Source organism: Malus domestica, chromosome 04 (assembly GCF_042453785.1).
Source record: "Malus domestica chromosome 04, GDT2T_hap1".
Taxonomy (NCBI): Eukaryota; Viridiplantae; Streptophyta; class Magnoliopsida; order Rosales; family Rosaceae; genus Malus; species Malus domestica.
The window spans coordinates 1485907-1604970 of record NC_091664.1 but is presented as its reverse complement, the minus strand read 5'-3'; the positions used below and the strand labels follow the sequence as shown (position 1 = coordinate 1604970).

Genomic DNA, 119064 nt, shown 5'->3' with positions numbered 1-119064 from the left:
ACTTGCCACCTCCGCCATCAATGATTCAACTTGGCGAGTTTGAGCAAGTAGGCGTTGGCCCATATTGGACACAGAGCCAGCACACTGAACACTGAGAGCCAAGGAGTCTTGAATGGCCGACTCTTCAGACCGTTCTGAAAGGATCTTGTTATCCCTTGGAGTGAGAAGATTCCTAGCTACCACAGTAGCGGTTATGTTATTCTTCATCATAGAGTCCCCAACCGTAAGAGGACCATTAGAAGATAAGAAGGACGGGCGCCATATATTATCCTGACACTGCTCGTCTGTATCACTCCTAAGACTCAAATCTAAGCAAATGTTAGATGGGCAAGTCATTTTTCAGAAATGATGAAGGAAAAACAGAGGTCAAATAAAATTTCAGAAGTGCAAGAAGGTGGAAATTTCTCAGGCAGCAATTTTCTGAGCATACCCTTGAACACAATTGATGTCTCTATAAAAGAAGAGGCAGTAGAGCCACTTGTTCAAAGATCGAAGAGGCACCGCTCTCCGAATTTCAAAAGCCAGATTTTCCTGAATAAAGTTCGTTGGTATTTTTCAGACGTAATCCCAACTTTTTCAGATGTCGCGTGCAATTTTGTCAAAGATCTCTGACAAAGTTGAAAACGCGTAAATCTTACTGTTCTATTTACACCACAGTTGCTGACAAGAGTAAAAGCACAGCACCACCACTTGCTATTGAGAAATCTCTATATATGTCGACCTCTGTTCTCCATAACAAGGCAGACCCACAACACTGCAAGAATACCTAACTCTTCCTCATCTCCGAGAATGCATCTTCAACATAGCATCTCGAAATACTCAGTTTTCTTCCTCTCCGAGAATACCTCTTCAAACATGTCACACCAGAGCAAGATTATCACATATCTTCAGGGACCAGAGCAAGATTATCTCATATCATGCAATCTCCCTGTCCTTTCCTTTGTCCATGTTCTTGCCTGCGAAGACAAGGATAAAGAAAGCAATATGTCGAAACCTCCACTTAAACTCCCGGTAAGGAACCGACTGCCTGGAACCTTTCCTGATTGCTTACCTAATGTTGCTCTCGAGTAGTCATCTTCAACGGTTGGAGCTGGGTCTCCAGTCACCAAGAAGTGATGAACCATCCAAATGCAAGGGTTGCACTCCACTCCGGCATTAGAGGGCAAATACTGCCGGAGAAGATGCCACACATGCATGGGGGAAAAGCAGGGAAAATACTACTTAAGCAAGGGGAGCAAGTAAGGAAAGTAAAAATGATACATTGAAGCATGTGGAGACAAGCGCAACAAACGCGTGCTGATTCATCCCTGACAAAACTGAAGATCACTTGCCACATGAAGCTCCTCATGGTCCAATTTCATTCAAGATCAAGCATCGAAGGTCCTTGAAGAAATCACAAGTCCGATTCAAGATCAAGTGTTCATTACTCTTGAATCAAATTCCGCTCCAGATAAAATGAGTAAATTCCGATCTTCAATGCTAGTCTAGCAGAAAGTCCTACAACCCAGTTCAAGAAAAAGGCTGTGGAAAGTTAACAATAAGTAAAGCAACTCTTTTAGCATTTCTTCTTACTAAGAGACTAAAGCAGAACAATCAACGATCAACCTAAATGATTTGAGATCAGGGGGAGATACTCATCACGGGGAGCATCCAAGACAGATCAAGATTTTAACGAGTCAATCGAAGACTTGTGGCCATCCAAGGGGGAGTGTTGTAAATATTATGTGGATGGTCCACATGAATAGTTTGTTACTATTTATGCACAGTATTTTCACTATTCATTTGTGGAAAATTTGTAAAGTGAATAGTGCTTTCTTTTGTTTATATAAAGGAAGAAGATGAATGAAGTGAGTGAAGTTCACGGGAAAGAAAGAGAGGAAGGAAGGAAGAGGAAGAGAGAGAAGGAAGAGGAAGAGAGAGAATAGAGGAAGATGAGAGGAGATAATAGAGAGAGTTATCTTTGTACTCCTATTATTTCAGATTATAATGAAAGCATCACAGCTGCCCCGAGGACGTACTCCAGTCACACTGACTGTAGAGGAACCTCATAAATTTTGTGTCTTGTTTCATTTATTCCACTGCACCCACCGTCGATTTTACAACTGCATATTTTATGTCATCAGCATGGGGGTGTTGTTTTTCAGAATACAGAATCAGGGTTTGAAACAAGAACCAATTGAAGTCAGTTTCTTCTCAATTGCAGCTTGATTCCAGAGAAGGATTGAAATTCATAGGATTTCATGAACTGGGCTGAATCTGTGGAAGATGAAGATAAAGGTGATAACCACGAGACTTCCTAACTCAACAGGTAATCCTTCATTCATTTTTACCTTCCTGCACAAAAAAGATGGATTTCATTCCGCTGCTGGTAATGCTAATGCTACTAGTACAGATAGATTCAAACAAACCCATTTGGAATCGGACAATTTGATTCAAACTCGATGCAAATCTGGAAAGATTAGGAAAGATGAAGCATTGGGTTACTTCGATTCCATGATTCAAACCAAACCCTTGCCCTCTATTTGGACTTTCAATTGTTTGTTTGGGGCACTCTCCAAGATGAAGCAATATTCTGCTGTGGTTTCTATGTGTAAACAGTTGATGGGTTGCGCTCAGTTCCGACTTGATGTCAGTACGATGACTATGTTTCTGAATTACATGTGCCGTCTTAACCGGATGGACTTGGGTTTCTCTGTTTTAGCAATTACCCTTAAATACGGTCTTCAACCCAACGCTCATTCTATAAATACTTTGCTCCATGGACTTTGCAAGAATAGTTCTCTAGCCAAGGCAATGGAGTTCTTCCAGGAAATAGAAGAGAAGGGATACACATGCGATGAAATCACTTATGCTACAATAATTAATGGGTTATGCAAAGCTGGGAAAACTTCTAAGGCACTCGAGATACTAATGAAGATGTGGGAAGATGGAAGGTTGAAGCCCAACCAAGATTGCTACAATCCCATCATCGATAGCCTCTGTAAAGAAAGACGAATAGGCGAGGCCTTGACCCTATTTCGAGATATGATCAGCAAAAATGTTGTACCGAATGTTTTCAGTTATGCCACATTGATTCATGGGTTATGCAACACGAGCCGCTGGGAAGAAGTGCTCTCTCTTTTTGGAGGAATGGTAGATCAAGGAGTCAAGCCTAATGTTGTCACCTACAACACTCTAATTTATGCGATGTGCCAATCGGGGAGGTTTGAAAAAGCCAAGAGCTTCTTGATTTGCATGCTTAACAGTGGAATTTCGCCCGATGTATACACATATATGTTCTTATCGGCCGTCTTTGCAAGGAAGAAAGAATTCAAGAAGCACTTACTCTGTTGGAAAATATGACAACGAAAGGCATAAAGCCTGATGTTGTCACTTTTACTTCCTTGATTTCTGCATCATGCAAGTCTGGTAACTGGGAGGAAGGTGTGAGGTTATTCAAAACCATGATTGGTTATGGAGCCTTGCCTAATATTGTTACATACAGTGCTGTTCTGGATGCTTTATGCAAGGAAGGGAAGACAGCAGAGGCACTGAATCTTGTGGAAGAAATGATCAGTAGGGGGAAAAGCCTAATGTTGTGACTTACAGCTCCTTAATTAATGGATTGTGCCAGACCAGCCAATGTAGAGAAGCGACAAGGTTGTTTAATAGAATGCTGGATGAAGGTATTGCCCCAAATGTTAGAACCTATAATAATATGATAAGTTCTCTTTGCAAGGAGGGGAGGACGGAGGAAGCCCTCAGTATGTTAGAGTTAATGACTCAAAGAGGTCTGGCACCTGATGTTATCACTTATAGCAGTTTAATCCATGGCATGTGTCGTACAACTCAATGGGAAGAAGCCACAAGGTTGTTTGATGATATGGTAGGCCGGGGACTCTTGCCTGATACCGTTACTTTGGTAATACTTTTGGATGCTATCTGCAAAGGTAGGATGACAGAAGAGACTCACAAAATATTTGAGGCAACAATTGAATACGGTATGAAACTTGGTACAATAACTTGCAGTATGGTGGTTAATGAATATTGTTTGCATGGCAGAATGGATAAGGCGAAGGCGTTCTTGAACTTAATGGTGGTTATGGGTTATGTGCCTGATATTGCTTCCTATAAAACGTTAACAGAATAGGTGAAGCTTTGGAGCTTGTTAAAGAAATGATCCAAATAGGATCGATGCCTGATCTAGAAATGCAACAAACTTTTGGGCGTTTTCGTCCTAAAAGGCATATTGGATTAGCAGGGTAATGCTCAAATTGTCCAACACATATATATTTGTATCCTGATTATTGACATTGTTGATGTTCCTTAAACACAACCAGCTATATGATGTTTTATACAATCTGCAGACTTTCGGTTGAGTCTTCCTGTGGAAACATTTCTGTGGGCTTTTAAATGCTTAGAGCAAGATGGAATTCTATTCCATTAACTGAAGATGGAATAACAGGATCAAGGGTAAGTACGTTTATCCAAGAGAGTCCACCCAGACAAGTATGCTGCTTCTGAAAGAGCTGCCCTCCATTTGTGGATCTTGTCAATGTTATCCTTATTTTTTTTTTTTTTTTTTTTTTTTTTTTGTTACCCTCCACCACCCACACAAACACAAACACACACACCAGGTTTCGAACCTGGGACCTAGAACTACCCCACCCCTTACCCACACCCTCACCACTAGGCTATTTACCCGAGGTGAGCAAGTCCATCACCAAAGCAACCGTTCTGATTTCGCACATCCGAGGGACTCACCTTGTAAAATACCAGTACCACCATTTGTTGATTTGATTCCTTGCAGTCAAGGATCTTAACAAGTTCGTCCAAGCATCACCTTGAGGAAGCATAGTTTTTGAGAACACAATGACAGAAATCCTCGATTCTTCAATCGCTTTTATGAGCTCTGTGGATATTTCTACTCTGGAGGTTTTCTTGTCAGTGACATTATTTTACAAAGAAAGTTGAAAAGGAAAATTACAAAAGCACCCAATACCTTGAGAAACACGATACACCACCATAATCAATATTCATCAATTCGAAAATAATATAAATAAAAAATTGCATTGGACATTCACAATGTAAAATTAACATTGAAAATCCGAAATAAAATCGAAATAATTAAAGTACATAGGTTTCCTCTTGTTCTTTGTTTGCTTGGCACGTGATCTGTAAGTAGTCAACTAATTTGGGCCCTATATTTCCGAGCCCAACATAAATACCTTCTTCCTTGTTTTTTCCTCTTCCCCAAAGTGACTAGTTTAAAGAAGTGAGATATGCTGAATTTGTGTAGCCAACTGAAACAGAAGATGAAGATGAAGAGGATACCCACAAGACATCCATCTCTGGGTAATTTTCCTTCTTTCCATTTTACCATTTTACCATTTTGCAGAATACAAGTAGTGCATTTCACTCTGATGCTGTCAATGTTGTCCTTAAAAATAAGTGTCACAAATCAATGTGATCCTTTTGTCATGTATAAACAATTGATGGGTTGCGCTCAATTCCGACCTGATGTCTGCACCACCTTGAGAAAGCATAGTTTTCGGAGAATACAATGACAGAAATCCTTGACTCTTCAATCGATTTGAGGAGCGTTGTTGATATTTCTTCTCCTCTTGAAAGATAATCATCCATGAAGGTGTTAATTCCTTTTTTATGCAAAGCTCTACACAAATGGCCTGTGAAATTGTAGCGCGTGTCCTCGCCTCTAAAACTCAAGAATACATGGTATTTCCATGGATTGGTGAAACAAGGAAGAGGAAAAGAAGATGAGGCAGCTGCTGCTGCTGCTTCTTTAGCCATTGAAGCCAACCAGATGATTGTTTCAATAGAGTTTCAATTAATGTTTGACAAGCTACATGATTCATAAGTATTAACTTGTTCACAAATTAATAGTTGACTTTGGAATGAGAAGTGGTGACGAATGACGATGCTTCTTAGGATCGACTTGGGAGTCATGGACGATGATATTTTCTTGTCCTATGCTCTCCTCCTGACATTATCTTACAAATAAAGTTGAAAAGGAAAAATACAAAAGCACCTAATACCTTGAGAATCACGAAATACACCACCGTACTCTGCACAGCATGTAGACTTATTTTCGTTTCAGAAAAATCAGTTTTATTGCCAAGTGTTTTTCAAAGAAAATATTAATTTTTGTTCACTGATTTTTCATGCGCTTTGATTAGAAATCAATTATGAAAATGTGCCTTGTGATTTTCATAATTGGTTGATTTCCAAAAATCATTTCATTACATACATTTTGCATGATCACGTTAGTATCCTGCAAAGTTCGAGGAGACAATGATTGACGGCCCATTAGTGTCATGCCACTTCCACTCAAAGGTTGAAGAGAGATCGAGTAGCAAAGGCGTGGAGACAAAACTGCCTTCTAATTGAGTGTCTAGCAAGATGAGTTTTGTAATTCATTTCTCTTTGTGTTTGTCCTGGCTTGAGAGCCCGAGGATTTTTCCAATTGTGGGTTTTGCCTCGTTAAATCCTACATCCTGTTCACATTTTATTTATTGTTTTAACTGCATATAAGTATGATAATTTGATATGTATTGTGGTTGTGAAAATTAAATTGAAAATTGAATTGGTTTTTTAACTTGGAACCTATTCACCCCCTTTTGGTTAAACTAGTACCCATCTTAGAACTTTTAGTTATGCTTCTTGGATTTGGCTTTGCTTATTGGGGGATTACTCAATGTTATTTTTTGCTTGACTACTTTCGGGGTTTAGAATGTGAAACAAAAATTATAGTTTTAGAATGAAACAAAAAAAATTTAGTTGGATAAGTACGCAGTAATTTGGTGATTTGATTTAAAAAGTTTGATCTCCCTGACATTATCCTAAATCGTTTTAGTGTGACTGTCACAGCCCGTCCCGAGATTTTCTTATCGGGAGCGTGAAATGACTGAATTACCCTTGACGGGTATTAAGGTATGCGTGTATGTGACATTAATTAGACTTAAACTTTATGAACTTTGGAATTTGCTTATGTGGGATTGTTGTGTGGTTAGGGAATTAAGATGAAAAATTGATGATGTGGTTTGGTGTTGGACCACACACACACACACACTCCCTGCTCTCTACCTCTCCCCCGTGCCTCTCTCTCTCTCCTCCCTCACGACTTTCTCACTCTCTCTCACCCTCGAACATACAGACATCACCAAAACCCTCCAAAACTTCGTGGATCGAAGCAAATAAGGTATGATTCTTCATCCTTGTGATGTTCTGAGTCGATTGGTACTAGTTTTAGGAAGTGAAACCCTCAGAATCGTTGTGAAACCCTAACCCCGAAAATGTGCAATGTTCATGCACATGTGAAATCTTGCATTTCAGGGAATTTCAAGCTCACAGTGAGCTTAAGGACATCCTCACGAGCTTCGGGGTACTTCGTTGGTGATATTTGGACGTCGGAGGACCGAGAACGGAGGTTCTTAAAATTTCCGAACTATCGTGCTTCCCCAGGTAAAATCTAGTGAATTTTAGACCTTGAAACTTGTCCATCGTGATTCTACATGTTTAGGGCTTCATTTTGATATAAAATTCGAAGAAAACGGTTGAGAAACGAAGGAGAACAAGAAATTACAAAACTCACCGGAATCCGGCCACCGGAAAAACCAGTCTGGCGACTGGCTGAGGAAGATGACGCGCGTGGGGGCGCGTAGGTCCGTGCCACCCATGGCGCGTGGGGGCGCGTGACAAGCCTAAAAATAATTCTAAAAATTTCTCGACGTCCGTGACGTCGAGTAGGTCGATGTGGTATATTCATATACCCAAATTGAGCATCGTATAAGAAGTTATTTCGAATTGTTGGTTATGTGTTTAAATTAACGTTTTTATAGTTATTTCGCATATAGGTGACACCTATCCCGAGGATGAGCGCATCCAGGGACGTCACGGGGGTTATGACCCATCGACTTACCAGTGAGTGGGCAGTTTTGTTTTCGTATTATCTATATACTAATGTTTTTCCCAGAAAATGCAATTATATGAATATATGTTTTAAATTGACATGCATGCAATTGTTGAGATATTTGAATTGATAATTGAGGTATATATATGTGAATTGACGATGTGGACGCACAAGTGAGTTTTTACATTATTCATACGATTTATTTTATGTGAATTGCATTGAAAGCTCATAACATGCACCCTAGGTGTTAGTGCTTATATTATTCACCACACCGCACGCTCGCCTTGGATCCAAGTAGGTGGATGTCGTACAGACCATGTGAGGGTTCCGACATGCTAGTCGTATAGATCACTAGATGTGATTCCGACTAGTGGGTGACCTTAGTTATGCGCGCCGATGATTGATGAGAGAAGCACTAAAGCGTATTTATACACCTTTCATCGTACAGACTACCATACGTAGTTCCGAGTGACGTGCAGAGTTGGGCCGTATAGGTCACTGTGGTGACTCCAGCTGAGTGGGATGTTGAGCTATAGAATCAGCCATACAGGACCACTGTAGGGTATCCGGTTGATTTATTATTTCACCTGATTTATATCGATGCATTCATATTATATTTTGGCATGGCATGGCATATTCTTTCTGAGATGTTGTGTTGATAGATGGTGAGCCGAGTTGATGATTTATGTATATATATGTTTATATACTATTTTTCTGGGAAAGTATACATGTTTTACGGTGAGGGGTTATAAATGTTTTGAATGAAATGTTTTGGAAAATCTTTGGTTTTACTGACCCACTCATCTTTGTTTGCGCCCCTCCAGGTTCTAGTTAGCAGTTGGTGGCTCACAAGGTCTTTTTTCGGCATTCTGACAGACGTTCTGCATGTAGGACTCACCTGCGGGTGTTGTACTTTTAATTATAGTCCTACTTGACTGCACTTGAGACCTACGCTCTGAATTTGTGTGTTTTACTTTATAACTCACTCTTTTATGCTAGTAGGTTATTACTGCTAGTGATTGGTTTAAATTCCCTGCATATTTTATTATGTCTTGCTTCTGTGTCGCACTTTTGGCTACGTCACGCTCACGTGACGGCCAGCACGCCTTGATTCTCGAGATCGGGGTGTGTCAGTGACTCAAAAAAGTCATTAAAAAGCAACTTACATATATAAGTACACAATAACATGGTGTAATAAAATATATTTTGGAAAATAATGAACTTACAAACCAATCACAATACCACTACGTATTTTTTTAATTTTTTTTGTTTGGAAATTCCTAATAGAAAAAGGGCAATTTAGGTATTATGAAAGTTTCGCTTTTTTTGCCTTCTCATTTCATTTATGCTAGTCCTCTTGTCACATGTTTACACGTGTGACAATTTGTTTTCTATTTATTTTATTAGTTTAAATTTAAAATTTATATTGTTTAAAAGAAAAAAAATAAAATACATCAACTAAGTAGTTTTCTTTTCTTTTTTTAAGTAGACCAATATCATTAGTAAGTTAAATGTTAGATTAGCTCTCGAGATGAGCTCCCGACAGAGTTCGAATTCACGTCGTCATGCAATAGCACCACACATGTTCACTACTGTGATAAAAGACCACTCATGTGCGCGAAGTAGTTTTATTTTGTATTTTTATAGTTTTTATCTTTTTAATTGAGTTGTATTCCTTAAAAAAAAAAAATTAATGAGCGGTATTTATGAACTTTTTAAAAACTTCACCTTTTTAGTCTTATATAGATATATAGAGTATAACACTGTAAATTCATGTTGCATATATTTTTATGTCATTGACACAAGATTTTGAGGTTGCAAGCAAAATCCTCTTCACCAAGGGTGTTGTTTTTCAGAATACAGAATTAGGGTTTGAAACAAGAACCAATTGAAGTCAGTTTCTTTTCAATTGCAGCTTGATTCCAGAAAAGAATCAATAAATATGGTCGCCAATGTTGTACTGCAAACACAATGGCTAACATCTCTTTGTCGTATGTGGAAAGAGCAAGGTTGCGGCCAGATAATGCTCTGCTAAGATAAGCGATGGGATGATCTTCCTGGGTTAACACGGTGCCTATGCCCACACTTGAAGCATCTGTTTCGACCACAAACTGTTTGTTGAAATCAGGAAAGGCAAGAATTTGAGTGGATGCCAAAGCCTGCTTGAGCTTAGTGAAGGCCGCAATGGAGTCGGGTGTCCATGTAAAGTTGTCGTGCTAAAGCATTGTGGTCAGGGGCTTTGCGATCAATCCGTAGTGATGAACAAATTTATAGTAGTAACCGGTGAGTCCTAAGAATCCCCGAAGACCTTTGATGGATGTCGGTTAGGGCCAGTCAATTATGGCTTGGATTTTGGAAGCATCAACTGATACGTCGTTGCCCGAAATAGAATGTCCCAAGTACTCTATTTTGTTTTGGCCAAAAGAGCATTTGTTGAGCTTCACTTTCAGGTTGTTAGTGGAAAGAACTTGGAAAACAATCTCCAAATGGGATAAGTGAGTATTCAAAGATAGGCTATACACAAGTATATCATCAAAAAATACTAACACAAACTTACGCAAGTACGAACTGAAAATGGAGTTCATAAGAGCTTGAAAAGTAGATGGTGCATTGGATAAACCAAATGGCATTACCATAAATTCGAAGTGACCGTAGTGTGTACGAAATGCAATTTCGGCAATGTCGTCCGTGCACATCCGTATCTGGTGGTAACCGGAACGTAGGTCGAGTTTGGAGAAGATCGAAGCACTATGTAACTCATCCAAGAGCTCATCCACCACCGGGATTGGAAAACAATCCTTAATGGTAGCATCGTTTAGTGCTATATAATCAATGCAAAGGCGCCATGACTCATCTTTCTTTTTTACTAGGAGGACATGGGAAGAGAATAGGTTGTTGTTGTTTTGAATGACACCAAAAGAAATGAAGTTTTGCACTTGTCTCTCAATTTCAGCCTTCTGGGAATTGGGGTAACGATATGGGCGTACGTTGATGGGTTTGGTATTTAGGAGTAATGGAATCTTGTGGTCTATTAGTCGGGTTGGTGAGAGGCCTAAAGGAAGGCAGAATAGGTGTTTGTATTGGGATAAGAGGAAGATGATTGCAAGGTGGGTATTAGGGGGTGGGGAAAGCGGTGTGTCGGTGGGTAATTTGGGGTGAAGTGGTGGGGGGGTTAGAGGTATCTGGAAGTTGGGTTGAGTGGCACGGGTTAAAGATGGGTTGGGCTATAGTAAGGCCTTGAAGGGTGTAAGTGTGGCCCATTGATGTGAAAAACATGGTTTTGTTCAGGAAATGCCAGCCAATAAAGCCTAGGGACTTTAGCCATTCAGCCCCCAAAACTAAACCATACCCAGGGATGTTGAGTAGGAGAAAGGAACCAACTAGGGTGTAATCTTGTAGGGTTACGGCTACATTGTGCACTCTCATGGTGGTGGTAACCTGTTTGCGAGAAGCCGTGGTAAACAGTATTAGGTGAATATGTTCAATTTGTAACCACAGACGCTGGGCAATATCGACACTCAAGAGGTTGCAGGCAGCCCCCAAGTCAATGAGAACTTTGATGGATGTGGAGTCGATAGAACCGTGCAATCACATGGGATAACCCATTCCAAGGTTCGGTATAGAGAATAGCTTGAGCATATGGCACGTGGGATCAATAGGATGATCCTCATCGGGGTTACAATCATGAAATTCATGGGAGTTATCCTCGAGGGTATCAATGTCCAACAATACAATCATGGGGTTCCTGCATTTATGGTCAGGGACATGTGGCTCTATGCAGTGAAAACACTTTTTTCTTTTCTGATTTTATCTTGAACCTCGGCTGGGGTTAAACGTTTGAAGGGAGCCGTGGGGTGATGAAGTGGGTGGGGAGGTGGTATGGCAGGTGGTGGAATAGTAGGAATAATGGGTCTCGAAAAGGATGAGGATTGGAAAGGACGAGGGAAAAGGGGACGGGTATAACGTTTGGCTTGGTTTTTGGTCTCAAAGATTTTGGCTAGCTTTTGGGCTTGGTGGAGGGAGTCAGGTTCGAGAGCTAGGACATCGTGACAAATGTCATCTCGTAATCCCCCAAGGAAAACATGTTTCAACTGATTTTCTATCCAATCTATCACCCTATAAGACAGTTTGGTGAATTCGGCAATGAATTCATCCACAGTGCCTTTTTGTTGAATGTGAGTGAGATGTGATTCAATATTCGCTCGATCACCACCCCCAAAACGTTGAAGCAATAAGTCCACAAATAGACTCCAGTTCTCTCGGCCATACCGTTGTTCGAACCCTCACATCCAAATAGAGACATCCGCCCTAAAGTTACAGGCAGCCACCAAAACCCACTAATTCGGTGGGCCTCATAGTAGTCCAGGTATCTTTCGGCCATGGCTAGCCATCCATATGGATCATCTCCATTAAAATGTGGTAACTCCATTTTTATTGGTTTAAAAGTAGAAGGTTAGTAATGTTGGTTGGGTATGGTGTGTGGTTGAGTGTGGGAGGTAAATGGTGCTGTTAAAGGTAAGACATGGAAAAAGTGGGGTTGAGATGGGATAGGGGAAAAAGGGTTCGGGAAAAGAAAAAGAGAGGACGATGGGAATGGGTGATGGGAAAAAACCGGGTGACTGGTTATAGTTGTTGGGGACGGGGTGGGGCGGGTGAAGGACACGTACGGGGGCAATGGAGCAAGACTGGGTGAGGGGGTGAGAAAGACCCAAGCTTGAATATGTAGTTGTCAGCGGTGCAAAGAGGGAACGGCTAGCTGTGGTGGTTGGTCGAGTAGTTGACGGGGGTGGGGTAGGGTTAGGGTTGTGGTGGTTTGAAGGGAGGGAAGCCCAGATTTGAGAAGGTGAAATTCGTCGAGCATGAGTGTTTGAAATGCTGCAAACTGTGAGGTTACTGTATTTTGGAAGGTTGCATTGGAGGTGGTCATGAGGTCGAATGATTTCTGGAGGTTTTGGTGTTGGGTTTCAAGGGCTTCAATGGAATATGAGAGACCCTCAACTTGGGTTCGAAGGTGATCCTGGCAAGCATCCATAGCAGCGGCGACCGCATTGGGATCAAAAGAGGTGGCAGACTGGGTGTTTTTGCCCATCGAATCGATGGGCTCTGAAATCGAAGAAACAGTGCAGGAAAAAGGAAGAGTAATGACATTTAAAAGGAAATGAGACACATTGCATTCTTCATATGTCTTACAAATTACACTACATCATTTATATTCAACTGAAAAGGAAACCCTAGTTCCAAACAGGCTAGGCCTTGAGCAAAACATAGTTGTGGGTTAACAAGTATCGGCTTAGAGAGAGAGCTAATAGGCCCCCAAACAATGTGGTCCTAACAACTGGGCTGAATCTGTGGAAGATGAAGAAGATAAGCACACGACTTCCTAACTCAACAAGTAATCATTCATCCATTTTTACCTTTCTGCACAAAAAGATGGATTTCATTCCGCTGCTGGTAATGCTAATGCTATTACTACAGATAGATTTAAACGAACCCATTCGGAATCGGACAATTTGATTCAAACTCGATGCAAATCTGGAAAGATTAGGAAAGATGAAGCATTGGGTTACTTCGATTCCATGATTCAAACCAAACCCTTGCCCTCTATTTGGACTTTCAATTGTTTGTTTGGGGCACTCTCCAAGATGAAGGAGCATTTTGCTGTGGTTTCTATGTGTAAACAGTTGATGGGTTGTGCTCAATTCCGACCTGATGTCTGTACAATGAATATTTTTCTGAATTGCTTGTGCCGTCTGAACCGGGTGGACTACGATGCATGGACACGGGAGAAAGCGACCGTATCCCGTATCTGACACGCGGATGATACGCGTCCGATACGTATTGGAGTGAAGGGATACGGTTGGGACTAACGAGATACGCGTATCGTACTGTCCAGATACGTGTATCCTACTTTTCGGATACATTTGAAACTGAAATAGGAGGATAATCAGAAAAAAAATCACAAAAAATCCGCATAGAATCGTGTTTGATCGAACTTAGTTAACTGAAATCACTCTAAAATCAGAGGATAATCAGAAAAAAAAAATTAAAATTCGGATTTACCTCTCAGAAATCACTCTGCTTGGGAGACTTTCACGAATCCCAGTTGCCCGTCATCTGCAACTGTTCTGTGACCTGTCGTCTCCATCTGCAACTGCGCCGTCGTCTCCCTCTTCTTCGTCTACAACTGCTCCGTCATCTCCTTCGTCTCTGTCTGCAACTCCTGGTGAGTGGTGGTGACCGGTGAGCTTTCGTTTTTTTAACCAGTCTCAGGTCTCAGCTTTACTGATTCAAGTTTCAAGTTCAACCCATTCGAAGACAACAATATTATAATACCCATTGGAAGACAACAACATTATAATACTCATTCCAAGACAATTTGATTCCCCAAGAACAATAATATAATATTATAATAATAATACCCATCCATTCCCCATAGTCCATCTGACGACTTTTGCTTTTCTGTTTTAACTTTTTCTGTTATTATAATATTATTGTATTTTGTATATTATAATATATTATTGTGTAGTGGTATGGATATTTAGATTATAATAACTTTGTCTTTACAGTGGATTAACTATTACTCTTTATATGTTTGTTGATTTAGGAAAATGAATCACCCTAATAATCATGCGAATGATATTGCTAATCCGGATGATAATGCTAATCCGGATGAGATTGTTGAAAATTATCATACTCCGTTGTGGAAGTATGTCAAAAAGCTCGAAAAAGTGGGAAAAAGAGGAGGAGGGAATGCTGAATTTAAATGCAATTATTGTCAGAAAACTTACAAAGGATCATACTCTAGGGTCAAGTTTCATTTGTTAAAAATGGCTGGAAACGGGGTCGCGCCTTGCAGCAAGGTTACTGATGAAAATCTTGCAGAAATGAAAAAGTTAATTCGAGAGTGTGAATATAAGCTGAAGAGTTCTGCTCTTAAGAATGTTTCTTTGCCCAATACTGGTTCTTTCTGTTATGATCTACCCGAAGTGAATCTTGATCCAAAGAAGAGAAAGGGAACAAGTGTGCCTCTTAGTAAAGCTTTTAACAAGGAAGCTCGAGATCAGTGTGATGCTGAAGTTGCAAGGATGTTTTATACAGGTGGCTTATCATTTAACCTTGCAAGAAATCCGCACTATCGAAACTCATATGTTCGAGCTTCTACACTTCCAGGGTATGTTCCACCAGGTTACAATGCACTACGGACTACTCTTTTGCAACAAGAGAAGAGTCACATTGAGCAATGCCTCCAACCAATCAAGCGCACATGGAGCACTAAAGGTGTAAGTTTGTGCAGTGATGGGTGGACAGATGCACAAAGGAGACCACTTATTAATATTATGGCAACTTGTGAAAGCGGGCCAATGTTCTTGAGGCCAATTAATTGTGAAGGTGAATATAAAGACAAGCATTGTATTGCCAACTTCCTTACAGAAGCTATTAAAGAAATTGGTCATGAAAATGTTGTTCAAGTGATCACTGACAATGCTCCTGTCTCTAGAGCTGCTGGGTTACTTATTGAGGCCCGCTATCCCCATATCTTTTGGACACCCTGTGTTGTTCACACTCTTAATCTTGCTTTGAAGAGTATATGCTCTCCGAAACAAACAGATGTTTCGTACGATGACTGCAATTGGATTTCAACTATTGCTAGTGATGTTTGGTCCATAAAAAATTTTATTATGAACCATAGCATGAGATTGTCTATGTTTAATGAACATTGCAAACTAAAGTTGCTCTCCATTGCCGAAACAAGGTTTGTTTTCTCCACTTTTTTTCCTTTTTTTTTCTTATTCAATTATGAGCTATCCTAATTTTAAAATTTTTCATATTTGCTTCCACACTTGTGATGCTTAGAAGATTTAAGGAAGTAAAGGAAGGTTTACAACAAATGGTGATTAGCCCGAATTGGGCTTTGTACAAAGAAGATGATTTGGTTAAAGCAATGACGGTGAAGCAAAAAATATTGGATGAGTACTTTTGGGAGAAGATTGATTATATTCTTTTCTTTACAGCTCCAATATATGAGGCTATTAGAATGGCTGACACAGATAAGCCTTGTCTTCACTTGGTGTATGAGTGGTGGGATGTTATGATTGAAAAGGTGAAAGCTGCTATCTATAGGAATGAGCGCAAGGCATTACATGAAAAAAGCAGCTTTTTTGATGCGGTGTATCGCATTTTATTAGAGTGATGGACTAAAAGTAGCACACCACTTCATTGTTTGGCGCATTCATTAAATCCAAGGTAATGATTTTGCTAATATCCTTATAAACTCTTCCAAATTAATCTTTAGCTTTATGATTATATTTTTAAAGTGCTATTTCTTTTATTTTAGGTATTATAGTTCAGAATGGCTCCAAGAAGACCCTAGTCAGATTGCTCCACACCGAGATGTTGAGCTTACAACTGAAAGGAAAAAGTGTTTTGAGAGATACTTTTCCAATGAGGAAATTAGAAGAAGTATCAATGTGGAGTATGCCTCTTTCTCTATGTGCTTGAATGACTTTGGAGCTATTGATTCTATGAATGATAGGTTTCATTTGGAACCAGTAATGTGGTGGATTGTCCATGGAGCTTCTACACCTAGTCTCCAATCCATAGCGTTGAAGCTACTTGGACAACCTTGTTCCTCCTCTTGTTGTGAAAGAAATTGGAGCACTTACAGTTTTATTCACTCACTAAGAAGGAATAAACGTTATATGGGTTATGCGCCTGATATTGCTTCCTATAAAACCTTGGTCAACGACTATATAAACGTTAACAGAATCGGTGAAGCTTCGAGGCTTGTTGAAGAAATGATCCAAATAGGATTGATGCCTGATCTGGAAATGCAACAAACTTTGGGGCGTTTTCGTCGTAAAAGCCAGATTGGATTAGCGGGGTAATGCTCAAATTGTCCAACATATATATAGTTGTATCGTAATTGTTGGCATTGTTGATGTTCCTTAAACACAACCAGCTATATGATGTTTTATACAATCTGCAAACACTCGGTTGACTTCCTGTGGAAACATTTCTGTGGCCTTTTAAATGCTTAGCAAGATGGAATTCTATTCCATTAACTGCAGATGGTATAACAGCATCTTGTTTTGTAGATACCATATGCTCCAAATAGCATTAAAGCATTGGGGTTCCGCCTATATACAATTATGCAATTCCACTATTTCGATTCATTTTTATAGTATAGGTTTCTCTCCTAGCCGTAGCTATGGAGATTATTTTTCTGTAAACGAAAATCACAAAGAATTCTAAGAATTGAAAACTAGCAGAAGAAAAACAAGAGAGAGCGTTAAAATGGAGCCAAATCCTTGCCTTAAACACAAAAGAGAGAAGAGAGGAATCGTATATCAATGGCCTTCTTGGAAGCGTTGAAGAATGTGAAGTCCCACGTCAGAAACCTGACCAAAATGAATACAGTTTATATTTCATGGTTTCACTATTTGCACTTTGTATAAAACCCCACACTTGTTGAGTTAGCAGAAGAAAAACTTTCAAAACAAGAATGACCATCATAAAAACATGATTAGAGATTTGAAAATGTTGCAACATCGTCAACATCTTCACCATCATCGTCATCACCTCCTACATCGTCGTCATCTTCGTCTTCTACATCGTCATCATCTTCACCACCATCCTCGGGCATACTGAAATTTCCCAAGTGGACACCGCAGCCATTTAAGAGCGACCCTATTCCAAATAAGCGGTAAACACTAACTCGACACAGATACGGCTTTGATTGATCACCACCCTCATCCACCTTCGACTTTATGTGAGCCGGTAATGGAATATATTTTAGCCACACATGAGCTGCATCTGACTTTATGTGAGCCGGGTCATTTATAGGTACTCCATTGACTGCAGTCCTTGTATGAAAAAAGCATTGTCCAGAAAAATTTTGCGTGATTTTGAAAGCAGCACAGAAAACAAGTCCTGTGTTTTTCCATTTGAAAGTCCGAGGGATTTCAATAAAAATTTCACATATACAACCAGGATCAGTTGTAACCACACGTACGTCCTTGCGGCAACTGAACCAATTTGGAACTTCACTGCCTGAAAGTATAATGTTTAGCACTTCCCAGCATTTCCCCGCCTGTAAGATTCATATAATGAATGTTAATTAGTCGTTCATAGTGGAAGAGTGGAAAAATGGAAAAAAGAGAGAGAGAGAGAGAGAAGTGCCTGATGCAGTAATACGCTTGCCATCTTGGAGACGTCCAAAGCCAAATTTTCGCATAGCCTTGGGCAATTAGATATGTTCATAATACGAATGAGTCTCATGTCTCCGTCTACCAGTATCATCTCTGACAATGTTGGAAATATTTCCAGCAATATGCAATCACCAACGTTAATCCGTCTTATATTTGGTGGAAGTCCTAAAATTTCTCTAAGTCTCTTGCTACCACACAAATCAAGTTCCACCAACCACACAAATTTGTTAATGCTTGCAGGAAGACTATCAAAATTGCTATTACGTAGACTAATTCTTTCTAATTTAGATGAGCAACAGAAATTTGCAAGGGTATCAAAGTCCGATAAATTGCATTCATCAAAACGTATAGTCCATAGATTGGGAAATGCTACTGACCCAAAGTTGTCACGTGAAATGTTTGAGTTAATTGGAAGCTCCGGAGGGAGTGTAACAAGCTTTGGGCAGCCACTGAGATTAAGATATCCAAGACGGGGCAGCGCATAAATGCTTTGCGGCAGATTTGCAATGTTTTCACATTTTAATAACACTAAGGTTTCAAGCCCGGTGAGATTTTCAATTGATGGAGGCAATTCTTTTATAGCAGTACCATAAAGTTCCAAACGATTTAGGCTTTCCATTTTGCCCACAATTTCCGGGAATATCTCAAACTTTTTGCAACCGCAAAGATCAAAAGTTCTCAGAGATTTCAAGCTTATTGTTGTTGGAAACACTGTAAGGTTATAGCAGTTCTGAAGACTTAGTTCTTCAAGTTTATTAAGAAATCCAACTGATGGATCAACCTCAGTTAAATTTTTGCAAAATCCTAGATCCAACCTCACTAAGTTTGGAACTCCGGAGAAGTCGGAGATTCTTGTTAAGTATTGACAGCCAAATAAATTTATAGAAGTCAGCTTCGTCAGGTTCTGTGAAGAAAAAAAGAGAGGAAGGGATGAAAACATTTCAAAGGGGACACAGAAAAAAGACTCTTTAGCCTTAAATAAAACAGAAAGAAAAAAGATCAACGTATATACCTTAAATCCCTCTCCGAATACTGTGATATGGCTGTTCCTCATGTTGAGTAGAACAAGATTCTTCGGATTACAATTGGGCGGCAAAGATTTCAACGGACATTCAGGCCAATCAACGAACCTTAAGTTGTTGGGGAGGTAATCAACGGCTCCAGAAAACCGTCCATTACAGTTTATGAAAATTTTAAGATTTTTCATGTTGGAGAAGGTTGTAGGACTTAAGCATATCTCATTATCCGATTCAAGCAGCTGCACCTTTATGCCTGTAATGTTTTTCGTTCCCTAGTATGAAAATTCAAAGGTATTAACAATGCAAGTTCCTTATAAAACAAAATGCATGTCTCGTTAACAAATAAAATGTTGTCAAATGAACTTACTGTATTTTCTGTCAGAACACGATAAACATCGTCATGAAACCACAATCTGCTGCGCTCTCCTGGATCATTGGGCGATTGTTGGCGAACTACTTCTTTACCCATTTCTTCTACCAAATCGTGCATCCATATAAAACCATGATCTATATTTACGAGGGCCTTCTGTATGAGTACGTCAATGCTATGCTTGGGGTTGAGCTCACATCCTTCTAATATTTCGATCACATAGCTACCATTTCCCCCTTTAAAGAAGCACGCAATGTCGAGAAAAACTTCCTTCACTATTTCATCCAATGCATCATAACTTATCTTGAAAACATCTTGAATTTCTCGGCTTTTGATCAGACCATCTAATATAGCATGCCACTTATCTTTCCTTTCACGGTACAAATGTGAACCTAAAACTCTCAAAATTAATGGAAGGCCTTGAGCACACCGCATTGCATGGTCTGCAAGTTCCGCATAACCATCCAAAGGTCCTTTGCTTTTGAAGGCATTCCAACTGAAGAGCTCGAGAGATTCATGATAGTTCAATTCCTTCACCTTGTATATCGAAATATTATGATGATGAGTAGTTAACAGTTTCTTATCCCTCGTCGTTATGATAATTCTACTACCCATGCCAAACCAACCATCTGATCCCCCAGCTAAGCATCGTAACTGTTTCATGTCGTTCACATCATCAAGAACTAAGAGAATCCCTTTACTGCTTAATCTTTCCTTAATTAAAGTGATTCCTTTATCAACATTGGCCACCTTCAATTTGATTCCCCCTAGAATCTCATAAAGAAGTGTCGTTTGTAATTTGGCCAATCCTTTTTCTGTCATTGAACTTTCTCTAACCTTACTGAGAAAGCAACTGCCTTCGAATTTGTGGGAAATTAAATTATAAACAGCTTTGGCAATTGTTGATTTACCAATTCCACCAGTCCCCCATAAACCTAACATACGGACATCATTTCTCCCGACATGTAAGAGGTTATTTATTTCTTGTGCACGAGAAACTGTTCCAACTGGGTATTCGGCCACATCCAAATATGTACGGTTTATTACTTGCGTGGAAATCTCTTCAACAATGTTATGAATAAATTTCGATTCATCTTCATGCCTGCAAGTATAAAATCACAAGGAACATCTTATAAATGACATTTTCGCAAGTTTTTTTAAAAGAGGGAAGAAAATATGCACACAAAAGTAGAACAGAATTTCCTTCTAGTTATATTTACAAACCAATATTTTTTTTATAGTTTGGGAAGATTGGATAAAGTATGCTAGAGACACTAATTTGTACACTAAATTTGGACTCCAAATATGCACAAATGGATGACAAGGCCACAAATTGATGACATGTTGGGTCTTTTGATTCTTGATCCTATCACAAAAAATTTTAATCTATACATACCAAAAGTGTAGAGAAATTGAAACAAGCAAAAGCAGAAGGAAGTGTTAAAGTAATAATGTATACTTATCCAAGAGAGTCCACCCAGACAAGTTTGCTGCTTCTGAAAGAGCTGGCCTCCATTTGTGGATCTTGTCAACGTTATCCTTATATTTGCACACAAGGCCAGCAAGTCCATCTCCAAAACAACCCTTTTGATTTCGAACATCCGAGGGACTCACCTTGTAAAATACCGGTATCACCATTTGTTGATTTGATTTCTTGCAGTCAATGATCTTAACAAGTTCGTCCAAGCACCACCTTGAGGAAGCATAGTTTTCCGAGAATACAATGACAGAAATCCTCGACTCTTCAATCGCTTTGAGGAGCGATGTTGATATTTCTTCTCCTCTTGAAAGATAATCATCCATGAAGGTGTTAATTCCTTTTTGACACAAAGCTGTATGCAAATGGCCTGTGAAATTGTAGCGCGTGTCCTCGCCTCTGAAACTCAAGAATACATGGTATTTCCATGAATTGGTGAAACAACGGGAAGGAGAAGAAGATGAGGCAGCTGCTGCTGCTTCTTTAGCCATCGAAGCCAACCAGATGATTGTTGCAAACAGATGATTGTTTCAACAGAGTTTCAAATAATGTTCGACAGGCTACAGGATTCCTAAGTATTAACTTGTTCACAAATTAACAGTTGACTTTGGAATGAGGAGTGGTGACGAATGACAATGCGTCTGAGTGTAGAAGCAACTAGTAAATATGCTTGCGCGTTGCTACGGGATGCATCAGCCTTAACTGCATGAATAAGACACATTTAACTTAAATAAATTAAACATAATTCTAAATGAACAGAGGCATAGATGAGTGAACGAGATCGGTAAGATAAGCAGCTTGGTTTTTATATACATTTCAAAAGATATTACACACTTCAAAATCATCAATTAATTATCAACTAAAAATAATATTCATTAAACCTATAATAGTATAAATCTATTAAACAAAAGTTAAGAGAACTAATATTGAATTTGACCTACAATTTTATTTGTATATTCAATTTTTAAATTCAGTGTTTGTAAAATTTGTTCAATGCTTGCAAAACACCCAACTCTATTAAATTCAGTATTACCTCCACCCAGTTCCTTTTCAGAGATCCACTAGTCTTCCCTCTCAAAAATCCCACTTCAACCACACTATAAAATGCACTACTCCAACTTTTTTCAAAAATGATATTCTAAGAAGCTAAATGCTTGAAGAACCTAAGAAGAAGATAATATATAAATTTATACTAAATTGTAATATTAAATCTACATATACTAAAGTAAAGTTATCGTAAATGCCCAAAAATAAATTTAAACAAAAATTTGAAACTAAAAACCAAATGGTTATCAAACGGTTTCTAAAGGAAAACACATTTTGGATTTATTAAATTAAGTTTTTCAAGACCTTCAACTAAGTGAAACTAATATACAAATACAATGCATATATAGGGATTGTCCAGAGATCGCTGAAAACTATATGCTTAACAATAAGGAACAGAGTAAGTTAACAGTGTTAGAAGAAAAATATTATTGGAATTATTGTATACTTTTGCTTTACATGTACACTGAAAGCTCTTTGACATTTGTAGGCTATATCTGCGAAAAAAGTACTGAAAAAGTTTAAACACAAAACCCCCAAAATTATAAAATCAAAATATAATATACTACCCCTTCTCTCCCATTTTTCTCTCACCCTCCATTTCTGCAAATCACCTACCTCCCTCTCTCCCAATATACTCCCTACCTCTCTCATAATATCAAAACTCTCAAACCCAATTCAGTGCCTCATCAGAACCCATACAGAATCCAATTAAATTTTTACCCAAACAAAGAATTCAATTGTAATATTTTAAAATTGAAGAAAACAAATCCCACATCTTTGGAAAAAAAAAAACACTCCCAGATGCAGGATTCAAAGAACATTAGACTTTTAGGCTAAAAATCATCTTCAATCCAAATCAAAAAGCTGAAGAAGCTTAAACTGCTTCGGTTTTTTTAGCAAGCCATGATTTGTGAGGGACAGAAAAACCTAAAAATATCCCAAATGATCCCAAATTTTGGAACTGATTTAAACCAACCTGCCATGAAATTATAGCCGCTTGAGAAATCTTCTTCAAATCAGAACGGAAGAGGCAGCACAGACTGCCTTTCTTGAATTTAAAAATGATAACAAAATTCAATATCCTTCACTTTGTGTTTGGCTCAAAAACTTGAACTTTGGGCTCAGAAAAGGGGCTGGCCCAAAAGAGTGCATAAAGGAAGAGTCGGCCGAAGCCCAGTCAAAACCCAGAAAGCAGAAAAGGGCTTTTCTGACTTGGTGCAGCTCATGAAGACCACTTGCTCACCTACCCAAAAGCCAAGTGGTATAGACTGGCCAGCTATACAGCCCATAAAGTACTTTATAATGGCACAACAAGTAAAATAGCTGATGAGTCACTGCTTCTCAAGTTGCCTTCGGGCAAGGCTGCTGCTACAAGAGGCCAAGCTGAGTTGTCTATAAAAGAAGAAAGAGAAATCAGGAATAAGGACACTCAATCAAACAAACAAATGCAAGCACAAACTCTGCTCAAAGCCAGATTTGCCTTCAAAACGAAGCTGTAGTCAGCCCAAGCCTTCATCCCTCTCGGGACAAGCCTTCACTCAAACCTTTGTAATAGCTCTGCTACCCTGTTCAACCTTGTTGTAGTATCGATTTCTCTTTAAACTCTTCTCCTCACCTCTCTCTAAAGCCCTCAGACCCTTGATAAGCCACAAAGATAGGGACCTGCAAGACGATCAGGCTTGCCCGACAAGGTTAAACCTTGCCTGACCTTCTTTGTTTTCTTTTTGTCTTTTTATTCATTAGCCTAGCAATATGTTGTATACTTTCAGTTGTATTCAAGTTATTTCTAGTAAGATGACTATTAAAAGACACTCTCAGTACTTGGATCCGATTTGAATATATCTTCATTGTTCAAACCAGATCTAAGTTCTAAGCCCTCGAGCATGCAAATTTGATCAGTTGAAAGTCCTTGACCTCAAGGCATAAAAAAGAACCTTATGTGGACTTAACCCATCCACGATAGTTCTTGATAAACAAGAAGTCCGAGGTTACTTGGGGCGCAAGTAATCGACCTATCCCTTAGTTTTATTTCTATTATATTATGAATATCATAGAACGCTTAAGCGTGGAATGGATTCTGATAGGAAGCCTCAAGGCCTACACCTAAGGCCCCACAAAGGCACCTATTTGGATTCATTCCATTCCGCAGTCTAGAATGTTTGAGTACAAAGAACGAATTCTGATAGGAAGCCTCAAGGCCTACATCTAAGGCCCCACAAAGGCACCTATTTGAGTCCGTTCTATTTCTCGGATTCAGGTAATCAGAAGTATAATAGTTGTAAGACTCCCGCAGTCAATGGAACAAATATTATGTGTACGAGTACTGGTTTAGTTATTGATAGGAAGCCTCAAGGCCTACACCTAAGGCCCCACAAAGGCACCTGTTATAACTAACACGGTTTCTCGGATATATATATATATACACAACTAAAACTCGACATCCATTTTACATCTGCCATGCTAGAGATGGCAGTGGCACGCTTGAGTACTTAGACGTTAATCTTGATTGTGAGCCTCAAGGCCTACACCTAAGGCCCCACAAAGGCACCTTTCAAAGTTAACGTTGTCCTTCTTTTCCAGCCTTGCCAGATAAGTCTTGCCCGACGAGCCTTGCCCGACAAAGCCCGACAATGAAGCAGAAGCCCGACAGCAGTTCTCAACTGGTGCCAACCTCCAAGGGAGTTGTGCGCTCGTCGGCCAAGAAACATCCCCGATGGAAATTCCTGACGCGAACATAGTTTTGGCACGCCCGGTGGGATACATTCGATCAGAAGATATATGTAAAAAAAACGCCAGAAGATTTGCAAACCACGTTGCTGCAGATGTTGCAAAGATTGGAGAAAACCTCCACAGGCTCCAGAAAAGAAACAGACTTAGTTCCTTCCAAGGAAAAGAGACTTAAAACCAGCCAGCCAGAAGAGGTGATGATGGACAAACCTGCAGTTCCCTTCTTAGAAGCCCCTATAAATATGATCAGTATGGCATGGGCTGAGAAGGGAAAAGAAAAAATCACTAGGGAAGTGGAGGAAGGAAGACTGGCTAAAAAACCTACAGGAAGGGTAATCACATTGCCTCGAATATCCAAAAGCAGCCATAATCAAGGGGATGGTTATGTGTAGTAAGTGCCAATGCGAGGAGAGAAGCCCGCGAAAAGATCAAGGGGGCAACAAGAAAAGACACTTCCCGAAGCGTTTTTCAACGATTAGGAGGTGATTCCCAACCCAAAGCTTTATCAGAAGTATTTCGAAACCATGAAGCTTCTGAAGAGGCAGAAGATATGGAGGCCAAAACACAAAGGGATGCAGATCATCCTCAATATGGCCATATGGGGAAGGAAATCAAGAGGATTGATGGGATAACAAATCCTGTGAGGAAAGGAAATCCTACTCACCTCGGGCGAAAATGGTACGTGGTCGGAAAGAATGGACAGCCTACCAAACAAATGGGAGCCTCCATGGTCAGGAGAGTTCAAAGGCAGCACAAAGCCTATATGAATTCCCTTAAGACCCCCGCAACATCTGAAGCCTCCCAAAATCAAAAATTGGTGAAGACATCATCTGGGGGAAGTAGTCAGCTCGGCTGGAGAAGTAAGAAAGAGGTGGAAAAGGCCAATAGCAAGACAGAAGGCGAAGGGACTCACGTGCCGCAGAACCAACACCCTGGGAAGTATAGGATCTTGAGGCGGGCTCAAGAAGATCTAATCATAGTACCAACTCCCGGATGGAAGCCATAGCCTATTTGTTTTGGAACTATTTCATCTGAAAGGAAACCACCTTCTCTGCCATTGGTAGATCCTTTTGGTGAAGTTCCAAAGCAAACGCTGTATGCGGGCATGGATCGGCAAGAAAGGGCATTAGAACCACTACTTCCAGTAGATGTGATGGCTTGGTTGGATGAATTCATGGACCAGATTGAGAGCAAGAAAGAAGATCTGCCCGAGCCTAGTAATTTTCATATCAACATGGCGTATGTATTATCCGCCATGTTTGGTGCCAGATCTGATTAGCCCGCTACTATGGAGGGTGATTACTTCATATCTGAGCCAATGATGGCACATGTCAATGTGGAGATGGTCGAAGAAGGAGAATCAGGCAAGGCTGAATCCGCTGAAGCGTCCAAAGGTGATCCTGTAAGGATTTATACAAACGAAATGGTGTTTAGCCGCCCGACTCATTGGCCAATCATCTGAAGCCCATATATGTTACAGCTCATTTGGAAGGGGTGCCCTTCAGAAGAATTTTAATTGATGGGGGGGGACAACTGTTAATGTGTTACCAGCCAAGCAAATGAGGAAAATGGGAAGAGGCGCGGAGGATCTTATCCCTACAGACCTCACGGTCTCTAGCTTCTCGGGCGCTATCACCAAAACTCATGGGATATTGCCTTTAGAAATGGATTTGGGATCTAAACATATCATGTTGGCATTCTTTGTGGTGGACTGCACCTCCACTTATGGAGCCTTACTCGGAAGAGATTGGATCCATCAAAGTCTGGCCATACCCTCCACTCTTCATCAACAAGTGGCTGTTTATCATGAAGCGGGCACAGAAGGACCAGGCTTTTGGGAGATGGTAGAGGCCGAATCACGGCCATTTCTCCCTACAGCTAATGTTGCGGAAGCAAGTTTCTACAACCCCAACGTAGGAATCTTGAAATGTTCAGGAGATGATAAGAACGGCCGCCCTACCAAGGTGACGGCCCAAAAGCTTTTGGAACAAGGAATGCTCCTTACTAGAGAAGAGTGGGACAGACCTTGTATCATCTTAAATCCCCTACACCATCAATGACTAAACAAAAGAGGAAAGATCAGGTAATGGCAGTCAGATCCCTGATTAAAAGACTGTTGGTATATGGGAAGGGAAGAAGGCAAGAAAGGGAGTTCTTGGACAAAGAAGAGCAGGAATGGCAGGTGGAAGCTTCAACCAGCCAACATGAGAGCAATGGGGGATCTTGCAGAGAGGAATTAGAAAGGGCCATTCAAATGGCCGAGTGTATTTATGACTTAGATGGGCCAGACGACTTGCCCGATAGCCCAGAGCTAGTCAAATTTTTGTATGCAGAGCCGGATAAGCCACCACCTGAAGTTCAAGATCCTCTGGAAGTTATTGATCTAGGGACAGAGGAGGATCCAAGACCAATACAAATTAGTGGTTTATTGGGGGTTGATGATCGGGCAAAGATTATCTGCCTTTTGCAAGAATTCAAAGACTATGTTGCTTGGCATTATACTGAGATGTCAGGTTTAGATTCAACCTTGGTGGAACATAGAATGCCCATCAAGGAGGGATATAAACCTGTTAAGCAAGCACCACGAAGGATGTCAAAGGAGATAGAAGAAAAGGTCAAAGAAGAGATTGAAAGGCTAGTAAAAGCTGGCTTTATCAGACCAGCCAAATATATGGAGTGGTTGGCCAACATTGTACCCGTTTTAAAAGCTATAACAAAAGCAGTACGATGTTGTGTGGATTACAGAAATATTAATGGTGCTACACCAAAAGATGAGTATCACATGCCCATGGCCGATTTATCCATAGATGCAGTAGCAAAACATAAAGTCTTATCTTTTATGGATGGGAATGCCAGGTATAATAAGATATACATAAAACAGCTTTTAGGTGTCCCAGACATGTGGTGGCATATGAATATCTGGTCATGCCATTGGGGCTCAAGAATGCTGGTGCAACCTACCAAAGGGCAATGAATGCCATCTTTCACGATCTGATTGGCCAGAGCATGGAAGTATACATCGATGACATAGTGGTGAAATCTAAGACAGAAAAGCAGCATCTGGTAGACCTCAAACAAGCATTAACAAGGATGAGGATCCATAAATTGAAGATGAATCCAAAGAAGTGCGCGTTTGGAGTAAGAGCGGGCAACTTCTTGGGATTCTTGGTGCATCAAAGAGGTGTAGAAGTAGACAAGAACAAATCTCGGGCAATAATGGAGTCACCTTCACCCACCAACAAGGTACAACTCCAGAGGCTACTGGGCAAAATTAACTTCTTGAGAAGATTCATTGCCAATTTAGCAGGCAAGATCCAACCGATGACTCCTTTACTAAGATTGAAAGATAAAGAAAACTTCGAGTGGGGACCACTACACCAACAGGCCTTTGACAGCATCAAGGCCTATTTGACTTCTCCACCAGTGTTGGTGCCACCTCAAAGGGGAAAACCCTTCAAGCTGTATATTTCTGCCTCAGAAAAGTCAATCGGGAGTTTGCTAGCCCAAAATAATGAAGGCGGGAAGGAGCAGGCAGTATACTACCTCAATAGAATTCTGACCGAGGTAGAAACAAGATATTCCCCAGTAGAGAGATTATGCCTGGCTCTATATTTCACTGCCAGTAAGCTAAGGCATTACATGTTACCTTGTCACGTACACATCATCGCAAAGACAGATGTGATAAAGTACATGTTGTCAAAGCCAATGCTAACAGGAAGGATTGGGAAGTGGATTCTAGCATTATCAGAGTTCAGTTTTCAGTATGTACCCCAAAGGGCAGTCAAAGGCCAAGCAATTGCTGACTTCCTGGCCGAGCATCAAGAATCTCAAAGCGAGGTAATCAATATCCTAGGAAGCTTGGAGGTCACTAGCATTTGGATCCTGCCAAGAAGAGATATCTCGGGCAAAGAAGATTGGGTCCAGCAAGAGATAAGAAGAGTGACTGGTCTCTGGATCATTCCTTGGAAGCTGTATTTTGATGGATCTCATACTCAGAAGGCTTCAGGAGCAGGAATTGTGATTGTAAACCCTCAAGGGGTTTATCATTATTACTCATTTCTCCTGGACTACCAAGGAAATACTAATAATCGGGCAGAGTATGAGACCTTAATAATTGGTCTGGAAATCTTGATGGATCTGGGGGCAGTAGAGGTAGAGGTCTTTGGAGATTCAGAGTTAGTAATAAATCAGTTAAATGGGGAGTTCAAGTGCAAACATATTACCATGGCGGGATATTACTTGGCGGCTACGCAATTACTGAGTTTCTGAGGTTCTGAGATATCAGTCAATCATGTTCCCAGGGTATCCAACTTAGCGGCCAACGAGATGGCACAACTAGCCTCAGGAGTGCCAATACAGGAGAGAATATATGGGGTAGATGTCGAGATCCAAAGAAAAAACCTTCCTTCTATCTTAGAAAGGGGATTCAGTCTGGATATAATGGTTCTAGAAACTGAGATAGAAGATTGGAGGTCGCCTATCATTCATCATTTGAAGGATCCTTCTTCACCTACAAGCAAGAAGAATAGACAGTAAGCAACCAAATATGTCTTATGGGCGAAGAACTTGCTAAGGAAAACTCCATATGAGATATTATTGAAATGCTTGGGCCAAGAAGAATCCATGAGGGTAATGGCCGAAGTACATGAAGGAGTATGTGGAGCACATCAGGCTGGAACGAAGATGAGATGGTTGCTTAGAAGGTATGGTTATTTCTGGCCCGACACGGAAAATGATTGCAAGTCTTATGCCCGAGGTTGTGAAGAATGTTAAAGGCACGGACCACTCCAGCATGTGCCCTCGGTACCTTTAAATCCAGTAGTCAAGCCTTGGCCCTTTCGAGGATGGGCAATGGACTTCATCGGGCAAATCTATCCAGCTTCTAGTAAAGGGAATACTTTCATAATTGTAGTAACGGATTATTTCACCAAGTGGGTGGAGGCATCAGCAGTGAAATCCATAACTTCAGCCGCAGTCAAGAATTTTATCGAGACCAAGATTCTACACAGATATGGGGTGCCCGAAACTATAGTAACGGATCGTGGGCCATCTTTTATTTCAAAAGAAGTTGAGGAGTTTGCAAGCAAATACAAAATAAAGATGATCCAGTCCAGTCCGTATTATCCTCAATCAAATGGCCAGGCAGAGGCCAGCAACAAGATCCTGGTCAACATTATCAAAAGAATGGTGATAGATAGTCCAAAAAAGTGGCATGAAAAGCTGGGGAACACTTTGTGGGCATACAGAACTTCCAAGAGGGCAGGAACAGGGACAACTCCTTATGCTTTAACCTTCAGGCAAGATGCAGTGCTCCCCGTGGAGATCAATGTGAGTTCTGTCAGAATTCAAAATCAATTTGGATTGCACATTGAAGAATACATCGAAGCCATGTGTCAAGGGATTGAAGACTTGGATGTGGCCCGAATTGAAGCCTTGAACCAGATTCAGGAAGGAAAGAAAGTCGTTGTCTGAGCTTATAACAAAAAGGTAAAGATGAAGTCTTTCCAGGAAGGGGATTTAGTATGGAAGACAATCCTCCCTCTAGGAGCTCAGCTCAGGGGCTTTGGAAAATGGAGCCCGACATGGGAAGGTCCTTTCATTATTAGTCGCATTTTGGATAGGGGAGGTTACTACTTGGCAGACCTTGAAGGAAATAGGCAGAAACATCCCATTAATGTTAAATTTTTAAAGAAATATTTTCCTACGTTGTGGGATGTTAGAGATTGTTATATTGAAGAGGATGCAAGGCAAAGCCAGCTTCAGGATATTAATGTGCAGTGTATATTTATCAACCATTCAAGAAGACAGGAAGACAAGAGTTGCTAAAATAATGTATATTTCATTTCGACAGATTGGTAAAGTTTACAACGGATTCAAGGCCAATGTATTACAATCAATTCTCTTTTTGGATGCAAGGATATCTTCGGCTGGTTTTCCGATGTCCTCATGGATGGGACCCAATCAGGTGATCGGGTTATGAGGCCAAGACACGCCTGGTGCAGCATCCTTAATCAGGACCATCACCATATGTGATGGTGAAGCCAGATTTATCACGGTAGCAAGCAGGAAAGCAAGCCTTCGTGAGGAAGCCGCCTGACCAAGGGTGTTGGAGATAGCGGAGTGTTCGACCAAAGGTGTTGGAGATAGCGATTATCTGATGAAAACTCTTTTTCTCACGGAAAGGGAATTTTAGGAGACTCCACTTAAAATATGAAGAACTCATTTCACGGTTTTGGGAAGAGACTCAGAAAGAAGAAACACTTAGGAAGAATGAAAATTGAATTCGATGATGGTTTGTTAAGACAGCTGACATTTATAAAGAATATCAGAGAGTAGTTCAAGGGTTGCGAGAAGATCAAGAGACTCCGGGTGCCATTAATTTCATCTAGAAGATACAAGTTCCAAAGACAAGGGTGCAGCCGCATGCACATTTTCAATTAATATTGGTGCCTGGAATTCCAGGCTAAATATCAATTGAATGGGGCACTGTTTGGCTCAAAAACTTGAACTTTGGGCTCAGGAAAGGGGCTGGCCCAAAAGAATGCCTAAAGGAAGAGTCGGCCGAAGCCCAGAGTGTTGGCCGAAGCCCAGTCAAAACCCAGAAAGCAGAAAATGGCTTTTTGACTTGGTGCAGCTCATGAAGACCACTTGCTCACCTACCCAAAAGTCAAGTGGTATAGACTGGCCAGCTATACAGCCCATAAAGTACTTTATAATGGCAGAACAAGTAAAATAGTTGATGAGTCACTGCTTCTCAAGTTGCCTTCGAGCAAGGCTGCTGCTACAAGAGGCCAAGCTGAGTTGTCTATAAAAGAAGAAAGAGAAATCAGGAATAAGGACACTCAATCAAACAAACAAATGCAAGCATAAACTCTGCTCAAAGCCAGATTTGCCTTCAAAATGAAGCTGTAGTCAACCCAAGCCTTCACTCAAACCTTTGTAATAGCTCTGCTACCCTGTTCAACCTTGCTGTAGTATCGATTTCTCTTTAAACTTTTTTCCTCACCTCTCTCTAAAGCCCTCAGACCCGTGAAAAGCCACAAAGATAGGGACCTGCAAGACGATCAGGCTTGCCCGACAAGGTTAAACCTTGCCTGACCTTTTTTGTTTTCTTTTTGTCTTTTTATTCATTAGCCTAGCAATATGTTGTATACTTTCAGTTGTATTCAAGTTATTTCTAGTAAGATGACTATTAAAAGACACTCTCAGTACTTGGATCCGATTTGAATATATCTTCATTGTTCAAACCAGATCTAAGTTCTAAGCCCTCGGGCATGCAAATTTGATCAGTTGAAAGTCTTTGACTTCAAGGCATAAAAAAGAACCTTATGTGGACTTAACCCATCGACGATAGTCCTTGATAAACAAGAAGTCCGAGGTCACTTGGGGCGCAAGTGATCGACCTATCCCTTAGTTTTATTTCTATTATATTATGAATATCATAGAACGCTTAAGCGTGGAATGGATTCTGATAGGAAGCCTCAAGGCCTACACCTAAGGCCCTACAAAGGCACCTATTTGGATTCATTCCATTCCGCGGTCTAGAATGTTTGAGTACAAAGAACGAATTCTGATAGGAAGCCTCAAGGCCTACATCTAAGGCTCCACAAAGGCACCTATTTGGGTCTGTTCTATCTCTCGGATTCGGGTAATCAGAAGTATAATAGTTGTAAGACTCCCACAGTCAATGGAACAAATATTATGTGTGCGAGTACTGGTTTAGTTATTGATAGGAAGCCTCAAGGCCTACACCTAAGGCCCCACAAAGGCACCTGTTATAACTAACACGGTTTCTCGGATATATATATATATATATATATATATATATATATATATACATAACTAAAACTCGACATCCATTTTACATATGCCATGCTACAGATGGCAGTGGCACGCCTGAGTACTTAGACGTTAATCTTGATTGTGAGCCTCAAGGCCTACACCTAAGGCCCCACAAAGGCACATTTCAAAGTTAACGATGTCCTTCTCTTCCAGCCTTGCCCGACAAGCCTTGCCCGACAAGCCTTGCCCGATAAGTCATGCCCGACGAGTCTTGCCCGATAAGTCTTGCCCGACGAGTCTTGCCCGATAAGTCTTGCCCGACGAGCCTTGCCCGACAAAGCCCGACAGTGAAGCAGAAGCCCGACAGCAGTTCTCAACCGGCGCTAACCTCCAGGGGAGCTGTGCGCTCGTCGGCCAGGAAACATCCCCGACGGAAATTCCTGACGCGAACACTTTGAATTGGAGATTAAGTAAAAAAAAAATTACCCACAAATCATCTACATATTCATAATTATGCATGAAAAGTAGAAATTCGAAAAGCAAAAATTAAATCACTTACATGGCAAGTATTCAGCAAGAATAGCATTTCTACAAAACCCAGAATAATATTAATCAGAGAGTAACACTGAAAATAAATAAAAATAAAAATAAAATTTTAACTTTTTATACCTTCAAGTTTCAAGGTTTTTACTCTGGAGTCGAGGTAAAACCAGATTAGATTCTGAATTGGTTTATCAAAAATAATAATTTAATCATAAATTAACACTGAAAATAAATAAAAAACATCAAAAAATTTGAAATTTTCGTACCTCAAGTTTCTGGGTTTTTATTGTGAAACCAAGGCTTTTCTGGGCTTAAAATTTCCTTCGAATTGGGACCAAATTCACCGTTTTGCAGCAAGATCCGAGGTTCGGCTTTTGGATCTTGGCTCACTTTTCTGAGACGGAGGTGCAGGCGACGGTCATGGGGCTCCCATCTCTGATTTCTGATCATAGATTTGTTCATACGGTGACGACGACGGTCTCAAGTGGTATATGCGATGTCAAGGGGTTTGCGGCTGGCAAGACTGAGAATGGCGAGAGAGAATCGGTAAGGGAGTGAGAAAAGGGGGGATGAGGGATTTGACGGGTACAGAGAGACAAAGTAAGAGAGAAAAAAAGGGGAAAGAAAGTGGGATGGAAAGCGTGCACATGAAGACTTTTAAGCCTGATAATCGAAGTCTTTACTATTTACATGAAGACTTCGTAAATAACTTTGTAAATAAGGTTAGTTTATTTTTTGTAAGGGTGTTTTAACGAAAAGTTCGTGATACTATTTATTTTAATAAAAAATAAATTTTTACATTAAAAATTAATCATTATATTATTCATTTTACCCTTTATTTTATTCTTATCGTTAAAACTCAAAATTTTCAAATAATTTTCATTAGTTTTTCTTCTTTGCAATTGTTCTCCCCCAACTTTAGACTAAAGTAAGAGAGTCTAGTGAATAAAACGAAATTCAGACACATTCATACAGTGCAATTTCTCTCAGTATCTTCCACATGGCTCCAGATACATATGTCTCCATTTCTGTTTTTTTTTTTAATTATATTTTACTATTATTTCTGTGATGGTGCCGATACACCTACCTCTTTTATTATTTTACTATTATTTCTATTATGTCATCATCATGAATCACAGTGTAACATGAACACCATCAATTACGTCGATAAAACACAAAAGCCTGTGTTTTAGAGCAACTCCAGCCTTCTACTTTGCTCGGGGGACGGGCTGCAGGAAGGGGCCCGAGGGCCGGTTGATTCTTCTCCAACCATGGAGGGCTCGAGTGAGGGTGGGAGCCCGAGCACAAGGGGAGTGGATTGTTGACAGGCCTGCAGCCCGAGGGCCAAGGCATTTTTTTATTGTTTTTTGTGTCAGCCCGAGGCCCTACAGCCCCATTTTCCTGTTTTTTTATTTTATATTATTTAAACAAACAAAAAAAACTATTATTTTATTACCTATTGCCAGGGGGAGGGTTTCAATGGTGGAGATGCAAAAGGTAATTACTATTCATTAATAGTAGTTACTATTCATTAAAGGTAGTTACTATTCATTAAAGGCAGTTACTGTTCAATAAAGTGGATTCAATAGTGGATTGCCAGAGAGAAGAGCTCCAAAGATGGAGTTGCTCTTAATGCTCCAATACTCAATGAGAAGGCACCTGGCAAGTGCTCCAAGAGCGAGTCAACAAAACACACACACTTTTCAAAAATACTTAAATGAGAAGGCACCAGGCAAGTGCTCCAAGAGCGAGTCGACAAAACACACACTTTTCAAAGCCACAAAGGCAAGTGCTCTTTTCTTTTCCTTTTTTTTTTCAAACAACTCGCAACAATTGTCCCGTCCAACTTCTCCACCATTCGGCTTTCTTTTATTTTTAAAAGAAAAGTTCCACTTGCTCCAAAGGTAAACGTGTGGAATACCAAGCAATAATTGTTCAGAAAAAGCACCGTGGATTATGATGTTAAGGATAGCAAGACTTCCTGTTTGGAAGAAGATTTTTCCAAAAAGGTGGTCCTCAGTACTAAGCACAACTTCTCAAGATTTTTTTATGTATGGTTGGGCTCTTGCTTGCTGATGTGATGCAAGAAGAGAACAAAATAAGTTTTGAAATATGCCTTTGTAGAGCCTTAGGTGTAGGCTTTGAGGCTCGCAATAAAAAATTTGGACACAAACGCTGCACATTCGTATAGGGCAATTTCTCCCCCTTCTTTAGACTAAAGTAACTAGTAATATGTTCGTACGTTGATGCGGCACTTGAATGCATCAGCCTCAACTATATGAATAAGACACATTTAACCTGAAAAAAAATTCAATATAATCATGAATGAACAAAACGGATAGATGAGTGAACAGTGTCGGTAAAATAAACAGCTTAACTTTTATATACATTCAACCGAGTTGATTACAAAATATATGGTTGTAAAATATGCTCTATTTCCCTCAGAAAAAGAAGCAACAGCCCCATATGCTTGACCAATGGTTCTATACTCGTTTTCAATCTGGTATAATTGAAACAACAATTAACACATAGAAAGGTTCTGTTAAGTGCCTTTGAAAAAAGGGTTTGTTGGATTGCTTTTCAGCTTGCTTGCTTTGTGGTGATATGGTGCTTGGGATTTCATGTTTGGTCCAAGAGAATGGAGAAGATTGTAGATAAACAACAATTGAAAATTAGTAGGTTCACTACCTCAATTTAATGAAAATTCTTTGTTGCAATTGATCACACCAAGACAAAAATAAAGGAAGATTTCTAATCCCATAAATTAGCAAAAATTCTACTATCCTAAATTCCTAATCCCACTTGACTTCGCTGCCCCACACCTTTATCCTTCGTCTCCCATTGACTAAAAACACTATTAAAGCACACCAACCAACCATACAAAGCCAGTGGCCACATCAAATATTAGGCACAATTCAGGTAACCAAATTCAAATAACAGAGTTCAGATAATGAAATACAAAGAATCCGATACATATAGTAAAATTCAAGAACATGATTAAGAGAATTTGAACATGTCAAGTAAAATCATATTCAGTTGAATCATAACTATAGCATGCTAAATAAAGACGGAAAATGATACAATAGTAGAAACTTCTAAGAATGGACATAAAATAACTTATGTTCTGAAAACAACTTCAAATAGGAAGAGAAAAGTTTAATACACTCACAACATCGTCCATTGTGGTACGCCATCCTTGCATGGACAATAAACCATATCTGACACAACCATTCTCGCAATCTTCGGAGAACTTTTCAGTTTTAGGAGTGCTTAGATTGTACCCATTCCAATATGCAATTAAATAAGAACTCAATCAAAAAACTTTAATCCTACGATTCAATGCTGAAAAACTAAAGTAGCTAGAAACCAAAAGATCTTAGTGACAACTTGTACAGACGTTACAAAAATGCAGGACATAAAACACATTAAAACTTCTAGAAACTCAAAGTTATTGCTATTTGGTTATGAAGATAGATATATATCACCAGCTAACCAAAAAAATGGCAAGGAATTGCCAAAATTTGTAAATCAAACACACATGCATCAACTCCTTTTCCTCTGTTAGTCTATTATCATCTCACATGTCACACTATTCGAGACTGGATCAATTTAATCACAGCCAAACCGCCAGTATTAAACATAACTAAGTACCGATCAAATGATCTAAACATTGTGTGTTACAAATCCAAATCAAAAGTGGTAATAATTAAGATAATTTCAGCTGCCATTTGCAATTAAAATTTAACAATGCTTACTCCCAAGGAATATCTGACATTGATTTCAGCAAACAAATGTGCGTGTAATTGAATTAGCTATGTATTTGAGGATTTGGGAAATGTTTTTTTGAGAGTAAACAGACGTTAATTATTAGCCATGTATTTGCGTAACAAACTGTAGCTGAAATTGCTATGTATTTCTGAATGGGGAATTTAAAAACCAATCCTAATTTGTCATTGCTTAAACAAATTGAAATTTCAGAACCAATCTCAATGAACAAATTAACGAAGTATTCAATTTTTTGAAAACTCTTAAGCTAATTTAGAAAGGCAAATTGCAAGATTTTGAAGGAATTTGAAAAAGGAGGGAGAAAAAAACCAAATTAGAAAGTCAGTGTCTTATCTCCCTCACAAAATCAATCGCACAAAAATCATAGCTTTTGATGGAATTTCAAAACCAAACAAATCTCTAAGATGAATTTGTCATGTAAACATGTTTAATTTCTCAATTATTAACACTACTCTTTCTCAATTATTAAAAACATAAAGATCAAAGTCAATTGGGTGTATAATTATATACCTCATCGTGTCAAGTAAGCAACCAAATTTTGCCTCCAATGACCCAAAATTCTGAAAATTCTAAAAATTTTAATTTAAAAAAAAAAAACAACATAAGAAAGATAAAACCGGATGCCAGATCATCAAAGATTAAAAACCACTCATAATCTATTAGCATTTGAGTCTAAATATGATACTATCATATCGAAACCAACGCTAAATAAAATCCAGCAATGAGATTGTGATGATCTAACGTCATTTCTTTAAAGCTGCATATACTAACCTAAAAAAGAAAATATGGCAAGAATAGACTACCTCCATTGGCCCTCCAAGTCTCCTAACCACCAAACCACTCGTCTAGATGCATTTGCCTGTTCTTTCCCACAATTCTTAGAGATCAAATAGAACCCTTAGAGTGACTGGGGACAATATCGAAATCCTTTTTTAAACCGTAACATAGAAAGACATGAATAATTTCGACAAAAAGACACACAAATTGTTGAGGGAGAATGTGAAGCTTATGTACGGAAGGTTTCTACTCTTGTACATCTAAAAAACCAAAGGGGAAACACCTAAAATATAGAAAATTAGGAGCATCTGATGCGGGACCCAAGAAATAAAAAACCAAAAGATATGACAATTAAGTTTGCTCAATATAAAAGTTTTTGGTGATTAAATCTCCATTTTGGATTTCGAACTATATAAGCCCTTTAGATTTCTTATAGAAATAAGAGTAAATTGTAGCAATGGCTCATCAACTTTAATCAAATTGGAACAATAGTCCCTCAACTAAAAATTCATTATTATCGGTCCCTCAACTTATCAGAATGTGTAACTATGGTCCTTTTAATTAACTTCGTTAGAATTTTGTCAAAATGAGTTATGTTAGAAAAACCATTGTTACAATTGGGGTCCCGTAACTCATCAAAACGTGTAGCTATGGTCATTTTCATCAACTTCGTCAGAATTTTGTCAAAATGAGTTATGTTGGAAGGACTAGTGCTACAAATGGATTAAAGTTGAGAGATCATTTCTCCAGTTGGATTAAAGTTGAAGGACCAAGGGTAATGAATTTTTAGTTGAGGGACAATATCTGCACGTTTTGATGAGTTGAGGGATTAATGGTAATTAATGTTTAGTTGATGAATCATTGCTCAAATTGAGTTAAAGTTAAATGATGATTGTTACAATTTACTCAAAATCCTAAGAATAGTTTATACGAAGACAAAATATAAAAAAACTATGCTGTCAAAATCATACCAATCAGCCAATTTATACATTTCACGAAAAGCATGAATGTTGAAACAAAACTATAATAAAAACATGGTTGATCCTAATCATAATCAATATTCATCAATCTGAAATTAGATTAAATAAGAAATTTAATTGAACATCCACAATGTAAAATTCCGCGAAAATTCAAAATAAAATCAAAATAATAAAAGTACATTGTTATAGTGTAGGTTTCCTCCTAGCCTTAGCTATGCAGAATAGTTTTCCGTTAATGAAAATCACAAAGAATTGTACGAACTGAAAACTAACGGAAGAAAAACAGGACAGAGCTCTCAAATGGAGCCAAATCCTTGCCCTTATACCAAAATCGTCCTCGAACACCAAGAAAAATAGTAGAGAGCTTTCAAATGAAGATGAAGAGGATAACCACAAGACCTCCATCTCTAGGTAATCTTCCTTCTTTCATTTTTACCTTTCTGCAGAATCCAAGTAGTGGATTTCATTCCGACGCTGTTCGTGCTAATCCTACCTGTACGGATAGAATTGAACAAACCCATTTGGAATCGGAGAGTATGATCCAAACTCGATGCAAATCTGAAAAAATTAGGAAAGATGAAGCATTGGGTTACTTTAATTCCATGATTCAAACCAAACCCTTGCCCTCCATTTGGACTTTCAATTGTTTGTTTGGGGCACTCTCCAAGATGAAGCAATATTCTGCTGTCGTTTCTATGTGTAAACAGTTGATGGGATGTGCTCAATTCCGGCCTAATGTCTGTACAATGAATATTTTTCTGAATTGCTTGTGCCATCTAAACCGGGTGGATTTGGGTTTCTCTGTTTTAGCAATTACCCTTAAATGTGGTCTTCAACCCGATGCTCATTCTATAAACACTTTACTTCACGGGCTTTGCAAGTACGGTTTCTGGGCTGAGGCAATAGAGCTGTTCAAGTTAATAGAAGAGAAGGGATACAAATGGACTATGCAAGGCTGGGAAAACTTCTAAGGCACTCGAGATACTTACGAATATGTTGGAAGATGGAAGGTTCAAGCCCAAACAAGACTGCTACAATCCCATCATAGATAGCCTGTGTAAGGAAAGACAAATAGATGAGGCCTTGACCCTATTTAGAGATATGATCTACAAAAGTGTTGTACCGGGTATTATCACTTATACCACCTTGATTCATGGGTTATGCAACATGAGTCGCTGGGAAGAAGTGCTCTCTCTGTTTGACGAAATGGTGGATCATGGAGTCAGGCCAGATGTTGTCACCTATAACACTCTAATTTATGCCTTATACCAATCGGGGAGGTTTGAAAAAGCCAAGAGCTTCTTGATTTGCACGCTTAACAGTGGAATTTCACCCGATGTATACACATATAGTGTTCTTATCAGCTGTCTTTGCAAGGAGGAAAGAATTCAAGAAGCGCTTACTCTGTTTGAAAAGATGACAACGAATGGCCTAAAGCCTAATGTTGTCACTTTTAATAGCATGATTTCCGCATCATGCAAGTCTGGTAACTGGGAGGAAGGTGTGAGATTATTTAAAACCATGATTGGTTATGGAGTCTTGCCTGATATTGTTACATACAATTCTGTACTGGATGCTTTACGCAAGGAAGGGAAGACAGCAGAGGCACTGAATCTTGTGGAAGAAATGATCCATAAAAGGGGAAAAGCCTGATGTTGTGACGTACAACACCTTAATTAATGGATTGTGCCGTACAGCTCAATGGGAAGAAGCTACAAGGGTGTTTAATAGAATGTTGGATGAAGGTGTTGCCCCAGATGTTATCACTTACAACAGTTTAATCACTGGCATGTGCCGTACAGCTCAATGGGAAGAAGCCACAAGGTTGTTTGATGATATGGTAAGCCGGGGACTCTTGCCTGATACCGTTACTTTGGTAATACTTTTGGATGCTATCTGCAAAGATGGGATGACAGAAGAGACTCACAAAATATTTGAGGCAACAATTGAATACGGTATGAAACTCAGCACATTAACTTGCAGTGTGCTGGTTAGTGAACATTGTTTGCAGGGCAGAATGGATAAGGCGAAGGTGGTGTTGAACTTAATGGTGATTATGGGTTATGCGCCTGATATTGCTTCCTATAAAACCTTGGTCAACGGCTATATAAACGTTAACAGAATCGGTGAAGCTTTGAGGCTTGTTAAAGAAATGATCCAAATAGGATTGATGCCTGATCTGGAAATGCAACGAACTTTGGGGCGTTTTCGTCGTAAAAGCCATGTTGGATTAGCAGGGTAATGCTCAAATTGTCCAACATATATATAGTTGTATCCTAATTGTTGGCATTGTTGATGTACCTTAAACACAACCAGCTATATGATGTTTTATACAATCTTCAAACATTCGGTTGACTCTTCCTGTGGAAACATTTCTGTGGCCTTTTAAATGCTTAGCAAGATGGAATTCTATTCCATCAACTGAAGATGGTATAACAGGATCTTGTTTTGTAGATACCATATGCTCCAAGTAGCATTAAAGCATTGGGGTTCCACCTATATACAATTATGCAATTCCACTATTTCGATTCATTTTTATAACTTAATTGATAATCAAACAAGGTGCGCTCTCAATCAGAAGATATGACATTTAAGTTTTCTCGTATAAAACCTTTTGGTGTTTAAATCGAACATCCAAAATCCTACCAATCAATCAATTTATATAGTTCACTAAAAGCATGAATGTTGAAGCAAAACAAGAACACAAAAAAATAAAAAATAAAATGGTTGATCTTATGGATCATAACTAATAGAATAAATTGTAGCAATAGTCCCTCTACTTTAATCAAATTGGAGCAATGGTTCTTCAACTAAAAATCCATTACCATTGGTCCCTCAACTTATCAAAATGTGTAGCTATAGTCATTTTCATCGATTTTGTCAAAATTTTGTCAAAATAAGTTATGTTGGAATGACGATTTATACAATTAGAGTCCCTCAACTCATCAAAGTGTGTAATTATGGTCATTTTTGTCAACTACGTCAAAAATTTTGTTAAAACGAGTTATGTTGGAAGGACCATTGCTACAATTAGGTTAAAGTTAAATGACCATTTCTCCAGTTGAATTAAAGTTGAGGGACCAATGGTAATGAATTTTTAGTTGAGGGATCATAGCTGCACGTTTTGATGAGTTGATGGACCAATGGTAATGAATTTTTAGTTAAGGGATCATTGCTCCAATTGAGTTAAAGTTAAAGGACCATAACTACAATTTACTCTAACTAATATTCATCATTCCAAAAATAGATTAAACAAGAAATTCCACAATATAAATTTGACATTGAAAATCCAAAATAAAATCAAAATAATAAAAGTACATAGTTATAGTGTAGGTTTCTCTCCTAGCCTAGCTATGGAGATTAGGTTTCCGTAAACGAAAATCACAAAGAATCCTAAGAATTGAAAACTAACAGAAGAAAAACAGGAGAGAGCGCTAAAATGGAGCCAAATCCTTGCTTAAACACAAGAGAGAGATGAGAGGAATCGTATATCAATGGCCTTCTTGGACGCGTTGAAGAATGTGAAGTCGGGGTCGTCAAGTTTACTTCGGTATAGTTCACCAGTTTCTGGAAATAACTTCTTAAATAACATTAAGTAACATGAAATTACAGTAAATTTAAGTTTAAGTTGTAGTTTTTAAATATAAGATGTAGTTTTTAAATTGAAGTTGTTGTAATTTTTAAATTTAAATAATAAATTATGTTTGGCCTTATGACACTTTGTCCCTTGGTTGGAGATGATTTTTTATCACATGACTATGTTTGGCCCTCGGTTGGAGATGGTAAACAATATGACCTTGCACTGTTTATTAAAATATTAATTTCTTGAAGAGTCAGAGGGCTACTCCTTCGGTTATAGATGACCTAAATGCACAGTAACTTGGTGTTATAAAATATATTCTGTAAAATAATGAACTTACAAACCAATCACAATCCCACTGCGTTTTTTTTCATCCTTTATTTGTTTGGAAGCTCTTAATAATAGAAAGGCAATTTAGGTATTATGAAAGTTTCAGGTTTTTTTCTTTTTAATTACACAAGTTGTAGTCCTTAAAAAATTTGAAAAAATAAAGCGGTATTTAAGAACTTTTTAGAAACTTCACCTCTTTAGTCTTATATAGATATATAGATTATAACACTGTAAATACATGTCGCATATTTTATGTAATGAGCATAAGGGTAGTGTTTTTCGGAATACAGAATTAGGGTTTGAAACAAGAACCAATTGAAGACAGCTTCTTTTCAATTGCAGCTTGATTCTAGAGAAGGATTGAAATTCATGGGATTTCATGAACTGGGCTGAATCTGTGGAAGATGAAGATAAAGGTGATAACCACGAGACTTCCTAACTCAACAGGTACTCCTTCATTCATTTTTACCTTTCTGCACAAAAAAGATGGATTTCATTCCGCTGCTGGTAATGCTACTAGTACAGATAGATTTAAACAAACCCATTCGGAATCGGACAATTTGATTCAAACTCGATGCAAATCTGGAAAAATTAGGAAAGATGAAGCATTGGGGTACTTCGATTCCATGATTCAAACCAAACCCTTGCCCTCTATTTGGACTTTCAATTGTTTGTTTGGGGCACTCTCCAAGATGAAGGAATATTCTGCTGTGGTTTCTATGCGTAAACAGTTGATGGGTTGCGCTCAATTCCGACCTGATGTCAGTACGATGACTATTTTTCTGAATTGCGTGTGCCGTCTGAACCGGATGGACTTGGGTTTCTCTGTTTTAGCAATCACCCTTAAATACGGTCTTCAACCCAACGCTCATTCTATAAATACTTTGCTCCATGGACTTTGCAAGATAGTTCTCGGGCCGAGGCATTGGAGTTCTTCCAGGAAATCGAAGAGAAGGGATACACGTGCGATGAAATCACTTATGCGACCATGATCAATCGGCTATGCAAGGCTGGGAAAACTTCTAAGGCACTCGAGATACTTACGAATATGTTGGAAGATGGAAGGTTCAAGCCCAAACAAGACTGCTACAATCCCATCATAGATAGCCTCTGTAAAGAAAGACGAATAGATGAGGCCTTGACCCTATTTAGAGATATGATCTACAAAAGTGTTGTACCGGGTATTATCACTTATAACACTTTGATTCATGGGTTATGCAACATGAATTGCTGGGAAGAAGTGTTCTCTCTTTTTGAAGCAATGGAAGATCAAGGAGTCAGGCCAGATGTTCTCACCTACTCCGCTCTAATTTATGCATTGTGCCAATCGGGGAGGTTGGAAAAAGCCAAGAGCTTCTTGATTTGTATGCTTGACAGTGGAATTTCACCCAGTGTATACACATATACTGTTCTTATCAGCGGTATTTGCAAGGAAGAAAGAATTCAAGAAGCGCTTACTCTGTTTGAAAAGATGACAATGAGAGGCATAAAACCTGATCTTGTCACTTTTAATTGCTTGATTTCTGCTTCATGCAAGTCTGGTAACTGGGAGGAAGGTGTGAGTTTATTTAAAACCATGATTGGTTATGGAGCCTTGCCTAATATTGTTACATATAATTCTGTACTGGATGCTTTATGCAAGGAAGGGAAGACAGCAGAGGCACTGAATCTTGTGGAAGAAATGATCCGTAGAGAGGAAAGGCCTGATGTTGTGACTTACAGCTCCTTAATTAATGGATTGTGCTGGACCAGCCACTGGAGAGAAGCTACAAGGGTGTTTAATAGAATGCTGGATGAAGGTATTGCCCTAAATGTTATCACTTACAACAGTTTAACCAATGGCATGTGCCGTACAGCTCAATGGGAAGAGGCCACAAGGTTGTTTGATGATATGATAGGCCGGGGACTCTTGCCTGATACCGTTACTTTGGTAATACTATTGGATGCTGGGATGACAGAAGAGACTAACAAAATATTTGAGGCAACAATTGAATACGGTATGAAACTCAGCACAATAACTTGCAGTATGCTGGTTAGTGAATATTGTTTGCAGGGCAGAATGGAAAAGGCGAAGGTGGTCTTGAACTTAATGGTGATTATGGGTTATGCGCCTGATATTGCTTCCCATAAAACCTTGGTCAACAGAATCGGTGAAGCTTTGAGGCTTGTTAAAGAAATTATCCAGATAGGATTGATGCCTGATCTGGAAATGTAACAAACTTTGAGGCGTTTGCGTCTGAAAAGCCATATTGGATTAGCAGGGTAATGCTCAAATTGTCCAACATATATATAGCACAACCAGCAAGATGGAAATCTGCGGAAATATTTCGGTTGACTCATCCTGTGGAAACATTTCTGTGGCATTTTAAATGCTTAGCAAGATGGAATTCTATTCCATTAACTGAAGGCGGTATAACAGGATCTTGTTTTGTAGATACCATATGCTCCAAATAGCATTAAAGCATTGGGGTTCTGCCTATATACAATTATGCAATTCCACTATTTCAATTCATTTTTATAACTTTAACTGATAAACAAACAACGTGCGCCCTCAATCAGAAGCTATGACAATTAAGTTTTCTCAATATGAAAGCTTTTGGTGATTAAATCTCCATTTTGGATGTTCGATTTATGCCTACAACGACAAAATATAAAAAAAAACTACGTCATCAAAAGCATACCAATCAATCAATATATACAGTTCATTGAAAGCATGAATGTTGAAACGGAACTATACCAAGAAAAAAAGGGTTGATCCTATGGATCATAACTAATATTCATCATTCCAAAAATAGATTAAATAAGAAATTCCAACCTGAAAATCCAAAATAAAATCAAAATAATAGAAGTACATAGTTACAGTGTAGGTTTCTCTCCTAGCCGTAGCTATGGAGATTAGTTTTCCATAAACGAAAATCACAAAGAATTCTAAGAATTGAAAACTAACAGAAGAAAAACAGGAGAGAGCGTTAAAATGGAGCCAAATCCTTGCCTTAAACACGAGAGAGATGAGAGGAATCGTATATCAATGGCCTTCTTGGACGCGTTGAAGAATGTGAAGTCCCACGTCGGAAACCTGACCGAAATGAATACAGTTTATATTTCATGGTTTCACTATTTGCACTTTGTATAAAACCCCACACTTGTTGAGTTAGCAGAAGAAACACTTTCAAAACAAGAATGACCATCACAAAAACATGACTAGAGATTTGAAAATGTTGCAACTCACATTCAACCCTTGATCGCCAGCATCCTTTTCTTTTTTCTTGGTCGAACTTCACCTCCTACATCATCGTCATCTTCACCACCATCCTCGGGCATACTGAAATTTCCCAAGTGGACACCGCAGCCATTTAAGCCTTCTTGGACGCGTTGAAGAATGTGAAGTCCCACCTGGACACCGCAGCCTTTTAAGAGGGGCGCATCTGATGATCCGCAGCAAACACGAACTCGACACAGATACGGCTTTGATTGATCACCACCCTCATCCACCTTCGACTTTATGTGAGCCGGTAATGGAATATATGTTAGCCACACACGAGCTGCATCTGTCTTTTTTGATATTAATTGTATTAAAACATCACTCTCATATATACGTACTCCATTGACTGCAGTCTCTATCGTAAAATCGCAATATGCATTTTGCGTGTTTGTGAAAGCAGCACAGATAACAAGTATTGTGTTTTTCCATTTGAAAGTCCGAGGGATTTCAATAAATATTTCACATATACAACCAGGATCAGTTGTAGAGCCATCAACCCCCACACGTACGTCCTTACGGCAACTGAACCAATTTGGAACTTCACTGCCTGGAAGTATAATACTTGGCACTTCATAGCACTTCCACGCCTGTAAGATTCATATAATGAATGTTAATTAGTCGTTCATACTGGAAGAGTGGAAAAATGGAAAAGAGAGAGAGAGAACAGTGCCTGATGCAGTAATACGCTTGCCATCTTGGAGACATCCAAAGCCAAATTTTCGCATAGCCTTTGGCAATTAGACAAGTTCATCCAACGAATGAGTCTCGTGTCTCCGTCTACCCGTATCATCTCTGACAATGTTGGAAATATTTCCAGCAATATGCAATCACCAACGTTAATCCATCTTATATTTGGTGGAAGTTTTAAAATTTCTCGAAGTCTCTTGCAACCAGACAAATCAAGTGTCTCCAACCGCACAAATTTGCTAATGCATGCAGGAAGACTCTCAAAATTGCTATTACATAGACTAATTCTTTGTAATTTAGATAAGCAACCGAAATTTGCAAGGGTATCAATGTCCGATAAACTGCATTCATCAAAATATACTCTCTCTAGATTGGGAAGTGCTACTGACCCAAAGTTGTCAAGTGAAGTGTTTGAGTTAGTTGGAAGCTCCGGAGGGAGTGTAACAAGCTTTGGGCAGCCACTGAGACCAAGATGTTCAAGACGGGGCAGCGCATAAATGCTTTGCGGCAGATTTGCAAGGTTTTCACATTCATCTAACGATAAGCGTAAAAGCCCGGTGACATTTTCAATTGATGGAGGCAATTCTTTTATAGCAGTTCTAACAATTGTCAAATCACTTAGGCTTTCCATTTTGCCCACAATTTCCGGGAATATCTCAAACTTTTCACAACCGTAAAGATTAAAATACTCCAGAGATTTCAAGCTTATTGTTGTTGGAAACACTGTAAGCTTATCGCAGAAATTAAGTCCCAGGAATTCAAGTTTATTAAGAAATCCAACTGATGAATCAACCTCGGTTAAATTTCCGCAACATTCTAGATTCAACCTCACTAAGTTTGGAACTCCGGATAAGTCGGAGATTCTGGTTAAGTATTCACAGTCAGATAAATCTATAGAAGTCAGCTTCGTCAGGATCTGTGAAGAAAAAAAGAGAGGAAGGGATGAAAACATTTCAAAGGGGACACAGAAAAAAGAAAGACTCCTTACTCTTAAATAAAACAGAAAGAAAAGAGATCAACGTATGTACCTTAAATCCCTCCCCGAATCCTGTGATACGGCTGTTCCTCATGTTGAGTAGAACAAGATTCTTCGGAATTAAATTGAGCGGCAAAGATTTCAACGGACATTCAGGCCAATCAACGAACCTTAAGTTGTTGGGGAGGTAATCAACGGCTCCAGAAAACCGTCCATTACGGTTTATGAAAATTTTAAGATTTTTCATGTTGGAGAAGGTTGCAGGACTTAAGCATATCTCGTTATCCGATTCAAGCAGCTGCACCTTTATGCCTATAATGTTTTTCGTTCCCTAGTATGAAAATTCAAAAGTATTAACAATGCAAGTTCCATATAAAACAAAATGCATGTCTCATTAACAAATAAAATGTTGTCAAATGGACTTACTGTATTCTCCGTCAGAACACGATAAACATCGTCATGAAACCACAACCTGCTGCGCTCTCCAGGATCATTGGGTGATTGTTGGCGAACTACTTCTTTACCCACTTCTTCTACCAAATTGTGCATCCGTATAATACCATAATATATATTTACGAGGGCCTTCTGTATGAGTACGTCAATGCTATGCTTAGGGTTTAGCCCACAACCTTCTAATATTTCGATCACATAGTTACTTTTTTCCCCATTAAAGAAGCACGCAATGTCGAGAAAAACTTCCTTCACTATTTCATCCAATGCATCATAACTTATCTTGAAAACGTCTTGAATTTCTCGACTTTTGATCAGACCATCTAATATAGCTTGCCACATATCTATACTTTCACAGTACAAATGTGAACCTAAAACTCTCAAAACTAATGGAAGGCCTTGAGCACACCGTATTGCATGGTCTGCAAGTTCCGCATAACCATCCAAAGGTCCTTTGCTTTTGAAGGCATTCCAACTGAAGAGCTCGAGAGATTCATGATCGTTCAATTCCTTCACCTCGTATATCAAAATATTATGATGCTGAGCAGTTAACAGTTTCTTATCCCTCGTAGTTATGATAATTCTACTACCCACGCCAAACCAACCATCTGATCCCCCAGCTAAGCAGTGTAACTGTTTCATGTCGTTCACATCATCAAGAACTAAGAGAATCCTTTTACTGCTTAATCTTTCCTTAATTAAAGTGATTCCTTTATCAACATTGGCCACCTTCAACTTGTCTCCCAGTAGAATCTCATAAAGAAGTGTCTTTTGTAATTTGGCCAATCCTTTATCCGTCATTGAACTTTCTCCAACGCTACTGAGAAAGCAACTGCCTTCGAAGTTGTGGGAAATTAAATTATAAACAGCTTTGGCAATTGTTGATTTACCAATTCCACCAATCCCCCATAAACCTACCATACGGACATCATTTCCCCCGACATGTAAGAGGTTATTTATTTCTTCTGCACGAGACTCCATTCCAACTGGGTATTCGGCCACATCCAAATATGTACGGTTTAATACTTGCACGGAAATACCTTCAACAATGTTATGAATAAGTTCCGATTCATCTTTATGCCTGCAAGCATAAAATCACACGGAACATCTTATAAATGACATTTTCCCATGTTTTTTTAAAAGAGGGAAGAAAACACACACAAAAGTAGAACAGAATTTCCTTCTATTTATATTTACAAACCAATATTTTTTTTATAGTTTGGGAAGATTGGACAAAGGATGCTAGAGACACTAATTTGTACACTAAATTTGGACTCCAAATATGCACAAATGGATGACAAGGCCACAAATCGATGACATGTTGGGTCTTTTGATTCTTGATCCTATCTCAAAAAATTTAAATCTATATATACCAAAAGAGTAGAGAAATTGAAACAAGCGAAAGCAGAAGGATGTGTTAAAGTAATAATGTATACTTATCCAAGAGAGTCCACCCAGACAAATTTCCTGCTTCTGAAAGAGCTGGCCTCCATTTGTGGATCTTGTCAACGTTATCCTTATAATTGCACTCAAGGCCAGCAAGTCCATCACCAAAACAACCCTTCTGATTTCAAACATCCGAGGGACTCACCTTGTAAAATACCGGTATCACCATTTGCTGATTTGATTTCTTGCAGTCAATGATCTTAACAAGTTCGTCCAAGCACCACCTTGAGGAAGCATATTTTTCGGAGAATACAATGACAGAAATCCTCGACTCTTCAATCGCTTTGAGGAGCGCTGGTGATATTTCTTCTCCTCTTGAAAGGTAATCATCCATGAAGGTGTTAATTCCTTTTTGACGCAAAGCTCTACACAAATGGCCTGTGAAATTGTAGCGCGTGTCCTCGCCTCTGAAACTCAAGAATACATGGTATTTCCATGGTGGAGGAGAAGAAGATGAGGCAGCTGCTGCTGCTGCTGCTTCTTTAGCCATCGAAGCCAACGAGATGATTGTTGCAAACAGATGATTGTTTCAATAGAGTTTCAATTAATGTTCGACAGGCTATATCTGCGAAAAAAGTTTAAACAGAAGATGAGGAAGTAATGATTATGTCCAACCTTTGGGTCAACATTTGTGGGCTATATCTGCGAAAAAAGTTTAAACACAAAACCCCCAAAATTATAAAATCAAAATATAATGTACTACCCCTTCTCTCCCCTTTTTTCTTTCACCCTCCATTTCTGCAAATCACCTACCCCCCCTCTCTCCCTGTATACTCCCTACCTCTCTCATAATATCAAAACCCTCAAACCCAATTCAGTGCCTCATCAGAACCCCCATACAGAATCTAATTAAATTTTTACCCAAACAAAGAATTCAATTGTAATATTTTAAACTTGAAGAAAACAAATCCCACAGCTTTGGAAAAAAAAAAAAAAAAAAAAACCTCGCAGATGCAGGATTCAAAGAACTTACCACAAAACGTTAGCCTTTTTGGCTAAAAATCATCTTCAATCCAAATCAAAAAACTGAAGAAGCTTAAACTGGTTTGGTTTTTTAGCGAGCCAAGATTTGTGAGGGGCAGAAAAACCTAAAAGTATCCCGAACGATCCCAAATTTTGGAACTGATTTAAACCAACCTGCGATGAAATTATAGCCGCTTGAGAAATCTTCTTCAAATCAGAACAGAAAAGGCAGCACAGACTGCCTTTCCTGAATTTAAAAATGATAACAAAATTCAATATCCTTCACTTTGAATTGGAGATTAAGTAAAAAAAAAATTACCCACAAATCATCTACATATTCATAATTATGCATGAAAAGAAGAAATTCGAAAAGCAAAAATTAAATCACTTACATGGCAGGTACTCAGCAAGAACAGCATTTCTGCAAAACTCAAAATAATATTAATCAGAGAGAAACACTGAAAATAAATAAAAATAAAAAAAGTTCTCGCAAAGATCACTAAAACTAAGTGAAACTAATATGCAAATACAATGCATATATAGGGATTGTCCAGAGATCACTGAAAACTACATGCTTAACAGTGTTAGAAGAAAAATATTATTGGAATTATTGTATACTTTTGCTTTACATGTACACCGAGAGCTCTCTGACATTTGCATGTGCAGAGCTCTCTTTCCTCCTTTCCTTTCTTTTCTTCCTCACCTTTTGGTTCTTTCTCCTTAATCTAAGGAGATTGTTGTTTTGTTGTTAGTAGTTGCCATCACATCATCACATTCAAACCAACTTTAGTTAATTGAATTAACTTTAATAATTGTAATAGGAAGTAATGATTATGTCCAACCTCTCCCGTAATATCTGCAAAAAAAGTACTTCAAAAGTTTAAACACAAATCCCTACCTCTCCCGTAAAATCAAAACTCTCAAACCCAATTCAGTGCCTCATCAGAACCCATACAGAACTTTTACCCAAACAAAGAATTCAATTGTAATATTTTAAAATTGAAGAAAACAAATCCCACAGCTTGGGGGGGGGGAACTCCCAGATCCAGGATTCAAAACATTAGCCTGTTAGCCTAAAATCATCTTCAATCCAAATTAAAAAGCTGAAGAATCTTAAACTGCTTCGGTTTTTTTAGAGAGCCAAGATTTGTGAGGGACAGAAAAACCTAAAAATATCCCAAACGATCCCAAATTTTGGAACTGATTTAAACCAACCTGCCATGAAATTATAGCCGCTCGAGAAATCTTCTGCAAATCAGAACGGAAGAGGAAGCACAGACTGCCTTTCTTGAATTTAAAAATGATAACAAAATTCAATATCCTTTACTTTAAATTGAAGATAAAGTACCAAAAAAAAAACCCCCAAATCATCTACATATTCATAATTATGCACGAAAGTAGTAGCAATTCGAAAAGCAAAAATTAAATCACTTACATGGCAGGTATTCAGCAAGAATAGCATTTCTGCAAAACCCAGAATAATATTAATCAGAGAGTAACACTGAAAATAAATAAAAATAAAAATAAATTGAAAATTTTCCACCTTCAAGTTTCAAAAATATTACTTGGAATCCAGGTAAAACCCAGATCAGATTCTGGATGGGTTTATCAAAAATAATAATTTAATCAGAAATTAACACTGAAAATAAATAAAAAACATCAAAAAATATGAAATTTTCGTACCTCAAGTTTCTGGGTTTTACTGTGAAACCAAGGCTTTTCTGGGCTTAAAATTTCCTTCGAATTGGGACCAAATTCACGGTTTTTCAGCAAGATCGGAGGTTCGGGCTTTGGATCCGCTCGCGTGCAGCTTGAATCTCGCGAGATTTTGGCTCAAATTTCTGAGACTGAGGGCGACGGTCTTGGGCTCTCATCTCTGATTTCTGATCATAGATTTGTTCATACGGTGACGACGACGACGACGGTCTCAGCTGGTATATGCGATGTCAAGGGGTTTGCGGCTGGCAAGACTGAGAATGGCGAGAGAGAATCGGTGAGGGAGTGAGAAAAGGGAGGGATGAGGGATTTGACGGGTACACAGAGAGAGTAAGAGAGAAAAAAAAGAGGGAAAGAAAAAGGGTATGGAAAGCGTGCACATGAAGACACTTTTAAGCCTGATAATTGAAGTCTTTACTGTTTACGCGAAGATTTTGTTTAAATATTTAATTTTTGTATTATTTATCTTATCTTTTAATTTATTCTTATAATTAAAACTCAAAATTTTCAAATCATTTTCATTAGTTTTTTTTTTTTAATTGTTCTCCCCCAACTTTAGTAAGAGAGTCTAGTAAATAAAATGAAATTCGGACCCTGCACATTCATACAGTGCAATTTCTCTCAGTATCTTCCACATGGCTCCAGATACATTTGTCCCCATTGCTCTTTTTTTTAATTATATTTTACTATTGTTTCTGTGATGGTGCCGATATCTAATGAATCACAGTGTAACCTGAACATCATCAATTACGTCGACAAAACACAAACACCTGTGTTTTAATGCTTCAATACTCAATAAGCACCAGGCAAGTGCTCCAAGAGCGAGTCGACAAAACACACACACACTTTTCAAAGCCACAATGGCAAGTGCTCTTTTCTTTTCCATATTTTTTTCAAACAACTTGCACCAATTGTGCCCTCCAACTTTTCCACCTTTCGGCTTTCTTTTATTTTTTAAAAGAAAAGAAGTTCCACTTGCTCCAAGGGTAAATGAGTGGAATACAAAGCAAGAATTGTTCAGAAAAAGCACCGTGGATTATGATGTTAAGGAAAGCAAGACTTCCTATTCCTTAAGGCCTCGTTTGGCACGCCGTATAAAGCATCGGATAGGATAAATAATACGGGAGCAGTTGTTTGGTGCACTCTCGTACTAAATAAGCACCCGCTTAATTATCCGGCCCATCAAATTTTATACGGTTGACACCGTACTATTAAAACAGCCCAAAAGCTCCGGATAATTAGTCGGGACGTTGTCCTCTCCAACTTCACGAAGCCGCCGTTAACGACTTCTCAAAGTGGGCCTTCGAGCAGTTCCTCGACGAGTTTTCCACCCTAGGCGCCACTCCTCTGCAGTCATTCTCCGACTAATTTCTCGTCTCGTCCGACGGAAAGCACACAGAGGAACAAAGAAGAGAGTGAGAGAGAGACAAAAAGAGACCAGTAGCAAAATAACATATTCCACAGGGATATACAGAAAGGGGCGGATGGAAGCTAAGGAATTCGCCAACTGGAGGTGTCACTCAGCTCTTCCCCTCCTCCAAATCGAATTTTGTCAATGCTTTTCCCCAACCTAATGCCCAAAATCAGTCAGCCCCATTTTTCTCTCTGATGAGTGTTCTTGGTTTGTTGAAAAAAAGGTGTCCTCCGTGAATTTCCTTCCAATTGTTTTTTAGGACAAATAGAAAACAAATTCCTTTGTGTGAATTTTCTTGGTTTGTGGTGTGTTTTTTTGCTGGGTTGATTTGTAGCTAAAAAAAGAGAAGGATTGGGAAAAAAAAGATGAGAATTTGAAAGGTGGGTTTTGTTGGGTTTCTTGTTGCTACCTTTGTGGTGGGGTTTAGTTCATGGGAGCAGACGGGGAAGAAGAATAAGGGATAGAAAGGGAGGGAGTGAGTTTTGGGGGGGGGGTGTGCGGCAGAGAGATCTGGAACAAGAGAGATGATTTCAGTTTTTTTTTTTAAATTTTATTTTAAGTTTGATTCCTTCTATCCGATATAATACCAAACACAGTATAAATAATACGGTCATTAGTCCGATACTGCATCAAACGCCCGACTAATTTAGGCAGTACTATCCGATGACTATTTATCCTATCTGACAGAAATAGTCAGTACAGTCCGAGCTGCCAAACGAGGCCTAGTATAAAGCAATTGACAGATACCACGTAGTAATCAAATAAACTGCAAATCACAATATTACCTACTCCAAAGACTTCCCTATTCATAATAGTATAAAGCAATTGAAGTCTTCACTGTTTACATGAAGACTTTGTAAATAAGGTTAGTTTATTTTTTGTAAAATAAATATATGTCCAAAGCATTTTCTGTAAGGCTTATTTCAATAAAATAAACATACGAACGACGACTGAGAAAAATCATCAGAGATTAGACCAAAAAAAAAAAAACATAAAAAATGTAAAGGACGAAATTGCTCAGCAATTTCTTTGCATAAGCCATGCGATTTCAAACGGAATAAAAGGTTATAATATATATCTTTAGAGGAGGATCTCCGCCAGAAAAGTAAAAGATGAGTGAGAGACCAACAATCACAAAAGTGTTGTAAATGATGGGTATGTTTGCCCACATGTGTATAGTAATGTGTATAGTAAAGTATCACATGTGTACTATATACTCATAAGCTAAATAGTAATGTTTTGTAATTTTCCATTGAAGTAGCTCTATAAATAGAGCAATTCAATTGTGCAAAGATTAGTGAATGAGAAGAAGAAAGAAAAGAGAAATATATCTAATAGCAATAATATAAATTACTTCCTCTGCAACAGCTTGTGTCGGTATATTACTCTGCAACTGCTTCGTTCCTTCACCGAGTAAAGGTTATCTCTCTATAAATTTTGCCTATTTATAACACGTTATCAGCACGACTCTCTAATCTTTTTCTCATTTCCTTTCACCAAAAGAAAAAAAATGTTTCCTCTAAGGTTTTTTCTGTTCTTCTTCTTCCTCTCCCTCAATTGCTGGGTATACCCTCGCGAAGAACTGTTTGCACCATGTTTACTTCTAGTTCTCCAACTAACTGTCACTTATATCTTTGATTTCTTGTTTGGTGTAGATATTGACTACTAACCCACTGATTATTTATGCAATCCAAGATTGTGCGGTTCTATCGCCTATCTTGGACTGCAGATCTAATTTTACTGCAAATTTTAAGTGGAGCGGTATAATCGCCCGCTCTATCCTGCATATTTAAATTTTCCCGTTATTTAATTTTATCGCAATTTTAGGTGGTGTGAAATAATCACCCATCCTGCTTTGCATATTTAATTTTATTGCAATTTTAGGTGGTGCGGTATAATCGTCCACCCTGCTTTGCATATTTAATTTTATTGCAATTTTAGGTGGTGCGGTATAATCGTCCACCCTGCTTTGCATATTTAATTTTATTGCAATTTTAGGTGGTGCGGTATAATCGTCCACCCTGCTTTGCATATTTAATTTTATTGCAATTTTAGGTGGTGCGGTATAATCGTCCACCCTGCTTTGCATATTTAAATTTTATCGCAATTTTAGGTGGTGCGGTATAATCGTCCACCTTGCTCTACATATTTAAATTTTCCTGCTGTTTAAAGTAGTGCGGGATAATCACCCATCCTATACTTATTTCGATGAGAATGGTGCGGTACAATTGCCCTTCTCATTAATTGTGTAAATCTCGAGCCTGAAGTTTCGAGTACTTATCATTTTGGCCTGAAGATCAAAAAAAATTTGTAAGAACCAGAAGTTCTAACAATATATTTCTCCAGTACACATATTACTGCAAGTTCTTACACACCTCATTTTTCTTTCAGAAAAGAAAATGGCAAACTTGGCAAAGCTTGATTTTGCTGCCCTGGACATTACTGGAAAGAATTACCTTACATGGGTACTGGATACCAAGATCCATCTGGAAGCAGCAAATCTTGGAGATACCATCAAGGAAGAAAGCAGTTCATCCTCTCAAGATCGAGCAAAGGCCATGATTTTTATTCGTCGCCATCTTGATGAGGCACTAAAGAGCGAGTACTTAACGGTTGAAGATCCGTTAGCCCTTTGGAACGCCTTGAGAAGCAGATACAATCACCAGACAACGGTGATTCTTCCAAAAGCTCGCTATGACTGGACTCACCTAAGGATCCAGGATTTCAAATCAGTGGCTGAGTACAATTCGGCGTTGTTCAGAATTACCTCTCAGATGAAACTCTGTGGGGATACTATCACTGAGGAAATGTTATTGGAAAAGACTTTCAGCACATTCCACGCCTCTAACATGGTACTGCAACAACAGTATAGAGCGCGAGGCTTCACTGAATACAACCAGCTGATATCTGTGCTCTTGGTGGCTGAACAGAACAATGAGCTTCTCATGAAAAACCATAATTCCCGACCTACTGGATCAGCACCGTTCCCAGAAGTGAATGTTGCGTCCCTTGAAAGAAATACCATATCCTCCCGTGGCAATAATTACAAACGAGGACGTGGTCACAAGCAAGGTCGGTGGAAAGGAAAAAGCAAGAACCATGGTGTCCAGTTTCACAACCAGGTTCCAAGGTATAATCCAGGCCCGAGCTTTAAAAATACCAATCGCCAGAAAGGAAAAGCTCAAGTGAACACTCCTAGAAATCATGAAGGAGGTTGCCATAGGTGTGGTGGCAACGGACATTGGGCGCGTACTTGTCGCACCCCAAAGCATCTGGTGGAACTATATCAAGCCTCTTTCAAGGAGAAGGGTGTCGAGATCAATTTCCTTGACCAGGCTAAACCAATGGAAACCCCTGATCCAGTGACCAATTTATCAGGACAGTTAAACACAACCCACCTGGATGCTACAGACTTTATTAATGAAAGAGGGAATGAAGTTTATGGGTCCGATTGAATTATTTATGTTTAATGTACTCATGTTATTTGTACCTGTGGTTTAATGCTCGCATTTTCAATTCAATAAAAGTAGTATTCCAGTATGAATAAATTGCTTTTTCTTTACTCAGAGATCATGGATAAAAATTATGGTTATTCTCAAAACAAGATCAATGGCGGAGACTTTTGTCTTGCAGATAGCGCAACCACGCATTCAATACTTCGAGACCGAAAGTATTTCTCGAATTTGGTACTTGCAAAAGTAAAGGTAACAACAATATCAGGACCATCAGATGTAATTGAAGGCTCAGGAAAAGCCCAGATTATGTTACCAAATGGAACAATATTGTCTATAAAGAATGCATTATATGCTACTCGGTCCATTCGAAATTTGTTGAGTTTTAAAGACATACGTTTAAATGGATACCACCTTGAAACGAAAAGTGTAGAAAATGTGGAATATTTATGCATTACCTCCAACGATACCCAGAAGCGTATATTGGAGAAGTTGCATGGTTTATCGAGTGGATTGTATTGTACATACATAAAGACAGTTGAGGCATATACTGTCATGAACCATAAGTTCATTGATTCAAAGGTTTACATGCTTTGGCATGACCGTCTAGGTCATCCAGGATCCACCATGATGCGTAGAATCATTACCAACTCTAATGGACATCCATTACTGAGCAGACACATTAATGTCCCGAATGATAATCCTTGCAAGGCTTGTTCCCAAGGGAAGTTGGTAATTAGACCATCACAACTAAAGGTTGATGATGAATCCCCATCATTTTTGCAAAGAATTCAAGGGGATATTTGTGGACCTATTCAACCACCTTGTGGACCATTTCGATATTTTATGGTTTTGGTTGATGCATCTACCCGATGGTCACATGTTTGCCTATTGTCTACTCGAAATGTAGCTTTTGCGAGACTTCTTGCTCAGATAATTAAGTTGCGAGCACAGTTCCCAGATCATCCCATTAAGTCCATTCGACTTGATAACGCTGGTGAATTTACGTCTCAAACCTTTGATGATTACTGTATGGCACTGGGCATTAATGTTGAACACCCTGTTCCTCATGTCCATACTCAAAATGGTTTAGCAGAGGCATTTATCAAGCGGCTTCAATTAATAGCCCGCACTCTGCTCATGAAAACGAAATTGCCAGTTTCTACATGGGGACATGCCATATTACATGCTGCATCATTGGTTAGATTGAGACCCATAGCCAACCACCAATACTCATCAATACAACTCGTGTTTGGACATCAGCCAAATATTTCACATTTACGAGTTTTTGGTTGTGCTGCTTATGTGCCTATTGCACCACCACAACGAACTAAAATGGGACCTCAGCGCAGATTGGGAATTTATGTGGGTTTTGATTCACCATCTATCATTAGATATTTGGAACCTTTGACTGGTGATGTGCTTACAGCTCGTTTTGCTGATTGTCATTTTGATGAGACAATTTTCCCGTCGTTAGGGGGAGAAAAGACCGTTCCAGAAGAACGACAAGAGCTAACATGGGTTGTTCCCACCTTATCTCATTTTGATCCAAGAAGCACTCAATGTGAAAACGAAGTGAAAAGAATCGTTCATCTTCAAGGTATTGCTAATCAAATGCCAGATGCATTTAATGATGCTTCGAAAGTGACACAGTCATATATACCGGCTGCAAACGCACCTGCAAGAATTGATGTCCCTGTTGGACAAAATAAAGTGGCAGCGAATGATTCATCCAGTGCACGCCTGAAGCGTGGTAGACCCCCAGGTTCAAAAGATTCAGCTCCTCGAAAGAGAAAGATGAGGGCCCAATTGAACCCAAATGATATCATTCAAGAAAAGGAATTGAATGATAAATCCACAATTCGTGACTCTGTACTTCCAGAAAAAGAAAATGTCCTTGATGAGACACATGTCCCTGAAGAGACAGAAGTACATGAAAGTAAAGAAATATCCATAAATTATGCATGTACTAATGAATTGTGGGATCGAAATGAAATAATCATCGATGACATGTTTGCATTTGCAATAGCCACTGAAATCATATTAAGTGATGATATTGAGCCCCGCTCTGTTGATGAATGCAAACAGAGACAAGATTGGCCTAAGTGGAAAGATGCAATCCAGGCAGAATTAAAATCCTTGGAAAGACGAAGTGTTTTTGGACCAGTAGTCCAAACCCCGCCTGGTGTGAACCCTGTAGGTTATAAATGGGTATTCACAAGGAAACGCAACGAGAAAAACGAGATTGCAAGATATAAAGCACGACTCGTTGCACAAGGTTTTTCACAAAGACCTGGAGTTGATTATGAAGAGACATACTCTCCTGTAATGGATGCAATTACGTTTCGTTACTTAATAAGTTTGGTGATTTCAGAAAAACTTGACATGCGACTTATGGATGTCATCACCGCGTATCTATATGGAGAATTAGATACTGACATATATATGAAAGTCCCAGAAGGACTTAAGTTGCCTGAAGCAACTAACAAACCACGGGGTATGTTCTCAATCAAATTAAGGCGATCACTATATGGGCTGAAACAATCTGGGCGAATGTGGTATAATCGTCTCAGTGAGTATTTGATTAAAGAAGGATATGCCAACAATGTCATCTGCCCTTGTGTGTTCATTAAGAAATCAAATACTGGATTTGCTATAGTGGCAGTATATGTCGATGATATGAACCTAGTTGGAACCCCCGAAGAGCTCAACAAAACTGCTGAATATCTGAAAAACGAATTTGAAATGAAAGACCTTGGGAAAACCAAATATTGTCTAGGCCTGCAGATCGAGCATTGTGTTAGTGGAATTTTGGTCCATCAATCAGCTTACATTGAAAAAATACTGAAGCGATTTGGCATGGACAAAGCTTATCCACTTAGCACCCCAATGGTCGTTCGTTCTTTGGACATTAAGAAAGATCCATTTCGTCCAAAAGAAGATGATGAACTGGTCCTTGGTCCAAAAGTACCATATTTGAGCGCAATAGGTGCTTTATTGTATTTAGCACAATGTACTAGACCAGATATAGCTTTTTCAGTTAACTTGTTAGCCAGGTACAGCTCTGCTCCAACAATTCGTCATTGGAAGGGAGTCAAAGATGTTCTACGATACCTTCGTGGGACAACAGATATGGGTCTCTTCTACTCAGACAAGCCCACAAATGAACAAATCCTTGTTGGATACGCAGATGCTGGTTTTCTCTCCGATCCGCATAAAGCCCGCTCACAAAATGGATATGTGTTCACTAATGGAGATACTGCAATTTCATGGCGATCAACAAAGCAAACGCTAGTTGCAACATCTTCCAATCATTCGGAAATAATTGCTTTACATGAAGCAAGTCGTGAATGTTCTTGGTTAAGATCAATGATCCATCACATCCGGAATTCATGTGGTCTACCTTCAAAGACAGACACTCCAACTGTCATCCATGAAGATAATGCAGCCTGTGTCGCCCAAATGAAGGAAGGATTTATCAAAGGTGATAAGACTAAACACATATCTCCAAGATTTTTCAGCGCACATGAGCTTCAGAAGGCTAAAGTTCTTGAAGTCAGACAAATCCGTTCCAATGAAAATTTAGCAGACTTGTTCACCAAATCTCTACCAAAGTGCACATTTCAGAAGTTGGTACAGGGAATCGGATTACGTCGGCTTACAGATTTGAAAAATGCGGAATCAGGGGGAGATACAATTCAGGGGGAGCATCCATGATACATGCATGTTGTACTCTTTTTCCTTCGCTTAGGATTTTTCCCACTGGGTTTTTCCTATCAAGGTTTTAACGAGGCAACCTAAGCATGCTCAACACCATCCGGGTAAAGTTGTACTCTTTTTCCTTCGCTATGGTTTTTTCCCACAGGGTTTTTCCAAGCAAGGTTTTAATGAGGCAACTGATGTTGATATGTGGGCATCCAAGGGGGAGTGTTGTAAATGATGGGTATGTTTGCCCACATGTGTATAGTAATGTGTATAGTAAAGTATCACATGTGTACTATATACTCATAAGCTAAATAGTAATGTTTTGTAATTTTCCATTGAAGTAGCTCTATAAATAGAGCAATTCAATTGTGCAAAGATTAGTGAATGAGAAGAAGAAAGAAAAGAGAAATATATCTAATAGCAATAATATAAATTACTTCCTCTGCAACAGCTTGTGTCGGTATATTACTCTGCAACTGCTTCGTTCCTTCACCGAGTAAAGGTTATCTCTCTATAAATTTTGCCTATTTATAACAAAAAGTATAATATATATCTTTAAAGGATGAGGGCTCCTTTACGTGTTTTAGGTACAAAGTTGCAAATATTTTAAGTTAGTTGACGACAATTTATTTCAATAAAGTCGACAAAGCGGCACATGCCTCCCTTCAAGTGCTTTACCTTTACATACAAAATTGCGAATTTTTTCAGTCAGTTAATGAACAATTTCTTTTGAGAAATTTCCGAACGCTTGGGTATTTTTTTTCTAATTCCAAGAAAAAATAAAAAAACAAATGAATTTCAAACTATAAAATCATGGAGAGATGAAGATTGAGAATCCTCATATTTAGGATTATGGCTTACCTTCTATTGCGCTCAATGCCATTAATTTCCCATTTATTTTGTCTTTATCGTTAAAACTCAAAGTTTTCAAGTCCTTTTCATTAGTTTTCATTTTTATTATTACTAGCCTTCACTCGCGTGCAGAAGGCATTTTTTGAATTACGGCGTGTTATGTGCGACTTACACATTTTAAATGTATTTATATACGTAAATTGATAAAAAAAAATTTAAATATTTGAAGTAAATGAATAATTTTAGATCATGCTAGAAGAAAATAATATTTAATTAAAGTAGCTGAATTCACATAATAAAATCGGTTTTTATAGAATTTACATCAGGAATAGAGAAAATAATATTTAATAAACAATTGATTGAATCACATTATTGTTAGCACATTGTGAGGCTAAGCTCACCCTCTTCGTGTAGATAATATTATTTGGTAAAAAAAAATCATTTGACAATTAATTTAATCACATTATTATCCGTGTGCGAAAGATCTTTTTTATAAAGAAAAAATTGATCATTTGACATAATAGAGAAAATAATATTTAATAAACAATTGATTGAATCATATTATTGCTAGTCATTGTGAGGCCAAGCTCACCTACTCCCTTTTAATGTAGATAATATCGTTTGTTTAAAAAAAATCATTTGACAATTCATTTAATCACATTATTATTCGCGTGCGAAAGACCTTTTTTATAACCTGCATTACACGCTTCTTATGATGTTTTGAACGTATTTAAAAATAAAGAAGTGAAAAGTAAACAGTGCACATGCGGACAAAACTTTGGTGTCACTGGCTTCGACAAAATAATTGGACGAAAATGCCCCTCTGCCAAAAAAAATCAAAAGCTACCCAAAATCATATTTCAAATTGTGCAAGGGTAAATTGGTAAAAAAAATGTTGCACTGTGCAACACTGTTGACCAACCCAACGGCTTTCTATATAAGATTATAAGGAAACTAGTGAAAAGGGCTTGAAAACTTTGAGTTTTAACGATAAGGACAAAATAAAAGGTAAAGTGAATAGTATCAGGTTTGACTTTTTAGTGTAAAATGTGGTTTTTCGTTAAAGTAAACAGTACCGTAGACTTTTCGTTAAAACTTCTAAGATTATATTCCTTCTTTTCAGATGCCATGTACCATTCTATAAACTCTGTCTTTTTCCTGCAGAAATAATAGAGAAGTGAGAAAGAGACATGATAGTGGCAGTCTCGTAAATAAAGGGAAATTCGGACACAAACACTGTAAATGACTTTAAGCCTGTGCACATGAAGACTTTAAGGACCCGTTTGTTTGACCGGATTAGGGGGGACTGGATTGGACTAGATTGTAGTCCCTTGTTTGTTCTGCACCAGGATTAGGTTTAATGGGATTAAATGGGACTCGCTCGGATTAAGGGGTTCGCTAGGAGTTCTTAGCCGAGAACCCCAAATTCGGCCGGACTCGCAAGACCTTCCGCGAGAGAAAACCTCGCTCATCCTGCGAGAGAGAGAGTTGTCGCCATCGCTCCCTGCTTGCCTTGCTCCCTCATCCTCGTCCTCTTCACCCTCATCTCTGCGTCTTGCTTGCCTTCATCTGCATCTTGCTCGCCCTTATCTGCTCTTCTTGCCTGGTAAACTTCGAATCTTCGATTTATTTCTTCAATTTGTTTTGCAGATCGTGATATTACTAAGCTTTATTTGATTTAATTGTTTTGGGTTTGAGAAATTTTCAATAATATACCTCTGTAGTTGAACAAATTAGAGTTTTGATTTTTAGGGTCAAATTGCAGATCCTGCTCGCCCTGCTCCTCCACCTTTTTCTCAGGCGACCTCTCAGGAACACTCCAACCAAATCGCCCATCCTCCTCCCCTGTTTGATCCCAGTCAAAGTAACCCTCTCTCTCTGTCTCTCACTCTTACTCTGGTTCTTTTGAATTTGCAGTAATGTGTGTGTGTATGTATGCAGTGTGTGTGTGTATGTATGCAGTATGTGTGTGTGTATGTATGCAATGTGTGTGTGTGTGTGTATGTATGCAGTGTGTGTGTATGCAATGTGTGTGTGTGTGTATGTATGCAGTGTGTGTGTGTGTATGTATGTAGTGTGTGTGTGTGTGTGCAATGTGTGTGTGTGTATGCAATGTGTGTGTGTATGTATGCAGTGTGTGTGTGTGTGTATGTATGTAGTGTGTGTGTGTGTGCAATGTGTGTGTGTGTGTGTATGTATGCAGTGTGTGTGTGTAGTGTGTGTGTGTGTGTGCAGTGTGTGTGTATGTATGCAGTGTGTGTGCAGTGTGTGTGTGTGAGTATGTATGCAGTGTGTGTGTGTGTGTGTGTGAGTATAAAAACAGAGTGTGTGTGTGAGGGTAAGAGTGTGTTGCACTCTGTCCCCGTGTGTGTGTGTGTGTGACTGTGTGCAGTGTGTGAGTGTGAGTGTAAGTGTGAGTGTGAGTGTGTGTGCAGTGTGTGTGTATGCAGTGTGTGTGTGTGTGCAGTGTGTGTATGAGTATGTATGCAGTGTGTGTGTGTGTGCAGTGTATGTATGCAGTGTGTGTGTGTGCAGTGTGTGTATATGTATGCAGTATGTATGTATGCAGTGTGTGCAGTGTGTGTATGAGTATGAGTATGTATGCAGTGTGTGTGTGTGCAGTGTGTGTGTGAGTGTGTATGCAGTGTGTGTGTGTATGTATGCGGTATGTATGCAGTGTGTGTATGAGTATGTATGCAGTGTGTGTGTGTGTGTGCAGTGTGTGTATATGTATGCAGTATGTATGTATGCAGTGTGTGTGTGTGCAGTGTGTGTGTATGTATGTATGCAGTGTGTGTGTGTGCAGTGTGTGTGTGAGTGTGTATGCAGTGTGTGTGTGTGTATGTATGCGGTATATATGCAGTGTGTGTGTGTGCAGTGTGTGTATGAGTATGTATGCAGTGTGTGTGTGCAGTGTATGTATGCAGTGTGTGTGTGCAGTGTGTGTATATGTATGCAGTGTGTGCAGTGTGTGTATGAGTATGAGTATGTATGCAGTGTGTATGTATGTATGTATGCAGTGTGTGTGTGTGCAGTGTGTGTATGAGTATGTATGCAGTGTGTGTGTGCAGTGTATGTATGCAGTGTGTGTGTGTGCAGTGTGTGTATATGTATGCAGTATGTATGTATGCAGTGTGTGCAGTGTGTGTATGAGTATGAGTATGTATGCAGTGTGTGTGTATGTATGTATGCAGTGTGTGTGTGCAGTGTGTGTGTGTGTGTATGTATGCAGTATGTATGCAGTGTGCAGTGTGTGTGCAGTGTGTGTGTGTGTGCGTGTGTGCAGTGTGTGTGTGTGTGTGAGTGGCTGTGTGCAGTGTGTGAGTGTGAGTGTGAGTGTAAGTGTGAGTGTGTGTGAGTGTGAGTGTGTGTGCAGTGTGTGTGTGTGTGTATGCAGTGTGTGTGTGTGAGTGTAAGTATGAGTGTGAGTGTGACTGTGACTGTGTGTGCAGTGTGTGTGTGTATGCAGTGTGTGTGTGTGCAGTGTGTGTGTGTGAGTGTGTATGCAGTGTGTGTGTGTGCAGTGTGTGTGTGTGTGTATGTATGCAGTGTGTGTGTGTGTGCAGTGTGTGTGTGTATGTATGTATGCAGGGTGTGTGTGAGTCTATGTCAGTGTGTGAGAGTGTGTATTTCCGTGTGTGTGTGTTAGTGTGAGTGTGAGTGTGAATATGTATGTGTATTTTGCACATTTGTCCATGAGTGTGTGTGTATGTACTTGGTTTATAACCATGATATTACAATGTGAATGTTTTGTGGGGTTGATGCTGAATTGCAATTTTTTGTGGTTGTTTGTTGCAGAGAAGAGGAGCATAAACAAAAGGCTAAGGCTAAGGTTACTGCATTACAGGTGTCCTTTAATTTCCCTCTTCACATGCAATGCCTAGGAATGATAGCAATCCTCATACTATTGTTTTTTTGTTTGTTTGGATAGATATGGATCGAATGAAGCTTTTATTGATCTTATTATTAGAGATGTCTTATTTGGAGATAATTTGTATTTGTACGATTCTTGTGGTGATGATGCTACGTGGCAAACAGAGACATGTTAAACGACCCACATTGACTAACCGTTCACTTATTAGACGAGAGATTAGTTTGTATTATCTGAATGGTATAATAGGGAATACTGATACTGAATGTGTCAACGAATTGAGAATGGATAAAAGGACTTTTGGCATATTATGCGACTTACTTCGTCAAGATGGGAGGGTAAAAACTGATGGTTTGGTGTCTGTAGAGGAACATGTATGTACGACTTTACAAATATTAGCACATCATACTAAGAATCGTAGTGTTGGCGGTAGATTTTATAGGTCGGGAGAGACTATAAGTAGGTATTTCAATAGCGTATTGCAAGGAATTTTGCGATTACAAGGTATCCTACTAAAAGTCCCCCAGCCTGTGCCTATTGATTCTACAGATCCTAGGTGGCGATGTTTTAAGGTATGATGAGAATTTTTTTTCATTTTCCCTAAGCTTTAACTCTTAATTCCCTTTGTATAAATAACAAAAACTTTTTTATTTTTTATTTTTAAGAATTGCTTGGGAGCATTGGATGGAACACACATTGATGTGCATGTACCTGAAATTGACAAACCAAGATACCGAACAAGAAAGGGTCGAGTCGCAACTAATGTGTTAGGTGTGTGTTCAGGAGATATGCAGTTCATATATGTGTTTCCGGGGTGGGAGGGTTCCGCATCAGACTCTACAGTGCTACATGATGCAATTAGTAGGCCTAATGGTTTTAAGGTACCAGCGGGTAAGACTATTACTTAGTCTCAACTTTGTAAGTTAGGTTTAGTTTTGTTTGTCAACTACAAAACACTAATAAGGTCTGTTTTTTTTTCATTAGGTTGTTATTACCTTGTAGATGGTGGTCATACAAATGGTGAAGGATTCCTTGCACCCTATAGAGGAATACCTTATCATTTATCTGAATGGGAGGGACGAACACCTTCTAATAAGGAAGAATATTTTAACATGAAGCATTCTAAGGCAAGGAATGTACTTGAACGCTGTTTTGGCTTGCTAAAAGGAAGGTGGTCGATACTAAGGAGTCCATCTTTCTATCCGATAAGGACACAAGGTCGAATAATTACCGCTTGTTGCCTACTACACAATCTTATTAGGCAAGAGATGTCTGTAGATCCAATGGAGAATTTGCCAATAATAGAAGATGGACAAAATACAGAAGAAGGTGATATATGTTGGTAGTGTTCAAACATCGGACCAGTGGACTGCAATGAGGAATGATATGGCTCAGGAAATGTATAATGAGTGGAGAGCAATTAGGAACCAGCAACCGAACTAGCTATATGTGTTAATGATAACATTTTATTTTAGTATTCCTTTTTATCATGCATTTGTTAGATATTAGCACAATGATTGGATGGTATGCAAATTAATTGGATATTATGCAAGTTGATTGGATATTATGCAAGTTGATTGGATATTATGCAAATTGATTATTTGTATGGTATTTTCCTTCATTAAAATATTTTTTGTTTAGGTATGGATAACGAAAATTTTTTGAATGCTACTAAAGAGCCAAAAGGAAGAAGGCGTAAATGGGAAGCATTTGAGGAAGAAGTATTACTAGGAGTTCTTGAGGATTTTGTTGCTCGGAAGCAACGGTGTGACACCGGTGCTTTCAAACAAGGTACTTTGGTTGAAATAGCAAAAGCTGTCAATGTTTTATGTCCTCATTCAAATATAAAGGCAAATCCACATATTGAGTCCAAGTTGAAGAAATGGAAAAAAACATATAGTATGGTCGTTGACATGATAAACACAAGTGGATTTGCATGGAATGATGTCAAAAAGTGCGTTGAAGTTGACAGTGATGACGCATGGCAAACTTATGTGCAGGTTCATATCCTATTTTATTTATGCATTAGTTATATTCTTGCTGCTATATTTGTTACGCATGCTAAATTTTAGTTTTGCTATGTTGATATAATCTTAGAGAAATAAAGAAGCCGATGGATGGAGAAGCAAACATTTTCCACTGTTTGATAGATTTGCATATATATTTGGAAAAGATCGGGCTACGGGTAATGTAGCCGAAACCCCTGCTCAAATGGTGGAGGAACAAAGTCATGATCATGTTGGTGAAAGTGATATTGGAGGTGATAATTTTGTTTCTTCAATGAACCAACAAAGCCAACAAAGCACCCCATTTGAAAATAGCCAAAGAAAGAGGAAAAGAGCTGTGGGAAGTTCAAGTGATGGAACTGAGGCAATTATCAATGGACTGAAAGATTTTTATGTTGAAAGTGGGAAGAGGATGCAAATGGTAACTGAAGCTTTAGTTCAAGGTACTGCAGATCATACTGACATAGCTAATGAACTTGAAGCAATGGGTCTCTCTCCTATGGATCAAATTGATGCATTGTCTCTTATTTTGGATAAACCAAAAAATGTGGAAGTGTTCAGGGCAATCAAACCGGAACTCAAGAAAGTGTTCGTCCAAAGGCTTTTAAGCGACAACGCAAGTGGATGAGGATTTTGGCTAATGTTAACATGGATGTATTTTATTAACGTTAACATGGATGTATTTTATTAATCATACAATCTTATGTTATGACTTATAACTTAGCTTTGCACTAGTATTTTGGCTTATGTTAACTAGCCATTTTGTAAATTATGGAGATCTATTTTGGCTAATGTTAACTAATGTTAACTAGGATTTTCTAAATTATGGAGATCTTATGTACTTGTATTTGTTGAAGTTGCATGTATTGGCCACTATTATTTTTCTTCTGTTGGGTGATAGAGTTTAAATCAAGCTACATTTGCAAATTAAACCCAATTCTATTAGCAGGTAATAGAAACAAAACAATTGTCAATTTTTTTTAAGATTCATAATATACATGGTAAAAATATGTTCCAATTAACCCATATCATGATATTTGTAGCATTACTCTATTACACAATGGCAAAAATTTGTAGTCCTAGTCTAAGCAAACACAAATCTGGTGAACAATACTGTTTTTCTTATCCTGCTTCTTAGTCCGAGACTGCACCAAACGCTTCACTAAGTTAGTCCAGCTTAGTCCAGTCTAAGCCAGTCCAGCTTAGTCCCGGCAGCTAGTCCAGTCCGAGACAGTCCGGCGCAACAAACACACCATAAGCCTGATAATTGAAGTCTTTATTGTTTACACGAAGACTTTGTAAATGACTTTGTAAATAAGGTTAGTTCTTTTTTTGTAACAGTGTTTTATCGAAAAATCTGCAATATTGTTTATTTTAAAGAAAATGTATATTTTTACGTTAAAAAGATTAATCCTGATACTATTTACTTTACCTTTTATTTTATTCTTATCATTAAAACTTAAAGTTTTCAAACCATTTCTATTAAATTTTTTTTTTTGGTATTGTTCTCCCCTAACTTTAGACTAAAGTAAGAGAGTCTCGTAAATAAAATGAAATCCTGACCCTGCACGTTCATACAGTGCAATTTCTCTCATTATCTTCCACATAGCTCCAGAAACATTTGTCCCCATTTCTCTTTTTTTTTTTTTAAATTATATTTTACTATTATTTCTGTGATGGTGCCGATGCACCTCACCTTTTTATTATTGTACTATTATTTCTTTTCTTTCATCATCATGAATCACATTTTAACATCAACACCATCAATTACGTCGACAAAACACAGACACCTGTGTTTTTAAAGCTCCAATACTCAATGAGAAGGCACAGGCAAGTGCCCCAAGAGCGAGTCGACAAAACACACACACTTTTCAAAGCCACAAAGGCAAGTGCTCTTTTCTTTTCCTTTTTTTTTTCAAACAACTTGCAACAATTGTCCCCTCCAACTTCTCCACCATTCGGCTTTCTTTTATTTTTAAAAGAAAAGTTCCACTTGCTCCAAAGGTAAATGTGTGGAATACAAAGCAATAATTGTTCAGAAAAAGCACCGTGGATTATGATGTTAAGGAAAGCAAGACTTCTTGTTCGGACGAAGATTTTTTCGAAAAGGTGGTCTTCGGTACTCAGCATAGCTTCTCAAGACTTTTTTTTTCCCAAAGATAGAGATGCATTAAATACGAATAGAGATGTTTACATCCTTGCAAGAGTATTAAACAAAAAATCCGGGCCAATACAGTCCCAAATGAACTCTTTGCCTTGCTTGAAAACATACTTGGCCACTGAGTGAGCCGCAGCATTGCTCTCCCTAGACACAAAGGCAAACGAAACAGACGTCAACCTACGTGCTAGAACCTCAATATCACCAAGAATACAATCCAGACTAAAATCAGAAGGTATTTCCTTCCTAAGCATTTGTATGATCACCATCGCATCAGATTCGATGATTATATTGTTAAAGCCCAACGATGTGCAAGCCAAAATGGCCTCACGAATGGCATGGGCTTCGCCCGCCGCAGCAGAGTGGCATAGCCCGGTGCCCGACCCCCTGCAGCTTGGAGTACACCGGCAAAGTCTCGGCACACCCACCCCACACCCATACGAAGGGAATTCTTACACCACGCAGCATCCGTATTTACTTTGATAAAGCCAAACTCAAGTTTCGTCCACATAGCGCCCCGACGCCTCACCTCCGAAGTCCCCGCGTCACGGGGAGGACGATCACCATCAGCCGTCCTGGTAGTGGCTTCTCTGAACTCAGCCAGACTGCTCCTCCAGATGTTCAGAACGTCCAGAGGTTGATGTTGCGTTCCGTTGAAGACTGTTTCATTCCTGTTCTTCCACAACCTCCAGAGGCCGAAGGCGAAATCTTGCAGTATCTCATCTACTTCCCCCTTTCCCTTGACACTTTTATGGAAGAGTTCCCAATTAGTCAGAAAATCTGCACCATTCATACCATGGGAGTTTAGGTGCAAAGGAGAGCAGAACTAGAAACGATGGCTGAATTCACATTGGAAGAATAGGTGATTTTCCGTCTCCTCCATTGCGCCGCAGACCCCACAGACGTTATCAACCCTCATGCGCCTCCGATGAAGATTATGTCTAACTGCCAACGCTTTATTACAACATCGCCAAATGAAAATTTTTATTTTATTTGGAAGCTTCTCAAGACTTTGGATGTATGGTCAGGCTCTTGCTTGCTGATGTGCTGCAAGAAGAGAATGAAGTAAGTTCTGAAAGATGCCTTTTAGGATCTTAGATGTAGGCCTTGAGACTCGCAATAAAAAATTCGGACACAAACGTTGCACATTCGTACAGGGCAATTTCTCCCCTTTCTTTAAACTAAAGTAACTAGTAATATGTATGCACGTTGCTGCGGGACTTGAATGCATTAGCCTTAACTATATTAATAAGACACATTTAACCTGAAAAAAAAATTCAATATAATCATGAATGAACAAAAGGGATAGATGAGTGAACAGTGTCGGTAAGATAAGCAGCTTAACTTTTATATACATTCAACCGAGCTGATTACAAAACATATGGTTGTAAAATTCTATATATATTAAACCCAAACATTTGGTTACTGTTTTAGGGCAGTGTGCGGACCAAAATGCCCCTCAATTCGTTTGTTAAGCCACTTTTTTACCCTCTTTTCTACAGTAAAATGACTTCGCTCTCCGAGGCCGCGCGTTTATCCTCTCCGGTTTCGATTTCCTTGGTGCTTTGGTTCTCACACTCCATTGGATGTCGACACGTTGGTCTTCTGGAGCCTTCCATCCTTTTCGATCCGTGTCTCACAAACGCTTTTCTTCCTCTCAATCCTCACGTTTTCTGGCTCTCCGATCTGGGGTTCTCTGTGTCTCTCTCTCACTTTCTTGCTAAGAATGATGAACTAGTCAAAATTTGTGCAGATATTTTTCTGGAAAAATAGAAACGATGCTCTGTTCTTCCTTCCTTCCTCCTCCCCATCCGTTGGACGGCATCTCTTCCATTTCGACCTCTCCCTTGGAAACCCGTCAGAGATCTCTTCAGGTTTCTTTGTCATAATCTCTAGAGAAAGAAATTTGATTTTTTTTTTTTGGTTTTTAAGTTTTTGATTTGTGGGTTTTTAATTTTTGACTTTCTGTGCAGGTGAAGATGTTTCTTTGTCTAAACCTCTAGAGAAAGAAATTTGATTTTTTTTTATTTTAAGTTTTTGGTTTGTGGGTTTTTAATTTTTGACTTTCTATGCAGGTAAAGGTAGAACCCAGAAGATATATGTTCAGCTCGATTCCTCGGGTAAAACTCATCTTTTTCCCTGATTTTGATGGGTTTTAGTTAGTTTTGCATCAATTTTGATAAAATTTTTGAAATTTGGGATGTGAGTATTGATGGGGTCGATTTTTATGCTAGCCGATCACCTCTGACAACTCACCCGAACCGAATGTCGCCATCGCTGAGAGCTGAGTTTCGTTTGTCAAAGACGATGGTGAATTTAGGGGTGCTATGTATTTGGGGTATTTTAAAGTTTGTTGTTTTTGGGTAATTAAGTTGAAAAGAATTGTAATATTGTGGTTTATGTGTGGATCTTGCAGTTTTAGATAGATTGAAGTCTGCATCTGGGTGAAACATGAAGGCGCAGTGGCAACAACTGCAGAGGTAAGCTCTCTGATAAATCTTCTAATTCACTCTTTATTTCCACTGTTGACGATGCCGATCGAATTCAACTACAGAGCCTGCACCATCCCCTACAGATTTCCCTCCGACAATTCCCGAAAGCCCACTTCCACTGAGCTCTCTTGGATCGACCTCTTCTACAACTCCACCCCCTCCTTCAAGTGATAATCCTCATCATTTCCCCAACCTCCATCATAAACCTTAATTTCTTGGGTTTTTCGTTAATGGGTTTGATTGGTTTTCGGCAGGAAACGAGCTGAGTCTGGCGCATCGGTTCCCGACGCTCCGGCCAGACCTGAGAAATTTGCTCAGAGGTACACACTTTACTGATTTTTTTGTGATGAGTGAATTGGGTTTTTGGAAATGCCCGCAATTTGTTTATGTGTTTGCCTGAAAGGTACACTGAGATACTGGAGGACTTGAAGAAGGATCTTGAGAGTCACAGCGGCCCGCCGGATTGCATTGTAAGCTCAAAATTTTGATTTGAGTTGATTTCTCACTTTCTATTATGTTGTAGTCATGATTTATCGCAGCATCGTTTTCTTAGCATTTAAGTTTCTTTTTTTTACCTGCTGTGTTTGGGAAATCCAGCTTCTTTGCAGACTTCGGGAGCAAGTTCTTAGGGAGTTGGGATTCCAAGATATATTCAAGAAAGTCAAGGTGGGTACTTTTTATCGTTATTGGACACTTTATTAGTCCATTGATGTAGATAATTGATTGACTTGGAGTTCGGAATTGTGATCATGATTAAACTCTTCAGGATGAAGAGAATGCCAAGGCAATGTCCCTGTTTGAGAATGTAGTGGATCTTAATGAGATCTTAATGATGCTATTGAAGATGAAGTCAAGCGGGTAGATAATCTGATTAGAGGAATTTTTTCCGGAAATATAATTTGTATCAAACTTGCCATTTCATAAGACTCAACCTCAGAGCTGTATGAAAAAGAACACAATTGTACGATACCATTTTATTCATGTTTGATTACATTGGTTATTATTACTAATAGTTACATTTTGTGCATATTGTAGCTTTCATTTTAGGGAACTTATGGGATCTGTTCTATTATTTGTTTATATCATTAAACTTTCCTCTACTTTCCCTTTCTTACAGGGTTTTATTGAAAACAAACTTATACAAGCCAACGTAAAAGGAGAGATGAGGCAAAGGCTGGCATTGTTGATAACGTGAGTAAAATTTTAAATAGGATTTCTAATAGTTTGCAAAATATTCACGAAATTGGCCTCCAAAGATTCTGTGCAAATTTCATTTTTCTGATTTTGGGGATTTTATTTCCAGGCTAGAATGCCGTCGTTTTCTGAAGCACTCAAGGTAAGAAATTTAAACTTTTGGTGGATTTGGAGTTTTGATTAAGTTTGATCACATTGTTTCAATATAATAATTGACATTGATTAAATTGGAGTTGCAGCTAAGTTCCATTGCGTTCTCGGATGAGTTGGTTTTTTCTAAGTTTCGGATAAAGAATTATTCCCATTTGGGTATATATACATTCAACTCCAAACATTATATAACCGAAGGTATGCAAGAATCAATGTTGATTTAAATAGACAACATTATGTATGTATTAAAAAATATTTGACACCAGAGTAAACCTATTTAACTATTGACTTATCAGTTCTGATCATTTTTCTCCCCTCAAACAAAATGCAAATTTAACTGTGCAAGGTTAGGAATATTCACCTCTCCTTGGGGTTTTCAGTGATGTGTTTTAATAGAATTATAGATTTGAGTAATTAGATATTTCAGTGCAGTTATTTTTTTTAACAATTTATGATCCTATTTGTAAAACTTGGTCAGGTATTTTTTTAACAACTATAATATCATTTAATTCCAATTCATAATTACTTCTTTTGTTAATTTGTTAGTAAATTTTTGTACTTTATGTCCAAATACATATATAGTAATGTATACATACAATTTATTAAGTTTTTTAATGTTGCTGATCATTTTGTGTGTAGAGAATGGAAAGTGCACTGCTCACAAAGGCAAAACAAAGGATAGCTTCTACATATGAGAATAAGAGTGGTTAGTTTGATCGTGATTGTTTTTTTTTATTTGGTTAAATTGAAGTTAGGCTTACGTCTAATTCAGTTGTTTGCTTGCACAAGTTGAAATCACTAGCTTTATAATGCTGGTGACCGAAATAAAACCTGAGTTTTATGTTAAAATGAGATCATAATTTTCGTTATGGTGAGAACTGAGAACTTAGACCCTAAACCCTAAACCCTAGACCCTTTTTTTTTATTTTTAAATTTATCTTTCCCATTTTTGAAATTTAGAAATTGAATTACTTTTCTATACCTTTTTGTGATCATGCACTGGGAATTTGTTAATTGTATTAATATTATGAGGTAGGGTTTATACTTTCTAAGATCCATTTCTCATGTTTAGAGATTGCTTGATTTAATTACATGTGATATAAGTTGATGTGTTTATACATGTAAAACATAATTTTTCACACAATTTCCAATCCCGCAGCAACGCGCGGGCAAAACTTTCTAGTATGCTCTATTTCCCTGAGAAAAAGAAGCAACAGCCCCATATGCTTGACCAATGGTTCCATACTCGTTTTCAATCCGGTATAATTGAAACAACAATTAACCCATAGAAAGGTTCTGTTAAGTGCCTCTGAAAAAAGGTTTGTTGGTTTGCTTTTCAGCTTGCTTGCTTTGTGGTGATACGGTGTTTGGGATTTCATGTTTGGTCCAAGAGAATGGAGAAGATTGTAGATAAACAACAGTTGAAAATTAGTAGGTTCACTGCCTCAATTTAATGAAAATTCTTTGTTGCAATTGATCACACCAAGACAAAAATAAAGGAAGACTTCTAATCCCATAAATTAGCAAAAATTCTACCATCCTAAATTCCAAATCCCACTTGACTTCGCTGCCCCACACCTTTATCCTCCGTCTCCCATTGACTAAAAACACTCTCAAAGCACACCAGCCAACCATACAAAGCCAGTGGCCACATCAAATATTAGGCACGATTCAAGTAACCAAATTCAAATAACAGAGTTCAGATAATGAAATACAAAGAACACGATACATATAGTAAAATTCAAGAACATGATTAAGAGAATTTGAACATGTCAAGTAAAATCATATTTAGTGAAATCCTAAACTATAGCATGCTAAATAAAGACGGAAAATGATACAACAGTAGAAACTTCTGAAAATGGACATAACAGAACTTATGTTCTGAAAACAACTTCAAATAGGAAGAGAAAAGTTTAATGCACTCACAGCATCCTCCATTGTGGTACGCCATCCTTGCATGGACAATAAACCATATATGACACAACCATACTCGCAATCTTCGGAGAACTTTCCAATTTTAGGAGTGCTCATATTGTACCCATTCCAATATGAAATTAAATAAGAACTCAATCAAAAACTCTAACCTACAATTCAATGCTGAAAAACTAAAGTAGCTAGAAACCAAAAGATCTTAGTGACAACTTGTACGAACGTTACAAAAATGCAGAACGCAAAACACATTAAAACTTCTAGAAACTCGAAGTTATCGCTTTTTGGTTATGAAGATAATTATAAATCACCAGGAAACCAAAAAAATGGCAAGGATTTGCCAAAATTTGTAAATCAAACACAAATGCATCAACTCCTTTTCCTCTGTTAGTCTATTATCATCTCACATGCCACACTATTCAAGACCGGATCAATTTAATCATAGCCAAACCGCTAGTATTAAACTTAACTAAGTACCGATCAAATGATCTAAACATTGTGTATTACATATCCAAATCAATAGTGGTAATAAATAAGATAATTTCAGCTGCCATTTGCAATTAAAATTTAACAATGCTTACTCCCAAGGAATATCTGACATTGATTGCAGCAATCAAATGTGCGTTTAATTGAATTAGCTATGTATTTGAGGATTTGGGAAAGGTTTTTTTTTAGAGTAAACAGACGTTAATTATTAGCCATGTATTTGCTTAACAAATTGTAGCTGAAATTGCTATGTATTTCTGAATGGGGAATTTAAAAACCAATCCTAATTTGTCATTGCTTAAACAAATTGGAATTTCAGAACCAATCTCAATGATCAAATTAACGAAGTATTCAATTTTATGAAAACTCTTAAGCTAATTTAGAAAGGCAAATTGCAAGATTTTGAAGGAATTTGAAAATGGAGGGAGAAAAAACCAAATTAGAAAGTAGTGTCTTATCTCCCTCACAAAATCAATCGCACAAAAATCATAGCTTTTGATGGAATTTCAAAACCAAACAAATCTCTTAAGATTTCTCAATTATTAACACTACTCTTTATCAATTATTAAAAACATAAAGATCAAAGTCAATTGGGTGTATAATTATATACCTCATCGTGTCAAGTAAGCAACCAAATTTTGCCTCCAACGACCCAAAATTCTGAAAATTCCAAAAAATTTAATTAAAAAAAACAACATAAGAAAGATAAAACCAGATGCCAAATCATCAAAGATTAAAAACCACTCATAATCTATTAGCATTTGAGTCTAAATATGATACTATCATATTGAAACCAACGCTGAATAAAATCCAGCAATGAGATTGTGATGATATAACATCATTTATTTAAAGCTGCATATACTAACCTAAAAAATAAAATATGGCAAGAATAGACTGCCTCCATTGGCCCTCCAAGTCTCCTAACCACCAAACCACCCGTCTAGATGCATTTGCCTGTTCTTTCCCACAATTCTTAGAGATCAAATAGAACCCTCAGATTGACTGGGGACAATATCAAAATCCTTTTTTAAACCGTAACATAGGAAGACATGAATAATTTCGACAAACAGACACACAAATTGTTGAGGGAGGATGTGAAGCTTATGTACGGAAGGTTTCTACTCTTGTACATCTAAAAATCCAAAGGAGAAACACCTAAAATCTAGAAAATTAGGAGCACTTGACGCTGAAGGGACCGAAGAAATAAAAAACCGAAGGATATGACAATTAAGTTTTCTCAATATAAAAGCTTTTGGTGATTAAATCTCCATTTTGGATTTCGAACTATATAAGCCCTTTAGATTTCTTATAGAAATAAGAGTAAATTGTAGCAATGACTCCTCAACTTTAATCAAATTGGAGCAATGATCCCTCAACTAAAAGTTCATTATTATGGTCCCTCAACTCATGAAAATGTGTAACTATGGTCCTTTTAATTAACTTCGTTAGAATTTTGTCAAAATGAATTATGTTAGAAAAACTATTGCTACAATTGGGGTCCCGTAACTCATCATAACGTGTAGTTATGGTCATTTTCATCAACTTCGTCAGAATTTTGTCAAAATGAGTTATGTTGGAAGGACTAAAACTACAATTGGATTAAAGTTGAGAGATAATTTCTCCAGTTGGATTAAAGTTGAAAGACCAAGGGTAATGAATTTTTAGTTGAGGGACCATATCTGCACGTTTTGATGAGTTGAGAGACTAATGGTAATTGATGTTTAGTTAAGGGATCATTGCTCAAATTGAGTTAAAGTTAAAGGATGATTGTTACAATTTACTCAAAATCCTAAGAATAGTTTATACCTACGAAGACAAAATATAAAAAAAAACTATGCCGTCAAAATCATACCAAACAACCAATTTATACATTTCACTAAAAGCATGAATGTTGAAACAAAACTATAATAAAAACATGGTATATCCTATGAATCATAATCAATATTCATCAATCTGAAATTAGATTAAATAAGAAATTTAATTGGAAATCCACAATGTAAAATTCCGCGAAAATTCAAAATAAAATCAAAATAATAAAAGTACAAGGTTATAGTGTAGGTTTCCTCCTAGCCTTAGCTATGCAGAATAGTTTTCCGTTAACGAAAATCACAAAGAATTGTAAGAACTGAAAACTAACAGAAGAAAAACAGGAGAGAGCTCTCAAATGGAGCCAAATCCTTGCCCTTATACCAAAATCGTCCTCGAACACCAAGAAAAACAGTAGAGAGCTTTCAAATGAAGATGAAGAGGATAACCACAAGACCTCCATCTCCAGGTAATCTTCCTTCTTTCATTTATACCTTTCTGCAGAATCCAAGTAGTGGATTTCATTCCAACGCTGTTCGTGCTAATCCTACCTGTACGGATAGAATTGAACAAACCCATTTGGAATCGGAGAGTATGATCCAAACTCGATGCAAATCTGGAAAAATTAGGAAAGATGAAGCATTGGGTTACTTTAATTCCATGATTCAAACCAAACCCTTGCCCTCCATTTGGACTTTCAATTGTTTGTTGGGGGCACTCTCCAAGATGAAGCAATATTCTGCTGTCGTTTCTATGTGTAAACAGTTGATGGGTTGTGCTCAATTCCGACCTAATGTCTGTACAATGAATATTTTTCTGAATTGCTTGTGCCATCTAAACCGGGTGGATTTGGGTTTCTCTGTTTTAGCAATTACCCTTAAATGTGGTCTTCAACCCGATGCTCATTCTATAAACACTTTACTTCACGGGCTTTGCAAGTACGGTTCCTGGGCCGAGGCAATAGAGCTGTTCAAGTTAATAGAAGAGAAGGGATACAAATGCGATGAAATCACTTATGCTACCATGATCAATGGACTATGCAAGGCTGGGAAAACTTCTAAGGCACTCGAGATACTTACGAATATGTTGGAAGATGGAAGGTTCAAGCCCAAACAAGACTGCTACAATCCCATCATAGATAGCCTGTGTAAGGAAAGACAAATAGATGAGGCCTTGACCCTATTTAGAGATATGATCTACAAAAGTGTTGTACCGGGTATTATCACTTATACCACTTTGATTCATGGGTTATGCAACATGAGTCGCTGGGAAGAAGTGCTCTCTCTGTTTGAAGAAATGGTGGATCAAGGAGTCAGGCCAGATGTTGTCACCTATAACACTCTACTTTATGCATTGTGCCAATCGGGGAGGTTTGAAAAAGCCAAGAGCTTCTTGATTTGCATGCTTAACAGTGGAATTTCACCCGATGTATACGCATATAGTGTTCTTATCAGCCGTCTTTGCAAGGAGGAAAGAATTCGAGAAGCGCTTACTCTGTTTGAAAAGATGAAAACGAATGGCCTGAAGCCTAATGTTGTCACTTTTAATAGCATGATTTCCGCATCATGCAAGTCTGGTAACTGGGAGGAAGGTGTGAGATTATTTAAAACCATGATTGGTTATGGAGTCTTGCCTGATATTGTTACATACAATTCTGTACTGGATGCTTTATGCAAGGAAGGGAAGACAGCAGAGGCACTGAATCTTGTGGAAGAAATGATCCGTAGAGGGGAAAAGCCTGATGTTGTGACTTACAACTCCTTAATTAATGGATTGTGCCGTACAGCTCAATGGGAAGAAGCCACAAGATTGTTTGATGATATGGTAGGCCGGGGACTCTTGCCTGATACCGTTACTTTGGTAATACTTTTGGATGCTATCTGCAAAGGTGGGATGACAGAAGAGACTCACAAAATATTTGAGGCAACAATTGAATACAGTATGAAACTCAGCGCAATAACTTGCAGTATGCTGGTTAGTGAATATTGTTTGCAGGGCAGAATGGATAAGGCGAAGGTGGTCTTGAACTTAATGGTGATTATGGGTTATGCGCCTGATATTGCTTCCTATAAAACCTTGGTCAACGGCTATATAAGCGTTGACAGAAAGGGTGAAGCTTTGAGGCTTGTTAAAGAAATGATCGAAATAGGATTGATGCCTGATCTGGAAATGCAACAAACTTTGGGGCGTTTTCGTTGTAAAAGGCATATTGGATTAGCAGGGTAAATGCTCAAATTGGCCAACATATATATAGTTGTATCCTAATTGTTGGCATTGTTGATGTTTCTTAAACATAACCAGCGATATGATGTTTTATACAATCTGCAAGCTTTCGGTTGACTCTTCCTGTGGAAACATTTCTGTTGGCTTTTATTTAAAATCCTTAAGATGTTGACAATTTACCATATCCTTAGGCACATTCTACTCTTAAATGCTTCCATTAACTGAAGATGTACAGGATCAAAGGTAAGTGAAGGAGAAAGCGAGGTAATAGTGTAATGATGTATTTCACACATCCGAGGGACTCACCTTGTAAATTACCGGTACCACCATTTGTTGATTTGATTTCTTGCAGTCGAGGATCTTCACAAGTTCGTCCAAGCACCACCTTCTGGAGACATAGTTTCCAAAGAATACAATGACAGAAATCCTCGACTCTACAATCGCTTTGAGGAGCGTTGTTGACATTTCTCCTCTTGAAAGAAAATCATCCAGCGAGGTGTAAATTCCTTTTTGACGCAAAGTGCTATACAAATGGCATGTGAAACTGTAGCGCGTGACCTTGCCTCTGAAACTCAAGAATACATGGTATTTCCATGAATTGGTGAAACGAGGCAGCTGCTGTTGACATGAACGATGAGGCAGCTGCTATTGAGGAGGAAAAGATGAGGCAGCTGCTGTTGCCTCTTTAGCCATTGAAGCCAACCAGATGATTGTTTCAATAGAATTTCAATCAATAGTTGACTTTGGAATGAGACATGAACGATGATATGTTCCTGCCATGTGCTTTCCTCTTGACATTATTTTACGTATAAAGTTGGAAAAGACAAATACAAAAGCACCCAATACCTTGAGAATCACGATACACCACCATATCCTGCATGGCCTGTAGACTTGAATGACGCATTAGTATTTACCTCGATCCACCGGATCATAGGAGGTTGCCAAACAACAGGGAGGAAACAAGGGGCAGTGGACAACAAAGGAGAAACACCTAAAATTTAAAAAATTAGGAGCACTTGACGCTGAAGGGACTGAAGGAAAAAAAAAAAAAAAAAAACTAATGAAAATGGCTTGAAAACTTTGAGTTTTAACGATAAGGACAAAATAAAGGGTAAAGTGAATAGTATCAGGTTTGACTTTTTAGTGTAAAAATGTGGTTTTTCGTTAAAGTGAACAGTACCGTGGACTTTTCGTTAAAACTCCCAAAAAAAAACCAAAGGAACGGATTCTTCAGTACACATAAGAATCCTAGACTTGGCGTAAGCCATACATAGCTTAGCACCCTCAAAACGGATCTTGTTTCATAGATACCATATGCTCCAAATAACATTAGAACAAGTACCCACAAGTGGCAAGAAGAGGAAGACAAATCAACAAAGAAAGCATTTGAAAAAGAATATCCAAATAACCACATTGTGCATAATATGATGTAACTTCTAGAAAAAATATTCAACGTAACATTAAAGCATTGGGGTTCCGCCCATATACAATATGAATTTCACTATTTCGATTCATTTTTTATGACTCAACTGATATACAAAACAACATGCTCTCTCAATCGGAAGATATGACAATTAAGTTTTCTCAATATAAAAGCTTTTGGTGATTAAATCTCTATTTTGGATGTTCGAACTCGAACTATATAAAGCCCTTTAGATTTCTTATAGAAATACGAGTAAATTGTCGCAATGGTCTCTCAACTTTAATCAAATTGGAGCGATGGTCCCTCAACTAAAAATTCATTATCATTGGTCTCTCAACTCATCAAAATGTGTAACTATGGTCATTTTCATTAACTTCAGAATTTTGTCAAAATGAATTATGTTGGAAGGACCATGGCTACAATTAGGGTCCATCAGCTCATCAAAACATGTAGCTATGACCATTTTCGTCAACTTCGTTAGAGTTTTGTCAAAATGAGTTATGTTGAAATAATCACTGCTACAATTGAGTTAAAGTTGAGGGACCAAGAGTAATAGACTTTTAGTTGATGGAACATAGCTGCATGTTTTGATGAGTTGAGGGATCAGTGGTAATGAATTTTTAGTTGAGGGACCATTGTTCCAATTGAGTTAAAGTTAAGAGATCGTTGCTACACTTTACTTAAAATTCTAATAATAGTTTATACCTACGACGACAAAATATAAAAAAAATGTTGAAACAAAACTATAAAAAAAAAAAAAAATGTTTGATCATAATTAATATTCATCAATCTGAAATTAGATTAAATAAAAAATTCAACTGAACATCCACAATGTAAAATTGACTAGGAGTGGGTTCAAAAAACCGAAAATCGAAAAAACCGAAAACCGAACCGAACCGAAACCGAAAAAACCGAACCGAATTGAAAAAAATGAACCGAACCGAACCGATATAATTAAATTAATATTTTTTTAATTTTATTTATTTAATTATTTGAATTTATTATATTAGAATATGATACTTCGGACTGCTGCTTTGGTAGGACTTGTTTGCTTTCCAATTCAAATTGTCTTCTCAGCTTCTCCATCTACAATAAAAATTAGAACTTATACCATTACATGCAATATTTCTAGTTTATATCATTAAGTGCAACACATATATAAGAACACATATCTCAATTGCATTGCAGATGATTAGGGAAAACAAACAGCGTATAAAAGTCTCATGAGTTTATTAAACACTACGAGATCAAAAACAAAATTCAAACTTTCTCACCTATGGCCAAGTATAGTAGCTTCCGTGGCTCAACAATTTTGAAAAGTATATCAATATATTCAAAAACATTGATGAACACCTCTTCAAAATTTGCTGGCAGTAGAAGCTGAACACAGAATGTAGAAATTATATTATGTAACCACATATATGGATAAAACAAATTCGGACCATAAAGATAAAGAAAATATCAAAAATTGTTACCTAGACAATAATCAAAATAAATAGTATATTATAGAATGTTTATCTTATTGCTAGTGAAGAATACATGGAGAGAGAGAGAGAGAGAGAGAGAGAGAGAGAGAGAAAGAGAGAGAGAGAGAGAGAGGAATGAATAAGGTCGTACTCCATCATCATCGTCTAAAAAGAAATCTATTTACAGTTAAACTTTAAACCCAAAATATTAAAAAAAAATCTTTATGTTATAATTCTAGTTGAACTTTAAATGTTTATTTTCATTATCTTTAAGTTTAGTCGGAATATTTATGTTATGATTGTGTTGGATATGTTAAAATTTAAGATTTCAATTTATTTCATTTTTTGAAAAAAAAAACCGAAACCGAACCGGAAAAAACCGAACCGAAAAAAAACCGAACCGAAAAAAACCGAAAAAAAATTGAACCGAACCGAAATTTCGGTTCGGTTTCGGTTTTGACAAAAAACCGAACCGATTTGAACCGAACCCACCCCTAAAATTGACGGTGAAAATCCGAAATAAAATCAAAATAATAAAAGTACACAGTTATAGTGTAGGTTTCTCTCCTAACCTTAGCTATGCAGAAAAATCACAAAGAATTCTAAGCACTGAAAACTAAGAAGAAAAACAGGAGAGAGCTCTCAAATGGAGCCAAATCCTTGCCTTTATACCAAAATCGTCCTCGAACCCCAAGAAAAACAGGAGAGAGCTTTCAAATGAAGATGAAGAGGATAACCACAAGACCTCCATCTCCAGGTAATCTTCCTTCTTTCATTTTTACCAGTCTGCAGAATACAAGTAGTGGATTTCATTCCAATGCTGTTCATGCTAATCCCTATCATATTCAATTACCTGCATCTTTGTCAACCAACAAGCAAACGTGTCGTTGGGCCTCTGAGAGCAGAAAAGGGGATTAGGGTTTGAAAAGAGCAATGAAATTAAAGTCAGATTCATCTAAAAAATTGACGTGAACTGAATTTGTCAGGAGTCGGCCAGTCGCAAAAATGAAGATGAAGAGGATATCCACAAGACCTCCATCTCCAAGTAATCTTCCTTCTTTCATTTTTACCATTCTGCAGAATACAAGTAGTGGATTTCATTCCGACGCTGTTAATGCTAATCCTGCTTGTACGGGTAGAATTAAACAAACCCATTTGGAATTGGAGAATTTGATTCAAACTCGATGCAAATCTGGAAATTTTAGGACAGATGAAGCATTGAGTTACTTTGATTCCATGATTCAAACAAAACCCTTGCCCTCTATTTGGACTTTCAATTGTTTGTTTGGGGCACTCTCCAAGATGAAGGAGTATTCTGCTGTGGTTTCTATGTGTAAACAGTTGATGGTTGCGCTCAATTCCGACCTAATGTCTGCACAATGAATATTTTTCTGAATTGCTCGTGTCGTCTAAACCGGGTGGATTTGGGTTTCTCTGTTTTAGCAATTACCCTTAAGTATGGTCTTCAACCCGATGCTCATTCTATAAATACTTTGCTCCATGGACTTTGCAAGAATAGTTCTCTGGCCGAGGCAATGGAGTTCTTCCAGGAAATAGAAGATAAGGGATACACATGCGATGAAATCACTTATGCTACAATAATTAATGGGTTATGCAAAGCTGGGAAAACTTCTAAGGCACTCGAGATACTAATGAAGATGTGGGAAGATGGAAGATTGAAGCCCAACCAAGATTGCTACAATCCAATTATGGATAGCCTTTGTAAAGAAAGACGAATAGACGACGCCTTGACCCTATTTCGAGATATGATCAGCAAAAGTGTTGTACCGGGTATTATCACTTATACCACATTGATTCATGGGTTATGCAACACGAGCCGCTGGGAAGAAATGCTCTCTCTTTTTGAAGGAATGGTAGATCAAGGAGTCAAGCCTAATGTTGTCACCTACAACACTCTAATTTATGCATTGTGCCAATTGGGGAGGATGGAAAAGGCCAAGAGCTACTTGATTTGCATGCTTAACAGTGGAATTTCACCAGATGTATACACATATAGTATTCTTATCAGCAGTCTTTGCAAGGAAGAAAGAATTCAAGAAGCGCTTACTCTGTTGGAAAATATGACAACGAAAGGCATAAAGCCTGATGTTGTCACTTTTACTTCCTTGATTTCTGCATCATGCAAGTCTGGTAACTGGGAGGAAGGTGTGAGCTTATTCAAAACCATGATTGGTTATGGAATTTCACCAGATGTATACACATATAATATTCTTATCAGCACTCTTTGCAAGGAAGAAAGAATTCAAGAAGCGCTTACTCTGTTGGAAAATATGACAACGAAAGGCATAAAGCCTAATGTTGTCACTTTTACTTCCTTGATTTCTGCATCATGCAAGTCTGGTAACTGGGAGGAAGGTGTGAGGTTATTCAAAACCATGATTGGTTATGGAGTCTTGCCTGATATTGTTACATACAGTGCTGTTCTGGATGCTTTATGCAAGGAAGGGAAGACAACAGAGGCACTGAATCTTGTGGAAGAAATGATCAGTAGGGGGGAAAAGCCTAATGTTGTGACTTACAGCTCCTTAATTAATGGATTGTGCCGGACCAGCCAATGGAGAGAAGCCACAAGGTGGTTTAATAGAATGCTGGATGAAGGTATTGCCCCAAGTGTTATAACCTATAATAATATGATAAGTTCTCTTTGCAAGGAGGGGAGGACCGAGGAAGCCCTCAGTATGTTAGAGTTAATGACTCAAAGAGGTCTGACACCTGATGTTATCACTTACAACAGTTTAATCCATGGCATGTGCCGTACAGCTCAATGGGAAGAAGCCACAAGGCTGTTTGATGAACTGGTAGGCCGGGGAATCTTTCCTAATACCGGTACTCTGGTAATACTTTTGGATGCTATCTGCAAAGGTGGGATGACGGAAGAGACTCACAAAATATTTGAGGCAACAATTGAATACGGTATGAAACTCAGCACAATAACTTGCAGTATGCTGGTTAGTGAATATTGTTTGCAGGGCAGAATGGATAAGGCGAAGGTGGTCTTGAACTTAACGGCAGCTATGGGTTATGCGCCTGATATTGCTTCCTATAAAACCTTGGTCAACGGCTATATAAACGTTAACAGAATAGGTGAAGCTTCGAGGCTTGTTAAAGAAATGATCCAAATAGGATTGATGCCTGATCTGGAAATGCAACTAACTTTGGGGCGTTTTCGTCATAAAAGCCATATTGGATTAGCAGGGTAGTTGTTAGGTCCCTCTGCAAGGGTTTGAAGATTAAGGATGAAAAGCCTTCAGTTATCGTTAGTTTCTAACTTCTAGTGACCACGCAATATTGTTAGTTGTGGTAAACTTTGGATTGGATGAAGATCAGTGCTCGTGGCGGCACATCGGAGAGAACCATTGAAGCTACGGGGCTTGTATAAAGAAGTGATCGAAAAAGTATTGATACCTGAACTGGAAATTCAACGTAGACGTTTTGGTTTAGAAGGCAATTTTTTTTGCAGAATATTTCTCCTTGTGAGTGTGGCTTGCGTGAGTTTTTGGATGTCACTAATGAACAAATACATGGTACCGTTGATTGATATTTACAACTGAACTAGTTAAACCTTTACACTATGTTTGGATGATGAATTTTTAAATTTTCATAGAATTCTAAACGACGGGAGTTACAATTTACAATAATTAAGATTCCGGTATTTGGAATTTGGCACCCAATCATCCCAATTTGGTGTCCTAATCGTGAAAATTGGTATGCTCAAGATTTACTCCACATGAATTTGCGATTCTCGTCATAGTTGTAATTGGAAAATTACATCTATTTAGACGGAAATTGAACTCGGGAAGCTTCATCCTCGATTTCCACGTTTTTTCCCCTTGGAATTTTCCTTTTCTCTCGCGGCAAGTTCTCATACAAGGGAAAATTGCTTTCCCATCTTAAATTTCCAAAATTAATTAAAATTCTGTGTTTTTTTACCGTATCCAAATAGACTGTTAGTTCTTAGGAAAATGATAAACACACATGGTATCTCTAGCTTGCAAGTGATTCATCTGGTGTGATTATTTGTTGTTTGGCTTCCGACACTTGTTCACCTTTTCTTTCATTGGACTCTTTTTTGCCTCCTTGGTCACTTGAAACATGTTGGGAATTTCATCGACCTCATACTTTTCGGAAAGGAAATGCAGTTGCTAGAAATTATCAAATTTAGACTGCTCTCATCTTATGTTGTTTGACATGGTCCACCCTTGCACATTCTTCCATTACTGCATTTAAATTTCTTTTTTGGGTGTTCATGCTTACATGTTTATCCCTTAGGTGGTTTTTTTATTGTCATAACCTTGTCTGTTTTTTTTTTTTTTTTTGTTTGACAACTTTTTGCATGTATTCATCTTTTAGGTTTTCTTGTACTTTTATCGTGTCCCTCCACTTGTTTATGACATGTGGAGTGCTTGCTTTAATATCAGGCACTTTAAAAAATTTCTTCAAGAAGAGTTGTTTTACATCTAGCTCTTTTTTTTCACATTTATGATGGTAAGATTCTATTCCTTTGATTAGGTGTAATTCTTTTAGTCATTTTAATAGAACAAAAAAACTCTCATTCATTGTTGTATCATAACAAAAAAAAAGGACATGTTCGTTAACGTTTTGCAAAATAAGGATTCATTTTGCAAATACAAAAGCGGGTGAAAATGCGTTTGACAAACTATTTTGTGAAAATAAACTCAAAAAACAAAAAACTCATAAAATACTGTTTAGCCAAAGTTCTATAAAACATGAAATAGATGTTTTCTTTGTTTTTCAAAAATAGTTTCCCAAATAATAGAAAATAAAAAGATACACTATAAAATCATGTATGTCACTATGCTATAACTACCTCCACCGTTTCACCATTGGGGCCACCACCACCACCTTTCACCAGCATCATCACATTCTTCAACCCATTACCATCACCACGGCCTCCACCACCTCCACATTCTCTACCACCATCATCCCCACCACCTCTCAACCACCATTTTCACAACCATTGTTAACACAACCATTATTTGCCACCATCATAGTCATCGCCGCTGGCACCACTATGTCGTCATTGCCCTGTACTTTTTTTTTTCTGTCGAAAAAAAAACAACAAAGTATAGGGCAATGACCACCATTACTTCGTTGTTGTCACCACCTAAATCCCACCATTACTACCACCTCTGATGTCGTTTGTCAACACTACAAGAAACGATCCTCGCTAGATCTTCTTTGTGAGGATCCTGGGAATCCTCCAATCACATTCGTTTATCGTACATCGTACAACCAGTTTTTGTCAAGTGTTGTTTATATTCAATTTTAAATAATAAAAATTACAATGATTTTTGACCGCACGAAGTACGATGAACGGATGTGATTTGAGAATCCCTGAGATCTTCACAAAGAGAGTCTGGCGAGGATTCTCATTCCACCACTACTATCAATACCTCCACTACTACCAAAGACGAATATATATAGTATCAGAGCAAGTTGTCCCACATGTGAAGCCAAATGGTCACACGTGCTCCACGTCACTTCCATTGTGTTGTCAAAGTGTTAGGCTTCAAAATTCGTCATACATGAGGGGGCGTGTTGAAAATAAGTTCCGGGAAGATAGATTAGCCCCCGACAAGATTCAAACTCACGTCGTCATGCAATGACACCACATATTTTCACCTGCGTGATAAATGGCCACTTACTCATGTGCATGAGATAGTTTTATTTTGTATTTTTATAGTTTTTTTTCTTTTTAATTAAGTTGTATTCCTTAAAAAAATAAAAAAAATAGAGCGGTATTTAAGAACTTTTTAAAAGCTTCACCTTTTTTTTTTTTTGTGGCAACCAAAACTTCACCTTTTTAGTCCTATATAGATATATAGGGCGTGTTTGTTTGCCCTCGTTAAAGTTCACTGGATTGGACTACTTTGCTAAGACTACTAATCCCGTGTTTGGTGCAAGCTGGACTAAACTTAAATGGGATTAAGTCAGACTCGTTCCGACTATGAGCTTCACTAAGTCGTCCTAGTGAGACCCCCCAAAAACCATGGGATTGCTAATCCCGTCTCCAACATCGTTTGCACACCTTGTCGTCTGCAACTCCTGCTCCTTTACTCCCTGTGTAGATCTGAAAACCACCCCCACCCACTGCCTAAATCTCAAAATCCAACATCTAAAATTCCCCCAAAAGCACATGCAGACGAATCTCCCGAACAAATTCAAAACAAAAACGCAAAATCACCAAAAAATCCCGAGATTTTCTGAGAAAATCAGAGGAGGCGTTGGGTGGTGAGCTCTGATGAATCCTCTGCATAAGGAAAAAAGGGAGAGGTTAGGGAGAGAGTGGATGGTGGAAAAGAGGGGATGGGAGCGAGATGGGTGGTGGAAAATAGAGAGATGTATACGGAGAGTGGAAGAGAACTCTAGAAAAATGGTGAACCAGATAAAAAGAGGGAGAAGGGAGGGATAGAGTACCAGAGGAAAGAGGAATGGGCCAGTGATATGCTTGGAAAAAAAATACTGGCCATTAGATTGTTTATAGAAACAAGTAAAATGATAGATTAATAATAAAATATTATTAAATAGAGATTAAATAATATAGTATCTAAATTTAATAGTTATCCTGCTTATTAGTCTGACACTGCACTAAACGCTTCACTAAGTCAGTCCAGTTTAGTCTAGTCTAAGCCAGTCCAGTTTAGTTCATGAAGCTAGTCCAGTTCAAGATAATCCGGTGCAACAAACGCATCCATAGATTATAACACTCTGTAAATACATGTTGCATATTTTATGTCATGAGCATAAGGGTAGTGTTTTTCGGAATACAGAATTAGGGTTTGAAACAAGAACCAATTGAAGTCAGTTTCTTTTCAATTGCAGCTTGATTCCAGAGAAGGATTGAAATTCATGGGATTTCATGAACTGGGCTGAATCTGTGGAAGATGAAGATAAAGGTGATAACCACGAGACTTCCTAACTCAACAGGTACTCCTTCATTCATTTTTACCTTTCTGCACAAAAAAGATGGATTTCATTCCGCTGCTGGTAATGCTAATGCTACTAGTACAGTTAGATTTAAACAAACACATTTGGAATCGGACAATTTGATCCAAACTCGATGCAAATATGGAAAAATTGGGAAAGATGAAGCATTGGGTTACTTCGATTCCATGATTCAAACCAAACCCTTGCCCTCTATTTGGACTTTCAATTGTTTGTTTGGGGCACTCTCCAAGATGAAGGAGTATTCTGCTGTGGTTTCTATGTGTAAACAGTTGATGGGTTGCGCTCAATTCCGACCTGATGTCTGTACAATGAATATTTTTCTGAATTGCTTGTGCCGTCTGAACCGGGTGGACTTGGGTTTCTCTGTTTTAGCAACTACCCTTAAATATGGTCTTCAACCCGATGCTCATTCTATAAGTATTTTACTTCACGGACTTTGCAAGTACAGTTCCTGGGACGAGGCAATGAAATCACTTATGCTACCATGATCAATGGGTTATGCAAGGCTGGGAAAACTTCTAAGGCACTAGAGATACTAATGAAGATGTGGGAAGATGGAAGGTTCAAGCCCAACCAAGAATGCTACAATCCAATCATTGATAGCCTCTGTAAAGAAAGACGAATAGACGAGGCCTTGACCCTATTTCGAGATATGATCAGCAAAAGTGTTGTACCGAATGTTTTCAATTATAACACATTGATTCATGGGTTATGCAACACGAGTCGCTGGGAAGAAGTGCTCTCTCTTTTGGAAGCAATGGAAGATCAAGGAGTCAAGCCAGATGTTTTAACCTACACCGCTCTAATTTATGCATTGTGCCAATTGGGGAGGTTGGAAAAAGCCAAGAGCTTCTTGATTTGCATGCTTAACAGTGGAATTTCACCCAATGTATACACATATAATGTTCTTATCAGCGGTCTTTGCAAGGAAGAAAGAATTCAAGAAGCGCTTGCTCTATTTGAAAAGATGACAATGAGAGGCATAAAGCCTGATGTTGTCACTTTTAATTGCTTGATTTCTACTTCATGCAAGTCTGGTAACTGGGAGGAAGTTATGAGTTTATTTAAAACCATGATTGGTTATGGAGCCTTGCCTGATATTGTTACATATAATTCTGTACTGGATGCTTTATGCAAGGAAGGGAAGACAGCAGAGGCACTGAATCTTGTGGAAGAAATGATCCATAGAGGGGAAAAGCCTGATGTTGTGACTTACAACTCCTTAATTAATGGATTGTGCCGTACAGCTCAATGGGAAGAAGCTACAAGGGTGTTTAATAGAATGCTGGATGAAGGTGTTGCCCCAGATGTTATCACTTACAACAGTTTAATCAATGGCATGTGCCGTACAGCTCAATGGGAAGAAGCCACAAGGTTGTTTGATGATATGGTAGGCCGGGGACTCTTGCCTGATACCGTTACTTTGGTAATACTTTTGGATGCTATCTACAAAGGTGGGATGACAGAAGAGACTCACAAAATATTTGAGGCAACAATTGAATACGGTATGAAACTCAGCACAATAACTTGCAGTATGCTGGTTAGTGAACATTGTTTGCAGGGCAGAATGGATAAGGCGAAGGTGGTGTTGAACTTAATGGTGATTATGGGTTATGCGCCTGATATTGCTTCCTATAAAACCTTGGTCAACGGCTATATAAACGTTAACAGAATCGGTGAAGCTTTGAGGCTTGTTAAAGAAATGATCCAAATAGGATTGATGCCTGATCTGGAAATGCAACGAACTTTGGGGCGTTTTCGTCGTAAAAGCCATGTTGGATTAGCAGGGTAATGCTCAAATTGTCCAACATATATATAGTTGTATCCTAATTGTTGGCATTGTTGATGTACCTTAAACACAACCAGCTATATGATGTTTTATACAATCTGCAAACATTCGGTTGACTCATCCTGTGGAAACATTTCTGTGGCCTTTTAAATGCTTAGCAAGATGGAATTCTATTCCATTAACTGAAGATGGTATAACAGGATCTTGTTTTGTAGATACCATATGCTCCAAGTAGCATTAAAGCATTGGGGTTCCACCTATATACAATTATGCAATTCCACTATTTCGATTCATTTTTATAACTCAACTGATAATCAAACAAGGTGCGTTCTCAATCAGAAGATATGACATTTAAGTTTTCTCGTATAAAACCTTTTGGTGATTAAATCGAACATCCAAAATCATATCAATCAATCAATTTATATAGTTCACCAAAAGCATGAATGTTGAAGCAAAACAACACAAAAAAAAAAAAAAAAAAAAAGTTGATCTTATGGATCATAACTAATAGAGTAAATTGTAGCAATAGCCCTTCTATTTTAATCAAATTGGAGTAATGGTCCTTCAACTAAAAATCCATTACCATTGGTCCCTCAACTTATCAAAATGTGTAGCTATAGTCATTTTCATCAATTTCGTCAAAATTTTGTCAAAATAAGTTATGTTGGAATGACCATTTATACAATTAGGGTCCCTCAACTCATCAAAGTGTGTAATTATGGTCCTTTTCTTCAACTACGTCAAAATTTTGTCAAAACGAGTTATGTTGGAATGACCATTGCTACAATTTGGTTAAAGTTAAGGGACAATTTCTCCAGTTGAATTAAAGTTAAGGGACCAATAGTAATGAATTTTTAGTTGAGGGACCATAGCTGCACGTTTTGATGAGTTGAGGGACCAATGGTAATGAATTTTTAGTTGAGGGACCATTGCTTCAATTGAGTTAAAGTTAAAGAATCATAACTACAATTTACTCTAACTAATATTCATCATTCCAAAAATAGATTAAACAAGAAATTCCACAATATAAATTTGACATTGAAAATCCAAAATAAAATCAAAAATAAAATCAAAATAATAAAAGTACATAGTTATAGTGTAGGTTTCTCTCCTAGCCTAGCTATGGAGATTAGTTTTCCGTACACGAAAATCACAAAGAATTCTAAGAATTGAAAACTAACAGAAGAAAAACAGGAGAGAGCGTTAAAATGGAGCCAAATCCTTGCTTAAACACAAGAGAGAGATGAGAGGAATCGTATATCAATGGCCTTCTTGGACGCGTTGAAGAATGTGAAGTCGGGGTCGTCAAGTTTACTTCGGTATAGTTCACCAGTTTCTGGAAATAACAAGGACCACCCAGAGGTGAAATTCTCCCAAATTTTCATTTAATCCCAGCTAAAACTTCACACAGAGGTTCAGAGATTTACCCAGTAGTCGATTAGGAACTATGATGCACGGATACTTCTGTTTGGTCCCGTATCCGTATTGGATACTTGATCGGATACGATACTTACCCGATACTCTCGGATACTTATCCGACATGTATCCTGGTTGATGGACAAGAATTTGACTTGATGGATACGCGTATCCTACATTTAGGATACACATATCCGTCTTTTAGAATACATTTACACTTTTAAAAAAAGGTAATAAGGCAGAGAAAATTAATAGGAGATATCTATAATTGAAAGTTACTGAATACAAAAGCTCCCTCTAATTAAAACCATGATACGACTCTCACACTTCTATTGTATAAAGATGATTAAATTTCGAACTTTTTTTTCTCTTATAACTCAAATGTACTTGAATTTAAATGATGAATTATGTTTTAAAATGTATATTTTTATTAATATATACATTTTTATTTGCCGTATCCTTGACATATCTTACCTTAATTTTTTAGAGATTTTCCGTATCGTTGTATCTGTATTCGTATCCTTGCTTCATAGATTAGGAATGAATTGGTCTTTGACTAGTTGCAATGGCACTGGCGATGGCTTCTTTGGTTTCTGAGCAGAAAATACAGAGCATGCATTAGCTCCAGTCCTTCGAATTTAACTTGAAATTAACATGCAGAGGTTTAGAGCACGAATAAACAGGTTTAAACCTCACCAAATTCAGTCCCAACCGAAAGAGAAATGAAATGAGAACACTGCTAGAATTCGAAGCCGAGGCTGGGCATGCAAGTTCAGAGTATAATCGAGTTAAAGCACATGTTTTCAAGCTCAAAATTCGAAGAAACAGAGTGTGTTCGAAACTTAGAGAGAGAATGAGTGTTTTCAGAATTTGGGAAGGGAGACACGGGAAAGAAAGGAAAAGGAGGGAGAAGTGGGGTGTGGGTCCCACGGTCACACAAAAACTCACCACAAAATAATAAAATAATATAAATATCTAAAATAGTAATTTTGTAAAGTAATTTCGGGATGAAAATCGTAACATTTGAGACGGGTTATTACATATTTTTATCATTGGGATAAATGATCATTTACTCATCTGCGTGAATGAGGTTGTTTTATTTTGTATTTTTATAGTTTTTATCTTTTTAATTAAGTTGTATTACTTAAAAAGAATTAAAAAATAGAGCGGTATTTAAGAACTTTTTAAGAACTTCACCTTTTTAGTCTTATACAGACATATAGATTATGGGGGCATTTTTGCTTACCACCATAAATTATAGTGTATGCTCATCATACTTCTAATCAATTGACACGTGTCATTTCACTTAATCTTAGTTAATTTTTTTTCAAAATTGAAAAACTAACATTTAATGTGAAAGTTAACTAAGATTAAGTGAAATGACACGTGTCAATTAATTAAAAGTATGATGAGCATACATTATAGTTTATGATGGTGAGCAAAATTGCTCCCAACATTGTGTAAATACATCTTGCATATTTTATGTCATCAGCATAAGGGTGTTGTTTTTCAGAATACAGAATTAGGGTTTCAAACAAGAACCAATTGAAGTCAGTTTCTTTTCAATTGCAGCTTGATTCCAGAGAAGGATTGAAATTCATGGGATTTCATGAACTGGGCTGAATCTGTGGAAGATGAAGATAAAGGTGATAACCACGAGACTTCCTAACTCAACAGGTAATCCTTCCTTCGTTTTTACCTTTCTGCACAAAAAAGTTGGATTTCATTCCGTTGCTGGTAATGCTAATGCTACTAGTACAAATAGATTTAAACAAGGGGCGGTAGACAACAAAGGAGAAACACCTAAAATCTAAAAAATTAGGAGCACTTGACGCTGAAGGGACCGAAGAAAAAAAAAGAAAAAAAAAAAACAAAGGACGGATTCTTTAGTACACATAAGAATCCTAGATTCGGCGTGAGCCATACATAGCTTAGCACCCTCAAAACAAATCTTGTTTCGTAGATACCATATGCTTTCTTTGTTAGTTTGTCTTCCTCTTCTTGCCACTTGTGGGTACTTGTTGTAATGTTATTTGGAGTTAATGTTGATGCTAGTTGGTCTGCTTCTACACAGAATGGCTTTGTGGGGATTGTCATTAGGGGTTCGATGGGTCGCTTCGTGGCAGCGGCACGGTTTGCGGTTCAGGCTAAATCGGTTGCCTTGGCAGAAGCTCTAGCTCTTTTGCGTGGCTGTGAGCTTGCACTTGCTTTGGGATACCGTTGGGTAATCATTGAATGTGATTCTAAAAGTTCGATTTCATCTTTATCCACTTCATTGGAAAATGGTAGATGGGAAGCCTTTCCTACCTTATCGGTTGTTAAGCGGGTTGGAGAGTTTTTTCAGGAGCTGCTGCAGCGCCGCTGCTTTTCGTCTCCTCTGTGCTGTCTGGTTCTGCTCTGCGCGCAGCAGAGCTGCATTCAAATTCCCAGTAGAAAAATCCCAGCAATCAGCACACACCGGGCCACTGTTTGGCCCTTTGCTACCGCGCCAGCCATCTCCACGGTGGGCTGCCTATTGTACAGGAGGGCAAGTCATGCGCGAGGAAGAAGAACAGAAAAGAAAAGTTGTTCTAAAAATATCTTGAACCGGACGACGTCGTTTCAGCACTCCTTTTAAATGAAACTTTCCGTTTTGTTACTTTTTCTTCTATCCTTCTTTTGTTGTTTTTCTCTGTTTTTCCTTTCCTTTTTTTTTTTGTTTTTTTTCCTTTTATCTTTTTTCCGTTTGACTTGGTTCCTTTGTTTTTGGTTAAATGGTTTGCCTTGGTCTCTCGTTCTTTTGGTTTGATCTTCTGATTGGTCCCTAATTATACTTTAAAAACATAAGTGCTTCAATGAAATATTTTAGATAAACTATACCCACAAAATACCACATAAAATAAGACTTTCAATACTAAAATTACCTTAATGTTGTTAATACAATATGGAAGAGGTTATTTCATACTCAAATTTGTATTTTTTTTTTCTAGCCATCACTATTTTCAATGAATTTCCGATGTGAATTTGAGGACTTGTTTCATGTTTCAAGTAATATGAAAATCAATGGAAATGGTTTGAAATTTTTTTAGTTTTAACCAAAAGAACAAAAATGTGTTGTAAGAGAATAGTATTAAGAGTGACTTTTTAGAGTATCAACAGTACCAGGAGTGTTTCGTTATAAGACTCCCTAATTTAAATCCATCTGGGCTTCTGCCTAGATCTCACCTAGGCACCTAGCTGCTAGGTTCTAATCCGCTATTTGACTAGTGCTTAACATTTTTTAGGATCTAATCCTAGCCAATTTAAGATTCTTACATTGACTTTGATATTTTTGCTTACAAACGCTTTGGTGGAGAGATTATTTTCTGCTATGAATATTGACTCAAAACTTTGCACTCTCCAATGAAAGCAACCGATTCAATTGAACATTGCACTCTTTTAAATTTCGCCCCTCCCCTCGGCAAATCCTGGCTTCGCCACTGGATTACCTTATCCCCCTTGATGTTTTTTGTTGGGACAGTTGAAGGGGAGACATGGGAACTTGGTTCTTGTGTCTTTCTTCTTATCCCCTTTGCTGCTTTGTTTTGTTTGCGTGGTTTGCGTGTTAGCCTTGCTTTAGGCTTTCTTTGTAGTTCTCTAGCTTTTGTGCCCTGATAATATATATCTAGTTTTCAAAAAAAAAAAAAAAAAAAAAAAAACCAACAAAGAAAACATTTGAAAAATGAATATCCAAATAACCACATTCTGCATAATGTGATGTAACTTCTAGAAGAAAAATTCAATGCAAAATTAACGCATTGGGGTTCTGCCTATATACAAAGGCTTTTTATATGAGTGCTACTAGACTCACCCCAGTGTCCTATTTTTCCACCCACATGATAATCTCACCCACCATAGAAAATTTAAAAAGTAAAATATTATTTCCCCACCCACCATTATTCCCAAAATAACCATAATATATATTTTTTTAAATAACTCTGATATATCTTTAAATAATATTATAAATAAATAAATAAAAATATAAAAAATGAAAGAAAATGCAAGACCTAAGAGCTAGACATTCATCATCTCCTTCACACCTAATGCCGCAAAAACCCCGGATCCCCAAACCACTCTTCTTCCTCCTTTTTTTTTTGTCAAAACCGCAGATCTCACACCCAATTCTCTTTTTTCTCTATTGAAGTTTCTCGCCTTCATCTAGCACACGCCCATTCCTTCCTCCAACATTTCCGTCGATTCTAACCCAAATCTTTCCCAACCTCTTTCCACCAAAGATATCACATCCCACCCACCATTATTTATTTATTATTTTAGTACTGAATTAAATAGGGGTTTAAGAGTCTTCTTTTAAAAGGATAAATATGTTATTAACATTTTTATTAAATGGTGGGTGGGGAAATAAGACACCGGGGTGGGAATATCACCACTCTTTTATATTAACATCCCACAAAATGTTGAATGAACCCCACATTAAAATTTAATATTAAATGACTTATTTACGCCACTATACAATGACAATTTCAACCTTATTAGGTTTTAAAAAATAAAAATTTCTAAATACACCCCAAATCACTTTCAAGGTATTATTTATCTTTTCAATTATCAAAACCCTCACACCCTCCATTGTTAAACAGAACTCTAACCAATGAAATTACAAATATGTTGATCGAGAAAAATTGTTTTTGACGAATGAAACACAAAATCGATGTTTCGGAAGCTTCACATGAGGTAAGACTTCATATTTTTCATTGTTTTAGTGATTTCGACGACATCGATAATTATTTAATCTTGCGTTTGTTGCATTATTTAAACTTCTATATTCATATTCATCTTTTAAGGATCACAAGGATTACATGAAGAACAAACATTATAATCATAATTGAAGGATCAATACCAGTCCGCTGTAAGGGCCGCCACCCTTGTGGACTTTGCCCATACAAGAGGTTTGTCCCGAGAAACGTAACTAGTGTTGGCGGGGGGCTTTCGATTGGTTTGTTTGTTTTGTGGGCAGTATGATAACTCATGCGGGCATGATAGGTTGTGTCACATCCTGGGCCCGTTCCACCACCGTAACATGATATTGTCCGCTTTGGGCTTACCATTTCCTTATGGTTTTATTTTTATGAACTCACGAGCAACTTCCCAATAGATTTTCCTTGGTTCTTGTGCTAAATAAAGATGGATTACTTTGTTCCCCTTGATGTTTTTGTTGGGGCAGTTGAAGGGGAGACGCGAGAACTTGGTTCTTGCGTCTTTCTTCTTATCCCCTTTTCTGCTTTGTTTTGTTTGTGTGGTTTGCGTGTTAGCCTTGCTTTAGGTTTTTCTTCGTAGTTCTCTGACTTTTGTGCCTTGGTAATATATCTCCAGTTTTCAAAAGAAAAAAACAAGGAAAGCATTTGAAAAAAGAATATCCAAATTAGGGGTGGGTTCGGTTTAAATCGATTCGGTTTTTTGCCAAAACCGAAATTTCGGTTCGATTCGGTTCGGTTCAAATTTTTTTCGGTTTTTTCGGTTCGGTTTCGGTTTTTTTTCAAAAAATGAAAAAAAATTTGAAATCTTAAATTTTAACGTATCCAACACAATCATAACATAAATATTCCAACTAGACTTAAAGATAATGAAAATAAACATTTAAAGTTCAACTAGAATTATAACATAAAGGTTTTTTTTTTAATATTTTGGGTTTAAAGTTTAACTGTAAATAGATTTCTTTTTAGACGATGATGATGGAGTACGACCTTATTCATTCCTCTCTTTCTCACTCTCTCTCTCTCTCTCTCTCTCTCTCTCTCTCTCTCTCTCTCTCTCTCTCTCTCTCTCTCTCTATATATATATATATATATATATATATATACATGTATTCTTCACTAGCAATAAGATAAACATTCTATAATATACTATTTATTTTGATTATTGTCTAGGTAACAATTTTTGATATTTTCTTTATCTTTATGGTCCGGATTTTTTATATCCATATATGTGGTTACATAATATAATTAGGAAAACTAATGAAAAGGGCTTGAAAACTTTAAGTTTTAATGATAAGGACAAAATAAAGGGTAAAGTGAATAGTACCAGGATTGACTTTTTAGTGTAAAAATGTGGTTTTTCGTTAAAGTGAACAGTACCGGGTGCTTTTCGTTAAAGTTCCCAATATAATTTCTACATTCTGTGTTTAGCTTCTACCACCAGCAAATTTTGAAGAGGTGTACATCAATATTTTTGAATATATTGATATACTTTTCAAAATTGTTAGGCCACGGAAGCTACTATACTTGGCCATAGGTGAGAAAGTTTGAATTTTGTTTTTGATCTCGTAGTGTTTAATAAACTCATGAAACTTTTATACGCTGTTTGTTTTCCCTAATCAACTGCAGTGCAGTTGAGATATGTGTTCTTATATATGTGTTGCACTTAATGATATAAACTAGAAATATTGCATGTAATGGTATAAGTTCTAATTTTTGTTGTAGATGGAGAAGCTGAGAAGACAATTTGAATTGGAAAGCAAACAAGTCCTACCAAAGTAGCAGTCCGAAGTATCATATTCTAATATAATAAAATCAAATAATTAAATAAATAAAATTTAAAAAATATTAATTTAATTATTTCGGTTCGGTTTCTAGACCACCAAAACCGAACCGAACCAAAAGAGTTCGGTTCGGTTCGGTTTTTTCAATTCGGTTCGGTTCGGTTTTTTTGGTTTTTTGAACCCACCCCTAATCCAAATAACCACATTCTGCATAATGTGATGGAACTTCTAGAAGAAAAATTCAATGCAACATTAAAGCATTTGGGTTCTGCCTATATACAATAACTTTTTATATTAACATCCCACAAAATGTTGAATGAACCCCACATTAGAATTTAAGAGTGTTGCTATCCCCACTCCGATGTCTTATTTCTCCACCCACTCCAAATTAAATATTTTGTTTACAAATTTATCCTCTTGCAAAATGACTTTGAAGGACCTAAACAAAAAAGGATTTTGACAAAGTAAGACCTAAAAAAATTCAATTTGAATATATATATATATATAAATAAAAATAAAAAGTTTAGAAAAAAAAAGGAGGAAGAATACTATCAGAACCATGCCCAGATCGTTGTCCCCTACATCCCCTTCCATTATTTTTCCTCTTCTTCTTCCATATCCATTGAGACAACCATTGTTTTAGTATTGGTGCTCCCCGCCTTCCTCCACTTCTTTCATGCGAAGATAAATCTCACGGCGAAAACACTCACTACGAACCCACAAACCTGTTATTTGCACGCCGGCCTTCTGCAGATCCGGGAAGAGGCGACATGCGCAACTCCTCCATATGAGCAACCCGACTGGAACGTGTCGCCTGTTCCATGCGCCGTGCACGCGACATCTTCTCTCATCCAGACCCAACCCACAACAACCTTCTCCAGCTAGGATACAAAATGAGATCTCAAGTTTTCCATTGGTATCACCAAAAAATTTCCATTGCCCAATTCATGATTTTTTTTTTCCACAAATCATGAGTAGATTAAACTAAATAATTGTTATTTTATCTTTTATTTATTGTTAGGAATTTAAAATATTAAGGTTATTTTAGGAATAAAGGTGGGTGTAGAGATAGTATGTCATTGTTTTTACTTTTAATAGTGGGTGACAAAATAAGTGGGGTGGGAAGATAAGAAAAGGGGTTGGGCTTAGTAGCACTCAAATTTAATATTAAATGACTTATTTACCCCACTATACAATGACAATTTCAACCTTATTAGGTTTTAAGAAAATAAAAATTTCTAAATACACCCCAAATCACTTTCACCGTATTATTTATCTTTTCAATTATCAAAATCCTCACACCCTCCATTGTTAAACAAAACTCTAACCAATGAAATTATAAACATGTTGGTCGAGAAAAATTGCTTTTGACGAATGAAACACAAAATCGATGTTTCGGAAACTTCACATGAGGTAAGATTTCATATTTTTCATTGTTTTAGTGATTTCGACGACATCAATAATTATTTAATCTTGCGTTTGTTGCATTATTTAAACTTTTATATTCATATTCATCTTTTAAGGATCACAAGGATTACATGAAGAACAAACATTATAATCATAATTGAAGGATTAATACCAGTCTGTTGTAAGGGTCGCCACCCTTGTGGACTTTGCCTATACAGGAGGTTTGTCCCGAGAAACGTAACTAGTGTTGGCGGGGGCTTTCGTTTGGTTTATTTGTTTTGTGGTCAGTATGATAACTCATGCGGGCATGATAGGTTGCATGCTTTTAACGTGCCATGTAGATATTGTAGAGTGGAAGGTCAACATATGTACTTTGAGTGCCCAGTGCGGATTCAAAAGGAAACCCCTCCCACGAGACAATATCATCATCCTGAATTGCTGAGGAATAGCTGGGGAATTGGGAAGATTGCATTACATGCAGCTGTTGCATGATTATTAAGCTCCTTCGTATGTCATGTCTATATTTCCTTGAGTTTCAGCACTGTGTTCGTATGTCATGTCTATCTTGGAATAAGCTCCTCCGTCGTCATTCATATATGTTGGATGGATGGATAGATACTTTGTTCAATTGTTATTTTCTTGAGTTTAATAGAGGTTTGGTTTGCTTGTACTACTTGTCTGGGAATAGCTATTACTATAAGCTAGCAGCAGCGCCTGTTGTTGTTGAGATTTCCTAAATGTATATGATCTTGTTCATTGTTTTCAGTATTGTCTTGATTTCGGGTTTTGTCTTGGGTGGAATTGGTATTGACAACTTGCTCTGGTTAAGAACATCATCAAATGGTACTGCTGTAATTAGTCGAAATTTAGTACAAGGACGCCCTGCATACGTTGCCTCACAACTCTAGGCCTTGCCACTTTCAGCAAACTAAACGTTCAAACGATTAGATTCAGTCCTTGAAAATTAAAAATGAATGTTATAAGATTTGAGAAATGTGGAGTGTATGCACAAAATATAAGGTGTATATTGAGAATGTGGGGTGTTGGGGTATTATGGAAAAGTATGTGGGGTGTGTTAAGATAATTTTTAAGTGAAAAAGCAAATGTGGGGTGTATTAAGTATGTGAGGTTTATTCAACAATTTGTTGGGTGTTAATATAATAAGCCTATACAATTATGCAATTTCACTATTTCGATTCATTTTTTATAACTCAATTGATACACAAACAACGTGCTCTCTCAATCGAAAGATATGACAATTAAGTTTTCTCAATATAAAAGCTTTTGGTGATTAAATCTCCATTTTGGATGTTCGAACTATAAAAAGCCCTTTAGATTTCTTATAGAAATATGAGTAAATTGTAGCAATGATCCCTCAATTTTAATCAAAGTGGAGCAATGGTCCCTCAACTAAAAATTCATTATCATTGGTCCCTCAACTCATCAAAATGTACACATTTTGATGAGTTGAGAGACCAATGATAATGAATTTTTAGTTGAGGGACCATTGCTGTAATTGAGTTAAAGTTAAGAAACTATTGCTACATTTTACTCAAAACCCTAAGAATAGTTTATACCTACGACGACAAAATATAAAAAAAACTATGCCGTCAAAATCATACTAATCAACCAATTTATGCATTTCACTACAAGCATAATTGTTGAAACAAAACTAAAAAAAAATTTAAAAAAAAAAGAAAAAAGAAAAAACATGGTTGATCTTATGAATCATAATTAATACTAGAATATGGGCACACACAAAGTGTTTAAGAAAATTGTTTATTTTTGTTTTTGAAATAGAAGGAGAGAGGAAGAGAGTGATAGAGAATGTGAGAGTGGGAATTTTTTTATTTAATTAGAGATATATTAGAATTACATGTAGGTGAGGTTTTGAAAAAAAATTAGCAAAATTTGGTTGTGTGAAATTACATTTATGCCCCATATTTCTTATTCATGTTCTATTTTAATTAAATAGTTAAACTGATAATTTCATAGAAATTTGATTGACAATGAGTGTTTTATTAATTAATAGAGATTCATCAATCTGAAATTAGTTTAAATAAGAAATTCAATTGAACATCCAAAATATAAAATTGACACGAAAATCCAAAATAAAATTAAAATAATAAAAGTACATAGTTATAGTGTAGGTTTCTCTCCTAGCCTGAGCTATGCAGAATAGTTTTCCGTAAACGAAAATCACAAAGAATTCTAAGAACTGAAAACTAACCGAAGTAAAACAGGAGAGAGCTCTCATATGGAGCCAAATCCTTGCCTTTATACCAAAATCGTCCTCGAACCCCAAGAAAAACAGGAGAGAGCTTTCAAATGAAGATGAAGAGGATAACCACAAGACCTCCATCTCCAGGTAATCTTCCTTCTTTCTTTTTTACCAGTCTGCAGAATACAAGTAGGGGATTTCATTCCAATGCTGTTCATGCTAATCCTACTTGTAAGGATAGAATTAAACAAACCCATTTGGTGCCGGAGAGTACGATCCAAACTCGATGCAAATCTGGAAAAATTAGGAAAGATGAAGCATTGGGTTACTTTAATTCTATGATTCAAACCAAACCCTTGCCCTCGATTTGGACTTTCAATTGTTTGTTTGGGGCACTCTCCAAGATGAAGCAATATTCTGCTGTGGTTTCTATGTGTAAACAGTTGATGGATTGCACTCAATTCCGACCTGAGGTAGGTACAATGAATATTTTTCTGAATTGCTTGTGCCGGCTGAATCGGGTGAACGCTTGTTTCTCTGTTTTAGCAATTACCCTTAAATATGGTCTTAAGCCCGATGCATGTTCTATAAATACTTTGCTTCACGGGCTTTGGAAGTACAGTTCCCTGGCCGAGGCAATGGAGTTCTTCCAGGAAATAGAAACGAAAGGATACAAATGCAATGAAATCACTTGTGCTACCATGATCAATGGACTATGCAAAGCTGGGAAAACTTCTAAGGCGCTCGAGATACTTACGAAGATGTGGGAAGGTGGAAGGTTCAACCCCAACCAAGAATGCTATAATCCAATCATCGATAGCCTCTGTAAAGAAAGACGAATAGACGAGGCCTTGACCCTATTTCGCGATATGATCAGCAAGAGTGTTGTACCAAATATTTTCAATTATACCACATTGATTCATGGGTTATGCAACACAAGTCGCTGGGAAGAAGTGCTCTCTCTTTTTGAAGGAATGGTAGATCAAGGAGTCAAGCCTAATGTTGTCACCTACAACACTCTAATTTATGGACTGTGCCAATCGGGGAGGTATGAAAAAGCCAAGAGCTTCTTGATTTGCATGCTTAACAGTGGAATTTCACCCGACGTATACACCTATAATGTTCTGCTGAACACTCTTTGCAAGGAAGAAAGAATTCAAGAAGCACTTACTCTGTTTGGAACAATGACTGAGAAAGGTATAAAGCCTGATGTTTTCACTTTTAATTCCATGATTTCTGCTTCATGCAAGTCTGGTAACTGGGACGAAGGTGTGAGGTTATTTAAAAACATGATTGATTATGGAGTCTTGCCTGATATTGTTACATACAATGCTGTTCTGGATGCTTTATGCAAGGAAGGGAGGACAGAAGAGGCACTGAATCTTGTGGAAGAAATGGTCCGCAGAGGTGAAAGGCCTAATTGTGTGACTTACAACTCCTTAATTAATGGATTGTGCCGGACCAGCCAATGGAGAGAAGCCACAAGGTTGTTCGATGAAATGGTTTGCCATGGAATCTTACCTAATTTCATAACTTTGAAGATACTCTCCGGTGCTCTCTGCAATGGAAGGATGACAGATGAGGTTCGCAAAGAATTTGAAGATAGATTAGATGGAGCTTTGTAGCTTGGTAAGGAAATGGTCCAAAAAGGATTGATGCCTGGTCTAGAAAAGGAGGAAATGGTCCAAAAAGGATTGAGGTTCTTCATCCTAAACTACATGCTTCATGTGCAGAATGGTTTGAAATTTATATTGATGAAGAGTGGTAATATGTAATTGAACTTCTATGGATGAGTGGTTATATGTTTCGCCTTTTTGTTACACGCTACTTGTGTGATGTTACGTCAAGATCCTCCTTTTCATGGTGCTTCCAAATTAAATGTTGGTCCCTCTCCTCTAGAAATTGGTCGTTCAAGGAATATTACAGCGAGAGGATAGAGATAACATGACTGCTAATCTTGGCCGAGGTGAGATTTTATCTGCAGAATCACGAGTCTTCTGTGTGGTTGCAGTCATAGGATAACTTCATCTTTTGGTGGAAGTTGACTCCCATTCTCATCTTTTGCTATATTGATTGCCTAATGAACAGGCACTGCCTATTTTAGTTTAATGTCATATGGATTCATACTTGTTGATTCCGTGAGGTATTTTAAATGGTGGAAGTCTCGGATGTTAGTGAGATTTGGTGCAAATCAGGTTGCTACTTGGTGTGTGATATTTGAGCGTGCGTTTTCCCTAGCTTGTGCAAACGAAACTAAATACTTCTGGAAAGAAGGCAGCGGCAGATATATGTTGGCCGCATACCGACTTCAGTTTAGGGTTTGTTTAATAACCATTTCGTTATTAATTTTTAGTTTTTTGTGCTTGGGGTGTGATGAAAGTATACGATGGAAAGGTAGAACAAAGAAGGGGGGACGAGAGTGAGGAATAAATAAAAAAAGAATGAAAACAAAATCAATCAAACAGAAATGAGTTTTGGTTTTTTATTATGCTATAAGTCAAAGTTCTATAAAACAAAAGAATGAAAACGGGTGAAAATGCGTTTGGCAAACTATTTTGTGAAAATAAACTCAAAAAACAAAAAACTCGTAAAATAATTTTAGCCAAAGTTCTATTAAACATGAAATTGATGTTTTCTTTGTTTTTTAAGAATAAATTCCAAAATAATAGAAAATAAAAGATACACTATAAAAGAAGTTAGAGTTAAAAAAAAAAAAAAAATCATGTATGTCACTATGCTATTAGTACCTCCACCATCTCACCGTTGGGGCCACCACCATTACAACTATTACCACCACCATCACCACATTCTTCAACCCATTACCCTCACCATGGCCTCCACCACCTCCACAATCTCTGCCACCATCATCCCCGCCACCTCTCAACCACCATTTTCACAATCATTGTTAACACAACCGTTATTTTTCATCATCGCTGCCACCACCACCATGTCACCATTGCCCGATACTTTGTTGTTGTCACCACCTAAATCCCACCATTACTAACACCTCTATTGTCGTTTACCAGTACCACCACTCTAACCACCATTGCTTCGTCTTGTCTCAACTACTGTAGGTCGCTATTACTACCAAAGACGAATGTGTGTGTGTGTGTGTATTGCATTTAAGATGTTGCGCGTAACACGTTTTCAATGTTTTCATTCTAATATATTATCTTCAAATTAAAAATTCTATTTGTCGTTATCCTTTTACCCAATTCATCAAAAATCATTTTCTAAAAGAAAAACTAATGAAAAAATGCTCAAAAACTTTGAGTTTTAACAATAAGGACAAAATAAAGGCTAAAATGAATAGTACCATGATTGACTTTTTAATGTAAAAATATTATTTTTCGTTAAAATAAACAGTACCAGAAGCTTTTCGTTAAAGTTCAATTTTATAAAATGTTACATGTGACACAAAGTAGAACGTAAGGAGTAAAATGAAATTTTATGTAAAGTACTTGTGTCATAGTTAATATTGGAGTTCTAGTTTTGTTTTCCTTCCTTCAAACGGTAGAATTTCATTCATCGAAGGGCCACATACAAATTTGGAACAATAATAACCAGGGTTCGAAAAAACTAAAATATCTGTATCTTCTCCAAAACACATACGGGCAACGAGAAGGGTGAGGAACAAGAGAGATTGATTGCGAGTGTGGGAGTTTGAAATTTGATCACTTCAAAGAAATTGAATCAGCCGCCGCCTGCTCCTCCTCTGCAGAAGAAGAATGGCGTTGAAATTCTTGAACAAGAAGGGATGGCACACAGGCAGCCTTCGGAACATCGAGAATGTCTGGAAGGCGGAGCAGAAGCGCGACGCCGAAGACAAGAAGTTGGACGAGCTCCGCAAACAGATCGTCGAGGAGCGCGAGCGTTCCGAGTTCCGCCTTCTCCAGGTGCAAGCCGGCCTCGTCCCGTAAGCAATTCCATTCTCTTTCTTCCTTCTTTCAGTTTTCTTTTCAGGGTTAGGGTTTTTGGTTTTTTTTTTTTTTTAATTTCCCGAGTTAATTCCCTAATCAACTCCAATCGATTGTTAATTGCAGAAAGCAAGAGCGATTAGAGTTCTTGTACGATTCCGGATTGTCCGTTGGGCGCCCTGGCGGCTCCGATGCTTTTAACTTACCCAAGCCCGAAGAACCGCCTTCCTCCTCTACCGCCGCCCCCGCCCCCGCCAAGGTATAATGATATTTCAAGTCTTTAATTTCCCAATTGTATGCATCTATCTTCTGTTCGCGTTTTCTAATGATCCTTTGTTTGTCTGTGACTACTGATTCAGCAGCAGCAGCCAACTGCTCCGGGAGCTCTCTTCGAAGAAAAGCCCCAATCTGCCAACGATGCTTGGAGGAAGCTCCACTCGGATCCTTTGCTTATGATCCGGCAGCGCGAGCAGGAAGCCCTTTCTCGTATTAAAAACAATCCTGTCCAGATGGCCATGATTCGCAAATCTGTAAGTTCTAATTTTTATTTTTACCAGTACTTTTCTTTTCTTCTCTAACCAACAATAGATTAGATTAGTTATTATGTTAGACAAAGTAATTATAAATGAATTGATGATTTGAAAGTGTCCAAATTACATACAAGTATGCCTCTCTCAATGCAGACAATAAAACTGTAGATGTAAAATTTAGTCGTCAATGCTAGTTTGGTTCGATGCAGAGGTTTCAGGGCCTAAGAGAGAGAATTGAGAATATAAATACAATATATATGTGTATTGGTTCTACTCTAATAACATCGAGGTCTTTTGTTGTAAAACACAACACCTAGCAATATGTGGTTAAGTTGGGATAGTATCAGGGTAGTTAGGGTGGGCCATTGGCCCGTCTCTCTATATATCTGACAGGGTATCAGAGCGGGTTTTGATTGTGGGTCCTATGGGTCAGTGCCATGCCCAAGTTACCAGGTTTAATGGGGCATTGTCCGTGTCGTGTCCGAGTCATTGGGTTTAATATAACACCATTCTTCTGCGCTTGATGTTCGATGTGGGATTGGTTGCACATGTGCCCCACTATTTCATCTAGGATTATGATTACTTTACTTTTTCGAGTGGGATTACGATTACTGTCCTATTGTGCTATGAGGTTAGATTATTATAAATAGAGGCTTTGTAACTCAATATAGACTGGTTTGAATGATTAAGCAAGCAGCCTATTCTCTTCCTGCGATCTTCTCCTTGTAATTCTTCTTTTCCTACCTCTCTTTTCTGCCTTCAAATTACAAAACCCTAAAATCTGATACTGGTTCTACATCACTATAGCTAGCCTTCTATTCAGAGGAAGTCCTTTTTGTCCTATGGATTATGCTCTTGGTAGGTCTACAAGTCTTCGTTGTTTCCAATTTTTTTACTTGAGAAGATTATCTGTTCACAGGGCATGAATTTCGCCCCCAGCAAACACTGGCAATTTATTGCTATGCCCATTTTGAGTCTTTTGCTATGTTTATCAGGGTTTTACAGATGCTTATGATTTGTTTAAGAGAAGCATTCAAGCTACAATGTTTGAAACATTGAAATAAGGGAAAAAAAATGTCACGGCCTTTTAACACCAGATTTTATTTAGAGCTGGTATGTTTGTGCTGACCATATTTTTATTTTTTGCAATAAAAGGTAGACGCAAAGAAGCCCTCAGAGAAAGAAGATGACAAGAAGGAACCTCGGAAGAAGCGCCATCACACATCCAAACACCGCAAGCACTCATCATCCAAACAAGCATCCGATTCAGAAAATGAAACTGTTGAAGTGGAAAGGAGGAAGAGTAGTCATCACAAGATATCAAAATATGCTAATAATTCAGATTCCGAAGATGGATCACGTAAAATAGTACGTAGAAGTGAGAAGCATGCAAAGCATTCAGATTCAGAAGATGAATCACGTGACAGAGGACGTCGGAACGAGAAGAACCCTGTTAGGCATTCAGATTCCGCAGATGAATCACGTTACAGAGCATGGCGAAGTGAGAAGAACCATGTTAAGCATTTAGTTGCAGAAGACGAATCGCATTACAGAGCAGGTCGAAGTGAGAAGCACCCCGTTAGGCATTCAGATTTTGAACATGAATCACATTACAGAGCACATCGAAGTGAGAAGAAGCGTGTTAATCATTCAGATTCCGAAGATGAATCACTTTACAAAACACGTCGAAGTGAGAAGAACCATGTTAAGAATTCAGATTCTGAAGATGAATCGGGTAGGAGAGCTCGTCGAAGTGAGAAGAACCATGTTAAGCATTCAGATTTTGAAGATGTGTCACGTGACAGAGCACATAGGGGTGAGAAGAATCACTCTATAAAAGTTGCCAGAGAGGATGGGCAAGGGGTTGTCAAGGGGAAAAATGACAGTTCAGACGTAGAAAAATATTCCGTGAAAGGTCGGAATGAATCACAATATAAGCGTAGGAATGGTGCTCCTAAACTTTCAGAAGAAGAGCGAGCTGCTCGGCTAAGGGAGATGCAAATGGATGCTGAGTTGCATGAAGAGCAAAGATGGAAACGACTGAAAAAGGCTGCGGAGAATGATGCCCAGGAAGCCACACGGGCTGTCAACGCCGGCGGTAGGAATTTCTTGGATGCTGTTCAAACTAGTGTTTATGGTGCCGAGAAGGGTGGAAGCTCAACAATTGAGGAGAGTGTACGTCGCCGAACACATTATTTGCAAGGCAGGCCCGAAGCAAGTGAGCGCAATGCTTTTCGACGGTAATGCTGTTGTGTTTTGTTGCTCATCCATTTCCGTCGATCCAGGAGTTCTTCACTTTTCTCGATTGGTTCGCCGATTGGTTCTGTGTACGTTTCATGTACTAATGGTTAAATCCTTTCCTGTGTAATGTTATTTGTTGAATCTGCATGAACATTTGTGACCTGAAACAAATTACCTTCTATATCTATTTATTTTTTCTGTTACTTAAAACATTTGTATGACAAACAATGTCATGAGTGGATTAAATGGTTAATTGTCAGGGAGAAGGGGGATCGATGAGAATCGAACGCGCACCATGGTGCATGCTTTTCGCCTCTGCGGTAAAGCGTCATATGTTATTTATCCCAAATAAGTTGAGGACAATTTTGGACACACAAAGACAATACTAAAATGTGGAAGTCCCAGAATTGACTACACGTCTGATTAGAATACAAGTCATTTATGAGAAGTCTCAGCATGGAGTTGTATGCGCATCTGCTCGACAAGTACTTTTGCAATTGCGTCCAGAAAACTTGATAGGCTCTGCCGAATTTGCACACCCAAGGAATTCGCCAGTTCCTAAATCATCAAAACCATCAGAATTATTAGGCAATACTAAAAAACTGAACATTTCAGCAAGTAATGTTGGAAAATTGATTATTTTGATCAAATTTTTCTCGTATGCATGATGAATTTGTCCATGTTACTGAAAGAGATGACACTACGAACCAAAAAAGAACACTAGAAAGCACAATGCAAAACTTGAGAAAATGCATAGATACGACGATAGTAGGGACAATAAGAGGAATACACGACCTTTCTTCCGTATGAAAAATATGATAAACTTGTGGGAAATCTGTTAACTTGTTTTTATGTAAATATAGTTTATGCTTTCGAATACTTTTTATATAAGCTTCAATTATTCCAAACAAAACCAAAATTGTCTACAGTTTAATAGAAGAAAAGACATGAAGTTCTTGGAGCTAACAAAAGACTAGGCACAACACCAGGCTCAACAGCGTTCTAGGATTCATACAACCAACTCTACTTAGTGGGATAAGGCTTTGTTGTTGTTGTAGTTGTTGTTTAATCTCACTAGGCATGCTTGCAAGTTGCAACTCCCCTCAATTTGATGAAGTTACTCAAATTTACCCAGAGTCGAAATGCAACAACATTGTAAACGATGACCTGTCAGTTTTTCATCCTAATGAACTCAACATTTCTGTATTCTACCTTATTTCTTGTACATGTCTTCTTATTTTTGTTGTTTACACTTTTTTAACACATACTTCTTGCACATTTTGGGTTTTACCTGCTTAAAAATGAATCCACAATTTCTACTGTTTTGATTACATTGCGGTCCGAGATGCAGATAACACAAATGTGGGCATGCATATTATAACTTAATAAGAAACTCCTGGACGAAACTTACGTACACCAGAAGGACACAAAGACCTAATACGAGAGATAAGGAGGCGTACACTGACCTCAACTTTGCACAGAAAACTTAAAGAAATTCCCTTTGAATGTTGATCAGAGCTCTTCAGATATATCAGTTTCAGTGGAGAACTTAGCAATGGCCAACCTTGTGGAACCTTAATGAATGCATCAACTTCTCCAACCACATGAGCTACTATTGTCTCATCTTTATCCAAGTACTGCAACGAGTGTCTGTATGGAATAATGTTTGTGTCAAAACATTTGAAGATTTACTACTCTTTGGGTGATATTGTCTTAATTAAGGAAAGAGAAAGGAGAGCAAAAAAGAACAGATATAAACGTTTGCAAAACTAAAAACAATTTGGATTTCTTCACTTTTAATTTTTAAACGACTTTGAAAACAAACTAGAGACAAGGACAAAAACATTACAAAATAACTGTTATATAACATTATTACGAAAAGTTAGTGAAAACATTGAATTGAATTATGTCGGACACTATTTAGAGCATAAAACATACATGGACAAAATTGTTAAAGAAGAAGTCTCACCTTGATTTATTTGCATTTTTTACCACTAGTTGCCTCATGGTGCATAGAACAATTCTATCTTGCACTTTTGTTACAAACCACTGCAATGAAGATTTACTGCAAAGTGGATTTCATGATTTGTATCAAATAATATGCTGGTTAATTTTGTTTTACAAAACCTCACCTTCTGGTGGGAAAGTAAATAGATATAAGGTCGTCTTATATTTATACTAAGACAAATATTTAAATAAACCTTACGTTTTCATTTCCATGTACAGCAGATAAACATGAGCCAATGCAACAAGTATATCAAGATAGCAAAGGCAGCAACTACTATCCAGTCATGTGGTAGGAAAAGAGAACACGCTTAAGACAAATATATATGTTATCAAAGGCTAAATCAATTAAAACCTATAGAAAGAGAAATCTGTTCAAGAATATGTCTCAGCAATGTAAGGCTGTGTGTGTTGTGAATCATGATCAGCTCCATAGTGTCTGCTGTCTGCCAGGTTCTGAATTGGAGAACCCTGTTCATGATAATATCTGATACTTTATTTTCCCGTCTAACCATCAAGATATCTTTATATGATTTGTAATTACTACATGCCATTTAATTATTGAAAATAACAATTGCACTAGCAAAAAGAGAAACAACAGACAAATAAACCATGACAGCAAGAATGAAACAATGAAATGTTACAAAATCATAAGACAGGTACTAAACAAACCTCAAAGACTTTGCAGCATCAAGAATATCATTTATGTATACGTCATTTGGAAAAATCTGTACAAATTAAGGAGCATTAGCAATTCATTTAAAAGATCTATAGTATAATGCCTATATTAAACACAAGAGCATTAGCAATTCACTTAAAAGATCGACCAAGATGTAGCCCTTATATCAAATACAGGTATACCACCCTCAAAAAGTGTAGAAAAGGTGATACACAATGCACCGATGGCTGGTTTTTATGTACAAACGAGGGCAAAACTCCTAATATACAAAATTGTTGTATAGTGGAAGGGCACATATTACAAGAGACAAGATACTGGGAAACTCTTGTAAACCCTATGTCTGCAGAAAAAAAATTGGTCCGCAAAATTTCACAAAAACAAATAACAAGATGTTGACCACACAAACAACCAGTGAAAGCAAAGTGGTTGACTTTTTAAAAGTTTAAAACTCAAGATATATTTCATGCTTACAAGGTTCGTTATAATGGATCAAGCCTGATTAGCTTTCTCAAAGATTTTTTTAACATTATTAAGACCTATAATTGCTTTGATGTTAAAGTAATGCCTCTAATTCTAAACACTATTGAACAACAATATTCATGAAGAAAATAAGTCGAGATAATCTCATGTTGTGATACCTCAACGTTCCCTAAATCCAGAGTCCCCTCCAGAAGTTCAATAAGTAGCTCATGATTCACATGAGAAGGCTCAGTGGCATCAGCAATTTTTTGTTGGGGCACAAGTTCTTCTAGCTTTGGAATGTACGTCCTAAGTGACAATCGAATACAGTTTTCCCCAAAAGAAATGACCTTAAGACCTGTAAATTCATCCTCAATCTTTTCTGTGTCATCAAGCCTACATCAATTAAACAAATCAAATATGATATAAAAGAATAGTTCATAACTATATCATCATAAAATAAAACCACCACATATAATGCATGGTAACCAAGGACAGAGTGGCAAGTTACCATTTAAATTCACATTCCAAATCCTGTAAAGACTTCAAAATTTTACTGGTCTTCTCAATCTGGTTTTCAAGTTCAAGTACCTGCAAGTTAAACACATAACACCTTAAAATGGTGAAAGGGTAATGGAAATTTCTCAAATAAACGAACTCCTTACATAAGAGTCAAGACACAACCACAAAAAGTCCGTATGTATAATAATCTAAGCACCCTAGAAGTAAACAGAATGATGTTATAAGATGGTTAATGAAACCTCGAATTTATCTGGATTCACCTTCATTTGATCCAACTGATCCTTCCCGTTTTTAATGTAATTTACATCTGCATCCTGCTTTTCTTTCTCCAGATCCTGCAAATGAGACACAGATATTCTCTGGAGAGACTTCATATGTGATTTCCAAATAGATTCAAAATTTTGCAAATTGCGGGAAGAAAGATATCATATACATAAGCTGGATTAGTGAAGAAAAAGTGAGAAAAAGAAAGGGACTAAGAGAGAATTAACAAGATATCACAGAAAGCATAAAGTCCTACAAGTTACAACACAGAAATCTGGGAACTTTGCGCAACTGGAACACTGTGGTTAAGATGGACTACACATAGTATTTCAATAAAGAGCTAAATAACAATATCATACAGCATGATAATTGTAATCCAATTCAACATGTATATCCACAGACTCACGAGTAAAAACAAATTATAGATCTCCATTCAAACTCATTTGTATCAACCAAATGGACTGGCACAACTTGTCATACAACCAAAGACTGAATCGAAGCATTAATACTGTTTCATCCACAGAAACCAACCTTTTTTGCAACAAAATCCAATGAACACTTCAACTGCGCAAGATCAATATCAAGTCGATGAAAATCTGCATACACAAAAGAAAAGGTCAAAAAAAGTAAAAAAAACAAAGAAAACACCATACAGAGCACATTGGCGTGCAACATCACACCGAATCTTCACCTTCCTCGTGCGTTCGAACAAGACCCTCGATTTCATTGGAGACCTTGGTGCTCTCAGCCTGCACAGAGTTGAGCTCCTGCTCGAAACGTCCCAAGTACGCTTCTACCAAAAATTGGACAAATCACATTGTGCAGTAAGTTACAGTATCAAATGTCACAAACCCACTTACAAAAATCGATTGCCCACTAAAATTCAACACAAACACAGAGAGATTAAAGGGTTAACTACCATAATCTTGATCCTCCAAGAGACCGACATCTGAACATTCCGACACTATCTGTTCAAGTCTGCTCTGCAGAATCATATGGAGGGTGAGGGAAATGTGAAGAATGGTAGCAAATTGGACGAAAAAGTGGGCAAAATTTCGAGAAAACCTGGAGGAGGAGGCCGCAGTCTCTGAGTAAATCTTGAGACTCTGAAGGGGTTAATTCTGAGGCATCATCTTGGTCGAGAACCTCTTCCAGCTCTCTCACTTGTCTACAAAATTAAACCACAATAATTCAGAAAATAAACAAAAAAGAAGAGAGAGAGAGAGAGAGAGACCTCTGAATGGTGATAAGGTCGAGGGGTTCTGAAGAAGAAATTGGATCTTCCATCTTCTTCTCTCTCGCTCTCGCTCCCGCCCTCTGAGTGCACAGAAATGGAGCAGCCAAATTCAAAATTTGAGAAGAGTAATTGCGAAATTGAAAAGCTGCTGATATTAACCGAAAGAAAAAAAAAAAGGGACGCCTCAAATTATGGGCTTAAGGAATTGGGCCGGCTACTAGAAAGTTGGGCTTCACTAAATTTATTGGATATGTGCATGTGAAATACATATGCCTTTTCAACCCACTACGTTCCAGATTCAAATTCTTTCATTCTTCATAATTTAGATAAGTGTATATTTAAGTCACAAAGGATTCAAACTTAAGCACTTTTACGCATGGTAAAAATAGTGTATACTAAACTCATTTAAACTACGTCACAGCAATTTTAAACTTAAGCACTTCTTGAAGGTTACATTTTTTTTTATAAATGCCGTTTAATAGTCAAATTTAGAATGTTATTGCCGATAACCCATGTTAATGACGCACTATGATTTAAAATTTTATTACTTAAATTGCATGATTGACTTCAAATACCAACGTTAGAGCATCCAGGATATAGGGGAGAGAAACATACTTTACTATTGTCAATTGAGTAACATGAATATTGTATTCGTTCAAAATCCGATTCATTGACAGGTCTAGTCTCTCAACATGCTCAAACCAGGTTAAAAAAATTTGTTGTCAAAACTTCCATTTATACCGACGGCCAAATTACATTGTTACAAAAAAATGTTGGAAGACCACAACCACCAGTGGCAGCCTTCCCAGTTCTTCTGCCTGTAACAAAATGTAAGAAGCTAAGGATAACAACATCTAAGCCTGTTTTCGAAACTAAATCTTAAACCGAAACCATCCCAGCAGCGGAACAACTGAATAAATCCATACAACTATCGAAGGAAAGCTCAAAACGGAAACTGTGGAGACTTGAAAAACCAATGTCTTCGACTGGAAACCTAAGATTCGCAACCTTGGGCAGCTGAACCGCTGTGTGTGTCTGTCAGATCAACTAGCAATGCCTAAGAATAGAGACATTTACCTGCGTGAAGATAAGGCGGTGGTTATATGGATTAGACTAAATTAGGAATGCTGTTCACCTTCAGTGGATATCATACGTTTAGATCGAATAAAACAACAAATATGCAAAGAGAAAGCTTCTAGTTTGATGCAGTCAAAATCTAGAGAGAGAGAGAGAGAGAGAGAGATTACAAAACAAAAGCATTTTGATCAATGAGATTTTGTACCAAAACTGAGAAAAACAAGAACAGTTGCACCACCTCTAAAATTCCGCTGCTAGGAGGTACAAAATCCATTTAACTGCTGCTTGGAAGGTAGACCCTGATGGTGTCTCGCTTTCTAAGTTTATGCCTGCAGGTAGGGCATTTGTGTTGAGTAGCTATGGCTGTGTCAATGCACTCCTTGCAGAAGATGTGACCACACTTTGTTGACGTTTCTTCAATCAACTGGCCCATGCATATTGCACAAGTGAAAGTAGGTGCCTCTGGCGGGGGCACACTCTGGGTCTGGGGCGCTACTGGAGTCACTGAAACGCTATGTATCTGCCATCAGAAACTTCCAAGGTTAGTTCCAGAAACTTAAACCAATCTGGTGGTTGGATAATAGAACTCATAAACATGAGCTCTTAAAAACGATAAGTCATACAACATAATCTGGACTAGTCCGATGAATCAGTCATTTGTATTATACTTCTATGATATATGTCCAGCACAAGTGTTCAATATGCTAAACTAAATAAACATAACAAAAGAAATGAATATCAGAAATCACAGAAATAGCATCGAAATAAATGAGGGAGGCTTCTAACAGTATCCTCTGCTTTGTTGATGAAATCGAAATTGAAGGAAAGCTCCCAGTTGAAAGCTCCAAGATCTCCAAGTTGGCACCAATTTGTCAATTCTGTCGATAGTATATTATCAGTAGGTCAGTGCAACCAAGCAAACTTAAATAAGACATAACGAACTTTGGATGGTACATCAAACATCATTCATTGTTGCGGAACTGGGTATGAACCCTAACTAAAAATTTACAAATATCAGAAGCAAGATACCTAACAAGGCATAAATCTTAAATATATGTAAAGAAATAGCGAATTGTAACTGAACTTTTTATGCTTGGATAATGTAAGAATTGCAAGCACAAGGCAAAATACAACATACATAAGAGAACTATTAAGAATTTTCACCTTCAGAAAAACCTTCTATGACTCTACCGTTTCTTCGAGAATGATTTCTTCGAGCATTATTCCTCGCCTACATTATTTCACACATACAAGATAATCGAAATCAACTCTAAACGTTTTTGTATAAGATGTAATGTTAAAGATAAAATTCATACTTCTTCAAATTTAAAATCATACTTCTTCAAACTTCCTTGGTGATATTACAACAACATCATCATCATCAACAAGATCCGCAACGGTTGTTGCTTGTCCTTGAGAATGTCCACTTCCTTGAGCTTGTATTCGCAATGGACCAGTCGGAGCCATGTTCTCGCGAGGAGGCGGATAATTGAGGTCCAAATCTCTCATGCCTCCCCTTTGAGCATCTCTTAGATTCCATTGTCGATATGCACTAGATCCTTGTGTACTCATGCTGACAGGCTGATATATCACTAGTCTTCAATTCACACCCTAACATTCATAAAACACATACTAATATAAGAATATCGCTCGAATAAAAAAACAGAAACGAAAGATGACCAATTCTGAGATTACGATCAAATTTCCCCATGATAGTTCATCTAATTACTAGAAATATATTTCAAAATAAATAGATTTTCGCTTTCTATCCGGTTCGTTATTATGTTCTTCAATTTGGTGCTCAATTTCTCGTTTTGAAATTACCATTGAAAAAAAAACAGAAAAAGGGGTCTCAAACATCGGTCTTGAAAATTACAACAAATTCTAATTAAAAGCATCATAAAATTCTTTAACAAATTTAATCAGAAAGCATTCAAAAGTTAAAGACAGCATGTTCCCTGGTTTCAATTTCTCTTCGTCCTCAAATAAACATTAAACAGACTAATACAACAATAACAACCGAACCTTATCCCAGTGATTGGGGCTGGCTCTATGAATTCTACAACGCTACTGAGCTCGGTTTTGCGTCAATTCTTCATAAACCCTGAATCAAACAGACTAAATATAGAACAAAAACACATAAATTGTAGTAAACCCAGTAAAAAAAAAACACATAAATGGAGAATAAAAAATAAAAAAAAATAGATTAAACAGCGAATAAAATCAAAACCCAGAATCCAAAATCCTCCCCTCAAATACATAGAAGAGAAACAAGAAGAAGAAGAAGAAGGCATACCTGTGGTCTGTAGAGAGAGAAAGGCAAGGTAGAGAGAGAAACGGTGAATCTGGAAGAAAGACGGGTCATTGAATTTATTGAGCAAACTATTTCTTGGAATTCAAAAACCCAATAACTTATTTAGGAAACAAAATCAATGTTTACATACAGATTTACGCTTAATCGCTCACTCACTCTCCTCTTCTCTTCTCTTCCTCTTTCTCTTCCTCTTTTATTTTTTTATTTAATTAATTAATTGCTTCGTTTTCTGTTCGAACAGTTTTTTTTGGGAATTTTTTTTGGGTTTCCGTTTCAGCGTCTTATCATTTCTTTCCTGTTTTCTTCTTCCCGCTCTTCAGCGCATTCCTTGTGACGCTCTGCTGCACTTTTGAATTTGGATTCTCTAACGACCCATTTGGATCGGCTCCTTTTTTTTATCGACACATAAAGCCCAAACAATTTGGGCTTGGGCTGGGCCTTGTGAGATGGTGCTAAGTCTCCATGTCATTCAGGATGGGTAGTGCTATTCACGTTTTTTTTTTACCTCTCACACACTCTTATTAATTTTTGTCCATTGATCATCTTTAGTTCTCTTGCAAAAGAATGGAGAATTAGATGGAGATCTCAACCATAGAATACAAGCTGGATGGATGAAGTGGAAGAGTGCACCCGGCGTGTTGTGTGACCGCCTTATGCCACTGAAGCTCAAGGGAAAATTTTATAGGACGGCAATAAGGCCGGCGATGCTGTATGGCACAAAATGTTGGGCGGTGAAGCATCAACATGTACACAAAATGGGTGTAGCGGAGATGAGAATGCTTCGTTGGATGTGTGGGCACACGAGAAAGGATAAGATTAGGAAT

The 119064-nt window shown here is 37.9% G+C and overlaps 12 protein-coding genes and 1 pseudogene across 37 annotated transcripts; 8 read left to right on the top strand and 5 right to left on the bottom strand.

Annotated features, from left to right (window-relative positions):
* Positions 1 to 2126: 2126 nt before the first annotated feature.
* On the top strand, positions 2127 to 4405 carry LOC103443426 (putative pentatricopeptide repeat-containing protein At1g12700, mitochondrial). Its single transcript, XM_008382266.4, has 2 exons — positions 2127 to 2308; positions 2393 to 4405. The coding sequence occupies exons 1-2, from the start codon at positions 2266 to 2268 to the stop codon at positions 3340 to 3342; spliced, it is 993 nt and encodes a 330-aa protein (XP_008380488.2). The 5' UTR covers positions 2127 to 2265; the 3' UTR covers positions 3343 to 4405.
* Positions 4406 to 17145: 12740 nt separating this feature from the next.
* Positions 17146 to 33653, bottom strand: LOC103443549 (disease resistance protein RPV1-like). The gene is made up of 9 exons (XM_070819848.1): positions 33349 to 33653; positions 33209 to 33260; positions 33099 to 33127; positions 23007 to 23422; positions 20966 to 21685; positions 19504 to 20608; positions 19130 to 19408; positions 18089 to 19021; positions 17146 to 17999 (listed from the first exon to the last, which is right to left on the bottom strand). The coding sequence occupies exons 5-9, from the start codon at positions 21472 to 21474 to the stop codon at positions 17433 to 17435; spliced, it is 3393 nt and encodes a 1130-aa protein (XP_070675949.1). The 5' UTR covers positions 21475 to 21685; positions 23007 to 23422; positions 33099 to 33127; positions 33209 to 33260; positions 33349 to 33653; the 3' UTR covers positions 17146 to 17432.
* Positions 33654 to 39539: 5886 nt separating this feature from the next.
* On the top strand, positions 39540 to 41015 carry LOC103443551 (protein Rf1, mitochondrial-like; annotated as a pseudogene).
* Positions 41016 to 45343: 4328 nt separating this feature from the next.
* Positions 45344 to 52407, bottom strand: LOC103443432 (TMV resistance protein N-like). 4 transcript variants are annotated; one of them, XM_070819851.1, is made up of 11 exons: positions 52003 to 52400; positions 51755 to 51783; positions 51023 to 51175; positions 50712 to 50740; positions 50330 to 50493; positions 49347 to 49921; positions 47887 to 48991; positions 47513 to 47791; positions 46468 to 47400; positions 45765 to 46384; positions 45344 to 45611 (listed from the first exon to the last, which is right to left on the bottom strand). In XM_070819851.1, exons 7-10 carry the CDS (start codon positions 48889 to 48891, stop codon positions 45767 to 45769), a joined length of 2835 nt encoding a protein of 944 aa, XP_070675952.1. In that variant the 5' UTR covers positions 48892 to 48991; positions 49347 to 49921; positions 50330 to 50493; positions 50712 to 50740; positions 51023 to 51175; positions 51755 to 51783; positions 52003 to 52400; the 3' UTR covers positions 45344 to 45611; positions 45765 to 45766. The 4 variants fall into 4 exon arrangements, with proteins under 4 accessions (XP_070675952.1, XP_070675951.1, XP_070675954.1 ...); XM_070819850.1 differs by lacking the exon at positions 51023 to 51175 and having other exon boundaries at positions 52003 to 52407; XM_070819853.1 differs by lacking the exons at positions 50330 to 50493; positions 50712 to 50740; positions 51023 to 51175 and adding an exon at positions 51330 to 51534 and having other exon boundaries at positions 49347 to 49998.
* Positions 48986 to 49846, bottom strand: LOC139195392 (toll/interleukin-1 receptor-like protein). The gene is made up of 2 exons (XM_070820920.1): positions 49502 to 49846; positions 48986 to 48991 (listed from the first exon to the last, which is right to left on the bottom strand). The coding sequence occupies exons 1-2, from the start codon at positions 49844 to 49846 to the stop codon at positions 48986 to 48988; spliced, it is 351 nt and encodes a 116-aa protein (XP_070677021.1).
* A 3097-nt stretch (positions 52408 to 55504) lies between the features above and the next one.
* Positions 55505 to 57015, top strand: LOC139195224 (uncharacterized). Its single transcript, XM_070820370.1, has 2 exons — positions 55505 to 55759; positions 55841 to 57015. Exon 2 carries the CDS (start codon positions 55849 to 55851, stop codon positions 56902 to 56904), a length of 1056 nt encoding a protein of 351 aa, XP_070676471.1. The 5' UTR covers positions 55505 to 55759; positions 55841 to 55848; the 3' UTR covers positions 56905 to 57015.
* A 14060-nt stretch (positions 57016 to 71075) lies between these two features.
* On the top strand, positions 71076 to 77686 carry LOC103443434 (damage-control phosphatase At2g17340-like). Of its 12 annotated transcripts, none has more exons than XM_070819837.1 (14): positions 71076 to 71367; positions 71569 to 71613; positions 71728 to 71973; positions 72048 to 72152; positions 72240 to 72305; positions 72389 to 72455; positions 72583 to 72651; positions 72752 to 72843; positions 73103 to 73176; positions 73289 to 73321; positions 73419 to 73527; positions 73969 to 74035; positions 74489 to 74589; positions 74670 to 74788. In XM_070819837.1, the coding sequence occupies exons 3-9, from the start codon at positions 71945 to 71947 to the stop codon at positions 73137 to 73139; spliced, it is 465 nt and encodes a 154-aa protein (XP_070675938.1). In that variant the 5' UTR covers positions 71076 to 71367; positions 71569 to 71613; positions 71728 to 71944; the 3' UTR covers positions 73140 to 73176; positions 73289 to 73321; positions 73419 to 73527; positions 73969 to 74035; positions 74489 to 74589; positions 74670 to 74788. The 12 variants fall into 12 exon arrangements, with proteins under 12 accessions (XP_070675938.1, XP_070675943.1, XP_070675937.1 ...); XM_070819838.1 differs by lacking the exon at positions 74489 to 74589 and having other exon boundaries at positions 71144 to 71367; positions 71728 to 71803; positions 71910 to 71973; positions 74670 to 74879; XM_070819839.1 differs by lacking the exon at positions 74489 to 74589 and having other exon boundaries at positions 71144 to 71367; positions 71728 to 71831; positions 71910 to 71973; positions 74670 to 74879.
* A 140-nt stretch (positions 77687 to 77826) lies between these two features.
* Positions 77827 to 86255, top strand: LOC103429300 (putative pentatricopeptide repeat-containing protein At1g74580). The gene is made up of 3 exons (XM_070820919.1): positions 77827 to 79773; positions 83743 to 83797; positions 83998 to 86255. The coding sequence occupies exons 1-3, from the start codon at positions 77980 to 77982 to the stop codon at positions 85881 to 85883; spliced, it is 3735 nt and encodes a 1244-aa protein (XP_070677020.1). The 5' UTR covers positions 77827 to 77979; the 3' UTR covers positions 85884 to 86255.
* A 3881-nt stretch (positions 86256 to 90136) lies between these two features.
* On the top strand, positions 90137 to 91444 carry LOC103429289 (protein Rf1, mitochondrial-like). The gene has a single exon (XM_070820918.1). The coding sequence runs from the start codon at positions 90137 to 90139 to the stop codon at positions 91442 to 91444; it is 1308 nt and encodes a 435-aa protein (XP_070677019.1).
* An 11502-nt stretch (positions 91445 to 102946) lies between these two features.
* Positions 102947 to 105187, top strand: LOC103443436 (pentatricopeptide repeat-containing protein At1g12775, mitochondrial-like). 3 transcript variants are annotated; one of them, XM_070819833.1, is made up of 2 exons: positions 102947 to 103143; positions 103238 to 105187. In XM_070819833.1, exon 2 carries the CDS (start codon positions 103335 to 103337, stop codon positions 104619 to 104621), a length of 1287 nt encoding a protein of 428 aa, XP_070675934.1. In that variant the 5' UTR covers positions 102947 to 103143; positions 103238 to 103334; the 3' UTR covers positions 104622 to 105187. The 3 variants fall into 3 exon arrangements, with proteins under 3 accessions (XP_070675934.1, XP_070675935.1, XP_017189579.3); XM_070819834.1 differs by having other exon boundaries at positions 102951 to 103143; positions 103440 to 104818; XM_017334090.3 differs by having other exon boundaries at positions 102956 to 104193; positions 104356 to 104818.
* Positions 105188 to 106519: 1332 nt separating this feature from the next.
* Positions 106520 to 109894, top strand: LOC103443437 (uncharacterized). 4 transcript variants are annotated; one of them, XM_070819831.1, is made up of 5 exons: positions 106524 to 106912; positions 107040 to 107172; positions 107273 to 107443; positions 108599 to 109234; positions 109295 to 109894. In XM_070819831.1, exons 1-5 carry the CDS (start codon positions 106725 to 106727, stop codon positions 109685 to 109687), a joined length of 1521 nt encoding a protein of 506 aa, XP_070675932.1. In that variant the 5' UTR covers positions 106524 to 106724; the 3' UTR covers positions 109688 to 109894. The 4 variants fall into 4 exon arrangements, with proteins under 4 accessions (XP_008380500.3, XP_070675932.1, XP_070675931.1 ...); XM_070819832.1 differs by having other exon boundaries at positions 106547 to 106912; positions 107276 to 107443; XM_008382278.4 differs by having other exon boundaries at positions 106520 to 106912; positions 108599 to 109894.
* Positions 109895 to 110000: 106 nt separating this feature from the next.
* Positions 110001 to 114992, bottom strand: LOC103443438 (uncharacterized). Of its 2 annotated transcripts, none has more exons than XM_008382281.4 (12): positions 114847 to 114992; positions 114678 to 114780; positions 114532 to 114595; positions 114304 to 114405; positions 114144 to 114208; positions 113609 to 113683; positions 113338 to 113417; positions 113006 to 113222; positions 112361 to 112416; positions 111654 to 111749; positions 111151 to 111334; positions 110001 to 110242 (listed from the first exon to the last, which is right to left on the bottom strand). In XM_008382281.4, exons 1-12 carry the CDS (start codon positions 114897 to 114899, stop codon positions 110120 to 110122), a joined length of 1218 nt encoding a protein of 405 aa, XP_008380503.1. In that variant the 5' UTR covers positions 114900 to 114992; the 3' UTR covers positions 110001 to 110119. The 2 variants fall into 2 exon arrangements, with proteins under 2 accessions (XP_008380503.1, XP_008380502.1); XM_008382280.4 differs by having other exon boundaries at positions 113588 to 113683; positions 114847 to 114977.
* Positions 114993 to 115555: 563 nt separating this feature from the next.
* Positions 115556 to 118563, bottom strand: LOC103443439 (uncharacterized). 6 transcript variants are annotated; one of them, XM_008382284.4, is made up of 8 exons: positions 118371 to 118511; positions 118223 to 118271; positions 117952 to 118044; positions 117265 to 117537; positions 117091 to 117157; positions 116713 to 116804; positions 116165 to 116446; positions 115556 to 115926 (listed from the first exon to the last, which is right to left on the bottom strand). In XM_008382284.4, the coding sequence occupies exons 4-7, from the start codon at positions 117496 to 117498 to the stop codon at positions 116201 to 116203; spliced, it is 639 nt and encodes a 212-aa protein (XP_008380506.1). In that variant the 5' UTR covers positions 117499 to 117537; positions 117952 to 118044; positions 118223 to 118271; positions 118371 to 118511; the 3' UTR covers positions 115556 to 115926; positions 116165 to 116200. The 6 variants fall into 6 exon arrangements, with proteins under 6 accessions (XP_008380506.1, XP_017189945.1, XP_070676469.1 ...); XM_017334456.3 differs by having other exon boundaries at positions 117952 to 118030; XM_070820368.1 differs by having other exon boundaries at positions 117952 to 118030; positions 118223 to 118561.
* Between the last annotated feature and the right edge of the window lie 501 nt (positions 118564 to 119064).

Bases quoted from the DNA above. Each gene is read 5' to 3' on its own strand.
- LOC103443426 (XM_008382266.4), top strand. From the start codon at position 2,266: ATGAAGATAAAGGTGATAACCACGAGACTTCCTAACTCAACAG. The intron at 2,309-2,392 runs GTAATCCTTCAT...CTACTAGTACAG, and splicing joins GAGACTTCCTAACTCAACAG to ATAGATTCAAACAAACCCAT.
- LOC103443549 (XM_070819848.1), bottom strand. From the start codon at position 21,474: ATGGCTAAAGAAGCAGCAGCAGCTGCCTCATCTTCTTCTCCTTCCCGT. The intron at 19,409-19,503 runs GTAAGTTCATTT...TTTTCATACTAG, and splicing joins GTGTTCTGACAGAAAATACA to GGAACGAAAAACATTACAGG. The intron at 18,000-18,088 runs GCACTTCTCTCT...TGAATCTTACAG, and splicing joins CAAGCGTATTACTGCATCAG to GCGGGGAAATGCTGGGAAGT.
- LOC103443432 (XM_070819850.1), bottom strand. From the start codon at position 48,891: ATGGAGTCTCGTGCAGAAGAAATAAATAACCTCTTACATGTCGGGGGA. The intron at 47,792-47,886 runs GTAAGTCCATTT...TTTTCATACTAG, and splicing joins GTGTTCTGACGGAGAATACA to GGAACGAAAAACATTATAGG. The intron at 47,401-47,512 runs GTACATACGTTG...TTTTCTTCACAG, and splicing joins GATTCGGGGAGGGATTTAAG to ATCCTGACGAAGCTGACTTC.
- LOC139195392 (XM_070820920.1), bottom strand. From the start codon at position 49,846: ATGGCTAAAGAAGCAGCAGCAGCAGCAGCTGCCTCATCTTCTTCTCCT.
- LOC139195224 (XM_070820370.1), top strand. From the start codon at position 55,849: ATGGCAAACTTGGCAAAGCTTGATTTTGCTGCCCTGGACATTACTGGA.
- LOC103443434 (XM_070819838.1), top strand. From the start codon at position 71,945: ATGAAGGCGCAGTGGCAACAACTGCAGAG. The intron at 71,974-72,047 runs GTAAGCTCTCTG...ATTCAACTACAG, and splicing joins CAGTGGCAACAACTGCAGAG to AGCCTGCACCATCCCCTACA. The intron at 72,306-72,388 runs GTACACACTTTA...TTTGCCTGAAAG, and splicing joins CCTGAGAAATTTGCTCAGAG to GTACACTGAGATACTGGAGG.
- LOC103429300 (XM_070820919.1), top strand. From the start codon at position 77,980: ATGAAGATGAAGAGGATAACCACAAGACCTCCATCTCCAGGTAATCTT. The intron at 79,774-83,742 runs TAAATGCTCAAA...ACCATTCTGCAG, and splicing joins GGCATATTGGATTAGCAGGG to AATACAAGTAGTGGATTTCA. The intron at 83,798-83,997 runs GTAGAATTAAAC...GTTTCTATGTGT, and splicing joins TGCTAATCCTGCTTGTACGG to AAACAGTTGATGGTTGCGCT.
- LOC103429289 (XM_070820918.1), top strand. From the start codon at position 90,137: ATGATCAATGGGTTATGCAAGGCTGGGAAAACTTCTAAGGCACTAGAG.
- LOC103443436 (XM_017334090.3), top strand. From the start codon at position 103,104: ATGAAGATGAAGAGGATAACCACAAGACCTCCATCTCCAGGTAATCTT. The intron at 104,194-104,355 runs GTATAAAGCCTG...TATGCAAGGAAG, and splicing joins TGGAACAATGACTGAGAAAG to GGAGGACAGAAGAGGCACTG.
- LOC103443437 (XM_008382278.4), top strand. From the start codon at position 106,725: ATGGCGTTGAAATTCTTGAACAAGAAGGGATGGCACACAGGCAGCCTT. The intron at 107,173-107,272 runs GTATAATGATAT...CTACTGATTCAG, and splicing joins CCGCCCCCGCCCCCGCCAAG to CAGCAGCAGCCAACTGCTCC. The intron at 107,444-108,598 runs GTAAGTTCTAAT...TTGCAATAAAAG, and splicing joins TGGCCATGATTCGCAAATCT to GTAGACGCAAAGAAGCCCTC.
- LOC103443438 (XM_008382280.4), bottom strand. From the start codon at position 114,899: ATGGAAGATCCAATTTCTTCTTCAGAACCCCTCGACCTTATCACCATT. The intron at 112,417-113,005 runs GTATCACAACAT...TAATTTGTACAG, and splicing joins TGGATTTAGGGAACGTTGAG to ATTTTTCCAAATGACGTATA. The intron at 110,243-111,150 runs GTCAGTGTACGC...TTGATGATTTAG, and splicing joins GTTTTCTGTGCAAAGTTGAG to GAACTGGCGAATTCCTTGGG.
- LOC103443439 (XM_029100789.2), bottom strand. From the start codon at position 117,498: ATGAGTACACAAGGATCTAGTGCATATCGACAATGGAATCTAAGAGAT. The intron at 116,805-117,090 runs GTGAAAATTCTT...TACTATCGACAG, and splicing joins CATAGAAGGTTTTTCTGAAG to AATTGACAAATTGGTGCCAA. The intron at 116,447-116,712 runs GTTAGAAGCCTC...TTCTGATGGCAG, and splicing joins TCAACAAAGCAGAGGATACT to ATACATAGCGTTTCAGTGAC.